The 144,179-nt window shown below is 35.5% G+C and overlaps 7 protein-coding genes across 9 annotated transcripts; 2 read left to right on the top strand and 5 right to left on the bottom strand.

Moving 5' to 3' along the window:
• Positions 1 to 12,719: 12,719 nt before the first annotated feature.
• LOC144444275 (uncharacterized) lies at positions 12,720 to 16,935 on the bottom strand. Its single transcript, XM_078133688.1, has 2 exons — positions 16,912 to 16,935; positions 12,720 to 15,006 (listed from the first exon to the last, which is right to left on the bottom strand). The coding sequence occupies exon 2, from the start codon at positions 14,976 to 14,978 to the stop codon at positions 12,720 to 12,722; it is 2,259 nt and encodes a 752-aa protein (XP_077989814.1). The 5' UTR covers positions 14,979 to 15,006; positions 16,912 to 16,935.
• An 18,594-nt stretch (positions 16,936 to 35,529) lies between these two features.
• Positions 35,530 to 41,644, bottom strand: LOC144444775 (quinone reductase-like). The gene is made up of 3 exons (XM_078134308.1): positions 41,496 to 41,644; positions 38,061 to 38,300; positions 35,530 to 37,597 (listed from the first exon to the last, which is right to left on the bottom strand). Exons 1-3 carry the CDS (start codon positions 41,635 to 41,637, stop codon positions 37,368 to 37,370), a joined length of 612 nt encoding a protein of 203 aa, XP_077990434.1. The 5' UTR covers positions 41,638 to 41,644; the 3' UTR covers positions 35,530 to 37,367.
• Positions 41,645 to 42,460: 816 nt separating this feature from the next.
• On the bottom strand, positions 42,461 to 49,290 carry LOC144444735 (epoxide hydrolase 1-like). The gene is made up of 6 exons (XM_078134261.1): positions 49,181 to 49,290; positions 47,078 to 47,689; positions 46,172 to 46,301; positions 45,419 to 45,621; positions 43,788 to 44,016; positions 42,461 to 43,035 (listed from the first exon to the last, which is right to left on the bottom strand). The coding sequence occupies exons 2-6, from the start codon at positions 47,679 to 47,681 to the stop codon at positions 42,819 to 42,821; spliced, it is 1,383 nt and encodes a 460-aa protein (XP_077990387.1). The 5' UTR covers positions 47,682 to 47,689; positions 49,181 to 49,290; the 3' UTR covers positions 42,461 to 42,818.
• A 2,888-nt stretch (positions 49,291 to 52,178) lies between these two features.
• LOC144445098 (epoxide hydrolase 1-like) lies at positions 52,179 to 56,775 on the top strand. The gene is made up of 5 exons (XM_078134652.1): positions 52,179 to 52,782; positions 53,651 to 53,780; positions 54,142 to 54,344; positions 55,736 to 55,964; positions 56,571 to 56,775. Exons 1-5 carry the CDS (start codon positions 52,179 to 52,181, stop codon positions 56,773 to 56,775), a joined length of 1,371 nt encoding a protein of 456 aa, XP_077990778.1.
• A 2,257-nt stretch (positions 56,776 to 59,032) lies between these two features.
• Positions 59,033 to 65,012, bottom strand: LOC144444825 (E3 SUMO-protein ligase NSE2-like). Of its 3 annotated transcripts, none has more exons than XM_078134365.1 (6): positions 64,958 to 65,012; positions 64,032 to 64,237; positions 62,714 to 62,820; positions 61,885 to 62,038; positions 60,567 to 60,762; positions 59,033 to 60,047 (listed from the first exon to the last, which is right to left on the bottom strand). In XM_078134365.1, exons 2-6 carry the CDS (start codon positions 64,174 to 64,176, stop codon positions 59,924 to 59,926), a joined length of 726 nt encoding a protein of 241 aa, XP_077990491.1. In that variant the 5' UTR covers positions 64,177 to 64,237; positions 64,958 to 65,012; the 3' UTR covers positions 59,033 to 59,923. The 3 variants fall into 3 exon arrangements, with proteins under 3 accessions (XP_077990491.1, XP_077990494.1, XP_077990492.1); XM_078134368.1 differs by having other exon boundaries at positions 64,954 to 64,999; XM_078134366.1 differs by lacking the exon at positions 64,958 to 65,012 and adding an exon at positions 64,789 to 64,946.
• A 71-nt stretch (positions 65,013 to 65,083) lies between these two features.
• Positions 65,084 to 111,873, top strand: LOC144444842 (arf-GAP with SH3 domain, ANK repeat and PH domain-containing protein 2-like). Its single transcript, XM_078134394.1, has 22 exons — positions 65,084 to 65,283; positions 91,938 to 92,010; positions 92,592 to 92,740; positions 93,426 to 93,550; positions 94,883 to 94,958; positions 95,383 to 95,436; positions 95,797 to 95,882; positions 96,606 to 96,765; positions 97,683 to 97,947; positions 98,446 to 98,670; positions 99,356 to 99,489; positions 100,022 to 100,110; positions 100,502 to 100,682; positions 101,638 to 101,839; positions 103,786 to 103,985; positions 104,824 to 105,034; positions 105,265 to 105,417; positions 106,364 to 106,436; positions 107,337 to 107,437; positions 108,025 to 108,152; positions 108,602 to 108,715; positions 109,302 to 111,873. The coding sequence occupies exons 1-22, from the start codon at positions 65,158 to 65,160 to the stop codon at positions 109,374 to 109,376; spliced, it is 3,000 nt and encodes a 999-aa protein (XP_077990520.1). The 5' UTR covers positions 65,084 to 65,157; the 3' UTR covers positions 109,377 to 111,873.
• A 19,530-nt stretch (positions 111,874 to 131,403) lies between these two features.
• On the bottom strand, positions 131,404 to 142,053 carry LOC144444144 (uncharacterized). The gene is made up of 13 exons (XM_078133549.1): positions 141,900 to 142,053; positions 140,888 to 141,010; positions 140,108 to 140,227; positions 139,302 to 139,424; positions 138,222 to 138,344; positions 137,200 to 137,408; positions 136,227 to 136,272; positions 135,267 to 135,400; positions 134,456 to 134,584; positions 133,646 to 133,760; positions 132,651 to 132,785; positions 132,218 to 132,343; positions 131,404 to 131,528 (listed from the first exon to the last, which is right to left on the bottom strand). Exons 1-13 carry the CDS (start codon positions 142,051 to 142,053, stop codon positions 131,404 to 131,406), a joined length of 1,662 nt encoding a protein of 553 aa, XP_077989675.1.
• Between the last annotated feature and the right edge of the window lie 2,126 nt (positions 142,054 to 144,179).

A 144,179-nucleotide genomic window follows, 5' to 3' on the forward strand; every position in this document is an offset into this window, starting at 1 on the left:
CATACATACATACATACATACATACATACATACATACATACATACATACATACATACATACATACATACACACACATTACATACATACATACATACATACATACATACATACATACATACATACATACATACATACATACATACATACATACATACATACATACATACATACAATATAATTTGTTTATATATAATGTGAATATGACATTTTTGATATGTTAATAAAGATCAACTAATCGATATCGATGACACTGTAACTGGGGTACGTGTACGTGTGAAAAGTCACTCAATATTGAAGTCGGTGATTCACGTAATATTTACTTTATATTTATTAACGACACAACAGACGACCTTTGACCTTTTATCAAGGCTGTTTCATCTGGGTTAAAACACCCCCTTCATTGTCTCTAGATGTGGTCAAAGGTTATTAACGAAACTTGATACATTTTCACACAAATCATGATCACATGGCCGACATTTCACCATCAGCAAACTATAAATATTACAAATTTGCTATTAAATATGTAGTACAGTCTTGTTCATGGCGCTATTATATTGTATTCGACAGCAGTCTCCTCTCACATTACCACACTCACAGGTACTCGAATCAATGTGTATGATTTAAAAAAAATATGTATGTAAATTTACATACAATACATATTTTTTTTCTACACATTGATTTGAGTGCCTATGACCACACTCATCAACTCGAAACTACCTCCCTCAATACTTTACATTTGAGAGTTCTCCCATGTAAGGTCGTTGACATGCCTGTTGAAAGACCTATATAATTATACTGAGTTATCACACTATTTACGATGGATGGTATTACCAAGCAATCGAAGAATGAAACGCAAAGTGACAGCTGATGGAGCGTGTTTTTTCACAATTGCTTTGTTCGATGTAATGACTAATACAACTTGTAATATGTATACCCTGAACAATATTGAGTCGCCTGTAGGTGAATGTATTCGTGCAGCTGTACACATGATGTTATTCAATAAATCCTATCAAATTGATTTGTTGGGTCCGCACCCAAAAATCAGCTTCCCCAATGCGATCAACATTTCAACATGTTACTGTACTAATTATGAATACAATCGGCCACTGGTGACATGTACAATGTTTACTATATATGGTATTATAACAATTGTTATTGAATATAATATATTATTGTTGTCTTATTGAAAGAGAAATAACTTGAAGTTACCCAGGTTACAGAGGCAAGTGCATCTTTAGTGTCCCGATAGAAGGAGCCACCCCAACCCCAACCCCCACCCCACCCCCCTTCTTCCGTTAGAAATGCATCGCCAACAAGCACCGACATTCGATACCTGGGTTCGATTACCATTGTTCTAAATCTCACGAAAAATCAATAAATCGCTTTCGATATGTTAATGTAATATTCTCTGTTCATCTCCGAAATGACTTCTCATGTCACACGAAAAAACGACGATAGGTTTCTTTTCCGAATACGTATATAAACTTGCAATAAATAAAACCCGACAGTCGGAAAAAAAAGGAACAAGAATAAAAGATCGGCATGTGCAGTATAGATCGATCTCACAGATCGGACACGTTCTCAACATTTAGCTATATAATCACCGTGATTTATACGTATAAACAAGCAACACTAACATCGTATATATGTATACTTACAGCGTTGATGTTGAAGGAACTCTCGTGCAATCTCAGACTGCTATTTTCTACTGGCCACGTCTTGTGACGACACCAAATATAACGTCTTTTTCCCAATTGTGTAACGTTCAAATTAGTAGTAAATTAATGCTTAACTAGCTAGGCAATTGTGACGTTAGAACCAAGTGGTAACATCGTCAGACCCGCCTTTATCACACGTGATAACAGAGCTCGCGAGACACTGCGCGGGTTTATCGACAAGTTAAATTAATTAGGTCCTCTCATTTATAATCACACATGTCATGAGCGTACCTTACCTGATCAGAGCTGAACGACCACGAGGGCATTTTACTTAATAGTACAAATAACCGTTCAACGGTTGTTAGACGTTAAATCAAAGAATACGAACTAATAAACTTAACAAGTACGTGTGAAACATCGAGACAACGAATCTAGTGAACCAATATAAACCATGAATTTTCAAGAACTTTCATATAGTTCGATGTGTAAGCCTGGTGGCATATAATTCAAGGAGTACTTTGACCTGCATCAAATCATCACAGACATTGACTCTTCCGTTAAGGACGACTTTATTTAAGTCTTTGTTTCCCATCGTAACATTTAGGAACGATGGGACGGTCAGCGTCGGTTGAACCACGGATGAGTGAAAGAGATCTTCCCTAATACGTCCATGGTTGAACCAGGGCTTAATTAACCTCCTTGGTTGACCCATGGAGGTATTAGGGGTACTGACATGGTAGAACCCAGGGGTTGAACATTTCAATCAGTAAGGGAATGTGTATATGTTAGTGTTGGGGATGATCTCATTGTAATTAGACAGTCTGTATGACTTAGAAATTACAATTAAAGTCAGAAGGAAACTTTGAACCTTTTCTTTTATTCAAGTTTCCGATTTTAAACAATAAACGAAAACTTTCGTTGAAATCAGGGTTCAAATATGCACTTGAAGGGTCGCAATCGATATCTTACAACCAGTGACGTTGATACTTTTCCTATTCATGCCGAAGAGGGCGTCATTTTATTTAAACCGCCGGGTTTAAGAAATACAGGGTCATGAGAAACATGGAATTAACTGTTAACGGCCTAACTAATGTGTCCATATTTATTCTGATGTTAGTTATAGCATATTATGTGAGGGTATACTTTACATTTATCAATAAAGAAACCCACTGCAACGATTGTGTATGGACGGGATATGTATATATATTCATTTTCGTGTGTATTTCGAATTTCACGCACGCGAATAACTAGACTCTCTGGCTCTCACAGTCCTCGGAGCATCGCATCGCTAAAAGGGTTGCTATGTATGCGCCGATATTTACTGCATAATCGTTGTGTTCTATGGGCCCTCATCGACGACATAGGGCTAATCATTTGTTGACGTGTTACTGCGACGCTCGGGGTACCGCAATAACTTTATTATAATTATTATTATTATCATAAAAAATGTTATTATAAAATATCTTTATTCAGGGTAAAACTCAATAAGCGTTACAAACAACGCAAAGCGTTGCAGGGTCGGCTTCTTTCCATTGAGACCCTCATACTTCAAATCAACAATCACACAAAAGTCCACTTACAAATACTAAAACACATTTGGACATAAAATACATGCATTGTGACATTATAGCTCCAGATAAATAAAATAACTGCTAGGCAGAAGAAATGTCTCTGTAATTGTCTTTTAAGTGTTTGAAAGTTTTAGCCTGCTTTACGTGTTCAGGTAACGAATTCCATAGATTTCCTCCCTTATGAGTGAATTTGCGGAGAGCATAGTTATTGTGAGCTGGTTTGATATATACACTGCTAGCTTTACTAAAACGCGTATTATTTTGGAAACGGGTGTGAAGCATTGTAACAAATAGGGGGGAACAGTACCATGGTAACATTTGTACATCATGGAACAAATGTAAATTTATGTCTTTCTATCAACGAGTGCCATTCTAAAATTTGTCTGACTTTAACTGAAGGGGTCTGTGGGTGGCAATTTAGGAGTCTCAGCAACATGTCAACAAATGATTAGCCCTATGTAGTCGATGAGGACCCACAGTACAAGGACACGTGCACAATTATTCATAGATATTGGTACACATATTTAGCTAATAGCGATGCTCCCGAGCTGGTGATAGAGTCTAGCTAATACCTGATATCAGTCTGAGCGAAAAAATTGCTAACACCATTGTTTTCGAAATGTATACGTGCCATGCATCCAATGCATACAAACCCATGTTTACGAATTATTAACATATTGGTTATATAATATCACAGGTTCCATATAGACATTTATGTTCCAATTCTTTTCCATTTAAACCTACACTAGCTGCAATTATGACATTTTTTTTCACAAAATAAAAAAAAATATATTCTCTAAAACTTTGTCGATTACTTCTAAAGATATTGTATCTGTCACTATTATCCGTAGGTGGCGTAGTGACAAAGTCTAAATCTTGAGCGAAAGCTTGGTTTTGAATCTATCACCATGTTAAAAGTGAAATTGCATTAGTTTGTAACTGCATCCTTTTTTTCGATCAGACAACCACAATATATTGAACTATACAATGTTCATATTACTCAGAGAGCGATCTTATCCGTAATTAGTACAGCTGCTTGTTAAAATCAATATCATCGTTGAAATCACTGATTTTGGGTATGGACCCAGAAATCAATCTTAATTGATTTATTGTAACATATCTTGTATGCATCTGCTAAAAAAATACATTCATTACTCTGCTCTTGAAGAGTCCCACTTAGTACACTGCCCTCAACGGTAGACATTGGCTTGCAGTTATAGAAATATACAAGGATTGTCACTGTACTACTCGTTGTAAAATCGTCCACAGGAAACGTGACAGTTACTGAATTATTATAAAGCCTGCATCTAAATTTTGTCATGAATGTGCAGTTTTTAAACTGTATTCGTGAACGTACATTTCACACTTGCAGATATACAAACACATGTACACACACAATCTACACAACACACATGCACACACACACACACACACACACACAGATATACAAACACATGCGACACAACACATACACATCCAGATGTACAAACACATGCTACACAACACACAGATATTCAAACACATGCACACACACATTCTACACAACACACACACACACACACACACAGATATACACACATGTACACATATTCTACACAACACACAAGCAGATATACAAACACATTCTACACAACACATACACACCCAGATATACAAACACGTGCGACACAACACATACACATCCAGATGTACAAACACATGCTACACAACACACACATTCAGATATTCAAACACATGTACACACACATTCTCCACAACACACACAATGCAGATATACAAACACATTCTACAACACACACACACACACACCCAGATATACACACATGTACACACACATTCTACACAACACACACAATGCATATATACAAACACATTCTACAACACACACACACACACACACCCAGATATACACACATGTATACACACATTCTACACAACACACCACACACACAACACCGTCTAAAGAACACATTAAAATACTGTTGAATTTCCATTTCAATGGAAAATCAGTTTATTGAGTCAAGTAAGAAAACAACAATGTCAGTGTAAGAAGGAGATATAACTAGAACCACTAGAATCAGTAACAGTTACACATGTACAACAAATGTCTCCAGGTGAAACAAAAAACATCAGAAAAAAATTACCTATGCCACATACACTCACTGCAATTCCGATATTCACTTACAGGCCAATCCCAGGTTCTCGCATTAATACTATGAAATCAATAGCGCATTAAGGATTACACAGGATTTCAATCTTGTTCTGGCCTAACTTTCTCTAAAGCTCTGTCCGACTATTGTGTTCACATCTGATATACATACACATATTAAGCAGTATCATTTGAACATATAAAATAAATAGTAAAGAGTTTATGGCCAAGATGTTTCGCTCAGGCTTTGGTGAGCTGCCTCAGTAGGCTCAATCCATCTCATACTAATTATTGCTACGTGACTGAACATAAGCGATAATTAGTATGAGATGGGTTGGGCCTACTGAGCCAGCTCACCAAAGCCTGAGCAAAACATCTTGGCCATAAACTCTTTACTGTTTATTATATGTATACAGAGATACAGACTGATTTTGTTACATGTGCCTTCCACTCTGAATTTTGTAGCCGTGTCTCTTTAAAATAAACATGTGTCCTACAAATAACATAAAATCTTCACTTCAGATAAATCTAACTTTTTAAGTTAATCACTGACGGTGTTAAAAACACAACTGTCTGTAAAGGATCAACAAAACTAAACAGGGTTTCAACGTGAAACCTCTTACAGTCGTCATCACCAAATACATTGAGCAAAAACACTTCACAAGTATCATTGAAATAGATCAAGTTTCTGATATTAGATGTGTACACAAGAATGCACACACAGAGACAGACAGACAGACAGACAGACACACACACCCTGACAAACACTTTACTGCCTTTGTTTGATATTAGATGTGTACACAAGAACACACACATATGCACACACATCCTGACTGACACACACACACACAGGCAGGCAGACAGACACACTGTAACAGACACACACACACCCTGATAGACAGACAGAGACACACTTCATTGCTTTATGTTTCTGATATTAGATGTGTACAGAAGAACGCACACATATGTAAACACACCCTGACAGACATGCATGTAGACAGACAGACACACCTGACAGACAGACAGACAGACAGACACTTCATTGGCTTTAAGACTACTGAACCTTTAGTTCAATTGTGATAAAATCTGATAAATAAATAACTTAAAAGTGAAAAAAATCAATCAAAAAACAAAACTTACAGCACAATTTTGGCAAAGCATAAAATATCAAGTTCATAGGTGGGTGTTTGCAACCCTTAAAAATCTATCATTTTGAATACTTATTTATTTAGACTTTGAAAAGCACCTGTGTATAATATATATCTCATTCATTTGTCATGAGTTGCTACAGCTATTTGCACACTTTATCACAAAAATGCAAAAATAAATTTAAACCAAAGTACGGTTCTCAACATATCCCAAGAAACTTGTTTTATAACCATTCTTAGTACATGTACATTGAAGACAGGCAAGAACGCTACTTCACAATCAGTTTGAAAGCCTTCATGACGATCAATTTGAAAGTCTCTATGCTCTATGAACGATGGATGTTAAAGAACCTATAACTTCACAACTCACAAAAGTTTATTTATACGTTGAATCACATGAAATTTCTGAATACAACATTAAAACCTTAATTTTTTTTTTTTTACAAATTATCTAAGTTTAATCTGTAAGATACACTGTATTGGGGGCGCCCTCACACATCCACCAACCCATTTTAGGACGAGGTTGTTGAGGGCAATGTGACACACTGCATCTTACAGTACAAGTTTATCATAGCACACAAGGGCAATAACTAGTAGCCACTGCAGAAATCATTTCACATGAACATGTCTTTACACTCGAACAGATTATTTCAATTTAATTTGTCAAATTTGCATCAACATCTTACCATTACTATACATTTTATCTAAAAAGTGCATTAAAGTTTAACACCCCAAAACAAAATGCAGGGCTGATTTGGTACGATCAGCAACAGGCTAGCGCGAACAAGCAGAACTTGTTACAAGCAGGGAAAGTAAATAAATGAATTGGTTAATAAGCATCACCTGGCATAGCATATTGAAAACAGGAGACATACATTCATTTCCATGGCTTAATAAGAACAGTTTTTTGGCCTCCTACATATATACATGAAATGCTAAGGGAACTTGAATTCGTATGTCAAGATGAGCTACTTATGTAAAAAGGCCTTAAAAGTGTTCCTATCAATTGATGGAATACATAATACACATCTCTGTACTTCCAACACACTGTGCAAAGTGTTATTAATTCAATTCAGTTATTTACTTTTTCCTGTTGATCAAGTTCCACTTCTCCATGCTATCCTGTAACTGGTTTATCATACTCTTATTATACATAGCTCCCAGTTGAGTCACATTTTAAATTCTCAAATTGTTGATATTCTATAGTCTGGAACTTGTGCGTAATTTTCATCATTTTCTGTTTTAAAAAAATAAAAAGTTACAAATATTTTACTCAATAAACGTACCCCAATATCAGTAGTCATTAGTAAAACTATTTGAACATATTTTGGTATAATGCCATATTTATATATGAAATCTTTTTCTCATTCATCGTTTTATTTCTAGCGTTGACCTCAGCTCAAATCGTACAAAGAGCGGCACAAAACATTTGTTTGAGTCACATGATTAACTTTCATTAACAACATAACACATCTGGTTTAATCACAAAAAATGGCATAAATGCTATCTACATTACCCAATCAGAAGCCTTATTCAGATTGCAAATCATAGAAATGGTTTCACTCAAAACATTCCTGGTTGGTTGGTTGGTTGGTTGAATTGAATTGACCAATCAAAATTCATCATTGTGCATTTGTTGAACTGTCCAATCAAATTTGTTTAATTGGTATGTATTCTGGCCAATCACTGTTTTGATGAATCAACCTATCAAATAGTATCATTAATCAATACTAAAATTCATCCTTTTACATTTGTTGAACTGTCCAATCAAATGTATTGAATTGGTATTCTTTTGGCCAATCATAAACACTGATTTACTGTTTTGACGAATTGACCAATCAAACAGTATCACTAATCATTAGCAAAATTCAATTCATCATCTTAAATTTGCTGAACTGTCCAATTAAATGGTATTCTTTTAACCAATCATAAAAACACGGATTTACTGTTTAATAGTCAAATTGCCCAATCAAATGACTTTTGAATCAATTGCTAAAAATCCTGTCATATTCACAGGGGAATTAGTTGACCCGGGGATGAGATGAGATGGGATGGAAGGATGTTGTGATTCTACAAGATACTAGACATTCTAAGGGATTTAAAGTGGCAATGTGGATATCTATTTTGGATTCTTAATTTATAAAACAATTTTATCATGGCTTCCTACTTGAAAAATAAATGTGAAACAATATGATGCTAAGTCCTTGTTTGTAACTCAATAAATTGCAAAAGATTAATAAATGTGTAAAATCTTTATTGTACATACAATAACAAACTTTTTAAACTCATTTTTTTAGCATTTTGTAATGTATTGAGTCACAAACAAGGACTTAGTCTATGTTGCTTCACATTTATTTTGCAAGTAGGAAACCATGATAAAAATGTTTTATAAATTAAAAATCCAAAATAAATATCCAATCCTCATCCATATAACCACTTTAATGACATACTTTGTAAATATAACACATTGTGTCAATCATTTGTAGAATTTTTCTTTTATGGGGAGAGTTGTTTGGTAATCTGTGCCTTGTAACACATAAATTGATAAATAACTACATCAACCCCCCCCCCCCCCCCAACCTCCACCAGAGCATAAAACTTGTGTATGTATATTTCAGATACATATCATTTCTGAACATGCTTCCAAACAATGTGAACATAATATTATTGACATGAACATTGGTGGGACTGCAGCTAAGAATAATAATCACGCCGTCATAATAATATGACATACAAAATAGTGCCTGGCCTAGTAAAATGCATAGATCTTCACTAGAAATTTCAGATATAAACTATTCCTCTTTTCAGTAGCACCATAAATTGCTGCACCAGGGCATGTCTTGTGGTGGTTAATGAAAACAGATAATTGGGTCAGTGAATTTCTACACATGCTTGGGATATTATTAACAGGTTAACATTCTTTATATATACCCACATTCTCCTTAACACATACCAGAGTTGTTGGAATTTTACACAAATTGCTATCTAAATTAGATATTAAAAGTTTTCAATAAATTCATCGGTCTGGACCAACAAATCTAAGATGGATCAGGAATAAGACTATTTTTTTACAGAAATAATACGACTCATTGAAAGTGTGAAAGTGAGGTTGTGACCTAGAAAGTGTGGTGTCATGCAAAAAGTACATTGCACTGAGAATCATGACTGGAAGCCTGGCTTTATGTACGATCACATATTCTGATAAAACCATCTTTAAACTTTAACCAATCCCTTGGTTCTTATTCTGCCATGATTACTGGAATCGTCAGGGAAATGTCATTCAGTAAGGATTCCTACACAAGCCTTAAGAAATGATAGAACTAATTAAATATGGGGGATGAATGTAATAAGGCCATAATATAATTTGACATTATTCCTCAATATTTTCCTTTGTTCAACCAAAGAAGATACTGGTGAACTAAGGGGCCTAGTAACTTGTAAGTTGTAGTGACAACCCCTCAAGGTCATGAGTATTTTCCGGCTGAATGAAGAAAAATATTGGGGAATAGTGTAGGTATACCTCTTAAATTATACATAATTCATGATAAAAAATCAAGAAAAGTAATGGCAATATGGAATGTTTTAACTCATATTTTGAGCATCGCAGAACCAGTGACCAGGGTATATAACCCATATTTTCTTTTTACAGATAAAAATTTGGCTTGAACATGGTATAATGCAAACAGTACATTGCACAAAGAATCAAGACAGGAAGGCTGCCTTTCTGTCAGACTATATCATCTGCTAAAACTGCCTGAAACTTTACCAATCTTTTAGTAGTCTCTTTCTGCAGTCATTGTGACAGGACATAACCGAATTAGTGACTGAAATCGAGGCTAGTGACCTCGAAAATATAAAGTAATGCAAAAGGTAGATTGCACTGAGGATAAAGACAGGTACTTCTGTCTTTCTGGTATTGTATTATTTAGTGACCACTATGAGTTGAATTGAGAGTCTAGTATAACCTATCACTACTACTATTAATACAACTATTAATTTCTACAAGTAACAAAAATACACGACATCTAAAATTACATATTCGTAAGAAAATAGACAGTACAATATTTACATTACACTTGCATCATATCCATAAACCTACAATGGTATACTTTAAAATTGAACTGATTACAGATATACTAGAGGCTATCCATGGCTTTGAATCTCATCTCGCGGCTAGGTCAATGAAGTCCTGAGATGAAATTTAAAATTCGAAGCAATGTCACCCGCGCAGTCATTAACATCATGTCCTTGTTAAATAGTCACCAAAGTCTGCCCAGTAATAAGTTAGTGTCTATTGGGGGCAATTAGTAATGTCCAAATATGGCACATTTGTCAGCTCAGGACATTGTTTACATCATTTTAACAGTTCGGGCTTTACTCATTTGCATGAACAACTTTTGCTTCATGATTTCTTGTTGAGCTAGACGAGGTGAGGAGTGATCTTTAGAATTGAAGCCACGGATAGCCTCTAGACTGACAAGAGATTGCAGTATTTCAGTCATTATCACATATGTGATGACAATATGTGTGAATACTGATTGGTTAGCATACATTTCAGTTGTGAATTTTTTCCAGACAAAGAATGTTTCTACAAAGTCAAAGTCAGTGTTCTTGCTTGAAGGTTTGGGAACCACAGGAAACATGGGTAGGGTGGGGGTGGAATGGGGTTGTGCGAGGCAGAATCTGGTACAATTTGCAAAAATTCCATACCCAGCACTGATAATTTTGGTGAGGAACCCATATAAAATGACCTGAGGAGCTAAGGTAGATTTTACCTAAGTTTTCCTGCCCTTGACAAATACACTACACTTTGACTAGCTTTTCAGCCTTGTACATGCATGTTAGCAGTTGATCCTGACTTTGCATCATACATTCAATCTGGAGTTATAAAACTTACCATTGCAATACAGAGAATAGACTGTAAGATACGTCGTGATGTTCCGCCCTCCTCTCACACATTCTGTGGGAGGGGTTGGCCGATGTGTGAGGGCACCCCGTCATGGCGTACTTTACAGACTATACAGAGAATGATATATACATTGTCTTTTCATTTGGCATTGTAACTAAGCTGATTCAGTATGTCTCCAAACAAGTTATGTTCTTATCCTACACAATTCTTTTTTAAGTTTCTCAACTTTTAAATACTTGATTCAATAACCATGCAATCAAAAGCTCACATTTAAATCTCATACCAGTAACTACTACTAACTAATACCATGATTTTACAAATGTACTTGAGTCAGCTGCACTGCTGTACACAGAAATTCTGAAGTTAGAAAATAATACAATCATATTATCTCTCAACCCCATTAAATTTCACAATAAAACCCACAATATCTCTCACATGCATGTTTATTTCAACATGCAAATTACTCGCATCTTTATCCTTCGGTTCTGGACAAGGCTAGCATGTGAAACTAACACTGTCCTGCCGGCTTGTGGCCAATTATTTGACTGCCAGGTCAATGACTTTTAAAAGTTGTTGTTTCGGCTGTCCAACTACATTAATTGCTTTGAAATGAGATGTTTTATAAAATATGTACATATTATTAATGGACTGCAATATCCATAATGTAATATTATATTGTGGAAATTGCTGTCCAGCAGGTTCCCTGCGGGCCAGTATTTCTCTAGAGTTACTGGCAGACAGTCAAGTGAGCATTTTGGGTTAGTTCCACACACCTACATCGTATGTACCCCGACATACATTGTCCTGCTCCAGGTAATGGCTTCCTCTAAAAGAATGTCACATTGGATGACATGAAGGGAGAGATCGAAGGGCGGATGATTTCCCCTTCGCATTCATTACCCATTTCGTACAATATGTAATTAGGAATGAAAAATTTCTAATTACTGAGGTGCAAGATTCAAGCCATTTCCTGCTTATTTACCCCCAAAAATGTTTGACTTTTTAGAGGAAATTGTCATTCATAACTTTATGTATGAAGCCAGTGTTTGGACCTTCATTCTTGCAACACATGAATTGTGTATATCAGATTGTCTTCATGATACTGTGGGTTCTTAACTTGAAGACTTTTACCTCCAATAAGTACATGTAAGAGTCGTACCATTAGACAAGATTTTAGAAAACTGAAAGATTTTATCCAGTAAACGGGTACTTGTATGTACAACAACACTTTACTTGGTTGCATATCTTGAGAAGTTGGTAAAATATTTCAATATTTCAGATATTCAATTTTGCACAGCTCTCATCTCACTCATTAATTTACTTAGCTGTTCAGTGTTTCGGATTTTCCTGGAATGGCTTTGCATCAAGTGTCTTTTGAACCAGGAATAGCTGTGCGAAATAAATTCGCAGAACTTACATTTAAATGTATTATAGCCTAGATGTCTTGCTGCATGTTTCTTCAACAACTGCATTCCTTCAAATTGCTTTTTACATCTCAGACAACGTAGATGCTTTTCGTTGATGATCCTGGCGATGGCGGCCATCTTGACCGGGTTGACGTACCCCGATCCTGTCTTTACTCCACTCTCCTTCTCTGTTTTCACGTGTAGAGGAATTCTCTCTAAACGGATCTGTGTTCTTGGACTTGAACCAGAAGGTGAAGTTTTGGCACTGCCTGATGCCGACGCAGATGCTGGGCTTGTAGTTGTCTGACTTTGCTGCTGGGGTAAAGCTTCCTTTTTCACATCAACTGAACTCGTGGGTGTGTCAACTCCATTTGCTTTCGTTGGGCTTTTGGGGCAAATAGTTCTGGATAACCAGATGCCGCTTCTCATGGAGCGTATCGCAGCTTTAATCTGATCAGGATTCTTGAATTTATGGGAATGCTTTCTGGCAAGATGTCTTTTGAGATTAGAATAGTCGGTTGTTCTGAAGGCACAGTACCTGCACTTATAGCTGTTGTACCCAAAGTGACTGCGTACATGGTGTCGTAACGAATGAATGGTGAATAACTTTTTGTGACATCGCTGACAAGTTAGAGATTTTTCATCAATGAGTGCATCCACGGCAGCTTGAGCCTTCGCAAGAGCCGATTTATTTGTCGTATCTGAGCCACTCTTCCGTGGTTTCAATTCATCTCCTTGGTCTTCATTTTGTTCCGAGTGTTGTTTTTCATGGCGTGCTAAGTTCCTTCGACTGGCAAAAGTTTTGTCACACACTGAGCACTTATGTAGCTGTAGTGTCGGACTAACTTTGACCTTCCCAGTTGTCTGCTCTGAAGCTCCACCATTTTTCTCTTCTTTTGGTTCTTCTTTTACTTTCACATCAGCGAGCGTTTCTTCTGCTGAGTTTTTCTCCTCTTTAGTCGACGCTTGGGTAGAATTTTGTGGTAATTTGTGACATTCTTTGACCAAGACAGTCAGTGCTTGAACTTCCTTCTCACCCTTGATATCCATCTCTTTATTCGTCGTAATACGGTTTGACAACACTCGCTGAATTTCTCCCTCTGAAGCATCATGGCGGTGCTGCAAATGCTGCCGTAGGTAATCAGTGGAGTAATTGAAATACGGACACATGGGACACTTGTATAGATGCTTGCTGTGAACACGCATGTGCCAGGCAAGTGATGTACGATTCTTACATACCTTTTTACAGAGCACACACATGGGATAATTAGGATTAGGACCTGTGAAGGGCTTCAAATTCTGCAAACGAGTTGCAGCAAAGTTTTTAGCCTTGCTGGTGCTACTCTTATTGGTTAGCACTTTCTTCTTCACTTCTGGCTTTCTCTTGACGACCTCCTTTTGTTTGTAGATTGGTTTAATGGTCTTGACTTCATTCCTGTTGACGGATCTCGTGTCATACTTTTTATCAGGACATTCAGGTTGTACTACTGTGATACCTGCTTGGGCAGCTCGCCGTGCACTAATCTCATCTACGAGGCTTGTTGTGTCCAGTTGTTGTCTGCTGGTATAGGTTGATGTCTTCTTGGGACTGGTGGTGTTTGATGATATTGTAGTTTTCTGTTTAGCCGTCAATATTCTGTCTCTCAAGTCACTTTTCACTGGTTTTAAAAGTTGTTGGTAGACAGCCTTAGAAGTTGAATCAATAGGTTTAATCATCAGGATAGATTCATTACGAGTTGCCTCTTGCTCAGGATCCTCACCTTCACTTTCCTCATCCTCTGTGTTTGCCTTTGATGCTTTTCCTGATGACACCTCTAGTTCTAACTGTGGCATTTCCTCACTTGCCCTTCTAAAGATATTCTGTACGTCCTTATTAGGGTTCTGACTGGCAAGGTCTTCAGCTACACTTACACGAGTTGTACAGTATGATTTCTTATGGTCGATGAAATTTGGCAAACCACGGAAAAGATTACGACAAACGCGACACTCGTAGATGATGTCAATTTCATGTTGGAGCAACATTTTCAAGTCAGTTGTTCCATAGCGAAAACAATCAAAGATCTGTTGGATCCCATTCTTTGCTAGTATCACTGGTTTTTGAAGAATCGTAATATCCTTTTGCTTTGCCTTTGACATGTCTGCCTTTTTCTGCCAAGAATTCCGTCTGAAATTAAAGAATAAATTAATAAATTAACACTAATTAACATTTCATAAATAACCCAAACATTATCCCCGTCCCCATTGTTTCTATGATCTTTGTACTTAATTTTATTTATCTATGTTAATTGTTACTTTTTTGGTTTTTGGTTTTTGTATTTTAGTATGTTTTACTGATTGTTACTTTATTTATGTCTGAACTCAGTACAACCATCTAGTTGAACTCAGTACAACCATCTAGTGAGCAAACAATACTAACATAAAATTTACAATTTTGTCTACTTGATATTACACTTACGTACACAGGACCTATTTAAGCTGCACTAGTGACAATTGGAATGTTTTTTCTTTTTAAAGCTGTTTTGCTACATTGTACATGTAATGATGTACTCATAATATCGTACCCTTTGAACATTTATTGAATCAACTGTGGGTAATCACATTTGTGTAGCTGTACACGTAATATGGTGCAATAAGTCCATAAATTAATTTAGGTCCACACCTTAAAATCAGCACCCCTGACATGATCACGATTTCAATCTACATGTATGTACTACTTGTGGATAAAAATGATCTCTAGTTAACATATGCAATGTCTAATTATTGGTATTTTAACCATTTTCAGTGAATATATTGTTGGTTGTCTGATTGAAAAAATAATACTCTAGTTACAGCAAGTGCACGTTTAAAGAACAGAGATGTAATCAGAAGCTTTGAATCAATTATACTAGAAAAGGTTTTGTACAATTTTCAAAATGCAAAAATGGACAAAGATTAATGAAAAAGTTTTCACTACTCAAAGTGAACTCCAACCTGGTATTTGGATATACCCCCCCCCCCCCCCCCCCCCCCCGGTAACTCATAAACAATCCAATGACATAATTTATAATATGTATCAAAAATGTACATGAATTCCCTACTATGTAATCAATAGTTCTACGGTAACAATGCCAGTAATGTCATACAAGGCATGCACTGACATTAACATTACACTAGAATTGTTTTTTCGTAAATAAACTTAGCTTGTACTACTTTAAAAGTTGAATGAATTACAAACCAACATTTTACAACTATACATTCTGAAAGTGATGTATTCTATATTACAAACCAATGTTTTACAACTATACATTCTGAAAGTGATGTATTCTATATTACAAACCAATGTTTTACAACTATACATTCTGAAAGTGATGTATTCTATGTTACAAACCAATGTTTTACAACTATACATTCTGAAAGTGATGTATTCTATATTACAAACCAATGTTTTACAACTATACATTCTGAAAGTGAGGTATTCTATATTACAAACCAACAATGTTTTACATCTATACATTCTGAAAGTGATGTATTCTATATTACAAACCAATGTTTTACAACTATACATTCTGAAAGTGATGTATTCTATATTACAAACCAACGTTTTACATCTATACATTCTGAAAGTGATGTATTCTATATTACAAACCAATGTTTTACAACTATACATTCTGAACGTGATGTATTCTATGTACAAACCAATGTTTTACAACTATACATTCTGAAAGTGATGTATTCTATATTACAAACCAATGTTTTACAACTATACATTCTGAAAGTGGTGTATTCTATGTACAAACCAACATTTTACAACTATACATTCTGAAAGTGATGTATTCTATATGTACACTCTGACACTTCCCCATTCAGGAAAGAGACTATCGGTTGCTTACTACTCATATTCATAACCTCTACTATTTTAAAAAGATACATTTTGAAATTTTACCACCCTTTCAACTCTGCAGAGTTCAAAAGCTGAAAACTAACTGCAATATATATTTATAAATTCCCAAAACAATCTTGTTACTTGACTCTATCTGACTACATTTGGTCTGAGTTCAGGTCCCAGTTCTTGGATCAAAGAAACACTTACCACAGATACTTCACTCCAATGCTGGACTCTGATGGCCAGCCTCTCTCACTCTCTCTCACTCTATAATAAATAGAAAACAAGAAGAAAGTGAGATATATAAAAATGACAATAAATACCAAGGGTTTTAGTATTCTCATCATACGCTCTTAAAGTCAGGTACCTGTTCATAAATTGCATTGGACAACCAACCAATATATAATGACCTTACAGTGTACCAACACATGACAACCAACCAATCTCTAATGACATTACCAACACATGACAACCACCATTGGACAACCAACCAATATATAATGACCTTACAGTGTACCAACACATGACAACCAACCAATCTCTAATGACATTACCAACACATGACAACCACCATTGGACAACCAACCAATATATAAATGACCTTACCAACACATGACAACCAACCAATCTTTAATGACATTACCAACACATGACAACCACCATTGGACAACCAACCAATCTTTAATGACCTTACCACCACATGACAACCACATTGGACAACCAATCTTTAATGACCATACCAACACATGACAACCACCATTGGACAACCAACCAATCTCTCATGACCTTACAAACACATGACAACCACCATTGGACAACCAACCAATCACTAATGACCTTACAAACACATGACAACCACCATTGGACAACCAACCAATCTTTAATGACCTTACCACCACATGACAACCACCATTGGACAACCAATCTTTAATGACTTTACTAACACGACAACCACCACTGGACAACCAACCAATCTTTAATGACCTTATCAACACATGACAACCACCCATGGACAACCAATCTCTGATGGCCAATTCACCCTTCATTAAATTGATTATGAGACCAGATTGGCATGTTACCAACTCATGACAACCACCCCTGGGCAATTTTTCCCCATGCATTATTGAATCATGCAATTGTGACTCAGGAATATCTCAACCTTTTGGACTTTAACACACACCTAATATAGATCATTATTACCAGACAGCAGGCTACTATGGAGGACATAATACTGAGTCAACGTGACAACAAACACATTGCGTGACACCTACTCTTGACACGAGTTCATACTTGGAATGCATCATATACCTTGTCAAAGTGTCAAACATCACCTGACATGTCATTATAAAGTGACAGAATTCTCACTTGGAGAGAATATACCATGACTAAGGTTGATGAACTGACCAGGTAACGATATCACCTAAATAAGTCTGTTACCTTCTACCTCATTCATCTATACAGCACCCAGTTAGATGAAGTGTTTTTGATACAGGGGTGATACTAAGGTAAACTCTAATGGGCTTCCATGTCAATGGTTCCAAACAAAACTACACTAAATTCTATTTGAAACACTGATATAGCAATTTCAAAATTTTTTTGAACAAAACAATTTTTGTGATCTGTATATTTATCATGACAGGATTATATACAATTACCAAATAAAGAAACGTTTTAATACCCACTGAAGTCACATTTATTTAGAATGGTACTTGTATATGACAACTATATATTGTCACGTTAAATATGATTGACGGATTACTGCTCTTAACCCAGAATCACATCGTGTGAGGATTTTGTTCACCTTTCCTCTACCATGCCTGGCAGTTTGCTATCAAACCTGTTGCTTTAATAATAATAACTATAATAAAACAATGAATTATAATAGATGTATTCTAGTGAGTGACAAAAAATACTTTAAATCGAATCTGCATTGACTCGGATGCATACTTTCTTTCTAACATTTGGAGAAATTATAGGATTGTCATGTAAAGTACAAGATAGTTGCTACTTTGATATTCATTCTGTCTTTCTTTCTTTTTGTATTTTATATGTTTTTATAATTTTATGGGACATCTTGATGGCCTAAAATAAAGAAATAATAATAATAATAATAATAATAATGCACCTGTTCCCTGAAGAGTTCCAAGTGCACTGCAGACACAGAACTACTAACAAAATGAAAGGATACAGAGAAATAATTTGAAAACATATAAGGATGTAGAGAGAAGAGTGTGAGTTAGAGTTAAGATTGAAATAGGTAAGTTTTAAGGGCAGAGCAGAAGAAAGACTTAGTTAGAGTGAGAGTGACAGAGACTGTGGGGAAGACTGTTCTAAATTGAAAGAGCAGTGCAAGAAAAGTAACACTCGCCCAGCTTCTTTGTGACAATAAAGCTACGACCAGGAAATAAGTTCAAATTGTTATTGTGATTTTAATTCTTCCTGCTGTGAGTCATGATGATGTTGATAGCATCACCATGTGATTAGAACCAACTCAGAGGATTGAGTTATACAAAGTAAACATGATTACCATTTTCAATGTTGTAGCAGAAAATTATAATCTAATTTTCAGGTTTGAATGCAAGACTGTTAAAGCAAAATGCCAGGTGGGGTAGGGGAAAAGCAAGTCTAGAGCAAAATCCTGACACGACTAAACTTCAGGCTAGCTCCAACACTGTTATGTAGTCAGCAACTGTACATTTTCTTAGACAAAATAATTCTTAAAATCAAGTACACAAGCATCCTTTGAAAACTGCATTTTCGGAAAAAAATGCAAAAACACATCAATGTACAGGTGGGTAATACAATAAAGCAACAATAACGTTTAACATTGCCAAAGTCAGTTGAAGATTAAATTTTGGATATTCAAAACAGTTTGTCTCAGAGACCTATGGACAAAGTTGGGCCTAAACAAAAGAATTAGGGCTCCACTGAAAAGATTGTACATGTACATGTATTAATACCAGACCTTGGATTTCAAGTGATGAGTTTGAAAGCACGACCTTGGGAAACTGCATCCTCATAACATATAATCCACACACCTGCTTCATATTTCATTGCATCAGGAGAAATATGTGCTCTGGCTTACAAGAATTGGGAAAATGCATCTGAGTTCTTATCTCAAGGCATTTTAAAATTAACTGAGTTCTCTACCAAAATTATGGTACAAGTACAAAGTTTTACCAGTTTTTCCTGTGTCTCTTCCCGTTTCAAATTCTGATATAAAACTTATAAATATCGATAGTGTATTGAAACATGTTTTGATTGTTACTTAGGTACTGTTCTTACAAATCATCACTTCCTAATATCCTCTCTGTTACCAGGGGGGGACTCTGGAATAGCTTGTGGACTGACTGGGAATGTTTTGACGTTCCACAGCAATGAGATGTGGACATAACGTAATAGCCTTGTCAAAAAGTCCCAAAACCTGAATGGATTACTGTAGAAATGTGTGATTGTGTTTAGGTGTATATATGTCTGCCTGAAATAAAGAAATATTAAAAAAAAGAAAATCGCTGTCCCCAACACAAAAAAAGTACCACAATCTTTACAAGTGATCATGGCATGAGCACACGGTAGTCAAGATCTGCCTTTGTAAGGATTTTTATTCGAACATTGGTAATATTAAGGAACCACATTGCCATTAGTATATCTTCAACTTGTTCGTACAGTCTAAAGTTACTTTCACTGAGTGAAAGTCCTGGCCATGGCAAAGTAACCAGTCTGGAATTCAATCTATGTGACCTTTCAATGTCAATGACTTGGACTTCAAATGACACAGTGACCTGGACTTGAAATGACACAGTGCTGGCCACAAAGACTGGTGAAACACATCATATTCAAACCAAACATGGCACAGTCACTGACTGTACATTTCTATGTAAGTAGGTACGTACAGAAGTGTACATACACCATGATGGAGGTAAAATGCTTGCAATAATTTAGAGCACGACAAATCTGCATGAAAAGAACCATGGTATTGCTTTTTTGAAAACTCTTCATATAATTTTGAGCTAAATGTTTTCTCAAACCAAACAAAAAATTGAATCATTATCAACTTAATTGCTACAATAAAGATCTTTTATTTCTTTGAAAATAAAATATAATAACTACAACTCTGCAGGCAGCCAATTTGGATAGAAATGTTGCAAGAGTCAGCAATCATTTAGTTCTCATATGATGTGACCTAATTTGTTCCAAATTCCAAAGTAAACTGGTCATAAAGTATCAACCTATCTCAAAACAAGTATGGGATCATCACGTCATGAACAATTCTTAATCTAAATAATCCTGATGTTCCCACCAAATTTCAGCGCAATCTGCTTATTAGTGTTGGAATTAAAGATTTTTGACCAAAAAGACACATTTTTATACCTATTTTGCATATCACTGATGGGATCATGTCATGAATAATCCTTAATTCAAACACCCCTAAGAATGTTTCCATCAAATTTCAAATGATCTGCCCAGTAGTTTTTTATTTTTAATTTTTTTGACCAAAAGTACACAGATGATAAAATCATTTTGCTTTGAACAATTTCCAAACTAGACACCAAAGGTAATACATCCATCAAATATCATGGCAATCGGTCCAGTGTTTTTGGACGTTGTTGTTTACACACACACACACACACACACACACACACACACACACACACACACACACACACACACACACACACACACACACACACACATCCACACACACAGACAAATAAACAGACACTTTGAAATGCCTGTAGCACTAAAGAACCTTATCAGTTCAGTTGTGCTAAAAATGATAAACTGCCTGAAAGATTTTGGTCGTGACAGGAACTCTTGAAGAACTACATTAGCCAAGTGCTACACTCATAAATTATCAACAGCTAATAATACCTTGATATTCTACTTATACTGAACATTTCCTTAAAATTGACATGTGAAATAAGTGTTAGGGTGCCTGGACTACCTCTCCGCCCCCCCCCCCCCCCCCCCACACACACAGTTCCACCACAACTCACTAAAAAAGTTGTTCTTTATATTCCAAATATTAAATTTTTTTAACCTTTGACAAATGGAATTTAGCTGTTTTGACACACAATTGTAATTACAATCAACTAGGGGGCTAGGGTAAGACTACGAAGGGGTTACACTTTTGGGTTGGACTCCCTAGCATGTATTATATATACCAGCCTTGTGCACAGCCTACAATTGAACTTCAAGCCACTGACCTGCACAAGTCCAAAACCCACCCAATCATAGTGACAATAAAGAACAAAGTTGACAAGACTGCTGTGACCTACTGTACACTGGGGAAGGGGCACTCCCCCACCCCCACCCATCCCCCACCCAGCACCCCACGCCTCATCAAAAGAACTTGACCCACAACAGCAAATAGTAGGTAAATCTGGGCAAATTTGGAGTTTTACACACTAGCTTATTGAAATTATTGGTATTTTGTAATTATTACATACATAGCCACAACAAACACCAGCAAAACAATAGGTGGTCCAAAACTAAAATATTCCCATTTGACACCAAATATGAAACCCTAACAGTAGAGTGAACTCTGACCTCATCAGTCAGTAGACCTGATATCCTGACCTCATACTTCCCATAATCTGACAATTCTAAAATCTCTACTAAAATGGTTTACTGTCACCATGTGGTAAAAAATCCAGGGTTTCTGCTGAGACAATGTTACTGTGGCTGTTATAAGTATTACACTGGGTATCTTATCAACAAATTGTTATATTTACCCACCACTACTGAACTATGGTCATTCTTAAAAAGAAAACAAGTCACCACGACACCAGACCAGCACCAGGAACAATCTACTATACTAGTCACAGTGGTATGACATCACTGCTGTAACAGTTACATCACTGAATAGGGAAATGCCACTACCAGTACTGTAATGAATGCAGCTTTGAAACAGGAAGTTGGGAAGCCCCTAGAAGTATCAATATATTGACCACAAAATACTGCAAGTGTGGTTTCATGACTGACAGCCAGATTTTTGATGAATAAGTTCACGAATGTATGGTAATATTGTGGAGTTTATGAACATATAAAACAGTGTAGCAGACTTCGATAATGTGTGTCGATAATATGTCTACAATGTTACAAACACTGGGCTTGTCAAGCATTTCAAGTGATCTTGCTGCTGCTTTTCTGTAATGACATCGCCAACATTGACAGAGAAAAGTCGTGAAAAGTGGCGCGTTTGGAAACATTGAATAGAACGAAGGTGCTCCAAGACAATCACTGCCATCGTACCAATACAAAAGACTGCAGGCCAACGGCATAATGTACCAGTAGTGGTCAATTCACAAATGAAATCACTGGGGTCGCCCAAAATGATAAACAACTCGGAAGATCGCAATTTTGAATACATCAAGTCATATAATACAGATAAAAAACATGCTATTTATAGAGTGATACAGGGGAGTGAATCGGATGGAGGTCATGATGCACTGGTCCGCAGATATAATCTACACAACGACATTGGTGGTAGATGGTGATAAAGCACCAAAGATGCGACGCCGTGCAGACCAGCTGTCGCGAGGAAATTATCGTACAACCAAATGTCAAATTGTAAAAAGGAACTTCTGAATGTTTATAAAATGGTCTTACAACCAATTCTAGAATCTATCAGCTAAAAGGGAATGTGGGCCATGTTGAAAACTCAAGCCGTAAACGAGAATATCGTGTCGAAAATGTTAATTTGGAAATGACGACAGTGTACTGCCATTGGTCGACATGGTTAAGTGTGGTCATCTCGCCAAAAATACAGGAAAATATCACTTTTCCTGTCGGAATAAATACCTTAAAATCCGTCTTGTGCTTCTCTTCTCCCTAGGCAACAAATTTCACCAAGTGGTTTCCTTGAAAAATAAAAGAGAAGAAAAATAGAACGGTAGAAAGTCGATCAAATCGGTTCGAACTGCCGTTGATGACTGCCGACCAGATAATGTATCCAAGATGGATATTGAATCCACCGGTATCACACGTAATTCTCTGGAAACCTTGTCTTTTGTCGAAATATTTACACCAGACTGGCAAAAATTTAAAAAGCTGAAGTTTCACTTCAAAAATATGACATATATAGTTAATTATTACCAAGAAAGATGCAAACAAAGACGAAATTTTGGCAACAATGAGTGCGTCTGGCAGAAATGGCGGCCATTCAGTAAAATCTTTGATTACCCAGCATGCCGTTTGATTAGTGCTTCAGAACAAAAGCAAGGGGTGGTTGTCGTGTTTAATTCTTTATCTGGCCCGCATCCCAAAAAAGATTTATAACAAACGACACCTCAAAAGATGCTTAACTGTAAAACCTAAAAGTTGATAGTATAAATCCTAAATCTTCATCATTAATTAAAAGAGAAAAAGGCATCAGCGCAACAGCGTACTGTTTCCATCCCCGAAGTTCATATAATGGTTTCTCCCAATTCGACAATGAAATTTGCTGCTCCCCAAAATTCACGAAATTCGCCGCATTTTGCGGCAAATTTATCGCTGATGATGGTAAAATATTCCTCTGCATAGGTGGCATGAAATTTAAATTATTTTTAATGGTCTGTGACCAAATGCGTAACAATTGCTGTGAACTGAGTTCAAAATAAAAATAGTAATATTGGTTTCGGAGAGAGTGTTTTATGTGCATACGTCCGTCTGCTTTCTTCGACAGTTGTTTTCTCAACGCATTGATCTGTCATTTGCTTTTGTCCTTGTCATCAGATGTGCATCCTCAGTGCTATTCTCATGTGATTTGATGGAAGGTCGTGAGATTGGCAAAAGTTTAAACGGCACAACTTCTTTTTTACATTTTTTTTTTACAATTTTCTTTGTTTGACATCACCGAGAAGTTGAATTATGTGAAGATTTTATGCCATAATTTGTCGGTAATAAAATACTAGTAGTATATTATAGACGCCGTCGTGTGCGCTGCACCAGGTCTGGCGTCCTCAACCCCCACTATGTAACGCACTTGCTTCGCTTTGGTTGGCTTTGACATTTGTGATCGTCCACCAATGAAAACGAGCACTCGTATTTTAAGCATAGTTTTAGATATATGTAGAGCACCTAGCCCGTAAATCCGCGTTGTGAGGCGGTTAAATCTGCCAAGAACAATCCCATGGGTTTTGTTTCGAACAGTCGGATATCATGGGATATTGACTTGGCTGGCTCACACTGTTTTTACAACGGATGTCCATCGTGGCCTAATTGGTTTTATTAAAATGCTATTTATAATTAAAACACTTGAATTGAACCACATATGCTAAAATGGTGCTCCATGGGGAGACTCGAATCCGATGGCGAAAAACACGGAAGTTCTAGTTGATTAAAATTTGCACATTTCAGTATGGACCACAGAGCATGCAGAGCCTAAGTGTACACTACACCTGCGTTCAACCATACGGTGCGCATTGCTGCAGTGAAATTGCAGAAATATTTAAGAGCTATTGAATTATAAAAGTCCGTTACTGGATTTTACACGACACCCAGCTATACTGAACTGGCCACTGTATGCAGTATTTCGACCTGCTAAAAATGCTTCAGAAATTCTCTTTCGGACACAAATATGGCAGAGAAAAATAGCATACAGTAAACACATGTAAATGTATGGTAAGTATCAACTACCAGTATTTTAGATTTTTAATTCTCCGTCCGCTAACGCACTGTATCACTTACATTTGTTACTTTACGGTTTGTATGTGGTGGTGGTGGTGGTGGTGGTGGTGGTGGTGGTGGTGGTGGTGGTGGTGGTGGTGGTGGTGGTGGTGGTGGTGGTGTGGTGTGGTGGTGGTGGTGGTGGTGGTGGTGGTGGTGGTGGTGGTGGTGGTGGTGGTGGTGGTGGCGATGATGATGATGATGATGATGATGATGATGATGATGATGATGATGATGATGATGATGATGATGATGATGATGATGATGATGATGATGGTTGTGGTAGCGAAGCGCCGTTTCTCCAAAATAGCCCCTCATCAAACACTGTGCGTGAGTGCAAATTGGAACATGTGATGTCTTTGCCAACTATGATATTAAAGTAGTTCTCCGCTTTATAGTATATTCTTAATGTATGCACGCTCCTGATAATCTCAGTCGCAGCCTCTAAAGAATAGATCCATTGAAGCTCATATGTTGTCGGTTGTCATTGATTTTACGAAATGCTGGCGGCTAAGCACAGTTGGAGCGTTGTGAGTCCCCTACAGTTATTTCATTTTCCGGTGGGTCACGCATGCATGAATGCCTGTGCATATACCGTATACAAGTTCACAGCCGTGCAGGGGCCTAGTAACGTATGATTTGTGGGGGTACTTGGCACTGTAATGGGTACAGGTGTACCCTAGAGGATTCAAATTACTGACACAGACGCTAAAATGAAACAAACTAAGGTGGTTAAAAGTTGCCAGGAACTAGGAGGTCAAATCTCAAATTCAGCCAGAAAATAGCAGTTAAAAATCTCGAAAAGTTTGGAAACTACGCATTGAAAAGTGTCGTTAAAATGTCGGTGAAAATTGGCATATAAACTCGACACTTGCATTCAAAGAGGTGGGGCCAAACCTATATAGTACCTACAGAATCTAAAATCTACTCATGAGTCGAAGGGGGGGGGGGGGGGTTCAAAACCGCGGTACATATATAAATCCCCTTACAATGTGAGTAACACCCCCGGAGGGCCGGGATTTACCGAATGTACAATTACACTATTAGGTAAACTGTCAATTATTTCCCACAGTCAGTTATGGAACCCTCTTAGTGTTAATGAGGACTCACCCTTTTATCATAAAATGTATACGTACTTGGCGGATTGCGATATGAAAACAGTCACGGGATGTCATGTAAGGCCAAAAATAAAATGATTTTTTTTTCTGCTAGGGAAAATGCAAAAGTAATGCGGTGACGCGGTTCATTTTTAAGCGCCATCGTGCTAAGCTATATATTTATACACAGAGAGGAAAAAAATATCCTTTACAGGCTATCCAAATTTTTATTGAACTGTACATTTTAGTATGATATGTATCAACACACACAAAAAATGTCTAAAACTGTACCCACGTGTACATGACAAGCAATTACGTATCTTATGGTGCTGGCGCATTACTGATAGTACAAGCAAGTTAAAAGGCTGATGTATACTGGGCCGTCGCTTGCAATTGAGTACAGATATAACTTATAAAAGATCCAATGACATAATTTACAGATCTAGAACGTATACAAATGTCGAGGAAATCCCAATTATATGCAATCAACAGTTCTTAGCAATATATGCCAGCAAGACATTTTGTACTTGTCATAGAAAAGCATGCATCGATATCAATATTTATAATGATAGTATTTTCACTGATAGATGACAAAGGCTTATAAACGCAGTTTATTAATTACAAATTAAGAATTTAATCTGTATCATGAAACTAATAAACCTGCAAGCACTGAGGAGCCTACCACTTCACAGCTCTTTCTTGGGAAAAGGGGCATATTCAAAGCTACGGCGAACAGATTCTCAGGTGACGCAAGCGGAGACGAGAAACAAAACACTCTTTTTTTCTTGGCCTAACCAAGACTTAGCGTTTAAACTTTAATGCAGTGATTTTTAAAAAATAAAAATACGTATACTCGTAGAAAATTGCAAACTAGACTGCAAATTTTATATGTGGAATCTGGGGAGTAATAGGCATACATATATGTGAAATTAAATCAACAAAAAGATATATTTTATTTACAAGAGTAGTAATATTGTTGTTTACAAAAGCTTCCCACAACACAGGTGGCGACAAGATATTTAATTTTCCTGGACATACCACAGGGGCCCAGGCTTATATGAGTTAGTTCTGTCAACGAAAAACAAAACAAAACAAAACAAACAAACAAACAAACAAACGAATACACATCAACACTTACAAACATGAACGATAGAGTGATTACATATCAACAATGTTTCTATGCAAGAAGAATTACAAAATTTTAATTTGCTACATGTGTGAAATGGTCACTGGAGTGGGTTATTCCAACGAGACCCTTTTTATACAGAGTGATTCGTTATCCTCGATGTCGTATGTACACAATTAATAGTTTGACATGCGAAGTTGGGATGGGGCCGGAAATACCCGACAACTCTCGAAGTAAATCCGACAAGTACCGACTGTCATTTTAAGGTGTTTGCAGACTCTTTTTGAGGTTTTAGAACCAGAATACGTTTTACTAACATCCCCTCTCGCAAAATAGCAATAATGAATCGCCTCTAAAGATAATAACTAATTACAAAATGTAATCAACTATATGCAAATGACTTAAAGTTAAAAGCAACATCAACAAATGTATTGTACAGTATCTACTTAATAGTAATTTATTATCATCAAGTTATGTACCCAAATAAATTATGTAAAAATCGACGTTTGTGTTTTAAAACCTACACTAACTGCAACTGAGATATTTGTTCATTAAATAAACAAATATATATTCACTTAAAAAAGTCAAATACTTATTTAAAAAAGGAAATTGTATCTGTTTCTGTTAATTAGTCACAGTGGTATTACAGTAGTATTATCCGTAGGCTGTGAAGTGACAACTTTTAAATCTTGAGCAAATTCGAAAACTAGGTTTTGAATTTGTAATTATGTTAACTCTGCAGCACTAGTTTGTAACTGTAGTAAGCTTATCATTTTTATTAGACCGCTGCAATTTGTTCATTAAAAAAACAATAATCAGACATTGTACATGTTAATTTGTGGTCGATCTTATCCATTAGCGCATTGTTATCATGAATATGTATGTATTCAAAAGATATTGCCTAATTACAAAATTAATTATGCAAATTAATCACTAAAATTCAAAGGAACATCAACAGGTATTATAAATTGTAGGACACATTCACTTTGTCATTACTAATGCATACACGAAATTGTATGATGCTTGAATCATGCATTCCAAAGATATTGCCTAAATTCCTGAAATCGTCAGTTATGCAAATACACATAATTAATATTCACAGAATGCTATTACCCAAAGTTAATTAGTTCTACTTTTTCTCATAAGGATGAAACGTACTATACGTTCATTTCAGCTGGCCCAGCAGTTTTAGAGGAAATGATGACACTAATCATGATAGACAGATCTAGGCAGACAAGCAGAGAGACAGAGAGACAAATGTACGATCGGAGGGACGGACGGAGGGACGGACATACAGACAGACTGGGAACCATTGCATAACCTCCCTTACGTTAGGTATAAATAATCATCGAGAATAGCACATCAAAGTTGTTGTAGTTGTTGTTGTTGTTGTTGTTGTTGTTGTTGTTGTTGTTGTTGTTGTTGTTGTTGCTGTTGCTGCTGTTGCTGATGCTGCTGCTGTCATCGTTTTACAGTTCCATCAAAATGAGGTGATGTGAGATTTGTTTTATCATTTGAAATCAAATTAGATATCTATGATCAGTAAATCTAGATAATACTCGTATACATTAAATTCGGTCAACTTAGTTTATATAGCTAGTATTAGTAAGACTCTCTCTAATATATCACTGGTAATTTAAGGATTAAGACGATGTATATATACGTTGATTTACGTTTCCCATGATGTTGATTTATGGAAATATTTGTTCATCGCCTCACGTATATACTGATTAGGTGTAATCAATTGCTAACTTGATACACTGAAGTATCGTATAGCACCCTACAGTACACCGTCGTCATTGATGTTGCGAGTGATTATTTCCACTGAACACCGACCCCAACCATAAATGCCAGGAGGGATGAACAGTTTTTTTCTCCATGATTTCAATATCACTTTTTTTGTTTTTCTCTACATTTTAAATGAGCTAAGGTTTTAAATACTCACAATATTCCTCAAATTTAACAGTCTTTTCCTATTTACTACCATTATCAATGTCTTGTCAGCGTTTATCAACTTTGCATTAATTAGTGTAGAATGAGTTGCCCAATTAACACTTAAACCTCCCTTTGTGTAAACATTTACCGACTATGGCCAAAACATTAATTTGAATTTCGAGAAAAAACAAGAAAATAATATTAGAATTCCCGGAAAGCAAGAAAAAAGTTGGGGGGGGGATACATTTTGTTGTATAGTAGAAGGTATGTTGTACTTACAGGAACATATTCATACTTAGTGGAACATATTCATACTTATGGGACATTCAGTAATCACAGGAGGGACTCTGCCTGGGCTGTTGCTTAAACTGTGACCATCATATCCCCGATTCCGTCGACATCGTACTAAAAATTGACCCTCCCTCGCATTTCTTTCTCTAAAATGTGACAACCCCCCCCCCCGTTAAAGAAGTTCAAAACGTGTAGCCTTCAGACTTAGTCATAGTAATTAAAGTTGACATTGTGTGTTGGCACACTGTCATGGACTCACAAACCTGCATGGATGAATTTCTGTATAATTTTAAGTGTGGGTGTATTCGCCGTATTAAAAGAGCAATGCCCAACACAAAAACAACCATAAAACCATGGATTAAATGCTATATGTCATAGATAGATAGATAGATAGATAGATAGATAGTCAGACAGACAGGCAGGCAGGCAGGCAGACAGGCAGGCAGGCATACAGACAGACAGACAGACAGACAGACAGACAGACAGACAGACAGACATATATTTATCTATCTCTCCTAGACGTATTGACAGATATACAGGACAGACAGACAGATGTATGTATGAGCTAGATAAATTGATAGATATAGACAGTCAGACAGACAGACAGACAGACAGTCAGTCACTCAGACAGACAGTCAGACAGACAGACAGACAGACAGCCAGTCAGACAGACAGACAGACAGACAGACAGACAGACAGACAGACAGACAGACAGTCAGTCAGTCAGTCAGTCAGTCAGTCAGACAGACAGACGAAAGATAAAAGATGCAATTAATGTACATTATATCGTCAAAGCTGTACAAGAAGCGAAAAGAAGTTGCATCCTAGGATCGTGTTTAGTTAGAATACAAAGTGATGCTAAACAACGAGGTACAACAAGACGAACAGTTGCATTAAAAGCTGAACTGTGTTTAAAGAAGTCCATCCAGTTATCTTACAACTCAATATGAACTGATTGATATAATTTTAATACGGTTTAATTTGATATCACATTACATACTACATCACTCTCTAGTGGTAATAAAATTATTCAAATTATTCAAAACCTTTTAGAATGATTAAGTCTTATGGCTAATTCAGTTATTTGCTGTTCTGGTATGAACTGTCAATCATATTTGGCTACTCACTGAGTGACTGAACTATAATGTATCACGAGTATTACAGTTGCCCATATATAATATACTTATATAATGAGTGAGAAAAACGCTAGAATATATATATATATATATATATATATATATATATATATATATATATATATATATATATATATATATATATATATATATATAATATCGGTGTGTTCCGTTAAGTCACGTGATCCTTCACTACGTGAGAAGGAATATGAATTAACGAACTCTTTATAGTGTTCTGAACAATAAGAAATAAAGAATCGCAGTGGCCCTTTAAGGCTCGATGACAAAGTACAATACATATCTGATTCAGTGATGTTTTTGGCTATTGATAGCTCTAAAGATACATTCAATGACGATAATTAGTAACAACAATGGACCCTTCGAAAAGTTCTGGAGCTTCAGTTCATGATTTCATACCATATGATTTCCTTACAATTACCGAGAAATATCACATTAATTAAAACTCTTGTTTAAATTCCAGACAAAAGAAAAACCCATATGTATGGCCCATAAACTACCATTAATGCTAGGACCTGATATTGAAACCCTGGCTTTTAAATACAGTCTATATAAAAACGCAACCATGTTTTTTTATTTTTTATTTTTATTTCAGTTATGTGTGTTGTCAATCTGTTTGCATTGATTTAACGTTAACTGCTATTATACAGTAAGTGTTGTCTAAAAGCTACAGTCAATGACAAATACTTAACAACTGTCACCTACTCTTGCGTATAGATTATTTATAACTCTCCAAGGTTAAACTGCTCGTTAAAATCTAAAAGATTTAAATATCAAAACATACTAACGATTGAAATTGTGTTCACAGACAGACGTTTTCATCTACCAAGTTCATTAATAACTGACACATCCTACTCTATATATGCAAGTTACTTACATAATCGTGTATTATAACCTCATTGAACAGGGGAGAGCTCGCTAGGCCCGGAGGGATTTTTACAAGGCCAGCGAAAGTATGCTGATTCAAGGGACGCGTTAAACAAAATCACATGTAGCAGCAGACATTTTGGTTTGTGTTTGCATATTAAGTAACTGATTTACATAATCAGCATAGCAAAGCTTTGCCACTGGCATTGAGTCGTACAAGTTTTTGTCAAAGAACGGTTTTATTTTGACATCGTGGTGTATATATTGGCATAAATTGTGCCGAAAAAAGATAGCTGCCAATCGTTGTAAGCACAGTACGTAAAGATTTGTATCGCCTGACGACATCAAAAACCCGCCAAATTCACACAACAAACATATCCCTGATGTTACAATTTGATTTAGTCGATTTCATATGAGTATAGTCGCTATAAAGTCTGTTAACAACTAACATTGTCTGAAAATGGCATGTCAAAATATTAATTTCCGCTCATTAATACAAGAGGTGTGTTTTATTAATGATACATACACAAGAAATCATAGACCATGTCCTTCTCACGTGTCACGGTACAATCCACCTTCGTTTAGACAGGTGATCACATGATCCATCGATGGTGATGTTGTCATTAAACACAGGAAACGATAACTCGTGCTTTCCTTCATATGCAAGCAGTCTCACATAACTTACTAGAATTTGATCAGTGACGGAGGGGGGGGGGGTCATAAACAGTTTGATGTCTTGATATGCTAGTGAATCTTCATCAAATATATGATGTCACATGACAGTTGTAGTTATAGACTATATACACCACAATTTCCGATTATTTTATCTTACTCTACGTTAACACCATAAATTCATTATGTAAACAAAATGTTCATATCCAAGTATTGTAGGGCCGAAGATGACAAACCACATTACTCTAACACAGAGGACACTCTAAGAAAGCATTTTAAAATAAGTCTGTTTACAAGGCAAGGTCAGTCCAGTCAACCCTGCTGTGCAAATGTATAAATGGGGATCTGTTAGGTCAGAGGTTGCAATGGATTAAATGCTCCTTAGGGAGTTGGTCATGGGGAAGTTATATTTGGTTGTTGTTACGTTATAGGTCTGTGTCAGGGGTAATAACTAATCACCTAGCATTATGGTCAGGACATCCCTTGTGGAAGGTAATTTATAAATGACTGTGTATCCTTATTAATATTAGTAGTTATCACCCAGGGTATTATCATATTTGTACAGTATATATAGTCTGTATGATAATATGGTATTCAAAAATATTTTGTTTTTATTCAATCTATGTTGTCTACTATCCCTTGATACTTTGTATAAATATCCATTGCTTTATGCACTCATTCACTCATATAACTTTTACAGAGTTTCGTTATTCATTTCTTGTAATTTTGTACTGTACTGTGTTGTGATGCGTTGTGTTGTGTTGTGTTGTGTTGAGTTGCGATGCGATGTGTTGTGCTGTGTTGCGTTGCGATGTGTTGTGTTGTGCTGTGCCATGTTGTGTTGTGTTGTGTTGTATTGTGCTGCGCTGTGCCGTGTTGTGTTTTGTACGTGATGTGATGTGATGTGATGTGTTGTGCTGTGCTGCGCCGTGTTGCGTAGTGATGTGATGTATTGTGTTGTGTTGCGCTGTGCATTGCCGTGTTGTGTTGTGTTGTGTTGTGCTGTGCTGTGTTGTGTTGTGTTGTGTTGTGATGTGATGTGATGTGATGTGATGTGATGTGTTGTGCTAGCGCTGTGTTGTTTCTCTCCGTTAAAACAAATACCCATCGAGGAGTACAGAATAATGTCATAGTAGAATTTTTAACATTAATAACGAAATCACAACGAATGCGATATACGTAATAATGATGACGACTAGACGAGTGGGTGGCTGCGTTGCCAACAGACACCGTGAACAATCAACCCTCTACGTTACTAGTAGGTACCAAAGTGTCTATGGAGCTCGAGGTGACGCCATTGAATTTGTTAACGTCATCATTGGACTGTGTATTCATGTACGCTCTCATGAGACCGACCAGTACGTAAACACCATCGGACTTTGTAGAAATACACAAAAATTATGTGTGAAAAAAACCCGATACTGTTGATACTGTTTGACTAAAAAGTAGACATTATCTGCAACGGTACGTTGAGTTCACAACAATTATCAAAGAATCGAGATTCTGGAAATCTTAGCCTCGTCCTCATCTGGTGTGAAGCCCCCAAAATACACAAAAACCAATCCAATTACACGCGCACCAACTATTACTATTAACATATACATGCAGAATGACATACACATGATAACACATGCCCTCCTTTTTTCATCACGTGTTGTGTTGTGTTGTATTGTATTGTATTGTGTTGTGTTGTGTTGTGTAGATGTACAAATAACAAGGTACAGTAAATCCAACCGAATTGTTAGTTATTTGCTTATTTTTTGGGGAGGGGGTCTGTACTCTAAATTGAGTACCCCTAACTCGATGACGATTTCAACCTCATACATGTATATTATTGTACTTCATGTACTTCTAGACAAAATCTACCTCAAATTAAGATGTGGAATATCTAGTTATTGACATTTTAACAATTTTCAGCAAATATATTGTTGGTTATGGGATAAAAACATACTACTCCAGGTACAACCAGTACACATGTAAAAGATTGCTATACAGCGTATAGGTCCAACAAATAGCACACTCTGTGGGGCATCGTTCAGCGTTTTCTTCTCACCACAATGCCAAGGTCTATATTCTCTCAGCTAAAGTCAACAAGATACAAATTATAGGAAAGCATAGCAACAGCATGCAAACATCAAGTGCTACATACATACATACATACATACATACATGCATACATGCATACATGCATACATACATACATACATACATACATACATACATACTTATATACATACATAAACCTACATACATACATACATACATACATACATACATACATACATACATACACATACATACACACATACATACATACATACATACATACATACATACATATACATACATACACATACATACATACACACATACATACACACATATACATACATATACATACATACATACATAACACATAAAAAATATAATGTATTCATACTTTATTTGATACATTTCATTGGATATAGTGACAGTAAAGTCTGAAAGAAAGATAAATCATCTTTTGATTGTCATATAAGATCAATTATTTTAATACAAATACACTACAACAGAGGAAAAATGTCAAGTCCTAACAAAGAGAATCACATCTGAAATTATCCGATTATAAGTACCGATATTGTAAATTAACACCATATTATATAAACCAGTTATTTCCTTTAACAAACTACGAATTATTGATTTGATCTTAGCTATAAAGGCCTAAAAAAAATTGTTTGGTTCCTATTTTTTCACTGCTGACTCTAAACTTTTTTTTTATGCATTCGAGAAAAAGAAAATTGCAAAAATTGTGAAGTCTTGTGAAAAATAGTGGATGTCGAAACTAAAAAGACAATATGAAACTGTTCTGCCAATCTGTAGTGGGTGTACATCTGATGAGAAGAAACCAAGAACAGAGAGACCATATGGAAAACAACAGAAAACATAACTACCTGAACTAGACATTCACGTATGAAAAAAAAAAAAAAAAAAAATTTTTTTTTTAAAAATCCACCTTCTCTACCTATTCTAAAATTGAGTGTAATCGGAACCACACAATTTTTTTTAGGCCTAATGATGAAAGTGTTTGTTACACATCACATCATTGACATCAAGCTGGTTAGACAGAATTTCAAGCAGATCACCAAGTAACAAACAGATTCTGATCATTACTGTATCTTCACACTCCTTTGGTTTTTACCTTCTAAATCACTTATGTAACTTTTACACAAATATTTTTGTAACAGTTCATATTTCCCAAATACTTCCCAATTCTTGTCAAGTAACAAAACTATAAAGTTGGTCATTGTTTTTGTTGTTGTTCTCCCTTATCTTGCCTCTTAGGTTTTTGCCAGAAAACAAAACAATTTGTTAATGACATCATTGTCCACAGACACATCAACAATGTAGGCAGTGTCTATTTAGGTAGGTATGGTGAGGTATTTCTACGAGGTATTTTGTAAGAGGTATTTTTAGGTACTAAAATTTGATAGGAAATTGTTACATTGTCTTTTAGGTGATGTACACCTATTTTTGAGTCTGTAAGGTATGCCATGACAGGGCGCCCTCACACATCAATCAAACCCTTTCATATTAGCATATCAGGTATGCCGTGATGGGGCGCCCTCACACATCAGTCGATGTCTTTCCTCTCGAGTAGGCTGGCGAGGGCACAGCAACACGACATACCTTACAATCTATGTTAATATGTTACTGATGTGACACAGAATGCTGTGAAAGAGCGTGATCATTAGTGGCCAATGGTTAATTATAGACACATCAATACCATTATCATATTTTGGTCAACTATCCTAGTAACTAGCCTTTTGAAGGTACAGTGTTTTTGCATAGCCTAACTCCTTGATTTAGAGTGCCATGGGATACTAATAGTGCTACTAAAATACTTATCATTTTGATAGAGATATTACCAAGTAAATTACCTAACTGAAACTGAATTATTGATATGCCATAGTTCACAAAATCTTTGTTTAATTCTCAGTACCTGCAATAGCACTTTACCTCATTCTAGAGGGTCAAACTAGAACAAGAAGGTTGACTTATTCTCAGTACCTGTGCAATAGCATTTTACCTCATTCTAGAGGGTCAAACTAGAACAAGAAGGTTGACTTATTTCTGTGTGTACTTATACTAATGCATGTGGAGCGGAAGTCATGGTGTCGACCAAGAAAGTGAATGTTCGTTATTTTTATGATGTGCCTATAGGCAGAAATATTCTATTTCAGGTACCCAGAATTCACTGCAGTATGTATTACTAGTCTATAAGATACAACATTCATAACATAGTGCCAGCTACTATCCGGTATACTTTAGACACCAGATAGGGCTGTACAACACAACATATCTTGCGGTCTATGGCTATTCAAAATACAGTGTCTTAAACAAACGGTATCAGGGAACAAAGGTAAAGCAAGTTTTATCTTGATTGCATTTCTAGACATCATGGGACATCACCAATATTTGGAGTTTTAGATCTATTCACACAATTGCCACAAAATGCTGAGGTCAGCTCTGAGAACAAAAAAAGGAAAGCTCCAAAAATTGTTTATTTCCCACAATGCCTCACCACAGAGTACAGCCAGTCCGGCCCATTCTAAGGCAAATTTGCCAATTTTCATAACTCTTATTTCAGGGAGGTTGTGCGATGCATGATGGGTGAAAATGAGTTTTCGTGGTCCTCTAAGCATCAAAACATATTTTGCAAAGATAAAACCAGCTTCACTTCTGTTCCCCTTCAATGCCGATATGCTAGAAGCTGATTTCATTATGAACAACATCTGGAATTGGAAAATTAGGGGCAATCACTTCTGTCAAAGCACTTCTTTTTTTTTTTAGATACAGCACAAATGTTAAATTAAACCAAATGTGGTGGATCTATGGAAGGCCAAAGTTGGCACGATGATTTCTCAGAGCATTAGCATTCCAGTACAATTGACTGAGCAACCTATCAGCTCCTCTCTCCATATGATCGTTTGTTGGAACTCCATCTTCATTCAAACTGTCATGGACTTTGGGAATTCCAAAGATGTTAGACACAGCAAGGCACCCTAACTCACCCAACATTGCACGGAGTTGCATCGCAGATCTCATACCTCCGTATATACCTACAAAATAAAATAAAGATCAAATTTGATGAGAATGGGGGGGGACTTCAAAGATTACGACAGAAATACATACTAACCTGTCCAAGACAAAGTTTACTTACTTACTTAGAGAGAGAGAGAGAGAGAGAGAGAGAGAGAGAGAGAGAGAGAGAGAGAGAGAGAGAGAGAGAGAGAGAGAGAGAGAGAGAGAGAGAGAGAGAGAGAGAGAGAGAGAGAGAGAGAGAGAGAGAAGAGAGAGAGAGATGTCTTGCAAAGCTAGACAAAACACTTTCTCTTAAAAAAGAATGACTCGATATAATACTGATGAACAATATACTTTATTAATCAAATTCAGAAATTGAAATATGGTTACCACTGGTTACACTTTTGAGGAGTGACTCTGGAGTCTATCTGGGAGTAAAGAACATGATTTGGTAACATTTCATTGAGAGTATAAAGAATTTTACAATACAAAAGAACTTACCGGGAGAATAACAGACGATAGCACTAGGTTTACAACTGTAGCTGCTTCCACCAAAGTAATCCATCATGTTAGACAGTGCTGGTGGTATACAGTGGTTATATTCACCACTTACTACAACATAGGCATCGGCTTCTTTGACGGTCTTCTCAGCTGTTACCAACCAGTCGGGTGCACCACTTCTCTCCTTGTCATAGTGAAAGATTGGTTTCTCCAGTAATGGAAATTTCATCTCCAAGGGATCTGAAGAAGGAATGAAAATCATATCAGTTCTGTTTATTGATGTAGTAGATGCATTTGTAATTGTAGGCAGGTGCCATTGTGTACAAAATGTATACATGAAAGATCAGCCAAATTGGTAGTCTTGCTGCTAGACGTTCAGGCTTTCTTTTGATACTATAAGCGAACGGAGTTCGCAGTGAGGGCTTGCCCGAACAGTCTAGCAAATGTCATTTTCAGACCGGACATTCCATTGAGATTAGTGGGTTGGGCCATGTATGCATATATATATACATTAATATATTCAATCTCTGCATGCAGGTGTTGACAAACACATTTACGTCATTACTATGTCTTATCAGTTTATGGTAATTGTGTTTGATGAGTGTGTAGATGTTGTCATTCACACATTTTAGTTAACGCATTGGTGGTTATTTTTACTAGCCCCTCCTTAAGGTGAATATGCATGAAAAATTAGCTATTGTCCTCTGTTTGTGCTTGTCGCTAATATGGTTCTCTGATAGGCAGTTATTTATATCCTGATGACATTTGCTAGACCTTGGATGTTCCATCCCCGATAGCGATGTTCGGTCGTGTGCCGTATTCTATCGGAAGAACATCCGAGGTCTAGCAGATAGACAACCAAATTGGCTGCTCTGATCAACACTTGGGAAGGGATGATGAGGATAACCCCCCAAGGTAGTTTACAATAAAGTCTGAGAGCTCCATTGTTTTGGCTTATGTAACCATGCACTCATAATCTCAAAAACATGGGTGTAGACTCAGTGGTTCCATAAGAAGAACCACTGGTAGATCATTCAGTAAAGCGGCAAAAATCAGCACAAGTTATAAGAATATTACCCTGGTGAAATACACCAATTAAAATACTCTTAGGCCTAAAAAATATTGTGTGGTTCAGATTACACTCAATTTTCAAATATGTGGGGTAGGTAGATTTTTGTTTTGTTTTTGATTTTTTTTTTTTTTTTCATATGTGAGTGTCTAGTTCAGGTAGTTATGTTACGTTTTCCATTGTTTTCCATATGGTCTCTGTGTGTTATTGGTTTCTTCTCATCAGATGTACAGCCATTACAAATTGGATGAACAGTTTTTTTATTGTCTTTTTACGTGTAAGTTGATGTCAGTTTCTGCATCCACTATTCTTGTAAGACTTCATGATCTTCACAATTTCATTCTTTTTTTCTCTTCTCAAATATGTAAAAAAAAAGTTTAGGGTTGGCAGTGAAAAGCAAGGTAGGGTCAGGTAACTGGAACCAAACAATTTTTGAAGGCCTTAGTATAATATTAATGTCAATTCATGTCTTCAAATTCATGAATGATAGTTCTCTTCTGACGTTGTTAGCACAGTTGACAACATAACAGACATTCTTTAATATTTGTAGTCTACATCTACTAATTACTAAAATTATATGTCATCAAATTGTTTATGAATATTAATACTGAAATAATAAATTCAATTTCTGCTAATACCCAGAAAAGTCTGTTTGTTGTGTGTGTGTGTGTGTGTGTGTGTGTGTGTGTGTGTGTGTGTGTGTGTGTGTGTGTGTGTGTGTGTGTGTGTGTGTGTGTGCATGCATGTGTGTGTATGAGTGAGGGGGTGTACTTGATGTAGTAAATAGTCAAATATGGTCATACCAATCTTTGGGCATTGTTTGTGTGCTGGTCTGATGCAAAATTTGTTGATTTGAAGAGTCTTAAAAAAGGGGCCATCCGGCCTTGATTGAAAATGGTACTAATTTGGGGGTGAACTCAATGTAATTATGTACATGATGAAAAATGGACACCCTTTGGGATAAGGCATTGGTCTAAAATGAGAGAGTTGATTGGGGGGGGGGGGGGGGTCTCTAGAATGGGATTCATCCAGCCTCGGTCTAAGATGTTATTAAATCTACATGTATTTACATGTAGCACCAGGATGGCATGTACATCCCTAGCAAATCAGTTAGTATGCTTCAGTAACTACAGGAACCTTTTGATACTCGGTAAAATCGCCCACAAAACATATAAATTTTTGTTTTGTCATTCATGTTTACCTAGTCTGTCACTGTCATGTATGCCATGATGACAGCGCCCTCAAACATCAGTCAACCTTTAGGCACCAAGGCAAATGATGGCTGAGTGACACACATAATAGAAGCTGACCCTCTATAAGTGCACTATGTTTTCACTGAGTTCACTTATTGTCTCTTCACTGTACATAACATGATACAGAGTTTTTAAAATATTTTTGAGCTGGATTTATATGCATCTGCAATACCCAAGAAAGTGGAAATTACATGTAATTTCCTTGTACTTGTAGGAAAAAAAACATTAAAACAGTTACCATATAATATCTGATTTCAAGGCCATAGAAGAATTGCCACCATTTATTGACACAGGTAATGTATGTGTGTTATTTTAGGAGTGGTACAGGTAAACATACCTCTACCCCACACAACCAACACAAGTTGTCTCAAAGTTGATGTTTTTTCCGGTGTAGAGAAGGGACAATGTCAGAATTGAGTCCAGACTTACTCCATCTGCAAGCAGGACTAACTTGATACTTGTAGTGTATCTATGTATGTAAAGACAAGACCCCGGGACAAAACCTGCTTGCAGACGGAGAAAGTCAGGACTCGTGTCACTCACTGTATATCGTGCATGTAACCATGGATGTATTAGGGAGATCCCACTAATAGTAATACATCCATGATGTAACTGACTTGCACTAGTTACAAGTACATTGTCCCAGGCAGGCCTATATTATCACCCTTAATATGTTATGTAATACATAATACTATAATTAGTAAACCCCGACAATATCGATATTGTGCCGAGTGTTTGACCCGCTGAGGTCTGTCTAGCTAGCCCATACGGTTTAGCTTGTACTGGAAGGGGCGAAGGCGATACTAGCAATTCCGACAGACCGACCACTGACTGGTGACACTGAATAATCCAGGCAACGCGATGGCGTCAAGTCGTTATAAACTCATTAACATTCCTAGTAGTAGTCCACTAGTAGTTGACATGATCAAGAATTACTTTACACCGCGAGTTAGACCCCTCGCGAACTTCCGGAAATGAGAACTGTGTATTCTAAGACCTGACAGGATGGATGAATTTAGACATGGTACCCTGCCATGTGCTGGTAAAATAGTAAATATAAATTTTGATGTGTACTGGACAGTTTGTTTATTTCAATATTTGATGTGCACTTACCAAAGAAGCTGACACTGTGACCTGATTTCTCTATATGCTTCTTCATAAATTTAGCCACTCTCAGACCAAGACGATTCTCACGAACAGTTCCAAGAAATAAAACTACCTTCAGTGGGGCTGTAGACGCTGCGTATGAAGCCATGGTTTTGCAGGTCTCGGAATAACACTGTATAACTACGAGCTAATATAACGGGATGACCACACAAGAGGCTATGCACAGTACTGAGCGTGAGTGATAAATGGGGTCATCTTGTACAGCGCCCCCATATGACCTGACGGTCCACAATGAGTGTTTGTACAATTCTCGTGTGTAATGTTGTGTATTCGATGACTCGGCACATTCCACTCAATATATAAGAATCCAGTGTAATACGGTGAGGGATGACTTTGCAAATTTCAAAGACAATCAGCAAAGCAAAATCAGTATTTTTGTATTTATACCTCTAATACTGTCATAAGTATATAGACAAACCACAATCCAAAACCATTGCATTGTTATTTTATTATTGAACTTTCAGTAATTACAGGGGGAGGGGTTCAAATCTTTTTTGTTGCATACAATGTCACTCCCTCCCCCGATTTGATGTTATAAAAAGTGATCCTTTCTCTAAAATATGACCCTTCCCTAGTTTAAATAGTTAAAAAAAAATTAAAACATGGGTTAAATGATGCAGTGGTAAAAAGTGGTATGGGTATCATCATCATCATCGATATCATCATCGATATCACCACCACCACCACCACCACCACCACCACCACCATCATCATCATCATCATCGATATCATCACCACCATCACCACCACCACCACCACCACCATCATCATCATCATCATCATCACAGTCATCATCACCACCATCACCACCACCACCACCATCATCATCATCACCACCACCACCATCACAGTCATCATCACCACCACCACCACCACCACCACCACCACCATCATCATCATCATCATCATCATCATCATCATCATCATCATCATCATCATCAATGACAACAAATCATTAATTTCAAAGTGTTTCAATGTTTGTATATTTGTGTGGTTTCTTGTTTATCGGACACTGTATTTTCTCACTTTTTGTTCATGTGTATTATCTCAAAGTCTGTAACAAATCATCCTCGTCAAGAAAACATTAAAACACATTGTGTTACTGCATTTATAGTAACTCTATCTATTGCGGTGTAACATCGAAACATAGCTTAAGTTTTATTGAAATACAACCACACTGCGTATTGCTTCAAATACATTTGTTCGTTAAAATGAGCCTCGCTCGTTTCCGCGGCTTGAATCTTCGGCTAGTTTCGTACCTCATCGGGTTTAACTTGAATGTCGTTTCCTTTCTTCGACTTTTCGAACGAACTGCCTGAAATCACCAGCGAGGAGTTTTGGTTCTTCCAGTGCTGCGAAGTGACCCCCTTTCGGTATTCGGTTCAGGCTTACAAGATCTGGAAACATCATGTTGGCACATGCTCTCGGCATATGGTCGGTTTCATATTTAAAGTCGGCAATACCAACTGGTACATTTAGTTGATAACTGTTAATTGAAGATATAAAAGTGTTTGTACATTAATGTCTGGAACTGTAGTTACAGAACCTCTTGTTGAAAACCTATTCTATCAAACTGTGACGAGGGTTGGTCGAGTTTTAGCTAGTATTTAAGCTTAGGCCAAATGAAAAAAAATTGTTTGGTTCCGGTTACCCAACTCCACCTAGTTTTTCACGCCGACCTAAACCTTTTTTAAAAAAAAACATATTCGAGAAAAATAATAATAAAATCGCGAAAATCGTGAAGTCTCGCAAGAAATAGTGGATGCGGAAACTGACATCAACTTAAAAAGACAATATAAAACTATTCTTCCAATCTGTAATGGCTGTACATCTGATAGGAAGAAATAAACAACACAGAGACCATTTGGAAAACAATGGAAAACCTGAACTAGACACTCACACATGAAAAAAAGATAACAAAATAAAATAAAAAATCTACCTACCCCACCTAATTTAATATTGAATGTAATCGGAAACGCACAATTTTTTTTTACGCCTTATGAGTGTATCTTTAGTATATCAAATCATGCCGGCCCTAGTATGCGTCTGCATCCAACCACCACCACCACCACCACCACCACCACCACCACCACCACCACCACCACCACCACCACCACCACCACAACAACAACAACAACAACAACAACAAACGTACATAAATAAATAAATAAATAAATAAATAAATAAATAATTAATAAATAAATAAATACAGCTTCTGTCTCTTTAGTAATTTTTTACCTTTGATACTTTGTGAATAATTGTGGTACACCCTCCTTATAGAATCTCATTGCTGACACCATGTTGCCATTGATCCAATATATCATAACATTAGTCAGTGCTTCGTCCATTGTGATGTGTTTATGAAATCCGCCATCTTCTAAATCAATGTATGCAGGGTTCGTAGATACAGGGAACTTTTCAAGCATATAAGCTGCTAACCCTGCAGGTGAATCGGTAAGTCCATGGCCTGAAAACAAATATTTGGGAAAGAAGCAGAGAATATTGATATTTCTCAGGTAGAATGCACGTTCAGGGCAATATTCCCACAGGGGAAAAATCAAAATTCTTGAATCCTCTCCAAACTTTGTCATATTGTTCCTGGTCCTTTGAAATAATAAAATGAATCTAAGGGAAACCATCTTGTTTTCAAGGAAACCACGAATCTTTTATAATCCCATAGATTTTACACAGTATTCGGCAGCCATATTGGATTTTACGGCCATATTGGATTCTACGGCCATATTGGATTCTACGGCCGTAATAGATTCCAAATTGACTTAATTTTGATATCATTTTGACCTCTATTTTAAAACATTGTATGGTGACCCCATCATTTCCTTCTTTGATCGAACTGATAATGGATTCGAGTTTTCTTTAACAAAGAAAGTAAAAAGGTTTTAAACAGCTCATTCTACTTTCAAGCCAAGGAAAGAGACTATATTGTTTTCAACGTTGTTTTATATGAAAAACAATTTAGGAATCCACTCCTGAGTATGAATCCTTGCAGTCACGTTGATTATCCCTTATTGTATTCCATTAAGTAGTCACTATGGATTTTGTTCACTCACACACGTGAACCTGGGATCCATGTACATATACGTGAAATCTAGGTATTATCAACTCCAAAATCTCGCATTTAGCGTATACTCAATCAAACATAAATCAAACATGCCAAGTGATACACTTTTGAAAGAACTACACATATTCACAAGCCCTACTGAATGAATTTCGACAAGCTTGAACTTACCAGTTTTCATACTAGTATAGTAATTTTGTCAATGTTTACGGTAATATATTACATTAGAATCTCACTTCTAGCTTAAACAACAACAACAACAACAAAAACAACAACAACAACAAAAACAACAACCACCACCACCACAACAACAACAACAACAACACAGCTGTGAAACTATAGCCGAGTTTGTACTCATTTACTGCAAAAATACGATAAATTTAAATACTACAGGACTGTTTAACTCCAGGCCTGTAGAAAATGATAAATTTAGATACAGGACTACTTAACTCGTGCAGAAATACGACGCGGGACTGGTTAACTCCCGCAGAAATACGATAAATCTAAATAAGGACTGCTTCATTCCTGCAGAAACATCGAATAATGGTAACAAGGCGGGGAGTTTCTTGAAGATTTTAGACACCTGTCTTCTTTCTGTAGTACTGTCGACACCTCGCAAACCAGAGGCCGGGGCACACAAAAAATGTAAACTCCGGGCATATAGCGTACGTTATATATATCGATGCCACAAACCCGGGTCACAAACACGCCTGTGGTTTTACCACGACGTATCCGATCCCTAGTTTGCCATGCATTCATTTCCGATCACGAAGCTATCTATAAGTTAACTCACCTAAAGTGTCTGGTCTCGTTGCCTGCAAATGCAAATATCCAGACTCACGAAGCATAAAGAAGAATTTTTTGGACACTGGATACAGATAACTCACTTCCTCTTCATCAAAAAAAAGCGAGGGAAAGATACTTCCGATGGCTAGTTTTAAAAGAAATAATGGCGGCTGTCCTACTGCAAAGTTGGTATGGTAACCTAGAACATGGCTTTGTGTAAAATTAAACGAATAATTAGTTATCAAGTATTGTTGTCATTACACTGTGTTCACACACTACGGAGGAGCTAAAGGTAAAAAACGTATCGACGCAAAGACACCAATATACAGACCGACAGACAGACAGACCGACAGACAGACAGACAGATAAAAACAGATAGACACACTTACAAACAAACAAACAAACAAACAAACAAACAAACAAACAAACAGACAGACCGACAGGCAGACATACATACATACATACATACATACATACACACACATACATACATACATACATACACACACACACAAACACGCATATACCTACATACATACCTACATACCTACATACATACACACATACATACATACATACATACATACATACATACATACATACATACATACATACATACATACATACATACATACATACATACACACATACATACATACATACATACATACATGTACATACATTACAAACAACATAATAAAAACACCAAAAAACATGGGGATTAGGGAAACTGTTAATGATCAACAAAAAATTGTGTTACCTTGGCTGGATAAGACTAACACCCACTCCTACAAAACCACCAAAATCACCACCTTGATAATAGTACTTATGGTGGCCAAGTCTCGTCATCAATTTATCAAACACTCTGGCAGCAGCAATGAAATCAAATCCTATCAACGAGATTAATAATCCATGTCACCATTTTCACTGAAATATGCAGAGTCAAGTAAAGTACGTTCTGTGTAAACATTGCATAAAGACCGGTAAACTAAAAGGTGCCAGATCGTGGCATAGTACGGCATCGAGTCTGTCCGAATAAATATTGTTGGAGATTCGTGTTAAAATGAAGCTTGTTCGACAATGTGTGATAAATTATATACATTATGACTTATGTAATGTTTCATCTCCTGAAATATTTGTAATCTTTACTTTTTGACATCAAGATTTTAATTCTTGATATAAAGTAGTACATCAGTGGCATGACGGTATCTCACCCTGAATTTCTAGCTCTATAAATCACATAAACATACAGCCAGTTGTCAAAATCATTCAGCAATTTGATAATTATTGAAACTACCAATTTCTTTTGACAATGTTAAACAGCAGATTACGATTTTGTACTATCGGGGCAAGAAAAGGCATTTCATAGACATTGATATGCAGTCGTTAGTGGCGCAACACACTCTTCTTATATATATATATATATATATATATATATATATATATATATATATATATATATATATATATATATATATATATATATATATATATATATATCGCGGCTCTGGTCGTAGCCATGCGGAGCGCCAACCAACGACGGTATATAACAGGCTAGTTATTCTTGAAAGTCAGAATTTTTATCATAGAAAATACAATCTTTATAGACGAAAGTGGTCAACGAAATACAACATGAATATCTAGGTCACGTGACTCCGTTATCTACCTGGTTTGTGAGGAGCTTCTGAGAAACCAAATCCAGGTATAGATGGACAAACCACTTCAAAGGCATCATCCTCTGTACCGCCATGACTCAAAGGGTCAGTTAACATCGGAATTATCTTGTAGAATTCAACAAACGATCCTGGCCAGCCATGAACCATTAGTAGAGGTTTGATCTTTTCTTTACTGATACCTTTAGGTTTGGCGTGTATGAAGTGAACCTCGATACCCTCAATTATCGTCTTGTACTGCTCAAATCGGTTCAGCGTTGCTTCATGTTTTCTCCAGTCGTAACTTGTCTTCCAATAGTCCACAAGGTTCCTCATATAGTTCACATTTGTACCATAGTGAAACTTTGTGCCTTCGATGGCTTCAAAAAACCTCGTGTTATTCAACCGTTGCTTCAGATCTTCGAGGACCGACTCTTCTACCTTGATAGTAAAAGGTCTGATACTTTCGTCTTCTTTGCCAGCTGGTTTGTCTCCCCGTCCCCACCAACCATCTCCGTACTCAACGGACTGCATTGGACTGGCGCCGAGATAACAAGTCAGGCACAGTCCGGTAACTATGGCAACAGCTACTGCAAAAATTGCGACTTTGAAGCCCATGATGGAAACTACAGTAAAGAATGAAGAAGTGGACAAATTCGGGATAAGAAAGCCTTTTTAAAGTATAAATTTGCATAAACCTGGAAGAATATACGTCCAGACCTTGCTGATGGCCAGTTTACTCTAGATCTGATAAATTATTTTTAAAAATGGAACCGATTGCGAGTGTTTAATGAGAAATTAATTGTGCAGGATAAGATTTGTACAGACCACGACACCATGGACATCAGAGATTATTCTTCGAAAATTAAAAGCAACCCCTTTGCTGTTCGTGACGTGACTATAGTACTGGACACATTGTATTGAACCATAGATCTTAGACACTATGATCGAACAAAGCTAGACTAAGGAAAGGTTGGTTTTATCTAAAGCTTCAATTATTTATAGGATTTGGGGGCCTGGAAAAGTCATTTTTCACCAACCCTGTATCGTGTAACCTCTCTTAAATAGAACTGGTAAATCTGGCTTTGAAGAGGACTGCTTTACATATGGGTACGAGGCATAATGGGTAACAAAGTTAGGAGCCCCCCAATTAATCAATCACTTTGTTTCCCAGAATGCCTTGCCCCAGTGTACAGAGCCAGTCATTAAATTTTACTGAGGTCTCACGATACAGAATTAATGGTGAAAATGACGTTTATAGTTTGTTCCCTTAGCATAAAATGCAGCTAGGACAACATTGCCAGGACAAAGGATGGCTAATATGCCTTATAATCAAATTTAAGTAGGTCATTTTTTAACCTCAAACAACTAACACGCGATTGTCTTAGTTTTTAAAGCATCACAGTAATCAAGCATGTAAGTAGAAATAGGAAAATGATCTCCCAAAAACAGAAACGGGGAAATGGAACAAAAACAGACAAAAAGTTTGCAAATCAATGCAGACCAGGCTTATACTGGAACCAAACGAAGACCACCGACCAATTGTGTTGCAAACTCAACTCACTGATAACCGTCGATGACTCTACGGTGAACTGTTGAACCTTTGCACTCCATTGAGACTACATTCCTAAGGGCAGACGGATGATAGTACTAGTATTTCTTACAAGCATATTCTCCTGCAATTTATAACTAAGATATACCCTCAATCAAACAGGAATTCGTTCGTGACAGTATTAGGACCCACTGAGAGGCTTGGCTATCTGACGCGAGAATGTCATGCATATACTATCGCAGTATCGGGCAAGTATAGCTAGGTCTCTAGGCTAGTAATGTTACTATATTCTGCTGAACAGAAAGTGTCTTTAAAAATCAGATGTCACCAAATACTGTAGAGTAGGACGGCATTGATCATAGACAAGAAGAATTGCTATGCAAATGATGGCCATGCCTATAACGTACTCATATATACAACCTAGTAAGTTTTTACGAATTCGTAGACTGGGGCAGTGGTGTAAACATAACAGTGGTACGTAAGGCTGTCCGTTTTTTCAAGATAAGGCAAAAAACATTCGATCTATGATGTGAAAGTTAGTATAAATCGGGAACAGAAAATTTACCTTGTAATATGCAAATTAAGTGTTCATAGCCCAAAAGATGCACAGCTGCAATGTACAGATCGCAGACCAAAGAGTTCGTATAGTATTGTCACGATGACCTCGGCACGGGGTCATCAAAGAACCCTTAGCTTTGCGAAAATGATATACGAAAACAAACTATGTAGATTCCCTAGGTGACTGAATACACATCATGGGTCACTTCGGTCATGATTTAAGTTGCTATATAAGCTATAGTCTAAAATCTAACAACTGACACTGTACTGACTGACGGGGGCAGATAATAATGGCCCAAGGAGTTTCTTTTTTATCGGACAACATGAAGTCGTAAAAATTTTAAGTTAGAGTCTGATATCATATTTTATGGATAGTTGTAGGCAGATCTGCCACTTGTAAAATCTAAGTTAGGGTCCAGAATACAAAAGTAGTACAGAATAATATTAGCTAGAATGATCGAAAATGGATAATTTTGGGCGGGAGTAGTTTTAAAGTGGCCATATGGATGAAGATTGGGTATATATTTTGAATTTTTAAGTTATAAAACAATTTTATCATGGCGTCCTGCTTGAAAATGTGTAACAACATAGACGAAGTCCTTGTTTGTAACTCAATACATTGCGAAAAGGTAAAAATTTGCAACATGTTTGTTATTGTACGTACAATAACACAGATTGTACACATTTATTATTAACCGTTACGTTTGAACCAATTACAAGGCATATGTTGTTCCACATTGATTTTTTCAAGTGGAAAGCCACGTGATAAAATTATTTCATAAATTAAAAATCCAAAATAAATACCCAATCGTCATCCATATTGTTACTTTATATATACTAGTAGTCTAGTAAATCTAAGTTATATCGTCCAAAATTTAAGTTAGACTCTAGGAATTATCGATAATGAATATTTGTGCCAAGTTGCGTCTTCATGGAGTCACGGGTCGTACGTTAAGTCTTTTGGCTCGGTATGTCCTTACATGTGAACTGGCCTATCTACTGACGTACGTTGGCTTAGATGCATTCTCGCAGATTGGCAGAGAAGCTGATACCATAACCAATTGTCATGCCCCCAATGCCAGTGTTCTTGGACAAGACCGTGACGCAATAGCTATTGAAGACCCCCCCCCCAGGCTGAGAATCGCTTGTTTGGTATATATACATGAATTTAGCTAAAATGTTGTAATAATTCCTACAAAATAAAATCAAACATAATGTCATACACATTAATAATATCTTGATCAACAGGTGGTTGGTGTTCTTTTTATTGTCCGTTCAACTTTGGAGTAATTATACTGTATAATTAGTATAATTACTCCAAGGTTCTACTAATACATATCAGTATTAATTATACTAATTAAAAGCCTCGTTCAGAATAGCATTAAAGTTATATGATGTGAAAAATATATGATCTTATTAGAATGAACGAGATCAATTTCCTCATATTTCAGTTTCTGTATGTCTTGTACTCTTGGGAGAATTTGGAGGGAAAGGTTCGGACGGAGCTGTCACGTGGCTTTTGACGAAATACATTGTTCTATGGAAATAAAGTCACAACTGTTTACGCAATATCGAAGTCTTTGAGCTGCATCTATACAATATCCTTCTACATTCCACACGCTAATTCTTTTCAAAATTGGGGACAATGCGCCATCGACGTCGAATCATGTGGACTAGGGTAGTAATCGGCATGTCGACTTTTAACTTACTTAAATTTGCTGGTATTCACTTCCGCTTGCAAAGTGAATACATTATGCGGTTAATAAAACATGTTATATCGTCGTGGTAGTTCTTGTATCAATATATATATACTTAATGTGGAAAACACATTTGATATCCCAGCCTTTGCATGACGTCATGATTACGTTTATGTTGAATTCCAAACAGCGGAATTCGAAATAAATGAATTCTAGATAAATAAGAAATATAACCAAATTCATATATAGTCGATAGTTGACAGATTTAATACCATACTTTATATTTGACAGCTTGGGGCTCTTTTCTAAAATTGGCACAAAGGGTCAGTCTGGTAAACTTTGACGGGTACCCTATCTCATCTATGTCTCAAACAGTGATAGTGCTAAGAACGGCATATCAGTACCTTATACATCACGACCAGTGGTGCAGTGGTCGTACTAGGAGTGGGTGTACTGTTGAGTCGAAGGGCATTGCCAATTTGTAAACACCACGTAAGTTACTATTTTAGCAGTCAATTTTTTTCAACAGTCAATTATTTAGCATGTAGGTATTGGTTTAGACAGAGACAGTGGGTCTCCACTGTCTAAGGTTCAAATGGTTACCTGTGTATATCAAAATAGACATCGGAAAGAACTTCAGCCTCGTCATTCTTTTCGCAGTAACTATATATGGCACGATTGATTAAACAAAACCACGAATATTTTTTCAGGTAGCAATTTAAACATCTGTAGATTTACATTATTTTGCAACTTGTAATTTTAAAGGCCAAGGCTTTAATCTCATGTTCACACCTTAGTGCTATCGTATCAGTAGAGTTATACAACTGGATAGAATCATTCATAAATCAGGACCAACTTGGCAACTATATTTTTGTGGCTCTGTGAGACAGCTTTTTTTTCTTCTTTTTTTTGCGCCTGGTCTTATTATCGCTTTTACAAGAGTGATCTACAATGGCACCAGTACCCCTTGGAAAATTTTTTAAAATCATATAATTTTAAACAACTACTTTGAGTTTGTTATTTAATTTCGTAAAGTAAAATCTTGTTCAGTTACTAGTAGTCTCTTTCCGGGCCCAATGCACTCACGCGGGGGGGGGGGGGGGGTAATTCTCCTTTGTATGAGGGACCTTTAATTGGTCACAGGCAGGAAAGAATATTTCTTACTTGTCTGTGCTTTGGTTCATGATATCTCATTGAGTTAAACGGGACCGGGATGAAGCTAGATAAATCTTGATATTCGAAACCTCTCGACTCAGTACATTGCCACTAACGTAATTAATATTTCATTTTATTTCGTCCAGACTCAGAATGGGCCGCAAACTGACAATAGCAGTGGTCCTTGTTGCTATAGCAACTTGTCTCTATCTTGGCGGATTACTGACCTCTCCTCCTCCACCCCCACAGTACGGTGATGGCTGGTGGGGGCGTGGGGAGAAATCCAGGGACAAAGAAGACACAACAATTAAGAAGTTTGGCATAAAAGTAGACGATTCAGTTCTAGAAGATTTAAAGCTTAGGTTAGAAGAAACCCGAATGTTTGGACCACTTGGCGATACAAGATTCCATTATGGAGTCAATCCTAAATATATGAACGAAGTTGTGTTAAAATACTGGCAAAATTCCTACGACTGGAGAAAACAGGAACAATTTCTTAATCAGTACAATCATTTTAAGACAACTATTGAAGGCATTGATATTCACTTTGTTCACGTCAAACCGAAAGACGTTACAAAACAAAACGTCAAACCTCTGTTGATGATTCACGGCTGGCCTGGATCTTTTATGGAATTCTATAAAATAATCCCGATGTTGACGGACCCAGTGAACCATGGAGGAACTGAGGATGACACATTTGAAGTTATCTGTCCATCTATACCGGGATTTGGGTTCTCAGAGGATCCCCATCAGCGAGGTAAAGGCGATATTCTTATTTGTATGATTATATATTCATATTGTTCTCCAGTACTTTTCTTCGTTTAGCCAAGGGAAATACGAGTGACTTAAGTGGTCTTTTCACTAATCGTCTATCGATTCGTAGTGACAAAACCCTTATGACCCGAGTATTTTCCGACTGAATGAAGTAAAATATTGGTGAATAGTATAATTATACCGTTTAAAGCGTTATCTTTATTCTTTAAATCGAATTGAATGATCGCGATTTTGGAACGTTTTTTTTTTTTTTTTTTTTTTTGCGAGTACCACAGAAGAAATGACGTAGATAAGAGTTGTAGAACACGACCATGGTATAAAACCCAAGATTTTTCGTTTGAACTAGTTCAACTTGGCTTGCACGTTGTATAATCATTATTATTTTGTGTTATATTGGAATATCAAAAACTTTCAGCGTCATTACCAGTTTGATAACACTATACTTCCAATGTGGTTTTCACATGTAACGATCACCGTCATCTTACATTTCCACTCCTGTGGTTAAAAAGTGGATTTACTCAAAACTTCGGTGATTTTAATACTTTGTAGGGTCCCAAAGTTGTCATTGTATTATATTCAACGGCATTTACATAAATTGACTCCTAAATTTAATAACATTTACATGTAAGGAGTAACAAAACCTGGACGAAGTCTATTATGACTTGAGCGTCACGTTGTTCCTTCTCATAAGCCAGGATGTATTTTCCTGCTGGCCCAACGTATTATATAAACGAGCTGAAGGGGCCTGTGTAAGGTAACGTTGGCGTAAAAAGGAAGAAGTGGTTGACGACCAACATGCAAACTTGATCTGAAGTCGTTTAATTCAAATGTAACACCATTCTGGTTTCTAGGTTTCGACACTCTTGCTGCTGCCCGTATATTCGACAAACTGATGACACGAATAGGATTCGACAAGTACTTTGTACAGGGTGGTGATTGGGGATCGCTGATTGGTTCGTTGCTCAGTCGTATTCAACCAAGGTAATCGTAACATTTAGTCCCTGTCGTTATTGCCTAAGACTGTATTGTTACCATAGTAACGGTTTCGTAGTTGGGACCTACGCTGCATATGCTAATAATGGAATGTGAAAGTAAGAGAGCGAATAAGACAAGTTTAAATTATCTTTCAAACTTGAAAGTGAAAACTCTGGTACACTTGTCTAATACTATGTTGTTGTTTATTTTAAAACGAAAACTCCATCGCTTTACACATATGATTATTTTCAGCATGATATGAGCAGTAATACATATAATTTCTTGACCCTGCATAAATATTCATCAAATGATTCTACCAGCATACACTTGGTTAACACAATATGATTGTCTATTTTTATGTCACCAGCCATGTACTTGGTTACCATACCAACACGCCATTTTGTTTACCACCATTGTATGGTTGGAAAATGGCCGTCGGAAGTGTGTTCCCATCGTTGGTTGTTGATAAAGAAGACATTGAATACGTTTTCCCACTATCTAAACGAGCTAAAATTCTGACGATGGAATCCGGACATTTTCACATACATACAACAAAACCGGACAGTTCAGGTAAACATGGCCCAGAGACTTGTCTTGGTGTTACTATATCAAGAGGTACTCCACCCCAACATGATGTAGAGAGTTTGTATAGAAAGCTTGTTGTGATAACAGATAGAAAAGATGTAGAGATACAGACAATGTGTAGAGAACTTGGTGTAGAGACACAATGTGTAGAGAACTTGGTGTAGAGACACAATGTGTAGAGAACTTGAACTTGGTGTAGAGACACAATGTGTAGAGAGCTTGGTGTAGAGACACAGACAATGTGTAGAGAGCTTGAACTTGGTGTAGAGACACAGACAATGTGTAGAGAGCTTGGTGTAGAGACACAGACAATGTGTAGAGAGCTTGGTGTAGATACACAGACAATGTGTAGAGAGCTTGGTGTAGATACACAGACAATGTGTAGAGAGCTTGGTGTAGAGAGCTTGGTGTAGAGACAGACAATGTGTAGAGAGCTTGGTGTAGAGACACAGACAATGTGTAGAGAGCTTGGTGTAGATACACAGACAATGTGTAGAGAGCTTGGTGTAGATACACAGACAATGTGTAGAGAGCTTGGTGTAGATACACAGACAATGTGTAGAGAGCTTGGTGTAGAGAGCTTGGTGTAGAGACAGACAATGTGTAGAGAGCTTGGTGTAGAGACACAGACAATGTGTAGAGAGCTTGGTGTAGAGACACAGACAATGTGTAGGGAGCTTGGACAGTAGATACACAGACAATGTGTAGAGAGCTTGGACAGTAGATACACAGACAATGTGTAGAGAGCTTGGACAGTAGATACACAGACAATGTGTAGAGAGCTTGGTGTAGAGACACAGACAATGTGTAGAGAGCTTGGTGTAGAGACACAGACAATGTGTAGAGAACTTGGTGTAGAAAGTTTATCAAGATAGTATCACCAAGACAAAATGTACAGAGCTTATTATAAAGGGTTTCTTAAGATAGTAACACCGAGAAAGATGTAGAGAGCTTATTATAAAGGGCTTCTTAAAATAGTAACACAGACACAAGGTGTAGAGAGCTGCTTGGCATAGAGAGTTTGTGGTAAAAGTAACACCAAGACAAGATGCAGAGAGCATATTGTAGTAGAGAGCTTCTTCAGATAGCACCAAGACAAGTTTTGGGGCTAAGGTAAACTTATAAAGTGTTAAGCGGCTTATATAAGCTTCTTTCTGGAAAACAGTTTACCAATGATATAGCTTAGAACATGTCGCTAAGTTAATCTTGATAACATTGGCTAAGAGTACATTGACAAGATCAAGTTTGCCTATGACGCAATCTATGACATATATTTAAATATGCTAATTATAATATTACCCTCATTAGTGCAGGTGCTAGCATCACTATCTACCAATCATAAATGCTTACACACAGTTCATATATTTTTCCCTAAGGACATGCACTAACCGACTCCCCTGTTGGCTTAGCGGCATATCTTATTGAAAAGTTCTCCACCTGGACGGATCAAGCTAATCTGGATTTAGAAGATGGTGGATTACAAAATTATTTCACATTAGATGAATTGTTGACTAATGTTATGATCTACTGGATTAATGGAAATATTGCGTCTTCATGTCGTTTATATAAAGAATCGCTTCCTAAAGCATTTCATGATTTGACAAAGTGAGTAATGTGCATTTTGGTTACATAATTGGATTTGACGTTTTTGTCCCTATCCGTCCTCTGTAGTACTTGACGATTTTGCTTTATGTTTTCATCACTGAAAACTTTCTTTCTCTCAAAATAAATGCACACTTCCAACTACAAGTTACTAACCTTGTGCGAATATTTGTTTACATTGACCGTACATGTCATGTTAGACATACAGGAGACATCGAGGCTGAAACTGCTTCAGTCACTTTGAGGGGCTTGTAACTACTTCCAGCTCATCAATTAATCATAGCTGATAGCAAAATGATACAGTTACAGGAGCAGCAGCAGCTACCATGACAACAACACAACAACAAACAACAACAGCAGCAGCAACAACAACAACAACAACAACACAACAACAGCAACAACAACAAAACAACAATAACGTAACAAATTTAGTATTATATGAAAATTACATTCCTAATAGAGATAATCTGTATTATCAACAAAATTCATAATGAATGTGTCGATTATGAAAAACTATTGCATTTTCTCGTAGAAAAAAAGTATACTCAAATGAAATTTCCAACCACGTATAGGTAGAGTGTAACCATCACACTGTGTTTTCTTTTCCAGCTGTCGTGTGAAAGTACCAACAGGTATATCAGTATTCAAGAACGACATTATCAGATTACCTGAGACCTGGGCCAAACAAGTTTATCCTGATCTGATCAGTTATACCAGAGTATCAGCTGGAGGCCACTTTCCCGCTTTCGAAGTACCGCAGCTCCTGGCCCAGGATATCCGACAATTTGTCAGGAAAAGTCTACATAAAAAATAGACAACTGTATTTAAGTTGATTTCATGTGTATGAGTTCATGTCAGCAGATCAATTTGTTTCAGTGCAAAGTCGTAATTTGTTCTATTTTGGACGTTTTCATTTTGATGGTAGCAATAAACATATTTAACATTTGTCGGGCGAGTGTTGTTAATTTCTATGTTACAGAGATTGGGTGATGGTGGGAAGGTTGTTGACATTTGGGGTGCAATATAATGTGTACATATTTACATGTAGACACCCATCTGTTGCTATTCATCCTGTATATTCATTCAAACAGTTTGTAAACAGGTTAGTTTAATTTATGAGAGAGAGAGAGAGAGAGAGAGAGAGAGAGAGAGAGAGAGAGAGAGAGAGAGAGAGAGAGAGAGAGAGAGAGAGAGAGAGAGAGAGAGAGAGAGAGAGAGAGAGAGAGAGAGAGAGAGAGAGAGAGAGAGAGAGAGAGAGAGAGAGAGAGAGTGTCTAAGGTGTACTGTCATAGTTAAGGATGAAAAGGTTTAGGTGTTTACTTGACATAATTAATTAATTCATTCATTCATTCATTTAATTATGTTTTGATCCATGTTTGAGACCCATGTAAAAAGGGAAAATATAAAAATATTAATACAAAAAGCTCACATTCAATTAAGTTATAAACAGACTAGTGGAAAGAGAAAAATCACTAATGTTTTAAAATAGTTTTGTCAATTTGTGATAGGCCTACTTATTGCTAAACATTATATTTATGTCTCAGGGTGTTAAAAAAACAACACCGTATACAAATTTATTTAAAAAAGACCAAGAAAATATATTGCATTGCCAACAGAGAAATTAAGGTGAGCTCATATATCAAGAATTGAGATGATTTTCTGAAAATTTGTGACGTAAATCTACATTCGTACATAAGTTCTTCTTCTGCTTCTGATTAGGAAACAGACATGTATATAAAACTAATCAATGTTTGTAGTAAACATGGTGACAGAGAGGAGATGAATTATGTATTGAAATAGAATGGTTTCTGCACGTGGGCAAGATCAAGTAAGAACTGCCTGATTATTAATGATGTCTTGCATAAGTAATGCTGGGAACTTTAAACTAAAATGTCATTTCATGTCATAGTAATATCAACCCTATGTTCATTTTTCATTTAGCTAGGGGGTATTAATCTATATTTGTAATAAGGGTCATATATAATTACCATTCACAGGGTACCTTGGAAAATGACACCTCCTGATTGAGATTGAACGGTTGACTTACCGTACACATGGCAATCGGTCATCTGTATGCAGTCAAGAATATGCCCCGATAGGGATAAAGTTAACATTTCTCCCATCATATAGTCTAGTTCCTATACAGTATCGTTACGATTTATACTTTCACTCAGACTAGTCAAAGTCGTTACTCTAGAAGTCCTGAGTTGCAGGAGATGTAATTTAAAATTCATCCACACAATCATTAACATCATGTCTTTGTTAATCAATCACAAAATTCTAACCAATCACACAGTCCCTCATGAAGTTAGTGTTTATTGGGGCAGTTGTGTAATCTCCAAATATGGTATATTTGTCAGCTCGAGATGCTACTTATACACTGTTTACATCACTATAGCAGTTGGGGTTCACTGATTGGATGAACAACTTTCTGTGCTGATTTCGGGACTTTGACCAGACTGTGGTTAGAAACCACAGTTGGTATCCGGACTACCCATAATAGGGATAAAGTTAACATCCCCCCCCCCCCCCCCCCCCCCCCCCCCCCCCGATTGGGATAAAGTCTGAGGTACATATACTTTCTGTATTTATTCAGACTGGGATAAACAATTTTACAATTACATAGTAACCTATCATTGGTTTATCGTGATCAGAATATACAGATACTTTTTTTAGCCAAATGTTTCTTAAGGTTAATATTACGAGACAGAATATTCATGCACTCTGGGTTGATCGTATTAAATGGACATTCTACTCAGTTAAAAAAAAAATTGGGACGCAAATCCCAAATTTTTGCTGGTTTCTGAACAGCATTGAAGTACACCTCATACAATGCTGATGAGATGAAAGTGAAAAGTTGGGATTTGCTTCCAAACGTATTTTTTTGACTGTGAGTAGAAAGATATTTAAAGTCATGTGTAATGCTTGCCATAAGACTTCCCTCCAGAGGGCGCTGGTCATCATTATCAATGCACAGACAGACAAGACAACAATTGTTGGGTAACTAAATTTTTTTATTTTATCAATAAAGTCAACAAAAACATTTAAGCAAGTTTGAACAATTTTTCCCCCTCTGTCCCAAACGCTTAGAAGAAATACACTAGCTATGAAAGTATAGTGTTTTAAATCTTGAGTCGCAAGCAGAATATCGCCATCAGTAGTGAATCATTCAGAGTTGCTGGATAAACAGTAACTGCAAATTAGGTTGTAGAAATATTAGCACCACGTATTATATTTACGCCAACTTGTACCAAAGTTTGGGTAGATATAACTTCTATCTAAAATAATTTCTCACAACTTACAATAATTCTCAACGACCAATGAAACAGTATTAGGATGATACATGTAGTAGATCAAACAAAAATTGAGTAACAAATTACCGTCAACAAAAAGACTATGTCAAAATGTCTGTATATTCTACCACTAGAGTGCCAAAATGGCAGTTGACATATTGGAATGGGCAAACTGTTATTTGAAGATTATATGCCATCAAATTCTATCATATGATTTACTAACCTGGTAAATATTTTTCAAAGACCTGGTGACAAGGGAGATATGTTCTTTTCCTTACAAGGTATGTCTTACAAAATACTTTCAAAAAAACTGTGTCATTCCATCATGTGATTCAAAAATTGCTTCATTTTCTCTTTCCCTCCACATGGAGACATGTTTATGTCGTTCTATTGTCACACAATGAAGAGTGCCACCAAGAGGCCAACAAGGTAGTCACCTACTTTTTTGTATCATAAAGTGGCTAGAAATTATATTATATTGGCACAGTTGGTACATATTGCACTTGACTAGTTTGGCAACTCCTCATTTAATAAATAAATCAGATCTTGAAAAACAGCTGAGAGTTTTTAGGCAGTCATTCTTATAGAGATGCTGACTATAAAACATGTGACATTAACAGAAGTACTAAACAGAAATCTTTCTTCAGTACATGTACAACATCTTTGTTTTTACTTGCGTTGATGTGTCATTCTCTGCCTGTTTCTTCTCTCTATGGTGTGTTTCAGCACGGTATTGTCTTCTAGGTCACTTTTCTCCACTGGTTTACTATTACCACATCCAGCGACGGGACATCTGACAATATACAGAAACAGTTTCACATTGTAACATTGTCAATATTTTCAGCATAATAACCACAATATGAAAATTCAAAGTTTACTTTTATGTTTTATATTTGCCTCATAGTGGACATAAATACACGTTATTATAAAGAATTGCATAAGGAACTTGTGAGACAGTCCGAATAAATAGATGTAAAGTCCGACGTTTCGAATAAAAATTCTTTTTCAAGGTATTTATAGGTAAGACATATTAGGTAAACATATGAATATATCTGAATGTTGTGGACCAGAACGACAACCGCGAGTGATTAACAGCAATTCATTGTACATGTACATTATGGAATGATCACGCATTCATTTACATATCATTTGCATACAGGTTTTTGGTATTGCACTGCAGTGCAAATACTACCAGTATGCACTCACCAGTGCAAGTCAATACTGGTACATAAGTGTATATGATAATGCAATAATGAATAAATTTAACTTTAATTTTAAATAATACAATTTCGTTTGAAGTCTGTTTACTCACTTTCTTCTACCCCTTCCACCAGACATGTGATGTAAAATGGCTTTCCTTTCATAGTTGTGGTCACAGATTTTATTTTTGACAGGGTCGACCAGTTCTTGTTGAGTTATTGGACACTTTGTAATAACAGGGGCCTGAGACATGACCAGGTCTTCATCCATATTATCTCTTTCATTTGCCATAGAGGGCTCTGTTTCACCTGGAACAAATAAGTCAAAATTTTGTGTTAGTTTTAACATGCATGTACTAGTATAACATGCTCAGCTCTTTACCAGTTTTATACTCACATGTATGTGGGTAACTTATGTAATTATGAGACTTGTTGGTATGTGTCTGTTAACTGGCTGTTACATGTAACTGCATGTTCTTTACTGTATATTTCTTATCAGTATTCTTATGATTAATGTGATCATAGACTTGTTGGTATGTGTCTGTTAACTGGCTGTTACATGTAACCCAGTTCTTCATTGTATATTTCTTATTAGTATTCTTATGATTAATGTGATCATAGACCCTACTCTATGATGTGATAGATAAAGCCAAGATTTTATGTTTCTGACTCTTCTGTTTTTGAATAATACAGCGGGAATTGTCCTATTGAAAGAAGAACTAAGGGAATACGAATTCAAAGACTTTGTGATGGGGTAGTCTACCACGCCACACAGTGTAGCTTTGTAAGCCTATTGAGGAATCATCTCCGCGTACGCACATTGTACATGTTATTCAGCACACTCCTGCATCTCGTGTTGCCCTAGGCCTAGGCAACATAGAATAACTTTAGACAGTTACGGTTATATATTCTTTTTACTGGTGGATTGGTGTCATACGTCACTCCATGAGCATATACATGTAGCATGCACGGTAATACTAGTATTCTGTACGTACCCATAGCTGGGGTACATATGTACATACATACGTATGCGTACACTGTACTATCCAAGGTCCTAATTGCATAATTGTTAATGAATTTGGCAAATTGATTGACCTTTAATGAACAATTACCAAAAGAAATATTTTACAGACGACTGAATAACACTCCCAAATGTATAATACTATGAATGGGTCTGTCGAAAATTATATCGCCACATTTGCCAAGGGCTGAGACATGGAAACTGGAAGTATTCACTGCACTGGTCAAGATTTGAATGAGCTGCATAGTTCTGACGTCGGAGTGTGTCACATGACAAACGGTACTATGATGTGATGATACCCCCAATTTGAATGAGGGCGCTGTATTCTCAAATTCCTGCAGTCTGGAATGGCCTACTAGTATTTTGGCAAGAAAACCTGACCAAATAGTGCAATAATGCAATGTCCTTACCAGGATGTTTGACTTGCCAGAGTTTGGTTCTCATTTCCTCCACTCTAGGATGTTGGTTTAAGTTGTCATGGATACTACTACGTTGTATTGTATTCATCTCATGGTTTACAAGCTGGTCTACATTGATAACATTGTCTGACGGTGTTTTTCTGATCTGGAATATTAAACACACATCTACTAGTATTTTCAGGATGTTTTGAAAAAAAATTGAGGGAAAGAAGATATACAGGAGGTTCTATCACACACATCTCAGGGTGAACATGCAAGGACAACAATTTTATAGCCTGTTTGTTCTACATCACGTCTTGTGTCTATGTCATTGGTTCTACAGGGCTTGAAATGAGTCAAAACATTCCAAATTGCTACTACTTGTCATGAATTATTCATGATGAGGTATGATTATGTTATTCCCCTATATTTTCCTTCATTTGAGCGGAAAATACTTGTGATAGATCTAAGGTTTCTGTCACAACTCATTTCTCGACTCATAGTGACAAGGCCCCTTAGGTCACTTGTATTTTCAGTGGCTGAACGAAGAAAAAAATTGTGCGATATCTGAATAGATGCATTTCATGGCTACATTACAACCCACTGGTATCATGGAGTGGATGTGATTAGGGAGTTCTTTTTAGCACTAATTATTACCATGTTCTTGTGAGCACTAATGATCTAAAACCTTACCAAACACCAATATCACAGCATGTTCTTGTTTCATTCAATTCTGACTACCTGATGTCTGTCAATATCTATAGCCTGTGTAAACTGACTGGTATTCCACCTGATATGTTTGCCATTTTCTATAGCCTGTGTAAACTGACTTTAATCTTACCTGATCTTTGACATTTTCTATGGCCTGTGTAAACTGACTTAGATCTCTCTCCATTGAAGCATACTCCAACATCTTATTCTTGAGTTCATTGACTTGATCAGGATTATCTGTATTTGAAAACAGTAATGACATTTTCTAAATTTATCAAATCGTTTCACAAAATCAGCTCTATAAGTTTATTATAAGGCTCGAAGTTACAGTACATACTTGTTTATTAAAGTGACTAGTTATATGAAGTGAACATGTGGTCCCAGCTATATACTTGCGTGCGTAGACAAGGAATGGACAGTGGTTACCTACTAACTTCTAGCAAGTTTGACTTGGTAAATATGTATAAATATATAAGTACATGTATGGTGGCACAAAAACATTTTGTATTCTGAGTAGTAATCATCCATCTGCCTATGCAGATGTATAGTGTATGATAGAAAGATGTCTCCTATATTCTGGTATTATAGGGTAAGGGTGATGGAGATTAATATGGCACTTCCAGTAAGGGTGATGGTGGGGTCATATTGACATGGAATCTCAAGTGTGTGTGTGTGTGTGTGTGGTGAATAACTCGTTTTAGGGCATATAGTTAGGTGTTTTCTGTTGTTGAGATTAACAGTGTCACCTACAAATAATCTGGATATTTATCCTATCAAGACCACAGCGTAAGTACCAACTTCTAAACTCATCATAATTTATTTTGTAATGTCAAAATCTGGGAAATTCTTGAATTACTACTTAGTTGATGAACTGACAATTTGAAAATCAATCAATGACATAGAGAATACTGTCACTGACGAAAATGAGACAAACACAGCTCAACTTATGATAGCGCTGGATAATATTTTATATTGGCGTTGATACTTGGACTTGCACCTCCACTATGGTTGCATAGGGCATAGGCAGCAACACGTGGGTAGTGGTAAGTATGTGCACACACAGTACTAGTATTTGAAATCTGGAAGATGCATCCATTGGCAATTAGAAGATTCTTGCTAGTATTAAAAAAAATATGTTCTTGTTGTTGGTTACATGTACACATTTCTTTTTCATCAGTTTGCTAACTGCCACCTACTCGTATAGACTCCTCCATTGTGGGCACGGTCTTATCATACATACTCATTTGTGGAACCATGATGGGAGTCACCGAGTGCAGGTGTATAAGACTCAGTATCGATGGCACTGGAGCTACATTTCTGAGACAATACACTCACTACCTTTTGCATATACCACAATCTGGATGGTCTACATTGGTAAATACTATAGATGGCAACATTCTGCCACGACTGTCAAGGTGCTACATTTGCCTCGTTGTTCTTTATCTTACCTTCACTTTCCTCTAAATCCAGTGCCACATCAAGACACGCTGTCATTCCAGTCTCAATAAACTGGTTCATTTTTCTAAGCTGACCCATGGCATTCTCTACCACTGCAAAATTGACATCACTATGGCAACTGTCTGCCATTGCCATGGTTACGGTTGATTGCCTCTCAAGATTCTATATTAGTATTCATGTGAGAACGTACAATGATCTGTAAATAAGACAATATGAAAGACATTTTGAAGCAGATTAATAAATGTTGACAACATTGGAAATGTGTACATGACAGAATTCTTATGAGTGATTTTTATTGTGGCAACATACAGCATGTACACATGTAGTGTCATGGCAGCTAGTTTACCTCTGATGAGGAAGTGACTGTTACCCTCCAAGCGCCTAAGCAAACAAACCAAAAAACAAACAACAATACAAACAACATATAAATGATGTGGACCTCCATCATAGAAAAATATGGTAAACGCATATCACCCGGTGGGTGATACTTCCAATATTCTATGGTAAGCGTACGACATATGCCATGTCTTCAATTCAATGTATCTAGTACAAAAATAAGTGGAGGTACATTCTACATTTGTAAATTAATTTCACGTCTGGGGTTACAGTTTCACTACATCGTGCACCCTGCCCACAGTCCCTCTATGATGCATGAACTGTGACCGGCCTTATGAATATGACTTGAGCGAATGTTTGGATGTATCTCTTAAAGATAAAATATCCATGATGCGACCATGGAGGGTATACCTCCATGAGTGATGCGATCCAGTGATACACTTTAACGGTCTACGGCTCTATCGATCACGATTATTTTGAAGTCATTGTACCTGTTGTACCATAGGTCTACTCTTATCATACGTTGTGGGTGCAGTTATGCCATTACAGAGCACAAATGCTAGTATTACCTCTTACCTACCAGATGTAAACATTCAGAGTTACCCATCTGAATGTTTCGCGGGTTAACAACTCTCGTGGAATCACGTCAACGACGAGTGTAGATATAATTGAACGGCGCATGCGTAATCGTACGTTTAAACTTGTAGTTTCCTGTAGTTGTTTTTAGTGTTTTCACACCAATCCATGTAAATTGTGAGAGTTATCAATGTTGCCATCATCATGCCGGACCAGATCAGTATTACCGATTTCTTGTCCGAGACAAGGGAAGACATTTCTTCACCAACAACGTCCAATTTCGTTGGCAAGATGGGACTTTGCCGTACTACCATTGCCTCACTGGAAGAGGTGAGTTTTACGTTTTGGTGTGTGTGTGTGTACATGGCGTTCATCAACTGTCGATCCACCTTCCTGTGTTGACGAGGTTATGGTCGGATAAGACAGTAATTACCCCTGTGTGGTTTTTATCACGTTTGTTATTTTCTCATTAGAATTTATTCTGGGGTTGGTGCCAATTCAAGTCTTTCTTAAATTTACCGAGAAATGAAAATAGACCAAAAAGTAACAACACCGCTCCGTTCGCTATTACAACGTAAACTACGGTAGAAATTCACGGAACTAATGGGTTTCAGCCGGAAACTGAATAACATCAGCCGAGAAGGGTGCGTTTAGAAATATAATACGTGTCGTAGGCATGTACCAACTTAGCATCTTCTAGATAAAGTTTAATTGTTAATAAGAAGTAAAAGTGGTTACCCCTGACACTTCAACGGGTTACGGGTTTTACCTTTGAAATAGTTTGTTCATGATTGCCCGGGTTCGGTGTAAGCTCCATAACTTTGTAAACAATAACAATATTGTCATGTTTCCTTCTCAAAAAGACTCGAACATTACACGTAAAAGACCACGCTCTTAAAACACCTTTTATGTTATTGGACCTTTTAGTTTAATAGGGTTCAGATATGTATTGTCTGAATAGGAATGGAATTCGCGGAATTAAACCCCAGAGAGAAAGAGATTATGTAAAAAACAAAAAAACATGCTGAGGGGTGGTAACGTTATGTATCCAATTATGTGCAGTATGTGGCAACGTTTTTAATTACGTGTGTAGAGTTTTTGTTAGTCTTATAAATTATATCTACGTCATCGGAGTCTGCGACATGCGTTGGTTTCTTGTATATATATATGTATAAATGTTTAGTCGACAAGTTGCTCACATTGTTTGAAAAGCTATTTCCTGGACCTCGAAACCCTGTGAAATATTTGGAACACAAAATCTTCAGCCCTCTACTGGGCATGGATGCCAATGTACCATCAAAATTACTAATGATTTTATGAATTTAAATGGTCTTTGTTTGATGTAATGGCAGGTACTACAGTGTTAACCATGTCATGTATACATGTACAACAACTTATTAAATTATTCCAAACAAGAAAAAAAAAAAAGGAAACAAAATCAAATAATACCCATTTTTTTCAAAGACTTTTATTTTCACTCTTATTGAAATTTCTTGGGTCAGTGTCTACTCATTTTTTTATGGTGGGGGGGGGGGGGGTTTCAAGAATTTCAGATGATATAAATAAGATATCACCTTATGTATTTCATGCATGACCAGACCACAATGTACAACATATTTATGGTAGGTATGATCCAAAACGTTGGGAATTGTTTCCCCATGGTCATTACACTTGCCCTTGAATTTATTTGTTCAAAGGTGTAAATTCATCACTGAGTAAACATTGACTGGTGTTACTAAGTGTAAAATTCATGGTGAATACAAGAGGAGGCTTAAATTTCAGCATGGGTTGATTTCACTGCTAAAATTAGATAATTGATAATATATAACCTTGAACAGACAATAGACAGTATGGTACTTGTACATGCCAGTAGTGCATCATGGCTGTGGTATATTTAGCGGTAGTTACCAGATGTGTAAATGGACACTTTGCGGTGACCAGTACATGTATAGTAAACCTGGAATTGTTTTCTAGAGACTTATTTTTCTCATATCGCTTGAAAACTAAAATGCAAAAAAAAAAAACACTTGACTAAAAAAATGTCTTTTTGGATATGAACACAAATGTTACCAATCTGGTCATTAGTAAAAAGTAGCCTAGAACTAAAATGTAGCTCAAGATTGTAAAAACTGAAAAATATTCTAGTAGCAAAAATATCCAGATTTACAGAAATATAGAAAAATTACAGTTTTTGTTAAGCTTTTCTCATAAAAAATGTGCCGTATTTACCAGAGATCCATGAGGTCTGTACTTTTTTTGAAAACTATAATGCCACAACGTGAATTAGTGAATCCTCTTATAGGAATATCTTTGTAATCACACTTTGCTCATATTGATAAATTCAGGAGATCATGTTGAATTTATTATAAAGTATGAAGGAATTCTACCCCGTGAATTTTTTTTATTTTAAAATGTTTTCAGGAGGCAATCTGATTGTTACTGAAATAATAATAAAAAATTATATATATTTGGACTAACTTTACATCTAAGGAAAAAAATCTAACAATTTATTTGAATTGTAGGATATTTTTCAATGATTTATGGAGGATACATTCTCTGACTATGTAATATAAGTGACATGAACAAAATATGTTTGAACTTATAGTTATAGTCTGGAAGCCAACATGGTGTCGAATCATAACCCCTTCACATTCAAACCGAATGTATAGCCTCTACTGTCTAGACTAACTTACAGTATACTGTTTTAACTTTACAGGAACAGCTACAGTATACAACTGTATAGGGCCATATTTCTGAGTAACTCAATATAATGTATATTGCATAGGAGCATATTTCTGTCTGAGTAACTCAATTTAACCCCTATCTTAATAAAGTCACTGCAGGTAATGAAATTAGAATAACAACAGATATTGAACAATGAGGTATACTACAAGAGTCAGTTTAATCATTTAATACATTGACAATTACGACATATTACAGTTTCACAAAGAAAATGTTTTCCATAGTGCAAATTAGATTTTGTGCTATACATGTAATTGGTACTGTTAGCATATTAACTCTTATAAACTTTCAAGTTTGTACAGAGAACTTGTTTCATGTGTTTTGGTAATACTGGTAATGTGAGGGGAAAAGGCAATGCAATAATATAAATTACAGTTGATTTTCTAAAGGCCATGGTTTTAATCCAAGTTTCTCACATACCGATTATCAGTGAAACCAAAAGGATTACAGTACAGATTATTCTTGTATTCTACACCAACCTTTTCTATAACTCTACCAGACAACCGTTTTTCACATCTAAACTTAATCCTTATTTCAACTATGCCTTTAAGTCTTAAGAAAGCAATGGATCCGATATGTTTTTAAAATGATTTTTAATTTTAGCCAATTAATTTTGGCATGTACCGGGCCCTATACATTTGTAGTTGTTCTCAGCAGTCAATTTGTATTTTTTCTTAATTCCAAGCCTCCAGGAAACCATCACATACATGCAGTTCAATTTATAGAAGAGTTTTTTTTTGCACCCAGTAATAGTTCCCAGTAGGATCCCATACATGGTATTATAGGCTATTGCATATTGGTAGATATTTGATTGGTTTGTCAGTAGTTTCTGGCAGTCCATCTATTCCCCAAGGTTCAACTATTCCAGTAGCATGCAGTAGCTACTAACCATATGCATATAGCTCATATAAAATAAACACCCAATTGTTGTTGTAGACTGGAATTCTATCCATCTCATTACATTAATGGTGTAATTCACTAGATTATGTCATTGTAGCAGTGATGATCAAATTCTCCTGTAACTGATATCAAAACTCCGAGAACTATACACCAGTCATCAATTTATACAATAAAAAATTCAGATTTAATGAAAATAATGATTTCCGGACATCCATTTTGGAAAATTAGAATCATATCGTCATGGAAACTCATGAAATTCGAGCTGGGTTATGCTGAAAAATTGATGATGTAAAAGTAGTGGGTGTCTTATCATTTGATGTACGCTAAATTGCATCTGATTTCATACATGGTTGAAGACAGTGTACACTTAATTCATGACTGCTGGTGATCAGATCAGTCATGTGCATGTGAAGTACATGGTTGTCAGGGACGATTCCCAGGGTAGACACTCATTCTGTTTGTAAGATGGATGGAGTATTAGTGTTGTCAAATTAATATCACTTTAACTAGTAGAAAACATAGAACAGAATACAAATACAAATGTAAAGACAACAAGATAATATGCAAGATACATGTATGTGCTACATGTAAATGTACCAGTTGGAGTCAGATAGTTTTTTGTGAGGTAGATGAAGTTGTCATTTTAATATCACTTTAACTACAGCTGTAGTAGGGAATATACATTTGTACTTTAAATAAAGACATGATGTAGCTATTTGTAAGATGTGTGCTGCTACTAGTTCTAGTTGGAATCAGATGTATATGTTACCGGCTTGTGTTTCATTTCTAGGCTATCAAAATTTGATCAAACAGATAGATCTGAGATTGAAAACATTCTGGTAGGACTGACAAAGGAAAAAACAAGTGAAAAACATTTAGTCTTCCAAAGGCACAAGCTCAAGGTCAACAGCAACATTTACAACAATGAAAGAATACTCTAAAATGAGAGTACAGCTAGTAAAAACATGACATAATGTACAAATATATGTTCAAAGTGGCTTCACTATCTTTGACATATATACATGGACATGTAAAATGTACACAATTGTCTTGGTCATGTGATGTACTCAAACTGAGAAGGACACTTAATCTCAAGAGAATAAGGATATTTCTCAACACCTTCACCAAATCAAGTGCCTTGTATGCAACTAAGACACATGTACAAAATGTATTGTGATTATGTTACAGAATCATGTACAAATATAGATGTAGAGGCAGTGTACACCTTAGTTGCATTGGGTTATTCTCAGCCATTAGACTGTTGCCAGTATTGGGGCACTTTCATGGATCCACCACTATCCTCCACTCATCACGCTTCCAAATCTTCTGCACTTCTAAAACACTTTATCATCATCTGGTTAGTCAACTTCTTGATGTCATAGCCCCAGTTTGCTTGTGGTTTCCCTCCTCTTAGCTAAATAATTGGCACTTGGTTGTTCTCCAACTTGGATGTATACATGTGGTCATATAATTGTCAGTTTTATCAAATTGTATAGGTTTTCATCACCATCATCATTATCTTCTTCATCATCATCATCATCATCACCACCATCATCATCATCCTGTATGTCAGACAAATTCTTAGAGTTAAATGTTACTTTCACCCTAACATGCTAAAGTGGAATAGAAATACAGGCATCAATATATATCAATGGTGGTAATTTATGTTTTAAAAGCCCATTTAATTACTTGACAAGTAGAAGCACTCACTATCTCTTGACTTGCTGTAATCTCAGACAACCAGGATGTTGTCTGATCTATAAAAAAAAAGTTCCTTTCTCTTCTCCAGGCATAGTATTGATTGTGTGAATCACAAAGACTGCAGTCATTGCACATTCAGTAACTGTAAAGATACCCTTGTTGTGATTTTCAACATTACAAGCAACATACAAATACAACCATTATCACCTTTTAAATAAGCCTAGAGTCCAGTTGTGTGGGAATTTTGTTCTCACATTTTCCCCTACCACGCCTGACATTTTGCTAGCAGCTGTTTATTCAAACTAAATTTATATAACGAGTAACACTGAAGTAAAGCACTCCCTCTGTGCTACATTTGTTCATATCAAGTGTAAAACTTATACTGTTTAAATTTGTTTATTTACAAGCCTAGCATGTGACCTTTCAGACATGTTCAATTGGCAAATGAAACTGGTATACTTTTACACTTGGTATGGATGCTATAAATGATCATAGTATGCATACAGAACACGCTTTACTTTGGTGTTATGGGTTGTACTTGATATGGATGCTATAAACGATTGTGTTACATACAGAAAACACTTTACTTTGGTGTTATGGGTTGTATGTGGGTAGCCAAAATGTTTTCAAATTATTTACGGAAGTGGTCTTGAGGAAGTGTATTGTTTAGGTGTTTGAAAAAAAAAACTAGTCACAAAGTAAACATCTTAAATCTCCTAAACAATGTAAATACAGTGTACAACACCACACTTTCAGTCCAACCCTAAAAAATACAATCTCTATGGAGTTCTGCTATTTAAAAGATAAGAAATTGTATTCACATCCGAAGTACAGCTAAACCAGAGTCCAGACAGTGTTTGCTGGAAGAAAGATATACATGTAGAACATATATAAAAGAATGAGAAAAGTTGATCATTTTACAAGTTCAGGTTGTTGTTTTACTTGATAGATAACAACACTTTTACTGCTCAACACAGCATGATTGTTATTGAGTGAACACAAACAAAACTCATTCCAACCAATCACAATCCTGCTTTGTTCAGCAATAAAACTATTCTTGTCTTGACTAAATCAATAAACCTGACCTTGCAAACTGATTGACTTGGATCATTAAATGTATATGTACAGTGTTCTGGTGAACACACCCTGTTTTACCTGTATTTCTACAAAATACTTTGTGTTGTGAGGTGTGAGGAATTTGTGGAAGTGTGTTGATTCTATGGCTGTACACAACGATACAATAGAGGTGATAGGGTCATTATGTAGAGACAGTTAGTCAGCCATAGTTTACTGAACTCAATGTCTTTTTTCTGTCTGGATTCTGGTTCTTTGATTTATGTACATTGCATACCACCACCATACATATTTCAACTCATACTTCCTGGTAAACTCTATGACACCCTGTCCTCTTAGTAATTGCCTGATAAAATACCACTTTTATCACTTTATAGTGAAGTATTTTATGCTTGCAACTACAAAAATATAGAAATATAAATTATGACTAAAATTTTAAGCCATGGTAGTTGTAATTTTTTTTATGATTTTCTGTCAATATTTTACGCTTTGAAAATTATACCTAACTACATTTCCTAATACTACTACAGACGTATATGTTGGATATTATTGGTGATTAGTTTTGAAGTGAAAGAACTGAGTTACAGTAAATTTCACCACGCTTTAGTACAAATGATGTGTGCGTCTGTTACATGTATGATGTACATGTATACTGGTAAATGCATGTACATTGTACAGGTAGGTTGGAAGTAAAAGAACTGATACATGTATATTTCACCATGCTGTACAAATGTATATACATGATACTGGTATATTGGTAACTATGTTGGAAGTGAAAGAACAGGGTTGTGATATATATACATGCATGTATATTTCACCATGCTGTACAAATGTATATACATGTTAACGGTAAATTGGTAACTATGTTGGAAGTGAAAGAACAGGGTTGTGATATATATACATGCATGTATATTTCACCATGCTGTACAAATGTACATGTAAATACCTGTTAACGGTATATTGGTAACTACGTTGGGAGTGAAAGAATAAGGTTGTGATATACATACATGCATGCATATTTGACCATGTTGTACAAATGTGTATACCTGATACCGGTCGGTATATTGGTTAACTACATTGGAAGCGAAGAACTGAGTTGCAATATATTCACCATGCTGTATAAATCATGTGTACATTTATACCTGATATATTGTTAACTCGGTTGGAAGTGAAAGAACTGAGTTGCAATATATTCACCATGCTGTATAAATCATGTGTACATTTATACATGATATATTGGTAACTCAGTTGGAAGTGAAAGAACTGAGTTGCAATATATTCACCATGCTGTATAAATCATGTGTACATTTATACCTGATATATTGTTAAATCGGTTGGAAGTGAAAGAACTGAGTTGCAATATATTCACCAAGCTGTACCTGATATATCGGTAATTAAGTTGGAAGTGAAAAAACTGAGTTGCAATACATTCACCAAACTGTACTTGATATATTGGGTAAATTACAGTAGGTTGAAAGAACTGAAATATATCAAACTATAACTCCATGCGGCTACCATCTGATGAAATGCTATAATGATGATGAACACAAACTATAAATAACTGAGTCTACCCACCACATGTCAGTGTCATGTGACACTTTTGTTGTATTTATAGGGCGATTTGCTGTAGAATGCTCATCTGCTGATACTTGCACCAGATGTAATGGTAATGGAAAGGTAGCAAAAGATATGTTGACACTTGTCAAAGTGTAATTTCACTCAGTGATGGTCATATATTGCATGATGTATTAAAAGATGTCGAAACTGTTCTCTTCTCCCTGTTACAATTAAATAACTGGGTAAAGTATGTACATGTATGTCACATGATCTTTGGGATGCAACAAATCCATGATTAGCATCTGATAAAATACAACTGGTCTTCAGATACAGCTTAATCAGTACATGTACATGTAGATAGAGTTATCAGTATAAGAACCCTTCAATAATTAATGTGGTGAGATTTCTAACATTTGACCATACATGCTACTTTTATTGTTATAAAGGGATACAGTCAAAGCATATACATTATAGTTTAGCAGTTTAGGGCTGCAATGTAACAAAATATACATTTTGGTTGTCTTGTAGATGTCAACTTTAATTAGCGAATTGAGTATGTTATTGGTAATTTGTAATGGCAGGATTTGAGAGTTGACACTGAAGGATAGTAATTTGTATTGAAATGTAACAAGGAAGTGCCTTGGCTAGGGAAAACTACAGGGGGTGGGGGTGGGGATGGGTGGTAGGGGTGGGGATGGGTGGTAGTACATGTAACAAGGGTTAACATGCATATAAAATATGTACGTGTATTGTAGATTCACATATCTTGTAACACACAGTTAATTATGGAAGGAACCCCTGATACAACAGACACTACTAGGGGGATTACACAGGTACAATGTACTGTAGATTTTACCACCCATTCATCTCAGCAAAAGTAATGAACAGTCTTTAAACCTAGAACTGTTCCTGTCTGTTGGAGAATGGTCTTGAAAAATTTCAGGAATGTTTCCCCCTGAGAAATGCCACAGATAAAAGTGTAAATATTATCATCAAAAACATGATTTTGATAGTTAATTGGTGAAGTATACACTTAAAGTAAAGTTTATTGTATTTTGAAGGTCTCTGTCAACTGATAAAACCTCATCATTGTTTTGTCAAAGATAACGACTGTGTACATTCTGTACACTTGAACTATGTTTACATTTTGTAGATAGTGGGTGTGTACACTTGACCTGTGTATTGTTCTGACCTTTGACATTGAGTTGACATTGAATAAGGACACACCAGGAAATAGACATGTAAACACATGTAAGGAAATGTTTATGAATGCAGATATTTTGAGCCCTAACAAAGGGTTGAATTCAGAAGAAAAATTGTACAGTGAATGTAAGTTACACACATATTTTTAGACAGTCAACATAAAGGGTTAAACTTTGCAAAAAATTTTTTTAAAGATTATGTAAAATAATTGTTGTTCAATAATGACACTACTACAGGTTGTACTACTTTGTGGAGTTTCATGATCACTGTTATTGAATTTTTGATGCATCAAACTAGAGAGAGAATTCATTTGAATTCTCACTGGTCTCATTAGTACCAGTACCAAAGATTGAATTTTTAATGTTGTGTTGATTACAGCTGATAAGATTCCATTCAATTGATAAATAATTTATTTTCGTATATTGTATGATTTGAAACAAAAAAGTAATCGCCTAGGGATTAACAAATGTCCTTTGGAAATTGACGTAAAAAATGATTCATGGTAATTTTCCTGGAATAGATTTATGAATCATTGCAGTGATAATAATACAATACTACATTTGTAAATATTTTAAGTTATTGTATCACGCACAAAGTTAAATGCATTCATACAAAAAATATGGAATTTGTTACATACCATGGTCTTTGGTAATAGTGAAAATAAGTCTTTGAGAACTGACTGAAGACTGTAAAATTGCAAAATTTTCTAGTAGCAAAAATATCTAGGTTTATAGTAATACTATGAAATCAGCCATACCAAATCTTTTTGAATAAAAGAAATCCAAGTGTCAACTTATAGCCGTGATAATAAGTCCTAGGATTCATTGTTGGACTTAAAATTGTCCTAAAGGTGTTAAACTTTGATCTGAGGTACAACTGTATGGTGAATTGGATATGTAATTGAATGGTATATTCAGTTTCATTGAGTTTGTTAAATGAAGGGAGATCAGTCCAGCTACACAGTGAATGGCACACCTCATGGGAAGGCCAGAACTTAAAGAGATGTGTACATTTGTACCAGTTTAGTAGTTAAGTGACACAAACTTGTGGTATGCCCTGAATGTGGTTGAATTTAAAAGCTTTTGTTTCTATTTTTATTTGGTTTTAGCCCTGCATAAAGGACCCTTTGTCAATCTAAAAATGAATGAAATAATAGTGGATAATAAATACAATGTACATGTAACAGTATAATTGGGGACCTGGTAGGATAGAGGTTGCAATGATCCTATGTGCGAGAGCCTGCAATGGATTGTATGCTCCCCAGGGAGTTTAGGAAGTACATTTGTACATGTAAGGGACCACTGTGCCACTTAAGATCCATGCCAGGGGTAATCAGCGCTTTGAGCACAGAGTGGGAAAACACTGTAAAAATCCAATATTACTATAGCATTACTTTATTATTATTTAATATAACCTGAAGAAGTCTGTATACTATAAAATGGCAAATGCAACTACACTGTAAAAATAACAATGAAACTCCAGTAAAAAAAAAAATAATTTGTAACATTGAAATGGGTTGTGAGGTTCAATATTGATACATGCAAGTGTCATGCCATACCATACCATTAAGACTGTCACTGGTAATCTGTTCTGTACAAAATATTGACTGTAGATATAGATTTTAGTCATTTTATCCTATCAAATGATTTTAATTTGACAGTGTTCGTTTGACACAGGGTCATCCCACATGTAACTACATTGTAGGTTCTGTATTGAGTATATTAATTGAAAAGTACCAAGGACTGCAATGTTTTGGTTTGATTTCAAGAGCTTTTAAGAAAAAAATAAGGTCCCATTCTCTTTGTTGTGTACTTGGTACATAATGCAGTTGATATCAAATGTAGATCTGAAAATGAAAAAAAATAACAAGAAACTAAAATATTGGATAAAAATATAATGCACCTGAAGGTCGCATGTGAAAGTGAAAGGAAATCTCAATGGTGTCTACAAAACTCACTTGCCTACATTGTTTGTACAAAAGGTTCCAAAACTTTGACCTTACATTTGTCCTTTCATCCTGTGAACAGATCATCATCAAATTAGTATAATGGTTGAGTAGTTGGAGATACAGGTTTCTTTCAAGTTCAGTCTGCTTTAGTCATTGCTATTCTTATCAAATAGGAAGAGGGAACAAAAGTGATACAATTTGAAGCCTTAGTTAATAATACAAATCTGAAAATTACTCATTCTCATAATGTGTTGTCTTTCTGCATCATATATATATATATATATATATATATATATATATATATATATATATATATATATATATATATATATATATATATATATATATATATATATATATATATATATATATATATATATATAGTTATTACGCTCTGCCACTGCGGTATAGAGCACTGTCTTAGCAGATTGATACTCACCGAGTATATATATATATATATATCTAGAGAGAGAGAGAATATAAGAATCTGAAGGACATTGTTTGCTCAAAAATGACCTTTCTTTCAAGTTTATTTCCTGTCAATTGTTCTTTAGTCACCCAGAGTAACCTGTGCTTGTTGACAGATATGTCTGACTGATTCAGTTCAGTTTTTCTAAAGTTCCTGAAAAATGTGAAAGTGGATGTGTACTTCCTGTTTGATTGTCCATTTATCACCATGTAGAGAATGACAGACATTTTTTTTGAAGGATATCTATTTTAAGTCATTGACAAATCCACACCTACATTTGTACCTGGAGTTTCCTTATTAATGTCATACACAATTGAAAGTCGTTCAACCCGACTGGTATGACACCAGTTTCCCACCCAAGTATTATTAGACAAAAAATTTCCATTTGAGTGATATTTTGTACATTTTGTAAAGTCTCACGTAATTTTTGTCTCACGAGTTTAAGATGATTTATTGATGTGTACCATAATGATAATTTATAATTTTGTCAATTTAGGAGTCATTCAACCCTGTGACTCCATGATAAAGTCAGATATTTCCCACCCAAACGATGTTGAAACAAATATTATTCCATTTCATTTGAATATTTTTGTCAGTCTAACGTTAATTTTAGTTTTAAAATTATTAATTGATATGTAATAATGATTTAAATATTTCTCAGTTTTAGCATGTAGCCATGACAACATAAAATCAGACATTTCCCACCCAAATGTTGAAAAAAAAATTCTATTTGAGTGATATTTTGCTAGTCTTACATGTACATTGATGAAGTCCTAGATTATAAAAATTGTTTTATTTATTGATGTTTAATAATAATTTATATATTTGTCAGTAGCATGTAGTCATGACAACCGTCAGACATTTCCCACCTACATGTTGTTGAAAAAAGAAAATATTCCATTTGAGTGATATTTTGCTAGTCTTCCATTGATTTTAGTCGTAAGTTATTAAAATTGTGTTTTATTTATTGATGTGTAATGATTTAAATATTTGTCAGTGGCATGTAGTCATGACAACATAAAGTCTGACATTTCCCACCCAAAATACAATGTAGTCTATTTGAATATTTGTAAGTCTTACGTGGATTTTAGTTTCAAACGATAAGAATTACGATTATTTATTGATGTCTCTTTTAGTGGGTAGCAGTCATTCAAACTTAAGACATCAAGTCAGACATTTTGACAACTAACCGTTCTTGAAGTTGAACAAAAATTCTTCCTTTTCAGAGAAAAATAACAATTTTAGACTCAAATGTCATGATAACAATTATGATTATTTATCAGTTTTCATGACAAGTTTGAATTTTAGAGGATCAAATTTGTTAAAAATTCAAAAATTTGATTTTTTTTTTTGAAAATGCTAAATGTATGATGTGTACTACAAATGTACATGTACATGGAACAGTAATGGTGCTCTTCAGTCAAATACATGTACATGTATACATGTAGCTGTCATTCAAAAATTTAGCTGTGGTACATGTCGAAGCCACTGAGTCACAACTCACTCACTACATACTTGAAGCAAGACTTTCTGTCCCTGTAGTCAAAGGAATGTGTAGCATAACAATACAGTATTGATATGGTGTTCAGAGCTTTGTAAAATTTGGTGAATGCAAAATTTGTGATCCAGCGGTATTATGGTTACATTACTATGATCACTTTATCCCTGCACTGTGCACACAACATTAACCATATGTTACTTCTAATAGTCCCCTAGGAAATAAATGTGAATTTTACATTTCAAATTGACTGTCCTCCAGGGCATGAACAATTTTTGCCCATCAAAATAAGGACCCCAGAAACCACTGAATGATATTCAATGTCAGTTTTAATCTAGTCAGTCACCCAGCTGAACTTTCATTGTGCAGTACTAACCACCTAGAAAGAATATTTGCTAAACTACATCTTTCCACCTCATGCAATATTTGTTTGTAAAATGTGAAAAATGTTAAAAATTAAAATTCTAAAATGGTTTAAAATTTTGAAAAGATGAAACTCTAAAGATACAAATGTATGCCCTTGTTGATATACATAATGAGATGTAAGCGAAAATGTCTGATTTCCTGTATTCTCATCAAGTAGAAACGATTCATTAAAATTTAGATATTCATTCCATTCTCGCCATTTTTTTGCCAAAAATGAGCACAAAAGAACTACTTATACACAAGCAGGGTTCTGATTATGTTAAACATCATTTGAACGAAAATTTATTTGCTTATCAGTGCCCAGACATGAAATGACTCCACATCGTGATTAAATAGTATAAATATATAAATACACTTTTACTCTGATAAGACCAGAACTGGGAGATTAACAGCTGTTAGTATATTTCTTACATAAAGATATCGGAATTGAGTCAAAAATGTACAAAATGTATGCATGACTAGAAATTTGTTGTAAAGCCAGACACCAGTGTATTTCTTTAGTAAAGATATCGAAATGGACTAAAATTTATGTGTTTATACAGGACTTTGTTGCAAATCCATACAATGTATTTGTGTTGTGTGTGTGAGTAGTGTCAAAAAACACAAAGTTTTTCTGTCATATTTCTAGAAGTAATTGTTGCCGGCAGCATAAAAGTAAACTGCATTGTATGACATCATTAGAGGAGCAGAGATTGCTGCTTTATGGTCTTTGGTCATTTGTTTATTTCATATGTAAAACATGAAAAAAATATTAATTATTCCAATTACTAAAGCATGTTGAAAATGCATACATGTAGTAACTAGCGTAGCTATCTCACCTGGTACATGTTGTAGTTATAATATTATGTATATTATTGTGGTTACCAAAAATGTCAAAACATCATGTTTACCTACTGTATGCATTGTGGTAAACTACACACACTTTTATAGCACAGGTACATTTGTACATATATGTAATGGGACAGTAGAGATATAGAGAAATAGAAACAATTTTCCCAAGATAAAATCTGTCATGTGAATATTTTGCAACGTCAAGAAGTAACACTGAATTCATGCTGGGATCTGTATTTTACTTTCGATACACAATATACATACATGTATGTATAACTGATTGTCATTTCCAGTTGACATTGAATTAAAAATAGTACAGTGCATTGCAGATTACTGTTGCAGTGTTCAATGTCTCTGTTTGACAGGAAACCTATAAAAAAACATCTGACACGTTAAAGATAGCAAAATCACAATTTCTTGTTGTGTTCAGTCTAAATGAAATAAACCGTTTATTTTAAGAAATGTACATTTACTGCAAGTACATGTAGATGCAGACTCATGGTGCCAGTGTTTTGATATCTGTATGGTGGCACATTATTAGTTTATTTCATTTAGATAAAATGTACATGTAGCAAGAAACTTTCAATCTTGTTATCTTAATAGCATGTGCAGTTTCTTATTGGTTTTTGCATAGTTATATATACAAGTATCAGACAGTGAGATAAGCATAATCTGCAACACACTGTACTGTATTAAAATTGTTATACAACATGTATGTACAATTATTGTGTAAAAGTGATGCAGGTACAGAGAAGGAGCACATGATGTACATGTACATGTACATGATGATGTAGAAGTGTCCACTCAATGCAGATTATACAAATTATATGTTAAGCTAGGGAGTCTCAATCTATCCCAATCCCTTATCCAATCCCAACTCCCTAACTTGAATACAAATGTAAGTCTCTGGCACATTTGGTCCACTGTTCTATATGTACTTTCCAGCCAGTAATACAAATCAGGGTTATGCTAGGGAGGCTACACTCTATTCCTATCCCTAACATAACATACAGTGTGCATGCAAATCTAACTCTGACTCCCTAACTTGAATACAAATGTGTACCAACTGTATATTCTGTCCTCTATTCTGTATTCTAAGTTACCAAAAATGAATAAATGTATAAAAATGAAAAAAAAAGGAAAATATGTGCAATATATAATTGTACGAAGTACACTCATCTTTCAACCACTTTTGATGGTATATTATTTGAGCATAAATATTATTTTTCTTCTCATATTTTATTACTTTAGTTTTATTCTGAATTGATGACAGCTGGAAAATATTCAAATGTAGTTATTAAATTTTAGTTATGTAAGTCGTACTAATCGCTGGTAGGAAACATATGTTACTAAACGTACACACATAACATTGTATTGCTCCATTTGAAATCCATTAATACCAGACTAAAAATAACATAAAAAACATTTGACAGCAATCTGGTGTTCCTAAATAATTGCAACTATAATAAATTGGCTTTCAAGAAGTTTTTTGACCCTTTGAGTAGAAATTTTCATTAGTAATTTTATAATGTCCTTGTTATAAATAATCAATATTTTCTAGTGATTTAGTTCTCCACTTTCTAAAAAATTCAATAGTTGTAATGATGTGAACAGTTAGAGACAGACCTTTCTGGACTGTCAAATTCGCGATAATTATACCAATTATAGTGGATGTTATTTTCAAAGTAGATATTACATGATCTCATCCATTTATTATGCTATTGTCTCATTGTGGTGATAGATTCTATTAAAACATGTGTTTTTGAAGGAACAATAGTCCAGGATTGAAATAAAATTGTTCAGTAAGTGGTTGGGCCATGTCGACTTCCACTTTTAGATTTTATCAACTTATCAACCTTAATGAAATATTTTGAGTATGTACATACATATATGTGTATATGGGGAATCACTCTGTCATAAAAGTTATAATTACTATTATATAGTGTACAAATGTATTAACCACAAACTTCATGCTGTGCACCACCAAAATCTACCTGAGTTCCCTTGTCATTTTACCATGGTTCCATACCAGGGTATTTGTTCAGAATGTACATGTACATGTAAGTAGATAAAATCTACCCGAGTTCCCTTGTCATTTTACCAGGTTCCCTCGTATATGTTCAGGACAGTAAGAAGATAAAATCTACCTGAGTTCCCCTAGAGCATTTTACTGGATTCCCCACCATACAGTATGTAGGTACATGTACACATGGAAATCTGCAAGTTTTACCAGATTTTCCCTTGTTTGTTACCAGATTTACGTGTACATTTTTGTACCAAAGTTTGCAACAACTAAATAGATGAAAATACTAATAAAAATTAATTTGAAAAAAAAAGATTGAAAGTCACAGCTATAGAGGCTTTCCATTTTAATATGATAACCATGAAATGGTGTGTTACTACCCATGTACATGTACATGTACATGTAGGTTTTGGATACAGCAGTAATTGACTAAAATATAAAGAAATTACTTCCACTGTAGCCCTACAGATGTACATCCATTATAACAAAAACCATTACACAAATGGAAATTTGCAATATTTATCATGTCCAGCTCAGTTGCAGACCATTAGGAATGATTATTGCCTCCATCCATACTTTGTAGCCAGTTCAAGTTTCATGGAGAAGTGTGCCCTGGTAACTTGAGGTCAAAGGTCAGATATAGATAGCATGTACAGCTGCTATCTGTCAACACAGAGTGGCATGGCAATGAGTGATAACCTAATCCTGTGTTGTGGAATAATATCATACGTCAGCTTTTAAATTGTGAACAGTGCTATATGAATCGTATCAGGGCTGGACTGGAAAATGTTGTGATGACTTTGGTTTTGAGGAACGGTTTGGGAAAATGTATCCATAAATAGATGTTGATTGGTACATTTAAGTTGTAGGGGTGTCGTTACACTGACATAACCTGTGTATCTGTATCTGTGATGTTGATCTGATCTCAGGGTACGAGAGCTACATCTTGTATCTGGATCAAAGTCACAGATCAGTCCTACATGTATACAGTATATACATACATGTACATGCATATGTACATGTAAAAATAGATAATCATTCTACATGTATTCAAATCCAGGAAAATACAATTTTCCCCTATCAAAAAAACAAAGTTCATTTACAAAGTAATTTGATTGTAGATATTTTTGCAACTGCTTGGCCGTATTTTTGATAACAAAGAAAATTTCTCCTAACAGGAAAAATATAACTCCCACGATTTGACTACCAGTAATGGTGTGTCAACACATCCAGTTGAAAGTTAAATAAACTGCACATGTGCATTGTAGCATCTTAACAGCCTTTACTGTGCTCAAACAGTCTTTCAGTCAAGGGGTAATATCAGGACATGTGCTAGGGGTTATGGCATAGGTCAAATGTCAGTCATAAGGTCACCAATCTTACCACCTGCATATACAAATACATGTGCATGTATACAATGTAGGTACATGTATGCATGATAAAGTGTGGCACATACATTGTATTTACGTCATTAACGAGAAGTTGTACAGTTCATTCAGGTTTATGTCACCAGCTAAATCATTTTATAACTGTTTGAAATACATATGTACACACTAGAGTGATTTTAAAATAACTAAATATATATATACTGTATGGTGTTATTTTAATCAATATGATATTGAAAATAAAACATATTTTATGCATTGCATCAGGGTCTTTGAATTATGGTAAACTTGTATTGAAATCTCAATAAGTTTGCTAGTTGTCCATTTTTAAATTTTATTTTATTTCATTATTTAATTTTGTTAATTAATTGTCCACTCTATCATGTGTATGTTACTGTAGATAATGTTTTTTGTAGCCTAGAATCCTATGCAGAATCCAGCTATATGATGTAAACATGATTCCAATTTTCAATTTCATTTGTAAGTGGTTAGGGGAAATCATAATCTAATTTTAGGTATGAGTAAATTGGCCATTGGCAAAATGCCAGGCTTGGTATAGTCTCGGTTACCCAGACCCTCACCGCTGGGGCTCTTCTACCAGACCACCCAGACAAGAGTCTGTGGAAACCACGTTTCAACTACCCGTGCCGGGGTCACACAATTATTTCTTCCAAGTCATAAAAAGTGGGCTTACAAGGCCTGTTTGTTGTAGTTTAGATGTACATGTATGATGTTTGAGAAGTGATAACTTGTTGTGAAAGTACCGAAATAGTTCAGCCTACAATGTTTGACGTGAAGTATTTCCCAGCATGCACTGCTCCGATCAGTACTTCCTGTGCAGGTGAGTTTGAATATTGATTCCCCAGACTCTCTCGTCTGGGTGGTCTCATAGAAGAGCCCCGAGCAGTGGGAGTCTGGGAATCTGAGACTAGGCTTGGTAGGGAAAGGGCAAGCACCAAAAAATGTCAACACTACTGTACTAGATTCTAGGTTGTGTTCACCTGTACTAAGATAAACTGAATTAATAAACCAGGCTACATTGCAAAGTACATCAGATTGGGTAAAGATAGTTATGATGTAATGATTAAAATTATATGCAAAGATTACACAATTCTACAAAATTTGAATCAACTTCAAAACAAAATCCCTATCAATGTACAGTAGCAGAGTAAATTAATGTACATGTACCAAGGTAAATAATTGATAACTATAATATGTAATCAAAGTCATGTAGAGTCAATAGACGATATGATTACAGTGTGTAAGTTATCTCATGCCTACTTCAACATTGCCTGGATACATACATTATAATTTATATATGTATGTATGGATGTACTAGATTGATAGTGTGTAGCAGTAAATTGTTGTTCCAAACTTAAAATTGAAATTGTTACTGAAACTTTGACTGCATATTTAGGCTGTGTTTACATGATAATTTACACTCTCAAATAAAAAATACAAATATCATATTGAGATAGTAACTATGATTTTATTGGTTGATATTGCAATATCAGGTTTAAATCGTGGTCGCTGTTGAGGGTGCTAATTTTTAGGTGTGGATAAATTAATTTGATTTATCAATTAAAAAAATCTGTTTTCCTATATGATTCAGTGCTGTTCAGGGTGTGTTGGTATTACAGGTAAGTTATTGTATGTAACAAACATTTTCAAAAAAATGTGTGATTAGTAATTATTATCATTATTATTATTATTATCATTACTATTATTAAACTTTATTTTGGAAAAGAAAAGAATGCAACAACACTCAAAACATCCCGTACATGTAGCTACAAAAAAAGAAGAAAGTAAAACAGACAGAAGAAAGATATAAATACGAATACAACATTATAAAAACAACTAGAATTGTAGAGCTTCCAAAAAGTTTAGTTGTAGGTAGTGTAGCATTAAGAGTTGCTACTATCATACATTGTATTCTATCATATTTCAGACACCAAGTAATTGATATACAAACAAACATTTATCTGATATTATCAAATTTCATATCTGGCATAAATCCATAAAATCAATTTTCTCTCTGAACCCTGCTGAGTTTAATCAATTACAAATGTAGGATTCCTACACAAATATGAGTTTCAGAAGATAGATGTCTCAAAAAATCAATTCCTAACGTTCCAGTTGCCGAGTTTTGTCGGTATTTTCATAGGATCAATGGTTGAAGCCAATCAATCGTATGATTTCGTTTAGTGGTGATTTTGAAGTATTTACATACAATGTACGTACATTAGTTGTATTTTTGTAGAGTCATAACATACATTTGTGCTAGTCAGTATGCCCTCGAAGCCAATTTGACACACCACCGATGCACACAATTTCTAGTGAGGCACCAAAATTTGGTGTTCCCCTATCTCTTTCTATGTGGTGACTCACAAGAAATGCCAGTTTTTATCATTTTGACTAAGTTACAACAACAAAATTTGGCTATTATTAGAGGGTACACTGGTACTAGTATTGAATTTTTGCTAGTTTAAGTGTCAGCGGTTTTAGTGTAGAAATCAATACCACTTTTCTCTATGGGAAAGCAATATATACATGATGGTAAGCAGCGACTGATGGTGGTAAGATTTCAAGACATACAATGTATGTACTTGACAGGGTGACAGTGAAAGTTATTGAACCTTTTACTCTAAGTCTAACAATGCAAACAGACTTTACAAACTATGGCGATGCCATTTTGAGATTTTTTTTCAAAAATTGTAATTTTTTGTGGCATTTTAGGTAAATTTTTATGGAAAATATTAGATTACGATTCTTTTCATTGATTTCAAGTAAAAAAAAAGAGTTTAAGTTTTTCAAAAATTACGAAAAATGAGAATTTTCTTCAATGAAAGTACATCTACATGTACATGACTAAATATAAGTTTATTCTTACAAAATTTTGTGTAAAGTCAAGAGAAAGGTGTTAAAAGTCAGGAATCTTGGTGAATTATTGTTCTAGCTTTGTTTCATGAAAATTGTTTTTACCTTTTGAAATGAAATAATCGCTCACTTTGAGTGACTTGTCATCTCTGTTAACCGACAGCTTTCACTCAGACATAGATAATTAGATGACATAATTGTTTCAATATTGATGGACTCTGTCATCAAATTATTGTACCCATAAGTAAAATGAGATTTATTCTATTGCTAGAGGCTATAATAATGGGATCAACCATGCTTCAATGACTAGAGAGTGAAAAATAACAAAATAAAATACCAGCAGTCTGTCACTTTGAGTTGACACAATAGTACATCTCAAGAATTACTTATAGACCAGTTCAGTGTTAACATCAGACTGACACCTCCTCAACTAGATGTTTGCGAGAATCACTGTCCTACTAAGGGTTATTAAATCTACCGGTTAGTTACTGTAGTCTTGGTTACCCAGACTCTCACCACTGGGGGCTATGCCAATGAGACCTCCCCAAATGAGAATCTGGGAAAACCATGTGATCATTTTTTTTTTTTTCACATAGTGTACAATGTAAAGTATTTTGGCAGCCATATTGGATTTTAAAATGGCAGAATTTTGATAACATTTTGACCTCTATTGAAACAATATCATATGTTTTCTTCCTTGATTTTAAGTGAAAATGTACTTGAGTTTTATTGAACAAATTAACAACAAAAATTTAAACAGTTTATTTCCGGGATACATTTTAAATTCATAACATAACAATTTTTACTTTTCTGCACACATCCTCTGCAATAAATTAATAATTTGCCAATAAATAGTTACAAAGAGTATTGCCGTATACTCTAACCATTTATGATACAATGAACTTTTCACCTACCTCTTCATATTATATATTACCTAGTAAAAAGGGAACATTTGTGTATATTAGGACAGCTGGTGAAATACATTCAGAATGCAATCAATTATTTAGTGTCAGAAACGAAACTTTAGTAGTCCCTATTTAACAAAATGAGGAACTTTGATGTAATGTTACCTTACAGGTACTTGTCGTTGTACTTAAGTTAAATTACGTTATAGTTTTAATAAACAACTGAATGACACCCTTCAACCAAAGTTCCTTATTTTTTGTTCAACTTGGCTCGTGCTAGAGATACATATGTACATGTATGTCGTGTTGTTCAGCCCTATCACAGTATCAGGCTTCTTGGGTGCTGGCTGAGCATGGCGTGAATGTTACAGACTAGGCTCGTGTATGGTACACTGTATAGTAACTGGTGCATGTGTAACACATCATTCAATTGACTTGGAAGTTGAAGAGCTTCCTCACCAACCACGTGAATACTTCAGACAAAATAAATTATCTGTAAATTAACTTTGTGTCTGTGATCACAAACAGCACCATCTACATGTACATGTATCATGAGTGAACAAGACTGAATGTTTGCAGTCGAAAGCTCTCAGCTTATCAAAAGTACATGCATGTTGTGTGTTTTGTATATAACTACCTCACAAAGGGTAAATTATTGATAATATAAAACTAACTGTAAGCAGTGTATGGTGTATACTAAAGTCTAGGTAACACAGAGTAAATTACTGACAGTGTAACACTAACTCTGGTAAGCAATTGTATTCTACCAGTGTAACTATAAAGCACTGTAATTGGTAGAATTGTCATTATAAAAGACAAATAAATCATTTATAATGTGGTGATTAGAGTATTGGCTATGTGTGTACACGTATGTTAACTGTCACATGCACACACTTTAGACTACAGTGAGGTAAAACACTTCCCATGAATAGTACATTTGTTAAGCAATACATGTATACATGTATATGTAACATAAGCCTTGTCCTCACTTGCATTGATTCAAAACTGAATCAAACTGAATCAATTCATCAGTTGAAAACCAGTTTCTGTCTCCGTGAGAAAATTGAGTCATGGAATTGAATTAATTCATCGGTTCAAAACCAGTCTCTGACCCAGTGAGAAAATATAATTCATTTTGATTTTGTATCAGTTTGGAACCCATATACATGTACATGTACACATACAATGTAAGCTTGAATCAGTCCCAGAAACAGCCCTTGGGATGGTTTCAAAATGATTCAACTTAAAATACAATGTACATGTACATGTAGGTTCAAACTGATTCTACAAAAATGTAGGTGCATGGGGACAAGACAACTGATTTCAAATAGATTCAACATTCCACAAGGAGACAGAGCTATACATGTAGATATACATTTGTAGACCGACTGTCACTGTTACTGTCACTGTCACTGTCACTGTTATTGTCACTGTCGATGTCTTGTCAGGGGTTTTCCTTTGCACATTTTATATCTCACTTTGACAGTCATAAACTACATGTAGAAAATGGGCTGACTGTCACTGACAACAACACAATTACATTTTGTATCAGTGGAAGTAATCTCTATACATGTATACAAATAGATTCAACCATAGACAGTGTCTATGATTCAACATTCTGCATGGAGACAGGTAGACATGTCTGTCACTGTCTTGTCAGCAGTTTTTTGTTTGTATGTTTTATGTCTCAATTTGACAGTCATAAACTAATGTGTGTCATATACATGTATGCACTTAAAATACCTGACATAGAGAAGAGGCTGAGTGTCACTGTCAGCAACACAATTATTTCAAAGTACTTTTAAAAATAGAGGGGTCATGTGGTTTGCATTGAAAAGTTAATCACTTCTAAAGGGGACAGTGAAAGTAGATTGTGGTGTTATGTCTTCACAAATTATCCTACATGGATTGCTAAGTGGTTTAGCTTTCATTGAGAGACTGAACCAATTCAAGTGATCGTGATTGTTAATACTATCAAATCTATTAAAGGAGACACCACTCCAACTCCAGGAACTAAAGGTGTTTTCGTAAATTTGGGTTCTAGAGAGCCGTTTTATGGTTTCACATCACACGACTACCAAGAAATGCCAAATTTCAAAACTCTGTTTCAACTTCATCATTCTAGCATTAGTCAACTAGTGCCTCATGGGACTTGACAGACATACATGTATGTATGTATCAGATGGACAATGAATATTCATGACTCCTAAGTGTATTACCTTCAGATAAGCAAATATCCTGGCGTGACATTCCCTTTAAGTAGAGATTTGATTCAAAGATCTTTTGTGATTGAGAAAAATGGAAGTTTTGTTTTTCGACATTGTTTCTGTATGGAAACGTTGTATTTATTTCTAATTTACTATTCCGAAAAGTAGATATCTTTTACGGCTCTAGTCTAATGATTCTTGGAACCATGAACAATATATTCTCCAAATTCTTAAGCAGAAAACTTAAAGTTCTCATGATACAAATATACAAATGTACATTGTAGATAGATAAAAAATGTGTACATGTACACGTAGTAGGTACACAAAATTGTAAATATGAGTTTCATGGAGTTGTGGTTCTTAGGTATGAGACAGCTCTGTGTTTTAACAAATCAAAAACAATATTTTGCTGAAAATGGTGTATGTGGACTGATACATGTACAATGTAGATCAAAGTACAAACATACAGTATACATGTACATGTATATGGATATGAACACCCATGACATCACAATGCTGACAGGCATCAGCAAAAATGTGAGATTTACCTCCAATTTTTTTTTTTACTAAGTAGAAATTTTTATTTGATAAATGAATGAGGAGATAGAGTTAAAGATTGCAACATAAAAAATGAATAAAAAAAGTAAATGAAATAAAAACTAGGTTTGAACTACATGTACAGTGGACTTTTCAAAAATCTGATTCGTTATTAACTTAAAATATTCAATATTAACTGAAAATAAAATAGTTGAATAGTAAACCAAATTACTTGAAACTTTGCAAAATTGGTTTGAATTTTTGTGTAAATACAGTAGCAAACTGAATTTTGACTCAATGCCATAAAAACTTGTCATCGTGTTCACATTAAAGTCAACCATTAATAGCCGAGATGAATTATATGTGTACCATAATTCAATTCTAAATAGTTGTTGTAATTTGTGTATGATGTGATAAAATATAAATGATATATTTTAATATGATAAATGAGTACGGTAGAATTTTATGGAACATGTTGTTATCTTGACAGAATATTGCCATATAGTATACCGGACACATTCTTTGATAAGTGTAATGTTGATAAATTATTATCAGGGATTTACTTCTGCTCAACATAAAGGAAGTTTTCAGCAAAAAAAATAAGTGTTAAAGTACATGCAGAAGTAATTTATATTTGATATACAGGAGGACACAGACATTCGGAGGGAAATATTCTACAAAATTAGCATAATCAGATTTCATATGATTATACTTTAATTTCTGTATTTTTAAGTTCTGTATGAAATATACTGTTTGAAGCTTTTGGGAAAATTTTGTAAAAATTCAAATAGTGCAAATTGTGGACATCAACAGGGAAATCTGTACAACTCACAGATTTGTAATTATGATAAAAACTGAAGGAAAAAAAACCCTGAAAAAACCCCAAAAACCATGTATATCAGATTGTAGAAAGTTTTTTTTTTAAATGTGAAAAATGTACAACCGAATATGTCCTTGCTAGTGGTGTGTGGGAGACCACAGACGTCCACAGGGAAATATTCTAATTGGGTTATATCTAGCAGCAAAGTGATATCTTATCTTAGGAAAGTAAACCACCCAGGCGTCTGTCTGTAATGATATCGGAAGTCAGTAAAAGGCTGTAAATAAGTCACAATATACATTGTATAAACCAGCCTGCATACTGTCTTTCACCTCTGCACTTTCAGACATCAGCGGGGGAATAAGGCAAACTTTTTTCAGTATTATTCTTGAATTTAGTCATTTTAATGCTAAAATTTTGGTGTTAATTTCTTAAGTGGGATTATTTTTCTTGTATCAGTCAAAAATATAGTTGTAATATGCCAAAAAGTTACTGAAAAATGATTTTTGTATGAATTATTTTTATCGTACAAAAGACTTAGAGGCACACTTCTTTACCAGACTGCAACCAGCAGTGACAGCTGAATCCAACTGAAGACGTTACATGGTCTGCTGGCTATGTTTCACTGTAATGAGTACCAGTTTATTTTTGTAATGAAAAATAATTGGATATCCAATTTTGTCTCACCATATTGCTCTGGAAATAAACTTTAATGAACTACATGTAGTCTGATAGAGTTATCTACAGAGATGAATCCTTGAGTATGAACACATCCCATGTCTGGAGTACATGTATCTTTTCTTTCTATGTATTAAACCTGCATTATCTGTAACAGGCATATTATTTTTTCAATCTGATAACCAACAATGTACATTTATTCCCAGAAAATTGTTAAAATACCAATAATTAGACAATGTACATGTCAATTAGGTCTATTTTATCTATAAGTAGTAGAGTAATAAGTTGAAATCATGATTCAATGGGGAGCTGACTTTTGAGTGCGGACCCCAAAATAAATTTGATCGGAAAAATTGCATCATACATGTAGTACATATACAAGAACTACACAAATAGGTTTACCCACAGATGAGTTGATACTGTTCAGGGTGTACAATATTACATTTATAAGTACATGTACATGTAGATCTAAAAAGACAGTTTCAAAAAATTTTCCAGTTGCACCTAGTGTAAGGTGAAGTTCTAGAAAATTCTAAGTCAAAACTGTGCCTGAAAGACAAAAACTTTAATTGTGTATTGAAGTGTGTGTGGGGTGGGGGGGGGGAGGGGGAGGGGGAGCGGTGTACCAATGGTCACCTCTGGAAGGAGTGTGCGGCCAGTGCTGGAAACCCCTTGTCCCATTTCATACCCACTTTGACCAAAAACCAATACCCACTTTAGACCATTACAGGTTTCTTAGACCTAAATACATTTCGTTAGGAGGCAAAATTTTGGGGCAATTAATGGCAGTTATGATTTGGTAATGGACAATGAACCACATTTTAGACCAAACAAAATAAAAAAATAATGCAAAGCGGACTCTGTTTTAGATTCTTCAGCTCGAAAAAACAGACTCCATTTTAGACCAAAGGGCAAGAAGACACACCCTGAAGGGGTGGCACATAAATATACATGTACATTTGTAGGTACATGTACAATGTATACTCAAATAAGTGGAGTAGTCCCCTCACTCCCCACTCCCCCAGAGATCCACACTATATTGTACTATGGAGGATAAAAACATAACTATGATCTTTCAGTTTACATGTACATTGAATGATCTCTATTACATGTAGGAGTATATAAAGTTAAAACATGAAATCAAAAAAACTTACAATGCTTTTAATATTGAAATTGTTTTGTTTTTTTCAATTTGCTTTGCAGACTTTAGACTCTGACAGGAGTGCACTCAGTAAACTCAAGAAATCCATAAAAGCTGTGTGTAATTCAGGCAATGGTGAGTTGACCTACTAAGTTTCAAATGTACTACTAATTATCACTAGAACCTCAATCATCAATGTCTCAATGAATTATCAATAAACACTTCAACACAGTCTTTGTAATCATTAGACTCCTAAAGTCTCTACTGATAAATATTTGACCAAGGCTCAATTTCAAGTAGAATTAAAATCTAGGTATGAACAATTATAGTATATAGACAGAGGTAAATGAGGTTAGACCATTTAGTGTAGTCATGATAGGTGAATGGTTAGATTGGCCGGCTTGGAATCTGCAGGTTTTGAAGGCTGTGGAGTTATGGTGGGTGAATGGTTACATTGGCTGACATGGAATTTTATTGCTGATAATCAGTTGTGAAAGGTACATGTATAATGTAAAGCCTTTCAAAATATTTATTTTCATGAGTTCTAAAAGAGCACACAAACAAACAAATGGAATCTAGTGTTTATATTATTATGATACATCATGTAAAATTATGTTTGTTTGCTAATTACGTGGACCTAATAGAAAACTTCATATTGGCTTCTTTGAAATACTGCTCTGTTTTTTGACATATTTTCACCTTTTCTTTCTTTCCAGAACACGTGAATAATGAAACAGGTTACGCTGAGAACTTAGAGAAGTTAGGGACTATATCATTGACAAGAGAAACAGAGCCTGATATTGGGGCAGCATTCCTGAAATTTTCCGTGGTTACTAAAGAATTATCGGCTGTTCTTAAAAATATGGTAGGTATTCTACTTTCAAATAGTTGTGAAAATAATGCAATGAATGAGAAAGAAATGTACTGTGTTAGGGTATGTCTGTCTGTATTTTTTTCTGGTGAACTAAACTGGCAGCTTGTGTGTATGTTTTCATTTTGCTGCCTGAAAAATTTGGGGAATGACAATACAGTGTTCCCTCAAATGATAACAACTGGCATTTCTTGTGAGTCAACCACATTGTAAGAGAAAAGGGAACACCACATTGTGGAGTGTCATTAGATATTGCGTGCGTCAGTGACATGTCAAATTGGCTTGGAGGGCACTCTGGAGAGGGGCACTTTAATTTGGTGGACAGTATAAGAAGAAAACACATGCTACTTGTAAATAATTTATCTGATGGGCTTGCTGTATTCAGGGCAACTGTTTGTAGCACCTTTCACAACTGTTAATTTTAGAAAATGACAACTTTTTAATTACGTTAGCGGGACTTATTTCATGGAATAAGATTGCATATTTAGCGGAAAAAACCCAGACAACTACGTTATTGTCACCAAAGTTGTCCAAACTATATGTAAGACATATGTTGAAAATGAGTTCCAGAAGAAAAATTTTGACTTTGGTTTGTTTTGTTCTTGATGACAAAATGATGTTAAATTTGATATCAGAAGATCTGGTATGAATATTTTCTCTGTGTCTCTTTCTTTTCCAGACACAGAATTTCCACAATATTGTTTTATTTCCCCTGGACAATTTACTAAAAGGAGATTTGAAAGGACAGAAGGGTGATTTAAAAAAAACGTTTGATAAAGCCTGCAAAGATTATGAATCCAAATAGTAAGTACATTGTAGATTCAACCAATCAGTATGTCTGTTACATAGTTTGAGATGGATTTAACCAATCAGTATGTCTGTTACATATTTTTAGATGGATCCAACCAATAAGTGTGTGTGTTACATAATTTGAGATGGATTCAACCAATAAGTGTGTTACATAATTTTGATGGATTTTATGCGATGAGTATGTGTTATATAGTTTGAAATTGAATCACCCAATAAGAATGTGTGTTACAAATTTTAGATTGCTTCAATCAATAAACACCTATATATCACATTGTTAATCAGCCAATGATATCACTAGCCATTGTAATTTCTATCAAAATGTATTTGCACATAAACCACTGAACACTCTCTCATCTGTATATGGTGTGAGTTCAAAAATTACATTTACATATCAATCTTTGTACCAGAAATACTACTGAACAGTGTGTAGATACAACTAATTGTTATCATGTCACAGGAATGTGTTTTTATCAACTTTTTAGTTCATAGTGAAAAACATTTGATGTAAAGAATGACAGGATGAGGAAATACTCTTCCTTTTTTGTCTGTCTGTGACCTAGATTCCATGTAATATTTTTGCTAACAGCTGACTTTTGTAATTTTTGATGTATCAGAGCTCTCATGGCCATAAGTGAGAATCTATGATAAATACCCATGTAACCATGCTTTTTCTGATTTAAAAAAAAAATGACAAAAATTAAGTATACCAAAAATCCCTGTATGTTGTCAAATATTTTGCTTTACCATCAAGATATTGACAGGTTTCATACACGCTATTGGGGACCTCAGGAATAGCGCCCTCATGTGTCAACATCTAAACAAAAGTATTATGTAATGTAACCGTTGGTGGCGCTATTTAGCGTAGAATTCACCAGCACATTTGTGTTTACCATAACTTGATTCACCACACATAGCTTAGGTTTTCAGTTTAATTAACATCTTTGTTCAAGGTAGGGAAATCTTTCTGATAAAATAATTAGTGAAAGTGTGTGACATGATTTCTGAAAGACATTATCATCATTGTTTTGTTTTAAGAAGAAAAATCAAGAGTAACAACATTATTGTGGTACAAATAGTGTTGTTACGTTTTCAAATATATGTAGTCATCCACAGTAAAATTCCTGTGGTAGAATTATGTAGAGCGCCACCAATGGTCAGAGTGTGAAAATGTAGAATTAGAACAGAAATTTTGTTTTTTATGTAATATTGTTGTTTGAGTACATGTACTTTTACATAAGGATGAAAAGAGGTGTTGGACTCTAAAATAGTTCATTCTAATGTTCGTTATCATCATCATTATTGTTATGTTATTTTGTTATGTTTCAGTGCAAAGATAGAAAAAGAGAAGAAACAAATCGCCAAGGAAGCAGGAATGATCAGAACAGAGATATCGGGGTCAGAGGTTAGTGATATTTGAATGTTTGAACTTTGACCTTTGTGACTTGTATGGATGATAAGTGAAACAAGTTCAGATCATTACTTAGAATCAACTTGAGTCGTATTTTGTAATTTGTTTGTGTCTCCTCCCACTCAAAGCAGCCAGTGTTTTAAGTTAGTTGCTTAGACATACTAAAAACCAAATCCTGGTAGAACCTCCTTCCAGAGGTAAACTTTCTCTACAGGGACATGCATCTACAGACGAGAATTTTGGTACACTTTATAAAAAAAACTATGAGAAACCCGTGGCTCTAATGTGTGTTTTTAATGTCACTCCCAGAATAACTGTTTTAGTATAGTAGAAAACTGCTCCTGTATTAGATTCATTCACAGTTGTTAGAAAGTTTGTAAAACATGAGTATCAAAATGTTGTATTTTACTATCCACAGATTGCTGTTGAAATGGAAAGGGAGAGAAGAATGTTTCAGTTACAGGCCTGTGAGGTGAGAAACAAACATATATTAGTCCTGTCCCCTGTGTGAATCATTTTTAAATGATCTAAAGAATGTTTCAGTTACAGGCCTGTGAGCTGAGAAACAAATAGAAACATAAATATAGCTTTGCTGGACACATTTTATTTTTTGTGTTCCTGTACCCATGGTACAAAGTTACACCCACTCCAACAGTTGTGTTTGTCATACCTGCATATCTATCCACACCTGTGGTATTTAACTTTTGTAAGATGCAGTTTCCAGCTCAGAATTGTTTTTGCATATATACTTTAAAATGTTGTCATGGTAACCCATTGAAGTAGATGTATAACAGTGTCCTCCAGAAAAATAAATCTGTTTTTTTTTTCACAGTACATGATAAAGATTAATGAAGTGAGGGCCAAGAAAGGAGTAGAGCTATTACAGCATTTAGTAGAGTTCTGTTACACACAAACAAAGTAAGTATATTTTGTGTATAAAAAAAATTGAGACACCTAAATTTACAAGCCAGCGTTTCAATCCTATGCATTAGTCCTATCTTTATTAGTGGACCAACTTTGTCTATAGCTCTTGACAGTACACAATTTTTCACTCCCCAATTTTGATCCATTTTCAAGATGGGCATTTAAAGGCTTATACCAAGAAATGTACAGTCACTGAGTATACAAGGGTCCTCAGTTGAATACTGTTGGTAAGGTGGGGTGTGTAATCAATCAATCAATCAATCAATCAATCAATCAATCAATCAATCAATCAATCAATCAATTAATCCATAAACTGTATTCCAAGAGGGTAGCCCAGTTGGCCGAGGCCCATCTTCCTCGAGGCCCTCTAAATAAAAAAGACAGAAGAGACAAATACAAACTGTACAATAAGGACATACAATAAACAGCAAAAGTGTCTAAAATTTTGTCATAAAATATTGGTGACAGCCACGTGTGATGGAAGACATCAATGTTCTATTTCTCACTTCAAGTGGTAAGGTATTTCAAATATTTGCACCAGAAAACATAAAACTTCAAAAATTCAATTCTAGGTTGAGGTAAAATTGATATGAATTGTACTAGTCACATATTATGCACATACCACCATGGTACCATTGCATTTACACTTTCTGTATATGTAAAATTGATAGTTTTCGCATCATTTACATTTCACACATACACTGTTGTGTTTTACAGTTTCTTTCAAGATGGAATGAAGACGTTGGAACATTTTAAAAGTTACATAGAGGAACTGACAGTCCAACTACAACATATAAAACAACAACAGGACGAAGAAAAGAAAGAACTTGTTGACTTGAGGAATGTCTTGAGAGGGAACTTAGCACTTGAAAAAGAGGTACGTACAGATAAAAATAAATACCTATTTTAGATGTAAAAGTCGTATTTATTATAAATTATTAAATTCTTACTTTAAAATTTTTGTTGTTGCAAATAATGACGTATGTTTGATGTTGTATGCTGCACCTGATTGAAAAATAATGTATGTACCATTTGATAATATTCACATTATTTGTCTCCATTCAGCCCAGGAAAATATGAGTGACCTAAGGGGCCTTGTCATTACAAGTTGCGAGATGAGAACTGACAAACCCTTAGGTCATGAATATCTTTCCGTCTGAATGAAGAAAAAATTTTGGGGAATAGTATGCGTTTTACTATATACACTTGGTAGACTTCCACATGCCTCAGAGAGTTTTAGAGAATAAGTGATTTGAACAAGATGTCCAGTGACAGTCGCCATCTAGTCATTTACATATCATTACCCCCAGACTCTATGGGTAGGTTGAAATCTGAGGAGTCTGGGTAACTGAAACTAAGATATAGAAATAATGATTTAGTGTCGGGGTCAGGGCAATGAAACAACTTACAAAGTTGTATAAAATCTTACAAGTATTATTAACATGCATGAGCCAGGTTCAACTAAAAATATGGAGTATATACTCTGGTTGTTCTATGTCACAACAACGCGTGTCTATGTCACTTGTTCTGCTGTGTTTGAAATATGAGTCAATATGCTCAAAATTGGAATTACTTTCCTTGATTATTTTTTATATTACTGGCAATTGTATAATTATATTACTTCCCAATATTTTTCTTCATTCAGTCGGAAAATACTGGTGACCTAAGGGTTGTCACTATTCGTCTAGCGACTTGTAGTGACAAGGGCCCACTTTGATCACTCATATTTTCCTTGGCTGAACGAAGAAAAATATTGAGGAATAAGAATACCTAATTGTCTTTTTTTTGTTTCAGTCACAAAGTAACAATGCAGCATACACATTACATCAACCTAAGGGTAATAAAACTCACGGCAGTGAGAAGGATGGCTACTTACTGAAACGAAGTGAAGGTATCAGAAAAGTGTATCAGAAGAGGAAATGTTTGATAAAGAGTGGTTATCTATCCATTGCACATTCCACGTCTAGTAAACCACCTGTTATGTTAAATTTATTGACCTGTCAAGTCAAGTTTGTACCGGAGGAACAAGGTGGAAGGAAATGTTTTGATCTTATATCAAGTAAGTGTATAGAAAAGTAATACTTGCAGTAATACTGTGTTATAATTTGATGCAGTATACATTGTGGGATTTTGTACAGTACTGGTGTAGATGGGTTGGGGAGTGGGGTGATGGGGATAGGGGGTGGGGGTGGGGGGGGGGGTGGAGGTATTTTAGAGGTGGGTGTTTAGAAAGAGTACTGGTGTGGATGGGTGGGGTTGGGAGTGGGGGGGGTGTGGTGGAGGTAATTTAGAGTTGGGTGTTTAGAAATAGCAGAATAGTATTCCTCTTTCTGACACTAGGTGGCAGTATTTACAAAATGACTGCATCCCTACTCATTGGCACACTGTTCACCAATCGGTAAGCCCAATATGGCATTTGAAGAACCATCTGCGTAGATCTTTCTTTTACCTAGAAAAGCTAGCACTAAATATTAGTCCCACTTCATTCTTTATAACTTAGCTACTTTAGTTCCAATCACTGTGAGTAAACCATGGTATTCTGATTTGTTTTCATCAGGAAATAGAACATATCATTTTATGGCGGAGTCAGAGGAAGAAATGGAAGAATGGATGTCTGTGTTAAATAACAGTAGAGAAGAAGCTCTCAGTAGTGCCTTTGATGACACCAATCAACAAAAACACTTATCAGCCAGTAAAAGTGTACGAGAACTAACACAGAGTATTGTTGAAGAGGTGAAGAGGATGCCAGGCAATGATATATGTTGTGACTGCAATACAGTAGGTCAGTAACTCAGTGATGATGTTCAACAGCGCCCTCTATTAATTTGGTTTGCACCTAAACAGCGCCCTCTGGTGACAGTGATACACCTGTAAACTATGGCCTCAAGTGACTGGTGTATCTGAAAAGATTTTTTTTGAGAAAATATTAAGAAACACTGGCAATTTCTTTGATATGATTAAGTCATTGATACACACACAAGGATATAGTTTCTTACAAAAGTAAACAATGTCTACTTGAAAAGTGTAACACTAGGAAAATTTCTTTAGGGACTTGGATGAAATATGAAGACATTGAAAACAATGTCATGTGTTTGGCCTTCACGTACACATTCCACTGCCTGTCTTTCAAGTTTGGGTTCTAAACAAAACTCTGTACACATCATTATATGTACGCCTGCACAGACATGCTGCCTTGTGCGTATGTATTCTAACGTGTATCTAAACGTTTCTAATATCACAAGTTCAGAACTCATGAATAAGTATATCACTTCCTTTTAATCTAGTCCTTTTTGCAACCAATAGAAGTGTATTGATATAAAGTTGACATATTTGTCAAACAGACCCCACCTGGTTGTCAACCAATAGAAATGTATTAATATAAAGTTTACATATTTGTTAAACAGACCCCACCTGGTTGTCAACCAATAGAAATGTATTAATATAAAGTTTACATATTTGTTAAACAGACCCCACCTGGTTGTCAACCAATCTTGGCATTTTGACCTGTATAGAGTGTAGTGGAGTACATAGAGATATGGGTGTCCACATATCTAGGACACAGTCTCTGACCTTAGATGTACCAGGAACATCACAATTACTGGTAAGTAGAACTTTTACATTAAAGGGGCACTGTCTGTAACTTTATGGTTCTTGGTGGTTAGTAGAACTTTTATCATTAAAGGGGCACTGTCTGTAATTATATGTTTCTTGGTGGTTAGTAGAACATCTGATGTACATATTGCCTGGCTATGAGGGCACTAGTAGAGGTCTTGTATTATGAGGGCTGTTATATAGCAATTATTTCCTAGAGTTGAAAGCCAAGGTAAATAGTTACTCCATAACAGCACATGGGGTAATATGATGTCTACTAGTGCCCGAATAAGGCCAGGCATTAAGTGTTTACTTTTATAACACACAATGTTCTCAATGCAAATTCCCAATAAGACTTCCATACTACATGAATAGTGCCCTACGGAAAATAAAATGCGACTAGTGTCCATATATAGAATTTGGGTCACTATGGGTCAATAGTCCATACCATGTGATGCAATCTAAGCCAATCACTGAAGGCTATATGAAAACAATGTGCCATTTTGCTAAACTAAATAGCGTTTTTATTTTGTTATGAACAGCTTGCTACAAATGTAGGGAATGACATGTTTAATAACATCATGGAAGAAACGGCTAATCTCAAAGAAAAACCTACATCAACCAGTTCCATGTGAGTATACATGTATAATTAATCATTAGATATGTATGTACAACAATTCACATCTTGTTTTCAGTACAAAGGTTAGAGTGGCCTGCTTGGAATCTGCAGTTTGTTGGTACATGCCTCATTGCTGTCACCTTGTGTTTTGAATGGCTAAAATCCTTGAGTAAGATTTGAACTGCTAAAAGTGTAGTCCAGTCAACAACATTTCAATATTATTATTGTGTAATTATCATAATATGTAAAGTCACATGATCATGACAGTCTTTAAGCCTATCAGATTGATCATACCTAAAGCAGTAAGCCATATCAGTGATTGTATGATCAGTTTTTCACCAATCAGATTTGCTGTTATTGACTGAGTCATGTTCAATACTTTCCTGATAATTTGTCTAAACAGGGAGGAAAGGAAAGCGTACATCAGAGCCAAATATGAACAGCACAGTTTTGCCAAAAAGGTGAACAATACAACAGAAGAGAGTTTGGTCGATTTAGAACAAGCCGTCATTACCGGAGACATGGAAAAATTACTACAAGTGTTTTCTGAAGGAGTGGATCTAATGTCACCACTACCCCATCATGTAAGCACAGCTTTTTTGACTTATAGAGGGTGCTATGCATACCATAAGCCAGACAAATGAGGGTGCTGTCTTCAGTGAAAATTATTCTGTTCACTGCTATTCCAAATAGTACATTAAATTTTAAAACTAACATCTTTATTCCTACAAGAACAAATAAAATAGTCCTACTCATAAAGGGCGCTATACATACTGGCATCTCACCATAGTGGGTACTGTTTCTAATGAGAATAATTCTGTCAGTCTGACCCACTGTACATATAGTCAATGTTCTTTCTATCTTACAAATCTGAAGTTGTAAATTTCAGTCTCACCCTCTCAATAGCCATTTTTTGGCTTCTTACATTACAGCTCTAAAGTTGTTGTAAAAATGAAATGGAAAAACAAACAAAATGATATATTCAACATGTTCATTTATTGTTCGTTATTATCTTCATGCAAAATGAGCTCTTGTCATATTGAGCAAGACAGCTGTAACAAGTTTACAATACAACCCTGATAATGCTAACAAGACTTTGTAATCCCCCAAAACATTAATGACACATGAATGGTCATTGTCTTAGTAATTATCTAATTATATGTATAGTAATAAATAATTAGATATTATTCCCCAATATTTTTCTTCATTCAGCCAAAGAAAATAGGAGTGACCTAGGGGTCTTTGTCTCTACTACTAGTCACTAGACGAGTCATGACAAAACCCTTAGTCACGAGTATTTTCTGGCTGAATGAAGAAAAATATTTGAGAATAACATAACTATACCACCACCAGTAATATGAAAAAAAAATCGGGGAAACTAATGGCAATTTTAAACATTTTGACTCATAATTTGAATACAGTAGAACAAGTGACACAGACACATGTTTTCGTGACATAGAATGACCATATTCAATATTTTCTGTTGAACCTGGCTCTTGAATGATGTAAGAACTTTTGTCCTTATATAATTTTTTTCAGGTGAATGAATCGACAGCACTTCATCTAGCTATAGAGAGACAGGATTGTCGGAACCTTCACGTTGTAGATTTCATTATTCAGAACTCTTCACAGATAGATAGGGCAACGAAAGATGCAAACACAGTCGCACATCTGTGTGCACAGTTTGATAAAACAGAAAGTCTCAAACTTATTCTGAGAAGTGGATTGAAAATTAACACTGGTAAGTAAAATGAGAAGTTTTCTGTTTCGTAAATGTATCTAGTTTGTAAGATAATTCGCCTCTTCAACAATACTACTCTGTGTTAGTTCTCCTTCACTTTTACTGGCTGATAAAGTGTTTTTGTAAGGTAACACCACACTATCAGCTGCTCACGCCTGTACAGCTTTGTTAGTCTGTGCCTGCAAGATCGAAACATGTACTTGTGATAAAAATTTAGTTTTTAGTGATTAGAAGTTCAAACAGAGGTCATTATGTAGATTAAAATCAAACAGAACAGTTTGTGATGATTAGAATGGTTTTTGTCATGATGTTAATTTGTTTGTACTTGATAAAATACCAGACTTTGGCCCAGAAACTTTTGTTTACTATTGATGTTATAATGTCATGAATCAACATTGAAAGGCTGACATCATGGTCATTTTGATACCTTTTACATCATAACGATATTTGATTGGCTGCAACCAAATCTTGTTGCACTGTGCAGGATATTGGGCAGTTTAGTACAGTTGTGGTTTAGATGCCTGATAAGGCTGAACAACACAACATATCTTACAGTCTCAGCCTGGGAAGTTAACTCTTTGCGCAATATTTTTTATGATCACTTTGCCCCTAACTTCTAAATTTTAGGAGCAAAATGCAGGCAAAATTCTAAACTTAGGAGCAAAGTGCAAGTAAAATTTAAAACTTATGAGCAAAGTAAAAAAATAGACACTCAAAGTTTGCAAAAAGTTAACTTTTAGATTTGAAACTTTAATTCTTAACATAGATACCAATACCATGTTCATGATAAGTTGTGTTCATTACTGTTGAGAGACATTGAATATGATGCTACAGTACATGTATGTGTGTATATTGTGTAGTTACCAATATCATGTTCATGTTAAGTCGTTATGTTCATTGCTGTTCTGTTCTGTTCAGAGACATTCAATATGATGATACAGTATGCATGCTTAACATACATCGGCCTAGGAAGTTGTCGGTATTTGCTGGTGAAAAATTTGCCAATGCCGGTGAATTTCTAGAAATATTGGCATTTAAGAGGTGACATTCTAAAATTACTGGCATTTAAACGGTAAAATTTCAAATTTACCAGCATTTTAACGGTAAATTTTAAAGGTCACTAGCAACATAATTCATACTTTGCAGTGTAGACTAAACATCCTGACTGACGTACTCTGACTCCGAATGTATCAAAACATATGAAGACAGACAATGTTGTTGACGTTAATTTTGATTGACACTTCCAATAGATAACAATGGATAACCATTCACATGTGCAGTGTAAAAAAAAAATTGATAGGTTATTGTTGTACAGGACCATGTCAGCAAGCCTTTGATTTCGACAAAATTTTGCTTTCCCAGTTTGTAATGTCAGGTTTCGTTCATCCACGGCCTGATGTCTGCACTTGTGTAATAAAATAATAGCACTTGTAAAGCTTGTTGAATAAAAGAAGATCAGTTCAATTACAGAGAATGCACACTTCGTGATGAGACTAGAACTTGAGGAGATAGATACGAGTTCGATATGAAATGATAAGAACTTACTCCCAATGAGGTTGAATTTAAAACCTTACACCTTAAAAGGTTTTAAATTCAACATCATTAGGAGCAAGTTCTTATCATTTCATATCAAACTTGTAAAGCGATATATATCTTAAAATTTCATAGGTACTGAACACTACAAAAGCGATAAAAATTAAAAAGTGGTAAACACACTAAAAGAGTCATAAAGGTCATTGACATAAAAGAATCCCATGTAATGAAAAGTTCTTCATATTGTTATAGCTACAAAGTGGGATAGGATACGAAACATACATTGTTGACCAAACATTTTTCGATCTTGTCAAATGCGTACAGGATTGTTTCAAGATAGTAAAATCCCTGAAAAGTACACTGATATTGATATTTTGACATTAAATTTAATTACGTTTTGTTTTTATCTATAGAAAATAAAAATGGCGAGACACCACTGGATATTGCTAGACGACTTGAAAACAGGCATTGTGAGGAATTACTACAACAAGCTGCCATGGGTAAATATGGACACTGTGAAAATGTGAATGTAGAATGGGGATTTTCAGAAGTAGATTCTTACGACGATGGAATGGAATTCAGTGATGATGATGAATTGGAGGAAAGACACAAGGTGAAAACAACATTTTATTGTTTACTTCATTAATTACAACGTCAGACATCAGACTGAATGAAAGGAACCTGCTACAAACAGAGAAAGTAAAGCAACGAATTGGATTAATAACACTTGGGTCAACATGTTGGAAGTACAGAGACTTGTATTACATTCCATCATTTGATAAGAACAGTCATATGGCCTCTTTACACAATAGTTCACGTTCACAAACAAATGTCCAGTTCCCGTGACACTGCATGTACACATAAAGAGGCCATAAAAGTGTTCTTATCAAACCATGATGTGTAATACAAGTCTCTTCTGTTCAAACATGCTGAGCCAAGTGTTATTAATCCATTTCATTTGTTCACTTTCCTTGTTTGCAACAGGTTCTGTTCATCCACAGTCTGATGTCAACAGTTGTATCTCTATTGTCCAAACCTTCACATCTATGAATCATCTAAATATATACAGTCAAAGATCTTAAAATCTCTCCCAACTTTTCCATATGAAAGTTTCTGGTCATTTTGAAATAATAATAGAGATATGTGGGTTCACCATCTTGTTTTTGAGGAAATTACAAAAAAAAAATTCACATAGAGTTAGCACACTGTGGCAGCCATATTGGATTCTAAAATGACAAAATTGTAATATCATTTTGACCTCTCTTTAAAGCAAATTTACAGTGTTCCCATTTATTGATTTTGATTGAGAATATTTCTTGAACACAGTACAACAAGAAGTTATTTCCGAGGTGTGTTCTATGTTATACAAGAGTTTCTTCAACTGTTAAGAAATTAAAAATACAAGCTTGCAAAAATTTATTGTTCATAATGAATTTTTTTTTTTCTGTCAGAGTCCTGTAAAGAGACCTAAAAGACCTAACAGACCTATGACGATGATAGAGCCATCACTGCAACAAACCAATGGACATTTAAGTCATTTAGTGAGCGGTAGTATTAGAGACAGGACGGCGTCATCTGGAGGTTCTAGACGTGATAAAGCAGCAACTACAGCTGGCATTCTAGATGACAACGAAAGACCTCAACTTGCACCAAAACCTCGAGGTATGCTGTGCGTAAATTTGTCAGATATGTTTCGATAACTTGTTGTACCGTAAGTTTGGATCAATGCCAACTCCATACTGATAAGTGAAAGTGAATGAAACCAGCACATTTTGTCTTATTGAGCAGTACACTTTAGTATCCTTTCTGTATTGGGAACAGAATTTGACGCTCTAAAATTTTGAAATGATAAACATTACTCAAAATTTTACATCATTATTTCCTCCAATCAGGTCTTATACCACCCCCTCTACCACCTCCCCATGCTTCTAAGAGGAAGGCTCCTGCCCCTCCACCGACAGGTCATCACAGGACATCATCGGATCCATATCCTCCTCCCAGTCCCCCTCCTCCAGTGCCTCCAGTGAGGGGTACATCAGTACAAGGTAAGTGCTGCTGTGATTGGTTACGCCATGTTATCTAAGCACTTATTGACTGAATAAAAGTTATGTATTTGATTGACAGAGATATTTATGAAAGGTTTGACTTCATACAGGTACAATAAAATCCCTCGTTCAATTTTTATTGCATTTCCTTGTCATTTCCATCAAAATTATATTTCTAACATCTTTGAGATGCTTTGAGTAGTTCAATGTAGTTGTATATAAAATGTGCTATTCTGCTTATCTGAGATAAAGGTTTTCATGATTTTGCCACTAGGGGGTGCTGTTTGCAATCTGGTTTGGGGCTGAAAATGTAAGCCTGAACAGTTTGGTATTACAGCTTAAAGACGTAGACAGCAGCCACAAAGTTTCGACTTAATTTCCATGCTGCTCTCACTGTGCTATTTTATTAGCAACTACCAATAATAACAACATGCCCAACCACTACAAAGTGATCTTTTACAGACAGTTTTGTTCACAGCTTTGTGCATTGTCATATGATCAACAGCCATGACCAAATATTAACCTGCACTTTGCCAAATCTGGGGTGCCTGTGATCCTTTCATGTGAAATGGCTGGAAATCTAGATTATTATGTATTAGTACAGTTAGTTATATATTCCATACTCTTTAGTTCAATATTAGGTTTGTGCATGGTATGACAGAATCCCATGACATGTGAGTGCCAGTGTGGCATACTCGGGGTATTTGCATGAGTGCTTGCAGTGTTCTCTGCACCCATACTTTCACAAGCGTATCGATTCACGTGATTTCGTGTGTAGCAAATGATCATGTCCTCATTTGCATACAGTTATGCCGTGAAAATACCGCTAGTATGCGTGTGCACCAGTACAAGTAATATCAAGTACATATGTAATAATAACTTACATTTAATATTTCATATTTTTGTTCCTAAATTATAACCTTGTCATATTCTTTAATTCTTTCAGGTGATTCATCGCCACCGCCAACCCCACCACCGAAAACTAATAGTCTTATAGAACAAATGAAGCAAACACTGAGGTAAGAATCACAGTCAGCATTGTACACATGTGATTGTAAAAATATCAAAATATAATTAACTGTACCTTCCACAGTCAAAGCAAATCATCAGCAGAAGTCCCATGCTACAGTACATGAATAGTACCCTAGGGAAAACAAAATATTGATAGTGCCCTCTGTATGCAAATTGAGGTCACTATAGGTCACTTGTCCATACCACATGAATCAGTGAAGGCTGCATGACAATGATATGTAGTTATAAATCCACATACTCAGCAAGGTACCACTACTGTGCATTGTCTTGTTAAATCTATCACTCTGACAATAAAAGCAAAATTTTTAGTTTTACAAGTCTGTCGTAGTGTGCCTAAAGCGTGACTTCCACAGTACATGTAGTAACTTTATGCTGACATTGTAAGCCACAGTTCTAAATGTAATGGCATAACTGAAAGTAAATGTTTTGTACTCATCTGAGATGGGGTGGGAAGACTTAAAAATGTTAATACACCAGTGTATCCCATTAATAGAATTTGTGTTGTGGGTCAAAATGATAGAAATTTTGTAAGTGATAGGGAATACAAAATTTTGTGTACATCACAAGAAATTCTCCTGCATCAGTGGCATTTCAATTCAACAAAAGGCCCACACATACATGCAGAGAAACATATTAAAGTAACTTATAAGTATATGTTCACACACACACACACACACACACACACTCTCTCTCTCTCTCTCTCTCTCTCTCTCTCTCTCTCTCTCTCTCTCTCTCTCTCTCTCTCTCTCTCTCTCTCTCTCTCTCTCTCTCTCTCTCTCTCTCTCTCTCTCTCTCTCTCTCTCTCTCTCTCTCTCTCTCTCATATTTTTTCATAAAATGTTACCATGCCAATATATATTTAGATATACATGAATTTGTTTATTGCAGTGATAGACCAGAATTGTTATTCCGGTCAGCTAGAGCACCCAGTCTTCCATCTAAACAACAACAACATCACTCGTCAGCAACCAACCAGCAACAAGCAGTTAGTAAGTATTAGTGTCATAGTTACTGTACCCATAGTTGCTGTTGTCATAGTTAGTGTACCGTTGCTATAGTTTCAAATCCTACACAAACAGTCTCTTTACCAACAGGAAACCTGTAACAATCACTTCGGAAGTATCATTGTTTTAAACATCATAACGGTTGTCATAAGTATCGATTCCCAAAGTTAGAACCTTTGAGTTGAGTTTTGTTGAACCCATCCAGTTTTCATTTGTGTGATTGTTGTCATGGTTATAGTTGCCATAGGTTTCAAATCTACATAAATTATTGGGATCCGACATCAGCACCAAATTAGCAACAATCACTCAGTAAGAACAGTTGTCATAGTTACTGTTGCCATAGTTTCTCATCCCTGCACAAATATCTCCAGTCATCAGTAATAAACCAGGTAACTTACTATTTACAAGTTTTGTTGTCATAGTGACAAGATTGCCTATAGGTTTGGAACCTTAAACTGACAATCGTCAGTTATTTGTAACTTTGTGTAGCACTGGCCATACTGAATGTTGCTAGTACAGTTTATAATTATTTAGTTCTGAAATTAATTATTCGTTGTTTACTTTTGATGTAGCATTGCCCAGGAATTTCCCAAATGTCAACAATACGAGTCATGTGATCAGTACTACCCAATCATCATCCATCACAGAAGTTGACCACCACCAACAGACGCCAGTGCCCAAGCCTAGAGTTCAGACACAGGTAAAGACATTATTTTTTTATTTGAATTTTGAACTATTTGTCCTTAAAGTGGCCATATGGATGGGGATATGGTATTTATTTAGGGTTTTTAATCTATAAAACAATTTTATCATACCTTCCAACTTGTAAAATCAATATGAAACAATGATGACTAAGTCTGTGTTTGCGACTCAATACATTACAAAAAGCTAAAACACAATGTGTAAAACATTTCTTAATGTATGTATGTACAATGACAAACATTTTACATTTTATTAATCTGCAATTTAGTGATTTACAAACACAGACTTGGTCAATATTGTTTCACTTTGATTTTTCAAGTAGGAAGCCATGATAAAATTGTTTTATCAATAACAAATCCAAAATAAATAAACAATCCTCATTTGCATGGCAATTTTAATGCCTTGTGATTCAAATATTTGATGCGAGTTGTTTATATTTTGATATAGAAAAAGAAGAGAGTGAAGGCACTGTATGATTGTGAGGCTGACAACGATGATGAAATATCCTTTGAAGAAGGTGATGTTATTTTAGTAACTGAAGAGACAGATGCTGAGTGGTGGGTAAGTGAATAACACCAGTGTATACTTTCAAATTGATGTTCACTACTGCAAGAAGTACTAGGAATTTCAAACCATTCATTCTAAGTAGAGGACAAGTTATAGGTACATGTATTCTGGAAAATTACCTGGGGAAATGAATTTCTTTTTTGAAATGTGACATTTAGTGTCATGGCTGTTGTAGGTTTCAGACAACTCATATTGATAAATTATGTTATTTCATCTCAGTGTAGGAGACAACAAAATGTTCGCACACTTTCAGGTCTTGTCATATATAAAATACTTTGCACCCACTCATCCATCCCTCCCTCCCTTGCTAACCACCCATCCAACCGTCCAACCATCCATCCATCAACCCAGACAACCAACTAATCATCTCAACCATCCATCAATTCATCAATTCATCCAAAATCCATCTCTCCCTCCCTACTCACCCAACCACCCACCCGACCAACCAATCATCCAACCCACCAAGTAACCAAACAAGCATATGAAAGTTAACGTTTTCAGAAATATTTGTAATGACATTTATATATTTCATAGACATTTTTATAATTCTTTAATTTTTCTCTGTTTTTTTCACCAACAGATTGGAGAAGTTGAAGGCCGTCCACATCACAAAGGCTTCTTTCCTGTCAGTTTTGTACATTTATTGGCAGAGTAAGAAAACTTAAACCAAGAACACGACTAACTTTTCTCAAGATGCAATAATTTTACTAAAATTTTTACTGTACAGTCTATTTTAAACAAAAGAAAAATCTATCTTTGTTGGGTGGTAGTTGTTTTTTAATGTGATTTTTATGGAAATAATTGTCTGAAAACTGTCTTAGGTGCTTTTTTTTTTTACACATATTACTGCCAGTATTATACATATTGCATGCAATTGTGCACCCCCTATTTCCAATCCACTATTACAATTATGATACCAAGACCATTCCAAAACAGCAAAATTAATAGGTTATGTTTGGTTTATGAAAACGTTCGATAGAAATAGTAGACTTTGAATAGATAACATGTAGATTTAGTCCGTAAAGGGGTAACTGTCAAACAGCGTAATGTACAATGCTGTCATGTGAATTTGGTCCTTAAAGGGGTAACTGACAAACAGCGTAATGTACAATGCTGTCATGTGAATTTGGTCCTTAAAGGGGTAACTGACAAACCGCGTAATGAACAATGCTGTCATGTGAATTTGGTCCTTAAAGGGGTAACTAACAGAAACAGTGTAATGTACAATGCTGTCATGTGAATTTGGTCCTTAAAGGGGTAACTAACAGAAACAGTGTAATGTACAATGCTGTCATGTGAATTTGATCCTTAAAGGGGTAACTAACAGAAACAGTGTAATGTGCAATTCTGTCATGTGAATTTGCATAATGTACAAGGCTATCATGTGAATTTGGTCCTTAAAGGGGTAACTGACAAAAACACATTACACTGCTACCACATGAATTTTGACCATAAAGGAGAATTGTCGAAAGCAATATACATTTGTACTGCTATCATGTGAATTTGGTCGTCAAAGAGGCAGCTGACAGTAACAGCGTAAGGTGCACTGCTATCATGTGAATTTGGCCCTCAAGGGGTAACTCAAACAATAGTATATGGTTTTATAATACTTGGCTGGGAGAACTTTTCAAATATAAATAACAGAATCCAAATAAAACTTTATACTAGTAGACATAATGCCAACGTAATCTCATGGTTTCTGAGCCTCCCCTTTAAGGATGGGTGCACTGTATTCATTTGGATGTATTTTCATTCACTTTTTACATTATTGGTAAAATAATAACATTACCTGATCACTTATATAGGTCACTGTCATATGCAAATATGATAAGAGAAAGTCAAGTTCATTACTGTGGGAGGTCTACAATATTTTGATACTCTTTGTCATAAACACAGTCAATATGATACTCACAGAAATAAATGTCTGTCAATTTAGATAAAAACTAATAAGTAAATGGACACGTGGAGAAACCATTGCTGTTTTAGCAAAGAATGTGAAATTTAATTGCATAAATTAATTTGGCATCAATTTCATTTGCATACATTAATCTCACAGCCATGTTGTATTCTAGTAAAACGAATTATAACAACTTATAAATACCAATAATTTTGATTGGTCTGTATCGTGGTCAGTTGTTAATAACAGTAAATTTGATTGGGCCTTAACACTGTGTAAGTTGTAGATAACACCAATTTTTATTGGTCCAGATCATGGTAAGATGTTAATAACAATAATGTCTATTGGTCAGCTATATTGCAAGCTTGTATATTTTATGAACCACAAAAATTGAAGTTTGACCAATAGCTGTGAATGTTACTCATAAAGTCACATTTTGAAAAACTTCTCATGTAATATTGTATATTCTCATTTTTATGGTACAAACCGTTTGCTCTGCATTTGGAACTGTGATATTTTGTCACTTTTTCTTCAACGTCGTGCTAGTCTTACTCCAAAGTGATAGTTTATTTTGATCTGGTGATATTTATTAAGTTTCCAGATCAGACTAAATAGCCGTTATCAGAAACATGTAAAGGCTGTTGGTTTTTTAAAAAATGTGTGATTATAGATTAATTTTCGCAAACCAAATTGATATTACCAGTTCTGTCTTTGAAAATAATCATCCATAGACCCTTTATCTCTGACGTGACTCAGCAAGTTTGAGACAAAAGATTGTCTGAGATCCAAAAAAATGAAGATTTTAAAATATCTATAAAGCTTGATTTGTAGTGATATCAACTGACCAACATTTTTTTGGTGAAATGGCACAGAATACAAGAAAGATATGCTTACTTCAACTTATTTTAAAAAGGGAAATATAAACTTTTCAAGAATAAAAATGTCTGTGAGGTGAACACTTTGTACTTCAATGCATCTGAGGTTGAAACTTTATATGACTGTATTGCTAAAATACTGCAGTGCCTTCCAAGTTAGACTGCAAGATATGTCGTGTCACACTCCACCCTCACCGGCCAACTCTATCCATGAAATGGGTGTTAGGGCGTCATGGCGTACTTTACAGACTACTTCCAAGTAAATGGACAAATCTTTTTACTAAAGTTATACTTTTGACATGTTTTATATGGCGATGGTATATATATACATATTAATTATACTTGCATTTTTACAAGTATACATGTAATAAAATTTGACATTGTGATTTTACAATCTATCAATTCATGTGTGCACGACGTCATGTTATTTCAATGTGAATTTTTCTGTGTGAGTTTGGGATTCTGTGAAGAGTGTAGGGTGTGAAATCTTGTCGGAGTAAAGCTTCAGGAGTGTACACATTGCAGCATGAACTCTGACCTACATTTCCAATGAACCATCTTCATATAAAGTGATAGCTGTGTCACAGTATGTGTATCAACTGCAGTTGTAACACACCTACTACATTTGCTGTGTTGTGATTCGTCAGTACGTGGTATGTAGAGTTTTTGTGCTGTTGACCGTACCTTAAATGACTTTTACTGGTCAACAGTTCTTAGTTTACTGATGACGTCACACGCGCATGCGTACATATTTTCAAAACAAATTGACATGGCATCTTCTGTTGCTATGAAAGTCACACGAGCATAGAAAGCTAAATGTCAGAAATGGATTCGGAATGAACACAATTGGTAATTATTAAAGAAGTTCGGTTTTCCATGTTCCTCTGTTGCTGTCTGAACTATGGTCACTGTTGACATGGGGGGTGACCCTAAAACGAATGACAACCCGAATGACGGAAAAGGAATGACAGCATTTCCAGTATGTGAACAGTGGAATGACACCCTTTTCTACATTCAGTTATAGTTGAAGGACACCCTCTGCACTGTAAAACGAGTGGAATGACAGCCGCCACTCTATAAAATAAGTGGAATGACAGCATTTTCAATGCTTTGGAACTGGAATGACAGCATTTTATAGAGTGGCGGCTGTCATTCCACTTGTTTTACAGTGCAGTTGATGTCATTCAACTAACTGAATGTAGAAAAGGGTGTCATTCCACTGTTTACATACTGGAAATGCTGTCATTCCAGTTCCAAAGCATTGAAAATGACGGGTGTTAACCGTACCTAGAGAACAGTGTGCTGAGAGAATGGGAATGTAGTAGTAGGTGTTACAAAACATATGTTGACTGATTTTGCTCGTGCAACATCAATTGTCAGTTTCCCTCATGCCTGTGGGTCAGACCAACACAGACTGTTTCCCTCGAGGCTTCGGCCTTGGGAAACACTCTGTATTGGGGTGACCCGCAGTCCCTCGAGGAAACAGACGTATGATGTTGCCTTTGCAGTCAGTCAACATGTGTACACAGTTGCAAAAGTTTGTCAACACGACTTTGCAGACTATTGTTTGTCACTCAAACCAGCTATTAACTCTTGATAATTTGGTAAAAGTTTGTGCCTTTATTACCCTAAAAAGAGTCTTTAGAGTGAGAAACACTGGTCTATGTCGTTTGGCCTATTGGCCCAGGTTTTATATATTTCTAGAGCCAGAATTGGATCTACCTTGGGGTCTTTTGATTTGGGTAAATTAGCCCCAAATCCACTTGTTGAGGTATCATTCTTAGCACCATGAAAAGTGACAGTGAGACTTCCTTTGTGGTCAAAATTAATTGATTTGTAGAAAACACTAAACGGGTTGTTGGATCACTTGGTTCACTCTTTGGTGCTATATCAAATTTTCTTAGCATTCATGTTAACACTAGAAGTGTGATGGCTTTTAATTATAATCCTAGCTATTTCACAGACAGCGTCACCTTTTCTGGCCATCCCTGAAATAATTGCCTGTCGTAATAGGCATAACTTGTGATCTACACATATGTTGATGTGTTGCAGACTTGACTAGAGCAGTTAACATATACAATGCTAGAGATGGGAGACCTTAAGGCAAGATATTGCTGCAGATGCATTCTTTACTCGTAATTTATATTTTCAGATGAGTCTGCAATTTTGCAAAAAAAGTATAAAATTAGCAAGTATCGTCGGAGGTAAAAACAACAATGTGTCTCTCCACAGACGTTACTCAGTTTATTAACAACAATAAATACTAACCTCTACCGACCCACTTCAACGGACCATCATCACACTCAATCAACCACTTTAGAATTATACGAATTGGAAAACTCTCCATATGATAAAAACCTACTACCAACTAAGTGATACAATATGGATTAAAAAGACTACACACTTCGATTAAATAAACAGAAAACAGTAACACAGCAACAGCTGGCCGAACTTGATATTCATACCATTACAAGACAAGAGCACGATTGTACATGACGATAGCTGCTGTCTTCGACATTCATAGTGTGACAGAGCCTGGTTTCCCTGACAGAACTGGAAACCCAACGATGAAGATAAACACAATCTCTTCGAAATATGTGGGTTAGAAATGTATTGTTGTAAATATATGGAATTGTATGTATGATGGCATATTTACTGATACATATTACTTTAGAAAAATACTGTTTTGTATAAGATTGACCCCTGTCTACACTGAGTATACACTGTTAATTTTGGTGTGTAACGTTAATAAAACAATCATTTATTGATTTAGTTCATTGGTTAAATACATATGCTGTATTTGGTATTTGTTTCTGTAAGTGGTGGTTTAATGCCTGCTTATTTAATATTTTTACCAATATGACCCCCTTTTTATATTTACACGAAGTTTGGCCTAAAACATTATGATCCAGCACTACAATGGAATTTCAACTTGCCTTTTACAAACGCTCAAGGAAGAGAACTCAGTCCTCATTGTGACATATGTCTACAATTATGTCTATTTATTATTAAAAGTTAATATCATGTGTTACGGGTGATTGATACATGCGATATGTAATTAACGTAATTGCGAGTATCAATTAGTTAAATGATTAGCTATAAATCACGTGATACATCCTTTATTAAGGCAACACTAACACCGCAATCTAGCAGACAAAAGACTACATACAGTGTTACTACTTCAGAGCAATTAATTGACTCTATCAAAACCCCACAACAGCTAAACACCCTCGACACATTTTATGGGGGGGGGGGGGAAAGAGTCGATTCTATTAAAGAACATCATTTTTGGTCTGTACAACATACAATCCTTAAGTAGTGATGGACAACCTTCGAAAACTAATCGAAAATTTGTATACATTTGATACCGGCACCTTCTTAACCTATTACAGCCTTGTGTCGCAAGGTAGCATAGATTGTTCATCAGCTGGATCCCCAAACAGGCACTAAGTTCAGCACGTCTATAGTCTACAAGTTCAACAAGTTCTACATAATGCTCGTTGATGAGGAAGCTTTTGTTGGGTCCTGGCTGCTCACTGAACAGGATAACTTACATGCATCATACGGTAGGGTTTATAATACGACAAAGCGGATTGATCGCTGGACCATAAACTTAAATTTAAAAATAGTGCCAATGGTGTTGTAGCACAACTGTACAGTGTTTTAAAAATCTTTATCCACATGCTGATCCATACTAGGTATAATGGTGTTCATTTGCTGAATGATTCTCCAGTTGCCTATCCAGCCCTGTTGTTACCTTTGAAATATACGCAATCATTTGGCTGTTGCTATGGGCTTGAATATCGTACATGAGATCATTATATGCTTAATATTTCTTGATCTATAGACCCCAAGATACAACCCCATTATATTTCACCAATCTGCTCTGCAGTTTTGGAATTATAGATTTTTGACCAAAAAGACATATTTATAGCCCTAATTTGCATATTAGTGATGGAATCATCTTAATTTGCAAACCCCTAAGAATGTTCTCACCAAATAATTTCAGCCAACAAGTTCAAAGTCTCTCCCCGAAATCGTTATGCTGATAAAATATTTGAAATTAAAAAGTCATTTTCAAAAAAGATATTGCAAGAGAAAATGGTGTGTAAAACGTATTCAATTAGTTAATGTTGATGAGTAGTTTATTATGTACAATAAAGAAATAATTTCACTTTGTTATGGAAAATTATGCTATGCACTGATGATCACTTTCAATAGACTATTGAGTATGTGTGGTCATATGAATTTGTCGGATATTAGTTTGCATGTTAATGTCATTATAGAAGAAATGAAACACATTTTAATCTGTTTCTAACTGCTTTACATGGTTTACATAAGGGTGGTCATTATTAAAGCTTAACAGCTAAATGCGAGAATGTAAAATGAAACTATAAAAACGAAATATACAACAGCATAAAGCGAGCCTTCAACTATTAACAAAGACTAACTTGTGTCTACAAACACTTTGTGTAGTTCACCCTCGTAATAGCATTAGGATTTGTTCCAATATCTCCATATGGACATGTATCTATATTAACTTCCACCTACATGATGTATGTATACCATAGTCCGTATTTACGCTTTGCTATACTGCTCTTTGTGACTCATACACGCTAAACAGAAGTCACTTCAAGATGCTTCAGAAATTATATTTGATTATTGGTGTAGCATATGTGAATCGCATTGACCTGTATTTTTGGGGTAGGTTGATTATAATATCGAATATAGTGATAACGGTATTTGTAGCAAACCTTTAAGGCCAAAGGGTCAGAGGTCAAGTTAGATGTTCGTTGTTCGTTTGATTTGACACTGGTCACGTAACGCAATGGTTTCATTGTCAGAAACCTAACATTTCGCCCCTGGTTTACAGATTTGTAGAATAATATCAAGATTCACCCGTACGTTTAACACCACAGAGAAAATATAGTTTAATTTTGAAGAGATATTTCAACGCAGAATTGGATTGGGATTAAAATTTAAGTCTGCAAAGCAATCGTCTGACGGTGAAAAGGTGTGTGTAGAATAAAAGAATGAAACAGGTACAACATGTTGGTCCAGAATAAATGAATGATCCCAGAACCAGAACAAAATATGTAGAAATGTCCGGAAGAAGTCGGTCTAGGACAAAATAATAAACCCATTCATTATCCTTTTGACTCTGCTAACAAGATAACAGTAATGCGAAAGCTGTGGTGGATATATAGGCTTTTGGTAATATAGCAGGTTTCAGAAATGGTATTTAACTTGTTAGGTAAACTATTCAATTGTAACCTTAAATATTGTTGTTAAACTGTGTATACTGCTTATCAAATAGCATGGCATATCAACCGTACAAATAGCCATGGGAGTAACAAAACATTGTCATTATCAAATCATCAACTCCTGTCGTACGTCTCAGTGTGTTATCAGACACTAAATCATCAGTTATCGCTAGTATGTACCTTTGCCCATATATAGATTGTTATCTTTTATAACTATGGAATTTCAACATCTATGTTCAGTTAAATACGTGAAGGAATTTTCGAAGATGTTGTGTTGGGATATCTCATTCGATTTTAAAAAATCATGGTTCTTGTTTCAACTGACGTCCACTGATGACAGGAAAGAGGGCATGCATATATGGCCAAATAATATCACTCATCATACAACATGTCGATTTTCAGCATGTTTGAAAGCTTTGAAAGTAAGTTAACGATGTTCGTGTCATTATTCCATTGTTTTTTTCCACTATGAAAACTGAAATGAATAAATTACATAAATTTCAATTAAATATCAATTAGGGCGTTGAAATTATACTATACGTTGATGTGATGATTATTTGGTATTTCTTACGTCCACGATTACTAAAGATGAGTTCAGTTAATCACTTTGGCTATCATGTGCACATCAATTCAGCTGGACTACTCATATTACGTCATCATTCAAATAATGAGACACAGAGTTATCTGTTTTAACATGCACCAAGTAAAAATACCATATTTTAATGACAGTACAGCGAACCTTTGCACTGTAAACAGAGAAATAAAAGAAATTACCGGCCCTTTATTAAAAACAACCCCAACATACAGGATAAATGCACAAGGCAGGATAAAAAACTTATGGTTTTGAACAAGTCTGACAGGGTGGGTATAAAGTATACATTACATGATTAATTTGCAACGTGTTGGCTATATCTATTATACCATACATTGTAGATTATACGTCTAATTAGGTGTTTTTGTTGCTAGTACATATTCTTAAAACTAAATACCAATATTAATAATTAATGACATTTACAAATTAGAAAACATGTTATCAATCAATAGTGTCATGAAAATGTTTTTAAATAATTAATTAGTATTGTTCATGAAAATTTCATGTTCATGAAATGTTTTTACAGCCAAGCCAACATTTTACTCCCTAAATTTGCACACTGTTCAATTGAGGTTAAGGCTACAATGTTTAGAACGTTTGCTCTAATATATGTACTGCTCACAGCTGTGGTCATTGTACAATAAGAAGTGTTCTAACAACCTTAGAGTTAGTTAAAACAATGCTTTCCGCATTTTGATGGGTTACTCGCGTGATTGCAGCGCCAGTCTAATGTTTGTACAGCACGCAATCCCCACACGCTCAGACGTAAACTGATGTACGACTCTTTTGAATGTATTGGAAACAGTCAGAATAGTTTAATTGCAGCGGTGCTCAATTCCGATACAATCCTCTATTCGGGGATTCATAAACTGTATAGAGATTTGTTGTATTTTTAAATGCTTTTATTTATTCATGTGTGTTTTTGTCAGTTTGTCTTTTTAAAGTACAATATTTGTACGAAAGAGCGAATAATTAATAATTCACTTCAATAACATTCTGAACAGTGTCTTTAAATTTGGCCACGTGATTTATTTGCCCATTAGTTTATTGCAATCTAAAACATGAAGTAGTCATTGTGATCAAGATATTGGCATATGAATGGCATAATTTTCGAAATTCCAAATGCATTTAATTTGAGCGAGCTTGATGAATCTTATAATGAGTTGGTGAAATATATCCCAAGTTTTAGTATTCCTCTATGCAATTGATGCAGATGATAAAAGTAAACAAAAAATGAGAAGCAAAAAATATAATTTTTTTTGGGAAAAAAGGTATCGTTTTAATGAGTACATTATCTAGATTTAATCGGTCAGTTGGAAACATACATAGTTCAAGTTGTGAGGACTCGTCAACAGATTAAAGTGACGTATTTATGTTGCCCTGCATATACAGTTAACATAGAATCGCTATCAGTGTCATTATTTTACTTATGAGTTCTCCAATCGTACCAAAATAATTGCAACGTCCAACCATATTATAAAATTATGTGATCTTGTATTGCTCTCTGTTGACTTCATAACGATTGGTCGGTTGGTTGCCTCGTTGGTTGGTTGGTTATTTGTTGTTTGTTTGTTTGTTTGTTTGTTTGTTTGTTTGTTTGTTTGTTTGTTTGTTTGATTGATTGATTGATTGATTGATTGATTGGTTGATTAATTAATTCTTGGACGACTTACGGACTGGCGGACGGAGGGACGGACAGACGGAAAAATGGATGAACCCATTACTATTTCAAACCCAATGTAGGACTTTGTTGCTTAACTCGTCGTCATCATGCAATTTACTAATTTTATAGATGCATTAAAAAGCTGATGTATATCTGGGGGACACTCAGTACCCGTAGAATTCCTACTTATTAAACCTCTGAGAGAATTTCCAAATCATTCCTCTACTTTGGTGGAAAAGTGGTATAACTGTTAGTAGTGTTACCGACAGAGGTACCAGAATCTCAGGACACGCATTCTGTGGAAAAACTCACAAGGACTCGAAATATTACTTTTGGGTCGAATGACATATACGATTTTGCAGCAGGAGGAGCAATTCAATCAAACTCCTCAATTTAGTTATAGCCAGGAAACAAAGTTCTTTGGGATGTCTTTTTCTCTGTAAAGTTCTGCTCACGGAGCGCATTCAAATCCGTGTTCCTCAGTCAAGGCCTCCCAGCAAATCTAACAAATATTTTTGAGACAAATTCCATTGTGCTTCAACTGTATACGCCACCAACATTTTATTTAAACTAAGTTCATTCCGTAATACAACTATGTAATACAAACAAGTTGCTTGCAGCAACATTCACTCTCATCCTTATTTAGAAAGTATTCATTAATACAATTAATTCAGTCAGTTCAGAAATAGACAGTTGAAAGAACTCTCTAGAATATTCTTACTTAAAACAGCTGTTGAAGTCATTTGGGGCACAATTTATCACTTGGTGTGACACCTACGGCCTCTACTTATTAAGATAGAATAACATTGCTTGACCTATGGCTCTGTCTCATTAATCAGTGTGACACTACATGCGTCTTCTTGTCATTGCAAGATAATATTTACTTGACACAATTGTTTACAATGTGTGACTTGTAACACCATCCCCCCCGCCGAAAATATGTTTTGTCCCCAAAACACATAATTGAATGAAAATGTTAAATGAAACCAAATATATTGTTAAAATGTTTAAAGGAAAGTTCACAGAATATAGTGAAAAATCTGTGATTGAGAATTTAAGCATGACACATTTTTTTTTGAAATTCACTGAAAGTTACTTATGTTAACAAAATCACACATGTCGACATTGAAAGTCAAAATGTACTTATTCTAAAGTCGTAAAATATTCTTATAGAAAATGCCTTAAAATGACAAAAGTTTCTTATCAAAATGCAAAATACTTGTTAAAAGTCACTTATTTATCTTAATTATATGCAAAATTACTTATTCTAATGTGCAAGGTAAAAATGTTTCTTTTGAATCTTAAAAGTTCAAAGTCATTTCAAAGTGTTGAGGTCACAATTATCTCACCATTCAGTGTTGAGAATCATCTCAATGTCCAATGATTAAAAGTCCTTATAAGGATTATTATAAAAGACAGAAATTTAGTAAGACGTCAAAATAAAATAGGTACCATTAATTATTCAAATGTAAAAAACCAATTGACAATTGTCAACCATCAGAATTCCAGTGGCGCTTCCTCTATATTGTAAACCACGTTAAATGCAAGGGGTCACGTTGTGAAGTTGCATTATTAGGTTCAACTGGATTATGTAAGGTCAAGAATAACAATATCTCATGTGCTTCATGGAACTTCTCAACACGATTTTCGTAAGTACCCGAATGTCGATAATCATAGCATGTAGATAATGCACAACAAAGCACATTGATTCTCAGCGAATGCCAAAGAATATTTGATTCCAAGAGGTAGCGAAAATAACCTTGAAGCTATTTAGCTTAGAGTGCTGTATGGCCGTAGCTGTAATATATGTTTGCCAATGGTAGGCATACTCCACGAAATTTTCGTGATCATTTACAATTGCTTGATAAGTAACTTTATTCATATTGTAAAGATACTTAACATTCCGTGGACTAATTTCAATAATATTTTCATGAATAGGAGCATAGTCCTCACATGCTGGAGTTTCAGCGATGCGTTGTAATCGCAGAGCTTCGAGAACGAATGGGTTGTCATGTCGACGTAGAGCCTCATAAAATGAATCCTCACATAAAAGGCAGTTATTATCCAGAGCCTCCATTGCCCATATTCCGTTTTCCTCGTTGAGCAAAATAGTCATGTTGAAATTATAGTAGATACGAACAGGAAATCTCAAGTCATAACCAAAACAGCGATATCAAATAAAACTCAGTTGCAAGTTACTATTCAGTAGTCAAGAATTTTAGCCCAATATGGTAATGAAATGTGACATTTTTTGTGACAGGAGAGACAAATGAGAAAATGTAACTTTAGCAACTATCCCTTGTGATTAAAAACTTAATTGTTTTCGAGTGGTCATTCAAGAGGTACCTTGTGGGCCTCTATCACACATCGTCTGGTCAGACTTTTCAATCACTCACACATGTACAATCATAGCTGTCTATGTTTTCAAATCCCTTATTAGTTTCAACTCACAAAATCAATCATACAGGCACTCCCGAATGACAAAAACAAACTAAAAAATTGGCTTTAAACAACTTGAGTCTGAAGGTAATTCGCCATTGTTGGTTAAATAATTAATCGTTGGCAATAAGTGCTTGTCCTGACATTGTAAAGCATAGAGTTTGTTAGTGCTATGGGTATTTGTGTCATCTGTCTCATTATGAACGGTTACTGTGTCAAGAGAGTCGATAGACAGAGTGTAAATATTACACAGCTGTTCAGTCATGATATCAGTTTCAGATGAGTCGTATAGATTTATAATATCCGTTAAGGATATCCTCATGTGTGTTGAGAAGTAAATCGGATATCTTCGGAATGTTTGGAATCTCATTCATAGTTAGTTGTGACTGATCGTGTGTAGAACTCATCTCCTTTGAACTAGAATTTTCTGTTGATGTTATGTGAGAATTTTGATATTTTTCAGGTGGATATTCATGTCGTGATAAACTCATTGCGCCTGGCATGTGGTCGATGTCGTAATTGTAAGCCTGTACTTTTGATATCCACCTGGCTAGCCTACCGCTTGGAGCTTTCATTTTGAATAGGTAGATTAAGTTTGCATGATCTGTAATTATTGTGAATTCATTTCCTTGTGAGTAAACATCACATTGTGTTAATGCATGTATTACAGCAAGACCTTCGCGTTCTGTGGTAGTATAATTTCGTTGTGCTGGATTAAGAGTACGACCACCAAAAGAGATAACTCTTTCTATGGTATCTTGAATCTGGGCTAAAATGAACCCTACACTGTAAGCTGCCATGTCCATATCTAATAGAAATTTCTCATCAAATCGCGGGAACACCAATATCGGTTTTGATGTCAGTGCTAATTTTAATGTATCAAATGCTTGCTGACAGTCATTAATCCATATGAATTTTGTGTTCTTTACAAGCAACTTGTGTAGAGGATTTGCTATCTTTGAATAATTATGAATAAATCGTCTATATCCTGCACAACCTAAGATAATTGAAGATGTGACACATTTGTTGGTACTGGAAATTTTGTAATTGCCTTGACTTTTTTGGAGTCAGTCGATATGCCCTCTCCGTTCAAGATATGACCTAGAAACTTTACTTCCCTTTTTCCAAATGTACATTTTTGGAGCTAATTTCAAATTTGCATTAATTACCCTACCACGGACAATGTCAAGATGTTGTAAGTGTGCTTGGAATGGTTTGGAATATAGATGATATCATCTATGTATGCCGTACATTTACGGTTTTCGAGATTTGCCATCAAATATGAGATCGTGCGCTGGAAACTGCTACTTGAGTTACACAATCCTTGTGGAAGCATTTTGAACTCAAACTTTCCATCATGGCTGACAAATGCCGTTTTATGTTAATCTTTTTCGTCTAGGGCAATTTGCCAAAAGCCGCTAGTCATAGACAATATTAGGTGGACTGACTCCCGACCATTTCCAAAGTGTCCTGTATATGGGGAATAGGGTAATTGTAGGCTATAGTTACCTATTTAATTATCCATAGTCACGAGACGCCAAGAGCCTGTAGATTTGTTTACTTAGAGTACGGGCGCACTAAACGGGGACTTGCTATGTTTTAATTATGTTCTGTCTTAAAAGGTCATTTATTTGTCTTTTAATTTCCTCGCGTTTGTCAGGGGAAACTCTATAAGGCACCTTTGGTTTCACTTGAGCATTAGGCTCTAAATCACAGTAGCCTAAAGTATTCGATTTGTCAATAAATGCCTGTCTATTCTTCCATAGCACTTCTTGTAAGTCATTAACTTGGCTATCTGATAGGTCAGAGTATTGCCCAGTGCAGTCAAATAATGAATTGAATTCCTCTCATTCTGAAGAGGGAATCATTAGTCTTAGAGGGATGTGTCTTATTATTCAAATATCTGTCTCTCATGTCAAAGTTATGTAAAGTAGTACCGTATGGGAGCGGCTGAAAAGTTCCCAATCGAATATGCTTTCCTAATGTAACCTCATTATCAGATGTGTTGATCAATCTGATTGGAACTGAACTATTATAAGTAGTTGCTAAAACTCTTGCAGTCTGAATGCCTAAATAATGAAGTGATGTCATGTTGGTGGTGGTTCCTATTAGTCCATTTGGTAATGAAAATAGCTTAGCCTAAATTACACATTCACTCTTAGGGGGTATTACATATCTGTTAGCTGGCCTCAACATTGCATTAGCATGCTGGATAAGTAATTTCTGATATGTACAGACATTATAGTTACTTTTAATCTCTTTTGAGAAAGTTTGTTTCACGTTTTTCTTCTGTAATGATTGTTCTTGTTTGTGTCAGAAAAAAATCGAAGATATTTGAAATGTACGAATTAGGTTATCAAAATATTAATCATTAATATCGAATATTATGAATTATAGATGTGACTATCACATTACACTCATGCACCTTTGGATACCGGTACATGTACCTTTATCTTTCAATACCACATTTATCATCAAAGACATTAATAAATCACATCTCAATATACAGGCTGCCTAACTATGAACAATTCTCTATTCAATTATGTAAATCTGTATATCAAGCGTATAAATTAAAACCAAAATAAGAAACTCATACTAAACTATAATAATTATGTCACTGAGAAATATTTAATCTTAACTATTTCGGCAATTTCGTCCTTTGTCTAAACACACACACACACACACACACACACACACACACACACACACACACACACACACACACACACACATATATATATATATATATATATATATATATATATAGTTTTGGTAGTACTGGAACTCTTTCTTGGGTGTAACTAGGAGTTTCACGCATATTGCGATCATCAGACACTCTGAGGCCTACTCTCTGGGTGTGCTGTATATATAGAGTGTAGACAATAGAAATACCATCACTATTGTCTGTGTCGGTGGGTAGGTGTTGTATGTGTGGAGGTGTTGGTTGTTATTGTGTGGGTTATTGGGTGCGGACAAGTAAGTGTTGGCGGGTTGTTCCATGTTGGGCTTTGATGTTCCGTTAGTTAACGGGTTTAATAGTTTAGGTGATAGATGCTCTATTGAAGTTGGACAAATAAAACTTATTCTCGTGTCGGCATTTGGATATCAACTCAGTTCTTTTGTTTAGTGTGGAGCTTTTGTCTGATTTAATAATAGTTAGTTTTTCGGTTAAACACAGGTTGCATCGTTTTGTTTTATTGGTGTATGCTTGGGCTTTCTTGTTGATGGACCAGGATACGGAAAAAGGCTCATTGTTTCTTTTCAGTTTCCAAATGTGTTTTGATAGTTCTGTGCTGTTTTCGTGTTTTTCATGTTTGAATGACTGTTTGTGGTTGGCGTATCTCTGTTTGAAGTTGTTCTCTGTTAGACCGATATATACTTTTGTTTGTTTTCCGTGGACGGTGGCTTGGTATACGATGTTTTCCGTTTGGCATTCGCCGTTCAGAGGGCAGGTGTCTTTCTGTCTGCAATTACAGGGTTTTTGAGTGGGTTTAGTTTCGCTGTTGGAGATGGTGGCGTTATGCGCTTTGATTATGGTAGCCATGTTTGGCATGCAGCTATAACTGACTTTGACATTGTTTCTGTTGAATATTTTGTGTAACTTAGAGTCTGCTGGGAAATGTTTTGTGATTAGGTTGAGGAATCGTTTGCCTACATTGGTGGCTACATTTTTGCTGTATGGTGGGTTAAACCAGATGGTGTTTCTATTTCTGTTTTTCTTGTTTTTCTGCGTCGGGGTGCTGGTGTACGTGATGTTCTCTTTGTGGCCGCTGGTTTTTAGTGCATTTTGGTACAGTGGGGCTGCCTGGTTGAAGATGTGTTCGTCGGATGATATGTCGGAAATTCTACGGCCGATGGCTGACGATATGTTCTTGATGATGCTGGGTGGGTGGTTAGACTGTGTGTGTATGTACATGGGGTTGTCGTTGGGTTTCCTGTAAGGGTAATATTTACCGTTGTTGAGGTTGAGCGTTATGTCTAGAAAGTTGACGGTTTTCAGATTGGTGAGTATGGTTATTTTTAACCCCATGGCTTTGAAGGTTTTAGTTATGTCTTTTCTGATACTTTCTGATTTACTTCCGGTGATGTTCTTGAAGGCGGCTAGTCCGTCGTCCCTATATAGACCTATGTTTTCTTTACCGTATTTTTTGGCTAATTTGTGTAGCATGAATATTCCGACCAGTATATATATATATATATATATATATATATATATATATATATATATATATATATATATATATATATATATATATATATAACTCGGTGAGTATCAATCTGCTAAGATAGTGCATATATATATATATATATATATATATATATATATATATATATATATATATATATATATATATATATATATATATATAGTTTTGGTAGTACTGGAACTCTTTCTTGGTTGTAACTCGGAGTTTCACGCATTGTGCGATCATCAGGCTATATATATATTAAATTCACTTCTACAAATTGAGCTACCAGACTAATAGTTTTAACCTTGGCTTTAATCGGTTGAAATACGAGAAAACTAGGTATTTGCATATTGTGATAAGTTGAGTTTTGTGATCAGTTTAGGTAGCCATATCAACTTTCCTATACTGTTTATACCATGTATAGCTTTCGACTTCCTATGTGCTATAATAAACTATGATACCGCACCTGTCTTTGTTATACATTTATTACATTTTTTCACTTAGATTTTTTGAGAGCCATTTGTTGGTGAATGATTTTATTGTGCATTTTTCTTTGTTACCAGTCATTTTAATAATTATTGCGAGTTTATATACTGAGAGTTACAAGTTACGTGACACATCTTATATCATTGTGGAACGAAATCAGAGATTTTGACAATTTCATTTTACTATATATTATGTATGTTAAAATCAATATTTTCTATTTATTGCTATTTTGTTTGTAATACTTATTGATATCTTATTTAGTTTAGTTTAGTTGCATGCTGGCAGAAAGAAAATTTGGTTTCGTCATACACATGATGTCATCGCCTTCCATTTTCTTTTTTTCCGTTCGTAATTATTGACTGGAAACGACTTCTCCTGATGGAAGGAAAAAACGTCACGGACTAATACTTGAATATTTACTATTTCGGCAATTCATCCCTTTGTCTAAAATGATATATTAAATTTACTTCTAAAAATTGAGCTAATAAACAAATAGTTTTAACCCTGGCTGCTATCAGTTGAATGACGAGAAAACTAGGCATTGACATATTGTGATCAGTTGGGTGTAAAGTATTAAGGAATAGATTATTGAGAACATGTGGTCTTAGTATACAATAAGTTTGAACTTTGGTGAAGATATAATTTTAAGTTAATTATCACCGATGACGTCATCGTTTACTAACATTCAATGACATAGAAGATATATGACATCATTGTTTCATGATAGAAATGTAAACACTTTCTTAAAATAAGGGAGTTTGAATAATAAAGGCCTGAAAGGGTTTAGAGGAGAAAAGAATACCACCTCGCTTGGCGTGGTAACTGGCAAACCATAAACCCATATCTGTTGAGTTATTCATCAGTGTTTGTATGATCCAGTACGAGAGTAACTTTGAATGCAGTTTGTAGCTAGCTGAACAATTACTACAAAGTTTAGTGTGAATTGAAGTTAATATTGCTAAGATGAAAAGTGCGAAGGGAAGACAAGTTACTAAAGATTCCTAAAAATGTATGCAATTATGTCTACCAACAAGGCCATGCCCATTGGAACAGCTAAATGCAGTTGTGCTACAATGCCACTGTGCTATTTTATATTATAATTTTCACTTGGAAGTTAAACATTTTAAACTCATATTCCAAGCAACACAACTGTATCAAATGCACACACATGCCAGATTTTGTTCCATGAAAAGTTTATTCATAAATTCCTAAAAAAATTTATGTTACAAAACTATTTTGAAAAAGAGGAAGAGTAACGCTGATTTATTGGTTGATTTTTGATATTATTCTGAATAATCATAAGGCATATCAAACTATGTAAATATTTATAGGCAGTTTTAACTGTAAGGTGTATCTAACCAGTCATTTAAAAAAAAGAAGGCAAAATTTTGGAAAGTCTAAAACTTTAAAGAACCAGTTAAAATAACAGACAACTTGCACATCAAAAGATAAGACGCCAATTTCAATAAGTAAACATTAAACTGTCATTATGGTAACATCCTACTAACACAGAAAATGATGAAAAAATCAACCAATTATATTAGACACAACAAATAAACTCCTTATTGCAAAAACACACACCAAACATGTTAAATAATTAATTGCACTCAAACAGCAATCTATAAGTTTGCCATAATTTAAAAAAAATCACAAATCCATCCTCCCGAGTGTTTTCCTTTTAATAGCACAAATAGTAGTGTTACCACCAAACCAGAGAGACTACAGAGTTTGAATTAGGCAACACAATGTTGTTGTTTTTTGTCAAACACAGGGTTTTTGGTACAAATGGCATAAACAAAATACAAACACTAATAGTGCATCAGCATGTTAAATAAGTGATACATTTCATCTGACTGTGAACATACCGTAAATCAACATCACTGCCAGATGAGACAAGGAAGTTCAAACACAAAACTGTCAATATTTTTGTTCACGCTAAAATATGATAAAATACAACACTGCTTGTCTGTGTGTGCTATCTCTGTATGTATTTTATTTTTGTAATTTGTAACAAAAACGTGCAGTGAAATGTAATAGAAAACATTGTGCCACCTAATTGAAAGTCTATATTCTCTCTGGTTTGGAAGTACCATGCACAGAACAATGTAAGACCCTAAAGCTTTGAAATATCTCACTTGTGATGATTCAATATATAATATCTACAGCCAACATTTTACTGAGCAAATTCCTTGGCTTGGAGGCTTTGCATCATACATGTATGAATATCCATCCTGACATAAACAAGTCCTTAATATCCACATATATATTTATGTTTGTAGCTCTATAATGAAAGCCATCAAAAGCTGATAAAAACGAGCCTTCATGAAGACACCCCCTCCCCCTCCCATGCTCACTAGAGAGATAAAATGTAACATTTATGTGTGCGTGCACCATCAGTGTCTGTATTTTGTTTGTATAATTCATAACGAAAAAAAGTGTGAGACAAAACAAACATCATGTCGGTGAATTGACACAGTAAAGTCTCTCTAGTCTGGTAGTAATTGTGTGACTGACAACTTTCTATATATGTATGATGAATCCTAAACCAGTGTTAGAAGTACCAGTGAATCAGCAAATAAGAATGACTGAACTGATTCCAACCCAAATATTTAACAAAAACAGGTAAAATTTACAGCTACAGACTTTAACTGGTAAAATACTTAATCAAATAATTGGGAAGGTAGATAAACATACTGAAGTCTCGTTGGAATTGACTCGCTAAAGGTCACTGGATGCCTATGACAATTTAAATGTGATTGGACATGTTGAAGTGGTGGCCATTTTGTGTTGGTGTACACTTTATTACACGTTAAAGGTGATTGGACCTGAAATGGTAGCCATTTTGTGTTGATGTACATTTACTAACACGGTAAAAGTGATTGAACCTGATTAGGTGGTCATTTTGTGTAACTTACATATACAATTTATTATGCATTAAAGGTGAGTTGACAAATTAAACTTGTGGCCAATTTGTGTCGATATATATCTTATGATTAGAAACATTGTATTGGTGGCCATTGTGTGTTGACATACACCATTATGCTTAACAACTGAATGGACACATCAAAGTCGTGGCCATTTTATGTTGACATACACTATATCATGCTTAATGGTGAATAGTCACATCAAAGTGGAGGCCATTTTGTGTTGCCATACCGGTACACTTTATTATGTTTAAAGGTAAATGGACACATCAAAGTGGTGGCCATTTTGTGTTGACATACACTTTATTATGCTTAAAGGTGAAAGGACACATCAAAGTGGTGGCCATTTTGTGTTGACATACACTTTATTATGCTTAAAGGTGAAAGGACACATCAAAGTGTTGGCCATTTTGTGTTGACATACACTTTATCATTGTTTATGTAAATGATTATACTATGTGGATTATACATTGGTAATATGGTCATAGCAGTAAATTTTTGATATAAGGCACTATTAATTATGTAATCAAAAACATTTTAGAAAATATAATTTTACAAATTTCAAAAGTTACTGTTATATCTAACATATACTGGCCTGTATGATTATGTGATACAAATTCACTTTCTCATTCATTTTTTTAAATACATAAATAAATAAGGAATGTCTGTTGGAATTTTTTTATTAATAGATTAATTTTTGATTATGTTGATATTTGGTTTTCATAAAAATGGCAAAAGTGAAGGTAAAATTAGTGTGATATTTCTTGATTAAATTTTAGTCATATTTCTTATAAAGGCAGTGGATGGATGACAGTGTTAACTGTTTAAAAGAAAAGTTGTTTAAAAAATGTACCATGTTATGGGCAGTTCAGCTTTGTTGTAAATATTTCATCGCCATGGGTTACCAAGTCACGCAATACTTGAATTTCAGCACTCTTTATTTACACCTACAAAATTTAGGGGAGATTGATGGTTAGCTTGATACAATGGGATATTTTACAGTGAATTTCATATCACTATGCACCTTTTCTGTTTGATACAACCATGTACAACAAGAAACTGCATATGCCACACTACAACAGCAAGATCGCATTTTTTTGCTACATTTCGTCTATATGAAATAAATCATTTAAGCTCCATGCAGACATTCGGGTGTCAATGGTTTTCTTAGTATCGCATACCTGGTGAAGGGCAGGCGGTAAAATGTCCTTTGCAGTGTTCATCTGATGTCTGTATGGTGGCATGTGTAGTTCATGTCACTTAGACAAAATGTAGCAAGAAACTATACTCATTCAATCTTGCTATCTTAAAGTGTAGCACGTCCAGTTTTTTAGTGGTTTCATACGTAATTGTATCAAAAACAGAAAAGCTGAACGTATTGTGTAATTCACTTACTGTAAATACATACACCTAGTTGGTCTATCCTTTATTTACAAGAGACTTACTTAGAGGGGCAACCTGGATTATGGTAATTAGAGATACGAAAAAATATTTCCATTATTACAAATTCTTTAAGGAAACCCTTTGTTCTTAGCAAAAATGTATCTCATAATATATTAAATATTGTTAGAGGGTCCATACCAAGCCTTAACCCCCTAGGATAATAAACATTTGTCTATTACAATGCAACCTGGAAATCCCTTTGTTGTTAGCAAAAGACAACTGACAGATACAATATTAAATTTAAAAAGTTGTTAGAGGGTCTAAGCCCTAACCATCCCCCTAGTTTGGTTAAAATTGGTCCATTACTATACATTCCATTGGGAAATCCATTGATCTTCAATAACAAAGAACATCTCAAAGATACAATTTTAAAAGTTGTTAAGGGGTCTAAACCGGACGTTAACCAACCCATAATTTTGATAAGAGTTGGTTCACTGCTATGCAGTGCGCCAAGGAATCCACTTGTTCTTAGCAAAGAAAATCTCAAAGTTATCACTTTAAAAGTCGTTAGTGTTTAAACATAACTCTAACCAACCCCCTACATTTGACAAAATTTGGTTCACTGCTATGCAGAACACTAGGTTATCCACTTGTTTAGCAAAGAACATCCTTCTGACAGGAACCATATTTCATCCTGTTAGAGAGCCTAGCCCTAACAAGCCCCTTAATTTGATAAAAAATTGGGCTATTACTATACAGACCACTAGGATATGCCTTGATCTTTAATAAGAAAGAAAATCTCAAGGTTACTATCGGAAAAGTTGTGAGAGGTTTAAGAGTACCCCTAACCAACCCTTTAACTTGACCACAACTGTCCATCAGTACTCCAAGAAGGCTTTGTTTTTACCAAAGTCCACAATTATCACATCAAAAGCTACTGGACAGCATATACCGATTGGTTGCCTGCCTTCAGTCCAGTGAACTCATTACAGTTTCTGCCAGTTTCTTGATCTGAGGTTGTTGGCTGTAGTAAACTAAATTGTCAACAAGTTTCAGTATGGAGCTTTCACTGATGACTGATTTGAAGTACTGATCTGTATAAAAACAAAATGGAAAGAATGACAGTATTGAAAGAATAGGCAAATAAGTTCAACTACTGTACTAACCCATGTTGAGTCTCCCCCTATTTTTTCATACTTGATGTCACTACTCCATCAACAGCCACCTCATGCCAATTTAAACCCCAAATGGTTGAATCCCATGGTCTTGGAATACTACTATCAGTGTATGACATATTTTTTATGTAGCTCAGCCAGACAGCTATCTAAATTTTAATATTATTTTAACAGTATGCATCAGAACAGTCCAATTATTTAGTTGATAGTAACCAACAGTGACATATTATAATACATGTAATGATTTAGCTATTGATGTTCACTATTATTGACTACTGACCAGCACGCATATAGGTCTTGGTAGAACCCTATTACGGATGTCTGACTCACCTTTCAATATCTGTGTTAATGTCTATCATGAAATATGACTTACTGACCAACACTTACTTTGGACAAACCTTGTCAATCTGTGTGACTAACCTTTTAATAGTTATGCTAAAGTGTATAATGCAATGTGAATAACTGACCAGCACTCGTTTTGGTCTTGGGAGAACTCTGTTCATCTGTGACTCACCTGTCAATAGTTGTGCTAATGTCCATAATGCAATGTGAATAACTGACCAGCACTCGTTTTGGTCTTGGGAGAACTCTGTCAATCTGTGACTCACCTGTCAATAGTTGTGCTAATGTCCATAATGCAATATGAATGAATGTGACATCTGTACTCTGTAGAAATCTCTCCAAATACTTCAACAATCCTGATAGATTGGAAGGTATCAGCTTAGCATCAAAGTCTAACAATGAAACAAAGAGAACATTGTCAGTAAAAACCTATAGTGAGTTTCTCAAGTCAATGAAGTGGCTCTGATTCTGTTTCTAATAAACCCAGTGTAGTAATACTAGTATGTTGTGTGTATGTGTGTGTGTGTGTGTGTGTGTGTGTGTGTGTGTGTGTGTGTGTGTGTGTGTGTGTGTGGTACATGTGCAAATGTATATGTGTGTCTGAGTCTATGTGTGGTGTGTATGTGTCCACATGTGTGTCTGTGTCCATGTGTGTGTGTGTGTGTTAGCATGTGTGAGTGAGTAACTTAATATACTTACCAGACTGCAGCAGCTGACCAATTGTACCAGCACTATTATATTGAACTTCTTTATCTGGTGAGCATGCAGCTAAGTTCACCAGTCTCTCAAAGGTTTTCCCACTCCGCACAGACATCAGTCTTACTCTGGCTTCATCTTTGAGAAAGTGAAATTAAAAACTATCACTATAAACTATTTATTTAGAAATTACTGTCTTTAGATTGTCTGCTTTGGCCTTCTATAATTTCACACAGCTGTACCACCTCAGTGGAACATAGCGGCTGTACCAGCTATGCAAAAAACATCTCTGTAACAGCTCTGGCCAGCACACAGCTGTAACATACCCAGATGTGACAGGTGTGCAACTGGTATACCACACCCATGTGGCATGAATGTGAGAAATAGTAAATAAGTTTTTCAACATCTAAGTACATGTACAAGAGCTTTTTCCTACAGCCATGTGCTAGGTATGTGAGCTTAGTTGTAAGATAGGTATTTCCCACAGCCATGTTCCAGCTGTGTGAGCAATTGCTACTAGTCAGATATGAACAAAAGGGCTGCTATAGGGTATTATTCCACAATAACTGTTACATGGGTGTGCACAACTGTGTGCTAGGTGTGCAGTACACAGCTATGGTACTGGGATGTGTAAAACAGTCGTGGCACGGAGGTTGTATGCACATCTATTGCAACAGGCATAATTTTCACAACCATGTACCAGGGCTGTGGAAAATATACCCTGTAACAGGGATGTGGGGCACACAGCTGGTACATAGCTGTGCTCCTATTTCTAGCACTAGGATGTGGCCTCATCCTAGCACTAGGATGTACAAGGTTCCCTGTGTAGTTGCTTTTCCCATAACATCAAGAAGTGAATGAAGATTTTAAAGGATTAGGACGAACTTTCCCCGGAGTCGTTTGAAATTCCTGGAGTTTATGGAACACGAGATCAAACTGGTAAATGAAGTGAGCTATTACTAGTAAGGAAAGTTATCTGATCTCAACTCTATACTTACCATCACCAGCTAATACAGCCAATGCTGCCGTCACTTCTATTTGTACATTAACTGGTGTTGATGGTTCCATAAGGTTAACCAATAAACTATCCAAAGCACCATTCCCAAGGATTGACTGTAGAAATGAAGAATTATTCAATCAATATTGATAACATTTCATGAACACTTGTTTCAAACTTTTGGTTTTATCTTTGCTGACATAAACTTTAACAGATGGATGCAGCCGTTCTGAGGTTGTTATGAGCATCAACCTGGAATAGTAGCCATGACATAAATCTGTGGCATAGATATAATATTATACTTTTATGTGCAATAGGGGACACAAACACCTGCCATTTTGAATGATGCATTGTGGGAAATATATTGTCCATTACCATCACTTGCATTTGACTGAACTCAAACCTGATATTAAGGTACGACTTATAAATGATCCAATGATATGATCAATTACATGTACAAACATGTTAAGGAAATCTCTACCATGCCATCAACCATTTTCAAAATGCCAGAAAACGATTGTAATTTCATAGACGGCATACTTGAGGGCATCCTAACACAGTGTATTTTACAGACTAGAACCATCCAAAACTGTATGGTATGATGTATCGCTCTACCCTCATGGAGCTGCTGAAAAGGGGTCGGCTGATGCACGACAGTGCACCGACTGGGTGTATTTTATGGTCTAGCATCCTTCTAAACTGTTGTGTATGTACGTAGTATGTTCAATCCTCATGGAGCTGCTGAAAGGGGTTGGTTGATATCAGAGAGCACCCCAACATGATACATTTTATAATCTCAATTCATTCCTACCTTGATCTGTTCTCCCGCTACCAAATTACGAATTGTTCCTGCTGCATGACACTTACTCTCTGGAAGACTGTCAGGATCCTGTAGTATCTGACATAAATCTGGCAGGAAACCTTCTGTTACTATGGTAACCTATATACAAATACACAAATGTCGATGGTTAGGCTGTATTTCTTACAATTCAGATGGAAGTCATGTCTACCATCCTTGCATTGCATGCAGAGCCTCTATCCAATAAAGTTATGAAACTTGCCAAATTTGGCACTTTGGGGTGAGGCATTATGTGAAGCAAACAAAGTATAGGAGATTCACATTTCTTGAACCATTGTCCAAATGACATAAAGGCAATTTTATCAAATGCTAGGAAGTTTACAACTTTGTAAAGACTGCTTCACAAGAATTTTAGGCTGTTTATCATACAAATGCATATTGATAACCTACCTTAAACACATCAGTTAGAGGTAAGATAGAATTTTTGTGCCAAAATATAAAAAGGGAGTCACTCAGTTTGCATATTCCTAAAAAGGTATGCCAGTCATTTGCATAATCCAAAAAGGTATGCCACTCATTTGCATATTCCTAAAAAGGTATGCCACTCATTTGCTTATTCCTAAAAGGCATCCCACTCATTCGCTTATTCCTAAACAGGATTGTCACTCATTTGCATAATCAAAAAAGGTTGACAATGTATCACTGATTTGCATATGCCTAAAAAAAAAATCATGCCACTAATTTGCATATTCCTAAACAGGCATGTAACTCATTTGCATATTCTAGATATCAATTTTGAATGATTACAATCATGTTGTTTTACCTCATTCTTATGATGTATAGATAAATTTCTGACAGCAGCTACGGCTGCACACTGTGTTTCTCTGTTGCCATGATGAACTAGGTAATACAGACTTGGTAGAACACCAAGATTAACGATCAATACCTGGTTATCATCTAAAAAAAAAAATCAACAAATATATTTTACTAGCCTAGAAACTAGTCCGTACTGTTTTCTAGGAGTGTGTATACCCATAGAGATATAACTGACCATGGTATAACTAAGTGAGAACTACAATTTGCTCTTCTATCTTAGGGGGATAGGGGAAGGTGGGGGAGGGGACTTTGTACACACACATGGTGACATGGTGGAGTAAACACTAAATCTATGCATGCACTTTACATTTGATGATAAAATCTCTTCCTGGAATATACATGTACTTGTTTTACAATGTTTCAAATCATTATAAACTCTGATTAAATTGGACCTTAATTTTAGCAAGTGCTATGACAGAAACACATGATATGTGAGGGCAAGTGTGGGGGTACTGAGGGTATTTGCAGGAATGCTTGCAGTGTACTCTGCAGTACAGTACTTTCATGAGCATAGTGAGCAAAAGTGTACCAGAAAACACATCAAGCAAATACCCACACAGGAACTCACATGGAATGTGGTTCTGTTATTAGAACACAATTTTTGATTATGTTTATCCAAAACAAAAATCATAGTATCACGTACATTTGTAATTCTGTGTGCAAGGAACGATCATGCCTTATTTGCATATCATTTGCACCCACGCAGGTATTTTCAGTATTGCACTGCAGTGCAAATACCACTAGTATGTGTGCACACTGGTAATCTCTGGTACATATGCATTAATGGTATGATCCCTCAATCCATCATAAACAACAACAGTGTACATGTACATTGATGACTCTAATATTTCACAGACAAATATCAAACAGACATCAGTTACAAAATCTATATTAATTTAACACTTACCATCAGAAGCTAAATTTCTTAAAGCAAGGCAGGCCTGACACTTTACCTATTGAAATTAAGTGAAATACAAACAATTACAGTTTTGATATATCAAACACAAACACAAACACAAACACAAACGCAAACACAAACACAAACACAAACACAAACAGAAATTAGTGGAACATTTGTACTAGACAACACTGTGCATGTAGCCTTGAAAAATTCTCATGTTTTCACGTAGTCCTACCTACATGTACGTGAGGACTAAGTGGTTGATTGTCTATAGGTAGACAACACTGTTTAGTACTTGGCCTGAATGAAGAAAGGAAAAGAAAGAATGACTTTCTTGCCCAGTGATACTACATGTATAACAGTATTATGCCACATTCTAGTTATCAGAAAGATGAACGTTTTCATGGTTTGACCACTAGGAGTACTGCTCATTTTAGAGCTTGAAGTGTGGGTCACAATAGTTTACTTTTGGAGTGTGTAGACAGCAGACCAGAAGGTACCACTCACTTTCTGTGTTGTTCCCACTGTACTGAATTTAGTAGTGACTACCACTAATTGAAACATGCTTGACCATTACTGTAAAGCACTTTGAAGAACATATCAAATATTTTTAATGGCACACATATTTTAATACAGCCTCATGCATTGGCAAATGATGAGCAGACAGAATCAATTTCTAACCCTCACTTTGAGAAACCCTCTTTGTGCCTTTATGTGCGATATGACCAGAACATTGGTACACAGAATGGTGAACTGGTGATTTAGTCTATGTGTCATCATAGACCATGAAGTGTTCACTCCAGGGTCTACAATGGAGGTGGGAAATGCATGGCAATGATTAGCCATTTTATTTTTCTCACTGCAATGATTTTTTTTAAAGACCAATTTGCATCAGTAATGAATAGACTAAGGGTAGAGAATCATTACAACTCTCTTTACGGTATCATTAATTAACATAATTATACTCAAATATACTCACCTTATCAGCCGGGTAGTTTAAAAGTTGAATAAGAAACCTGATGATGTCATAATAACCTATTCCAATCATAAGCATACGATAGTCGCCATCTACTGCAATGTTACTTAGTGCAGCTGTGCAGTAGTATAGAACATCAGAATCTTTCGACTTCAGACTACTGACAAAGATTGGTATTGCTCCTTTGATAACCATTTCACTACGGTTAGATTCTGTAGGAAGATAAGGATAGCCATGACGATGATGTGTATGGTAACCGTTAGCTATGTTTTACTCTATATTATTATACCATGCACAAGCCAAGTTATTTTCTTTGAACAGAAAATATGGATTAAATATCCCAGACGTTCTGCACAATCACGACCCGTGACTACATCACTGGTTCTGATTTGCTTAACCTATGAGTCAATTTTGGTAGAGAGTGCCCTCTGGCATTAAATTGTGATACTGCCAAAGCACATGTGTAATTAATTTTATTGCACCTGTCCACCTATTCATTTGTGAAATCATATACATGCCCACTCATCGCTCGATAGAAAACTTTCCCTTTCATGATGCCAAATTGTACTTGTAGATAGATAACCACTGAATACAGAAATGACATTATCTGTAGGACATCGAGTGACCCTACAGCCAATTTGTGATTATATGTTCAAATTTCTGCAAGAAAAAAGTTTGCTTTACTGTAGTGATGTTGTCTTGTCGAGCAAGCAATGCTGGAAAACATGTGCAGAATAGATGCAGAGTAGCCAAAATAACTCCAGAAGGCAATAGTGTATACCGGTATATATTTGTCCCTGATACTTTCCTTCAATAAAGTGATACATTTATTTGAAATATTAATTGTAAAGTTTGTTTATAAAAAAAAAAAAAAAAAAAAAAAAAAAAAAAAAAAAAAAAAAAAATAAATAAATAAATAAATAAATAAATAAATAAATAAATAAATAAAAAGTTTGTTTCCCATGCTATTGGCTTCTTATCAATTTTCATTCGTGGTGATTTTTTATGGAAGTTGTTATACTTACGTATATGTGTAAGATTAAGTAAAGCTCCAGTTGCATTGCGTTGTACTCTTATGTCAGATGATCTGGCTAAACGTAATAAGGGATCTATACCACCAGCTGCTACTATAGCTTTCTTGTTGGCATCTAGAGATATAATGTACAATAATGTAACTTTTAATCATTTTATACTGTGGGCCATGAGATTTACCCATGTTACAATTGACCAAATGTGAATATTTCACATTGAACCATGTGCAATTCAAATCACTGTCTGAACAGAAAATATGGATTATAGATCTTGGTCATTCTACTTCACAACCCCATGTCAATTTTACTGGGTCTGTTCTATGTTGAGGGCGCCATTTACATTCACCTGTGGTAGCCAGACACAGAAGACACATTCTACTATATTCTGTGTTGTAAGACAAGCATGTGCATTACACTACATTTACTTCTATGTTGAGGGTGCACCGCTGCATAAAATTACCTATGGTAGCTAGTGGTGTAATATAGTCACATGAATTTCACTGTTCTTGTATGTTGAGGGCGCTGTTTAAACTCACCTGTGGTACCGTAGCTAGTGTTGTAATACAACCACATGAATTACACTGTACGGTACTTCTATAGTGAGGGCGCTGTTTAAACTCACATGTGGTAGCAAGTTTTGTAATACAAATGAATTACACCGTACCTCTATGTTGAGGGCACTATATAAACTCACCTGTGGTAGCTAGTCTTGTAATACAACCACATGAATTACACTGTACCTCTATGTTGAGGGTGCTAGTATAAACTCACCTGTGGTAGCTAGTGTGGTAATACAGCAACATGAATTACACCATACCTCTATGTTGAGGGCGCTGTATAAACTCACCTGTGGTAGCTCGTGTGGTAATTATACAGCCACATAATACACTGTACCTCTATGTTGAGGGCGCTGTATAAACTCACCTGTGGTAGCTAGTGTTGTAATACAACCACATGAATTACACTGTACCTCTATGTTGAGGGCGCTGTATAAACTCACCTGTGGTAGCTCGTGTGGTAATACAGCCACATAATACACTGTACCTCTATGTTGAGGGCGCTCTACAAACTCACCTGTGGTAGCTAGTGTTGTAATACAACCACATGAATTACACTGTACTTCCAGATCTGCAGACAACATCAAATTTGTGAGTAGACCAACACATCCACTCTGTACTATGACTTCCTTATTACTTTCTGAAAGTTCAAAAAACAAAATAATAATCTAGAACTGAATCTATGAAAATTTGAAAATAACAACTTGTTTGTCATTACTTTCTGTGCCGATGCATTCTCGCAAACCAGTGTATACGTTCTCACAGATTAAACAGCACATTAGCAGAAAAAATAACCCCAAGTGTTGAATGATGATCAGTTAAAGCCACACTGTGCATTGGTACATGTATTAAGATAGGTCTGACAATAGTTGTCTGACAGACCTAAAGAAAAAAGGTCAGTAGTTCTGAACAAAGAATGACCCCTCATATTTTGATGGCTCCACTGGTAAGACATTAACACAAGAACCTGGGATTGAAACCTTGGCCTTTAAGATTGAAAAGTGATCATTTCCTTTTCTTTCATTGCTGAGATTCATCTCATATAAAAGGATAATGTTAAAGTTTTCTCGGGTAAAATATCAGCAACAAAAACACATTTTTATGTGTGAAAATTAAGGGTTTTGCTAATCTTGTTCATTGGTTGTTCCACTTTTCAAATGACATAAATTAACATAAATATAAGAAGTGATGCTGTTACGATTTATGAATATTTTAAGACTATAATAGTCATCTGGACCACTGTAAATAATTACAAAATTACGCGTACTTCATCATTCACTAGGACCCAGATCAAATAACCGGTGACAATTATCATCAACTTACCTGGTCCATTGATTAAAAGATTACTGACACTTAAGGAGGCTGCTTTCTGAGTTTCCAAATCATCTGATTGCATTAAAACAACCAATGGTTCCATCATATTCATGGTAACAGGCTGCATCACTGCAACAATATACAACAATACATGTTATAACTTTCTAAGTCAGACAAAGTGACATACATCTACAAAATGTACTCACTTTTCAAGGGAAACTAATTGACCCTTCTATGGATCTACATGTATTTCATACACCAGTTGATTGGCCATGGCGGTAACATCATATGTCTGTCTGTCTGTCTGTAAGCCTCTGGGAGTGAACTGTGTACGGTAGGAGGGACTCACATGCCCTACAAAAACTGTCACACGACGTTGCTTGAGCATGGTTAGTCAACAATTAAACAAGTGTTTTTAAACATAATGATACCACATCCATTTCCAACACTCTATGGCGACATACAAGTTTTGTAGCAATGTGTATAGTTCCTGAAGTTTTATGCTACAATTGAAGAGCAGTCTCTCAAGCAACGATTATAAAATCTGCTAACCACAACATGTTTCTATATTAATCTGATTCTTTTTGAGTCCTTTTCTGGCACAAAGGCGATGCACGTGTAGGCCTACATTGTATGTCATCTAAAATCTGTATCACTAATGTCAACCCACCCTCTAGATGGTGATGAAATTGGGTCTACTAATATAAATATTTTGCACTAAGACAGCACCAGGTAATATTTACTGGAAACAATGTCCATTCTGATGTAAGTTTACTGCAAGGTACTTACATCTTTCACTAATCTCTGCATAGCATAAAGCAGCTGATCTTTGTAATTCTGTATTCTCGCTGTAAGTTAATATCAATAATGCCCTGAGTCTGTCTTCATTTATTGTTGTCTTCTCACCATTGTCTGTAAAATAAACAAAATATCAAGAAATTAATGATAGATGATCGTATTTGCTAAATGCTATAAAAAGACAGGTTTTGATGTGATATGTATCAATGGAGTTTGTCCCTAAATTTGACACATTCAACTGTGGATGTACATGTATTAATTGCAATCAATGATCAGTAGTACACATGCATGAATCAATGTACAAATGTAGAGGTAAATTTGACAATAAAGACAAGCTCTCTGTTAATTGTGGTCATTTTCACAGCCTAGAGGCTCTTCTACTGTATGAGACCACCCAGTCTGTGGAAACCACATTTCAACTACAACTACAACCCCGCACCGGGAACCATTTCTTCCAAGTCATAAAAATGGGCTTACGAGGCATGTTTGTTGTAATTTAGATGCATCACTCGCTTGAGAATGATACATGTAAGTTGTTGCAAAAGTACCTAAATCGTTTAGCCTACAATGGTGGACGTAAAGTATTCCCCAGCATGCACTGCTCTAGAAGCTACTTCCTGCGTGGGCGAGTTGGAATCGTGTTTCCCCAGACTCTCACTTGGGGAGGTCTCGTAGGCAGAGACCCCAGTGGCAAGAGTCTGGGTAACCGAGACTGGGTATTCTGTTGTTATAACATATGGTCATCCGAAACAGCAAATTTCAGTAAAAATGATACCGTGCAATACAACGTTTTTGTGTGCAACGAATTACTGAACCATCACTTGAATATCATTTGCATACCGGTACACTACATGTACATGTATGCAATAATGTTTTCAGCATTGCACTACAGTGCAAATACCTTGAGTACATTGTATGCACACACACAATGTTGCAAGTAATCATCAGTACATATGTAATAATAACCTACATTTGTTACAAGTAGTTATTATTATTTCATTACCTTTATTTAAATAGCTAAGTAGATCATTGACAGCTGATCTCTCCTCTGGTTGGAGCAAAGGTTCATACAATTCCCAATCACTGCTGTTTATTCGAGGTTGGTAACATGAACAGCAGGGAGATAAACAACACAGACAGTCTAATAAAATATCCATTCTTGACAAATGAGGAGTCTGAAAATAGGAAAAAGACAGAATATTAATATACATGTACAAAAATGAACACAAATTTTAAGTGAAATCATTCTACAGTACAGGCAAGAATCTTATTCTCACTACCCTAGTGTTAGACTGGCATTAACATATACTGGTGTAGGCAGTAGCCCTTTCACTTTCAGCAGTTAACTCATGCTGATGCAGAGCTACACATGATGACGGGCCTTAGCCTTGTGTTAGCACTGAGCTGGACAGATACACATACTTTCTAATTTGATCAAGCTAGCAGGGGCTTGGGCTTGTGCATGCATTAACTCTTCCTGGTGAGGTGTTGGTGCCAAGTTGGTGTTAGCACTGAGTTAGCACATGCTGGTGAGGTATGAGGTTTTGGTGCTAGCCCAGTGTCACAGCACTAGTACTGATATACATGTACATGTATGTACATATACATGTAAATACATGTATATACCGATATAGTCAGGTGTTAACATACAATGTAGATGTATGGCTGGTAAAGGCATTATCCCTTCCAGTAGCTAACACATGCTGGACAGGGAAGTGCATGTACATTTGTATTACTTTACTGCCAGCCCAGTGTTAGTTCTGAGCTGACTTGGTGTTAACATACATGTTGGTAAAGGCATTAACTCTTCTGTAGTACACTAATACATGTACATGTTGGGGAAGTGTTACTGCTAGCCAGGAGTTAGGTTTGAGCTGACCAGTAGCTAATTAACACATATATTACTAATTAACCCATGCTTTAGAGTTACATGTACATGTACATGTATCTGTTAGTGGCAACCCACTGTTAGCACTGAGCAACCCTGGTGCTAGCCAAGTTGGATTTAGTAATTTGCAAGTTTTAATAAGTGTGTAATGTGTACAATCGTTATGATAAACTATTACTTCATGTCATAATAAAATCCACAATTCAATTTTTTACACAGCAGATAACTAATTCAGGAACGGTTTATGTACAGAAGTGTACATGCTGTATAATAACTACAAAATTAATGTATGATGACCCCCATATACTGACACAGTTGGATATGATGTTACATACATTTTGTATTTCATGATTTCATAACATATGTTTATATATCAATCTATCAATTATAAAATTATAAATTTAAAAATAACACCACATCTGACAACAGCTGTACATGTAAACATGATATTAATACAACTAATTAATGAAACATTCAAGTTGAAAAGTCAATTTCTGGCACAATACACAGTCAACAAAAATGTTAGTCTGTACACCATTTATTTCATAACATTAACAACATCATACCAAACATCCTACATGTACTGGTATATGTAACTGTAATTCTGAAAGCAGTACTTAGCTGCACCTGGAACATTTTTGTTTGAAATTGTTAGATAAAATAAACTTACTAGTATCGAACACCTTGATCAACATTCAATCTCCATTAGGTAAATGTAAACTTGTGTATTAGTGTAGCGACACTGTACACTGTATGGTACAATGAATCCAATCAAATTACATGCAATTTTGGGTCTCCACCCAAAAATCAGCTTCCCAATGCAATCATGATTTCCATGTCATGTGTTAACTCACTGACAGTATGTAACTAATGGATAAAATTGACCCTAATCAATATAAACATGTCTAATTATTGGTATTTTAAAAAAAATTCAATACTCCATATAGTTACAGCTAGTTTGGCTATTAAAAAGCTATGTAATTTAGAAACCATCATAAATAAATAACATATCACTTCTACAACAGAATTCAAATTCACATTTCATTATCACCTAACCAGGTACATGTACTGAGCAACTGTGCACATGTTAACTTTAAACTTACTTCAAGTTCAATTGCAAATTATATCTTATACAATGCAGTATAATGTTTTTAAAGCTACAGTAGTTGTTACTGCGGAAAGGGGTATTTTCTTTTTATCAGACTCCAAACAACAAATTCACTGAGAACTGTTCATAGACATTTACAAATGTATACATGGCAAATGATCAAACATTCAAAAATGATAGCACAAGTGTTATTTATTACTTTAGATTTCATATAACTTTGATGCTGCTCTCTGTGTACTGTAGTGAGTGGCTAGTAAGTGGACTAACAGCTGTACATGTGTACATGT

This window comes from Glandiceps talaboti, chromosome 13, assembly GCF_964340395.1.
Source record: "Glandiceps talaboti chromosome 13, keGlaTala1.1, whole genome shotgun sequence".
Taxonomy (NCBI): Eukaryota; Metazoa; Hemichordata; class Enteropneusta; family Spengelidae; genus Glandiceps; species Glandiceps talaboti.

Coding starts and splice junctions, on each gene's coding strand:
- LOC144444275 (XM_078133688.1), bottom strand. CDS start 14,978: ATGTCAAAGGCAAAGCAAAAGGATATTACGATTCTTCAAAAACCAGTG.
- LOC144444775 (XM_078134308.1), bottom strand. CDS start 41,637: ATGGCTTCATACGCAGCGTCTACAGCCCCACTGAAGGTAGTTTTATTT. Junction 38,301..41,495: donor TCACAGTGTCAGCTTCTTTG/GTAAGTGCACAT, acceptor TTCCTTCTTCAG/ATCCCTTGGAGATGAAATTT. Junction 37,598..38,060: donor TATCGTCTGTTATTCTCCCG/GTAAGTTCTTTT, acceptor TTTATTTTGTAG/GTATATACGGAGGTATGAGA.
- LOC144444735 (XM_078134261.1), bottom strand. CDS start 47,681: ATGGGCTTCAAAGTCGCAATTTTTGCAGTAGCTGTTGCCATAGTTACC. Junction 46,302..47,077: donor AGAAGCTCCTCACAAACCAG/GTAGATAACGGA, acceptor TCTCGTTGATAG/GATTTGATTTCATTGCTGCT. Junction 43,036..43,787: donor TTATTCACAAAGTATCAAAG/GTAAAAAATTAC, acceptor TTCAATTAACAG/TTATCAACTAAATGTACCAG.
- LOC144445098 (XM_078134652.1), top strand. CDS start 52,179: ATGGGCCGCAAACTGACAATAGCAGTGGTCCTTGTTGCTATAGCAACT. Junction 52,783..53,650: donor AGAGGATCCCCATCAGCGAG/GTAAAGGCGATA, acceptor TCTGGTTTCTAG/GTTTCGACACTCTTGCTGCT. Junction 54,345..55,735: donor AACAAAACCGGACAGTTCAG/GTAAACATGGCC, acceptor TTTTTCCCTAAG/GACATGCACTAACCGACTCC.
- LOC144444825 (XM_078134365.1), bottom strand. CDS start 64,176: ATGGCAATGGCAGACAGTTGCCATAGTGATGTCAATTTTGCAGTGGTA. Junction 62,039..62,713: donor TAGAAAATGTCAAAGATCAG/GTAAGATTAAAG, acceptor TTAATATTCCAG/ATCAGAAAAACACCGTCAGA. Junction 60,763..61,884: donor CTGGCAAGTCAAACATCCTG/GTAAGGACATTG, acceptor TATTTGTTCCAG/GTGAAACAGAGCCCTCTATG.
- LOC144444842 (XM_078134394.1), top strand. CDS start 65,158: ATGCCGGACCAGATCAGTATTACCGATTTCTTGTCCGAGACAAGGGAA. Junction 92,741..93,425: donor CGGCTGTTCTTAAAAATATG/GTAGGTATTCTA, acceptor TTTCTTTTCCAG/ACACAGAATTTCCACAATAT. Junction 95,883..96,605: donor TTCTGTTACACACAAACAAA/GTAAGTATATTT, acceptor TGTGTTTTACAG/TTTCTTTCAAGATGGAATGA.
- LOC144444144 (XM_078133549.1), bottom strand. CDS start 142,053: ATGGATATTTTATTAGACTGTCTGTGTTGTTTATCTCCCTGCTGTTCA. Junction 138,345..139,301: donor TACAACACTAGCTACCACAG/GTGAGTTTGTAG, acceptor TTATATCTCTAG/ATGCCAACAAGAAAGCTATA. Junction 136,273..137,199: donor TAAACTACCCGGCTGATAAG/GTGAGTATATTT, acceptor TAATTTCAATAG/GTAAAGTGTCAGGCCTGCCT.